The 144,179-nt window shown below is 38.1% G+C and overlaps 1 protein-coding gene and 1 pseudogene across 1 annotated transcript; one reads left to right on the plus strand and one right to left on the minus strand.

Moving 5' to 3' along the window:
* Nucleotides 1-15,881: 15,881 nt before the first annotated feature.
* On the minus strand, nt 15,882-24,704 carry LOC122893688 (annotated as a pseudogene).
* A 3,911-nt stretch (nt 24,705-28,615) lies between these two features.
* EMB (embigin) lies at nt 28,616-75,242 on the plus strand. The gene is made up of 11 exons (XM_044232176.1): nt 28,616-28,759; nt 40,183-40,272; nt 42,109-42,198; nt 43,419-43,508; nt 57,048-57,231; nt 57,464-57,552; nt 66,016-66,143; nt 68,651-68,930; nt 69,783-69,816; nt 73,992-74,046; nt 74,843-75,242. The coding sequence occupies exons 1-11, from the start codon at nt 28,639-28,641 to the stop codon at nt 74,858-74,860; spliced, it is 1,179 nt and encodes a 392-aa protein (XP_044088111.1). The 5' UTR covers nt 28,616-28,638; the 3' UTR covers nt 74,861-75,242.
* The last annotated feature ends 68,937 nt before the right edge of the window (nt 75,243-144,179 follow it).

Consider the following 144,179-nt stretch of genomic DNA (forward strand, 5'->3'; position numbering starts at 1 on the left):
AGGAATTTTGTGGGTGTTCTTATACACACACATTGGAAAACAAAAGTCTAAAAATGTGTTTTATTAATGCTGCAAAATGCCAACACTTTGAAGTTTTCTTAGTCATCTAAACAAACAAGCAGGACCTGGATGGTATCATTATTTACAGTATAAAGGGGAGGTTGAGCCCACAATGAAAGAGAAGTTGCATTAGTTCAACAGAAGATCAGAGGTCCCAGCTCATCCTTCAGTCACATTTGTGCCACGAGGAGGAGGGGGTGTAAAGTAAAATAGAATAGGTAAATCTTGATTGTTAAGACACAAGATCTCTAAAAATAAAAAAGGACACAAGCTCTCTGCACTCCCTCCCATTTCTAAACTCACTGGCTGAGCACAAGTTAGGACCTGAATTTTACTACCTGCCTCGACACATATAACTATCTAAGGTAGCTGATACTCTAATATCAGTGCACAGGAAAAAATCAGGAGACTGTCATCTCAGTGCTATCAAAGAAAGGCAGTAAACTGAATCCCAAAGTTAGCAGGATTAATGGACCAGACAGAATAAGGGACTAAAATAATCATGGTTAATATTTTCAAGGAGATGCTATCTTATTTTCAGTCAAAATTCAATCAGACATTTTTGGAAGAATTTAGTGATTGTTATTCAGAAACATATACAGAAGAATAAGGACTCATGAATATTTTAGGCATTTTTATTTTTAGGAAAGAAAAGAATGAAAACATATCTGGCTAGGTATGACAGAGTACAAAGCCATATTTATAATAATAATTGTGATAGTTATCACAAATATTATAGAGCATAATGGAGAGCTCAGGAATATGTATATATATATGCATACACAGTTATAAACTCATATATAAATGTATTGTATGATATAGCTGAACTATAAGTGAGTACAGAAAAGTTGGATTGTTTGACAGATAGCACTGGGAAAGTGGTATAAATCCAAAAAATTACACTGGGCCCATAACTAATACCATAAATAAGATATTCCAGAAACAGTAAACATGATAATAAAAAGCAAAATTACAGAAAGAAAAAAATTCAGGAGAATATATGTGTTACCTTGGAGTAATGGAAAATCATATTGATTAAAACTTTAGGAGGACAAACCACAAAGGAAAGAAAAAAAGAGAGAGACAGAGAAAGAGAGAGAGAGAGGGAGAGAGAGAGAGAAACAGAGAATAAATATTTAATTACATTAAATAGTTCCTTTAATGAACAAAACCTGTCCAAGTTAATAAATAGTTGATAAGCTGGGAGAAGATATTTACAATGTGTAAAATAAACAAGAGGTTGGCATCTAGAATATGCAAGGAATTCCTAAAAATCAAGATGGAAAAGATAGGAAATCCAGTTTAAAAAAAGAGGCAAGGAAGAATAATACACAATTTTTATCCAGAGAAAACTGCATGGCTAAGAACTCTGGGGAGAGTTGCTCAGTTTCCCTTCTAAGCAATGACAGGCAAATGAAATTAACCATGAGATAGACTTTACTCCCATTAGTTTGGCAACATGTTGAGAGCAGGACAGCACCAAGCATTGGTAAAGGAGTGGGAAAGGGAGTATAAAGTGTAACCACTGCAGAGCAAGATGACTTTATAGAGTAGAATTACTGTGTACAACTTGTATGTCAATTGTATGTCTATAAAAAAAAAGTTAACAAATCAACAAACCCTAAACCATGTATAATTTATGCCCTAGTGATTCCACACCTGGATGTTCCCAGAGAACCTTCTATACAGATCCATAAGGTGACATATGTAAAGGCATGTGTCCATTACTGCATTGTTTTGGAAGCAAGAAATAAATTAAACCTCGCTGTTCTTACCAAGAGGATGATGAAAAACGTGGTACCGCAGACTAGGAATGCTAGTGTTGCAGATAGAAGCATTGAGCTAGATGCGTTTGAAGAATAGGGAGAGATTTTTAAAATAAGATTGACTGAAAAAAAGTAAAAAACAACCAGACTGAGAGAATAACAATGGTTTAGTTAAATTCAAGACATCTGTGCTCCCAAAAGACAATTTTCAGAGTATAAGTATACCTTGTTTTGTGGTGCTTTGCAGATACTGAAATTGAAGGCTTGTGAAAACCTTGTGTCGAGCAAGTGTATCCAACAGCTCCAACAGCATATGCTCACTTCATGTCTCTGTGTCACATTTTGGTGATTCTCATAATATTTCACTTTTTCATTATTATAATAAAAATTTTGAAAAAGAAATTGAAAAATTTGTTATGGTGATCTGTGATTGCTGATTATGACTCCCTGAAAACTCAGATGATGGTTAGCTTTTTTTTTTTTTTTTTAGCAAGAGTATTTTTAAATTAGGGTATATACATTTTTTAAGACAGAATGCTACTGCACACTTAATGGATACACTTAATAGATACAGGATAGTGTAAACATAATTTTATTTACCTTGAGAAAGCAAAAAAAAAAATTCAATTACCTGCCTTATCATGGTAGTCTGCAAAGGAACCTGTGATATGTCCCAGATGTGCCTGCATAGAGAAAAAAGACTGTTTTCCCCCTCCCCGTCTTAGTTTCATTGACTGGGGCCTTAAACATTAGACTAACAAAAGACAGACTAGGGGCACCTGGGTGGCTCAGCGGGTTAAGACTCTGCCTTCCGCTCAGGCCCTGGTCTAAGGATTCTGGGATCGAGCCCCGCATCAGGCTCTCTGCTCAGCAGGGAGCCTGCTTCCCTTCTTCTCTCTGCCTGCCTCTCTGCCTACTTGTGATCTCTACCTGTCAAATAAATAAATAAAATCTTAAAAAAAAAAAAGACAGACTAACAAGAAGAAAGTAGAAAGAGGTTTAGTAACCTGTGCTCTGCGCATAATTACGGGAACTCCCAGTGATGAGTGACTTGAAAGAGGTGGTTAGAAGTTGAATTTACATCGCCTCTTAACAAAAAAGCCAGTACATTGTTGAAGAAGCAACAAGACAGAAGAAAAGGACCTTGAGTTTCTGAGGCACCAAATGTGGGAAGGCTAATTTTGGGGGAAACTAACAGTAAGTAAGACCTGGTTATGGCAAGATTTGTGATGTAGATTCCTCTGGTTCTGTCTTCAGGCCAATAAGGCTTTGGAGGTGTCCTCTGTGATTAACATCTTTTCTTCCTGGTAGAGAGGGCGAAGAGACACCTTTATGAATTGATGTCCAGTTTTTAGGCAAAGAGAGGGAAGGTGGAGAACTTTTCTTATATCTGCTTCTTCTCAACTTACCTTCAGCTCAAATAATCCTTATGTTAAAGTGGCATATTTAGGAGTGGCATGTTCTGCTACCCTTCAAGAGATCATGTATGTATTTAGGAACAGATATCCAGCAAAGTGTCTAGGCAGTGAGGTGGGAAATAAGGTGGAGGCAGGACCCAGGGGTAAAAGGGATAAGTAAATACAAATCCAGAGAAGGTCTTGCGAGTAGTGATAATATGTTTCAGAGTAAAATTTACTCAATTTCTGACAACTTAAGTTATAAAGATAATAAGAAAAACACAACAGTTTAAAAGAGGGATATGGAAAGTTCTAGAAGGAGAACTTTGTTTTTAATGTGCATTAAATTCACATTTATATGAATGTTCATAAATATATAGAATATTAATAATTTACTTTGGAAATTACTGTTGAGGAAATACTTTGAAGAGGAGTTTTGGTCACGTGTTTTCATTTAAAAATTTATGTTTGAGGTGCTGGGCAGAAGAACCCTTGGATTATGAGCCAAGAGCAAGATAGTTTGTATGGCTATGGAAAGCCAGAGAGCATGGTAGACATTCAGTGGAGATGTCCTTTCTACAGTGCAATTTCTAAGTCAATATACTAACATCTGAATTACAAAAATTAACAACATAAAACTGTAGGGGCCGAAGGTAGACTGTCCCCAAATGTGTCACAAGAACATATTGATTATTTTGAAAACAAACTACTTGGGAAATAGCCAGTGCAAGGACATTCAAGCCCTCCTCTGCCCCTCAGAAATCAGGAAATGAATCTCTCATATGAAAGGCACCCTTCATGTAGTAAGCAGGAAAATGACATCTTTATCAACAAAAGTAGGGAGTTAAAGGCAGAGAAAGCTGTAGAAACAAACTTTGTTATTTTTTATCTATTATATAGATAATATAAATATATAGAATATTTTAATCTATTCTATATTATTTTATATTTTATATTATTTTTTATCTATTTTATATTATTTTTATCTATTTTATATTTTATCTATTTTATTTTATCTATTTTTATATTTTATATATTTATCTATATATTTTTATCTATTATATAGATAAATATCTATATATTTTAATCTACTACCTCAGTCCAAATTCCACTTGGAATTTCTTACTAAGGAAAACTCCCACTCTGTTTCCTTTATTCTATCAAGTCCTCCCAAATTCATAGTCTCTTTGTCTAAAATGTTTACACTTGATCTTAGCCAAAAGGCTGAGAAGCGATCTTTGTCTAAAATGTTTAAAAACTGCCTGCCTTGGTTATTTCTTTGGGTGTCAGTTTTGTCATGGGACCTCTGTGCATACATAGTAAAACTTTTCTCCTGCTAACCTGTCTCAGGTCTATTTAATTACTAAACCAGTAGAAAGAATGTTGAAGGGTAAAAGGAATTTCCCCCCTACCCTACAAAACCAAAAGTAGAAAAAAAAAAAAAAAGGAAAGGGACTAATTCATAAAACAATGCAAAACATTTTGAAATCCTTGAGTTTTAAAGAAAAATGATTGGTATTCTTATTGCGTCTATAGGTCCCTGTGAAGGACACAGGCTTCCTGTGATGGAAACATTGGTGAATATATATTCATGCATATAGATAGATAGATAGGTGCCAGTTACCTACACGTAAAACCATAAACATCCCCAAGTGATCACCATTCTGTCTCCTCGGTGTTTTTATCTGTGAGGTAGAATTGGTAACTTCCAAGTCACTGAAAGTAAATGAAAAACAAAATCACATTTTTTTCTATTATTGCATGTGAAACTAACAAACCTTCTTACCAGAGAAAATGGAAACCTTTATTTACCCTCCACCTAGTTTTATAATTCAGTAGGCACATTCGAGCTGCCCATGGAAGTATAAAATATTTTTAGTCATTGCGCTATTTTTATGATTTTACTACACTGTAATTTCTTCAAAATCTGAGATTTCATGACTCTTATGGAGATTGCTTATGTTTTTAAACTTTCCTGTTATCTGATTTTTACAACCTTGAAAGAACATATGCTTATGAAGAGATGGTGTGTTTACTCTGCTGTGATAAAATGGAATTATGTAATATGTGCATAGTCTATTTCACAGTTAGCTAGTTCTATTTTATTTGTTAGAAAACTGTCCCAGTTGTCCGTTAATTAATTGGCTAATCCAAGAAACATTTTTTATCACTTTATACATATTCAAATACATACTGAGCATTGGAAATTGAAAGTACACACACACACACACACACAATTTCCTGCCTTTGTAGAGCTTGCGGTCTAAAGGGATTTTTAGCTTTTTAATTGAAGCAAAAGTCTACCTTTCTGTGACATTTTAATTGCTGATTCTCTATAGCATACCAAAAAAGACTTATTACCTCTTCCACATGAGAGGTCCTTAAAAATCTTAAGAATCGGGGTGCCGGGGTGGCTTGCTTAGTTAAGCTTTCAGCTCAGGTACTGATCTCAGAACCCTAGGATTGAGTCCCACATGCAGCTCCCCATTCAGCAGGGAATCTGCGTCTCTCTCTGATACCTCCCCCTTCATGTTCTCTCTCTCACTCTCTGTCCCTCAAATAAATAAATAAACAAACAAACACTTTAAGAATCATCAGAACCTTCCTTATGTAGATATTATGAGTAAATCTTCAGATCACATTTCATTTTCTCCAAGACCCTCTTAAAATGGAATGCTCAGAACTGAACGTAGACATTGTCTGCCAAATATAGTAAACGGATGATAGGCGTTCTTTTACAACAGCCTGGTATGTCAACAGTTTGTCATTACTGTTTTGGCTATGCAGAACTACATCTTCCATTCTCTTTTTGTATGCTAGGGTGGACCACAGCGGAGACACTTAGGAGACTGGAAAGGCCGAGGGGAAGTAACCCCTTTATCATAGCTCACGCACATTGTTTCCAATCTGCTAAATCCCCTTCTTGGGGTGAAGGAGCATCAGGATCTGAAAACTGTTCTGGTTTGCCCTGGATCCAAGTTCAACTTCTTTTACTCCTGAGTCAGGTGTGTTTGTTAACTCTGGGACGGAGGACCCTGGAGATTTTGCAGGACACCCTTGTCAACAAGATCCAAGGCAAAAACTGTAATGTGGTTTCAGTCTGGCCTCTCCGGGTTCTGGCTTGGGCTTATGGGTTCCAACTGTGCCTTGGGCTCCTCCACTTTACATCCATCTTCCCTTCCTGACTGCCTGCCTTGTGCACTGCATGCTTCAGTGTTAGAAGCAGCCACAATCACCTTGCTGGAGGTGCTTAATTGGCTCCCACGGCTGCCCGATTCTCTGTAGCAAATGGTATATATTTGCCTCCTAGTGAGTCTGCTTTTCTAGTTGAATGGCTACAATTGCTATACAAATAAGTTGTTATTATTTTCTTTTCAAAATTGTTTGTTTGTTTACTTATTTATTTATAGAGATTGAGGAGGGGCAGAGAGAGAGAGAGCATCTTCAGGCAGACTCCCCGCGGAGTGTGCCGCTTAATGCAGGGCCCGAGTTCACAATCCCGAGATCATGACCTGAGCCAAAACCAAGAGTTGGATGCTTAACCAACAGAGCCACCTAGGCACCCCAAAGTTTTTATTATATTCAAATTTAATTTTGAAATAATTCACACACAGACACATGCATGCACTGACATATGATGTATGAAGCAAGACGTTACCGATCCACTTGACACTGGTGCCCTTTTGCTCCCAAAGATGCTGTATTTGCATTGCTCCACATGCCCCCTCTCTTTCAGGTAACCCCTAGTCTGAATTTTATGCTTATCATTCCTTTGCTTTTCTTAACATCCTAATGTATACATTATTTACTTTTGTACATTTTTGAACTTTAAATAAACGGCATCATATTAGATAACCATATGACCATGATGACGTATAAAAATTATTTTCTTAAAGCTGTGTATCTTTTGTTAAAAAGTATTATCTAGGTAGGTGTCTTCCATCCCATACTGTGTTTCCCTTGTTCAATTTGATTACATTGATTTTAGACCATCAACGTAGACTGTTGACATTCGTTTGGATCTTGGTTTAGCTCTCTAGCGTATTAGATCTCTCACCTGCTGTGTTGCTTTCCCTCAAGTCCTCAAGGGAGTATTTCCTATGTTTCCATTCAAATGATAAAAATATTAAGAGCAGGGGCACCTGGGTGGCTCAGTGGGTTAAGCCTCTGACTTCAGCTTAGGTCGTGATCCCAGAGTCCTGGGATCAAGCCCCGCATGGGGCTCTCTGCTCAGCAGAGAGCCTGCTCCCCGCCCCCACGCCTGCCTCTCTGCATACTTGTGATCTCTGTCAAACAAATAAATAAAATCTTTAAAAAAATATATTAAGAGGAGAGGTTCAAAAACAGATTGCAGACACACATTACTATTAGTTTCACCTTAGTATGGCCTTCTAGTTATATGTTGCTTTGCTGTATTAGCAAAGTATTCTTTTTTTTTTTTAAGATTTTATTTATCCACTGGACAGACAGTCATAGTAGACACAAGTAGGCAGAGAGGCAGGCAAAGAGAGAGGAAGGGAAGCAGGCTCCCCACTGAGCAGAGACCCGACATGGGGCTCAATCCCAGGACCCCAGGATCATGACCTGGGCGGCTTTAACCCACTGAGCCACCCAGGCACCCCTTAGCAAAGTGTTCTTAGTATCATTCTTATCATACTCGCTGTAATTGTTTATTTACTTATCACTCTCAACAGCTAAACAGTAATATCTTTGATGAAGGGACAAAGCCTAATTCCATTTGTATTTTCTGTGCAAATCACAATTCTTGGTACTAAATAGTCTCTCGGTAATTAAATTATCTGCTGAATGAACCAGTTTCATTTAGAAGGATAAATAGGAATTCAAGAAATGAGTAAGGTCGGAAAAGAAGTTTTAGGCAATGGAAGCAATTAAGGGAGGGGTAAATTGAATAAAGTTAGGGACAAACTTGGTACCGTTAAATTTCCTTTAGGGAATTCATATTACAGAAACATAAATACAGAAACATAAATAGTCAGATAAGCCAATGATCTGACTGGGCCTTCAGCTGAAGCATCTCCAAGAGTTTCAATAACATATTACAGGAAAATGAAAGTGAGGACCACTGAATCTTGAAAGAAATGTCTTTATTTAAAAAAGAAATTAACAAAACAAGAAACAACATGTGTTGGAGAGGATGTGGAGAAAGGGGAACCCTCTTACACTGTTGGTGGGAATGCAAGTTGGTGCAGCCTCTTTGGAGAACAGTGTGGAAATTCCTCAAGAAATTAAAAATAGAGCTTCCCTGTGACCCTGCAATTGCACTCCTGGGTATTTACCCCAAAGACACAGAAGTCGTGAAAAGAAGGGCCATCTGTACCCCAATTTTATAGCAGCAATGGCCACGGTCGCCAAACTATGGAAAGAACCAAGATGCCCTTCAACGGAGGAATGGATAAGGAAGATGTGGTCCATATACACTATGGAGTATTATGCCTCCATCAGAAAGGATGAATACCCAACTTTTGTAGCAACATGGACGGGACTGGCAGAGATTATGCTGAGTGAAATAAGTCAAGCAGAGAGAGTCAATTATCATATGGTTTCACTTATTTGTGGGGCATAACAAATAGCATGGAGGACAAGGGGCGTTAGGAGAAGGGAATTTGGGTAAATTGGAAGGGGAGGTGAACCATGAGAGACTATGGACTCTGAAAAACAATCTGAGGGGTTTGAAGTGGCGGGGGGGTGGGAGGTTGGGGTACCAGGTGGTGGGTATTATAGAGGGCACGGCTTGCATGGAGCACTGGGTGTGGTGAAAAAATAATGAATACTGCTTTTCTGAAAATAAATGAATTTTAAAAAAAAAGAATAAAATGGGGGCTGCCTCTTCTGGTCTTACATTTGGTTTTGAATAGTTTCGTATAACTTTTAAATGAGTTGGATAAACTGTCATTTTTTTCACTTGAAAAAGAAACTCAGAGCTATTTGATTATTTGCTTTTATTCACTTAAGCGAGGATTTTTTTTGACACTGATTTCTTCTTTTTTATTATTTCTTTGTTTCTCTCTTCTATCTGGCACCAATGGATTTTTTCCCTATAATATGTCTAAGGGAAGGAGAGGAAGAGAGGAAGAAAAAGAGGTGTGTGGGGGGGGAGTGGAAAATGGAGGGAGAAAGGAAGAGAGGGATGGGCAGAAGGAAAAGATGTATAGGTTTTCCTCTCAAAGATTCTGACTCAGTGGTCTGAACTGGATGGCACTAAAAAACTGAATTTGGAGACATTTCCAGAATTAATGGTGATGTGCAACTAGGTTTGAGAGCTATCATCTAAGGGATAAGGTCATTGTTGACAAACAAATGAACACATAACCACAAAAAATCATCTATGAGTCTAGTGTAAGCCAGTGATCTACTATTAGGATATTAGTGATACCTACCGTTGGAACTGCATCAGCAAATGTCTGTTCTCGTTCTGTCTCTGGATCACATTTTACTGCTCTTCCCTTGCTTCACCTGTAAATCAAACACCAGTAAATTTTCTGAGTTGACCCATGTCCATTTCCCTGAACAGATGTTGACATCTTGATTCCAGAGTTCCTCAATGGTGTTACTTGAAATAAGAACAATTTTGAGGCAGTGAGACCTTCCAAATTATATTTCTATTGATTACATTTCTCTTCTATATTAATTAGATTATAGGCTTAACAAATTCAATGGTATACATAAAAGAAGTATATATATATTTTTAAAGATTTTATTTATTTATTTGACAGACAGAGATCACAAGTAGGCAGAGAGGCAGGCAGAGAGAGAGAGAAGAGGAAGCAGGCTCCCTGCAGAGCAGAGAGCCCGATGTAGGGCTTGATCCCAGGACCCTGGGATCATGACCTGAGCCGAAGGCAGAGGCTTTAATCCACTGAGCCACCCAGGTGCCCCATAAAAGAAGTTTATTAACAAGGTTGCTTGTAAGGAAAAAACGAATTGTGGAGACTGGAAAATTATGGGTAGTAATGGCAGAAAGAATCTCTCCAAAGTTGGGGAGGAACCCTGAAAATTGGAAGCTTGTGTCCCCATGAAGTTTATTCTCACAAAAATCACCTGGAATGTTCCAAATCATTCCATCACAAAAGTTTAAAGACAGAAAAAGTCTAAGAAAAATAACTACATAAAATCTGAAGTCATAAAAAATTTCAAAGTCAATGCTGACTTGAATCCAATTTGGAAGTATTAGAGGAGAACACTGTATACCTAGAGTCTTGATTTTTAAATCAAACTAACCATAGTTGGTGACACTTAAAATTGTACTTTCCTGCACTGGCTATATTTTGAGACAACTTTATTTTCAGTTGTTTAAAATTATTTTCCAGTAAATTATTTCTACCAGTCAACCACTGCTTCATTAACATGCAGATTTCAAACTATAGTGCATTTTTTTGGCCTTTTTTTTTTTTAAGGAATAGTTTGATTTGAGAATGAGAGGGATTGAAATAAGCTCAGGCTCTACCCTAGACTGGGAAAATTAGAGTTAAATAGAACAGCCATTTGACAGGATTATGTTGGTATTTTTAACAACACTAGTCACTTCACAACCTAAAAAGTTCTGTTAACTTTTAAGTTGTATATATAGTTTCATATTTTAAAGAGTAATACACCTTACATTTTGCTTTGCATGAAGAATTTGTACTTTCGGTCAAATGTTTCTGACTTTTCCAATCACATTCTTGGGGATACTTAAACCAAAAATTTTGTCACATATATGAGTTTGAAATAATATATATGAATATATATGTTATATCCATACCTATATAAGTGTGTATATATCTTTAGAAATCTGCTTTTAGTTATGTAGATGTGTGTGTGTGTGTGTGTGTGTGTGAGAGAGAGAGAGAGAGAGAGAGAGAGAGAGAGAGATTTAAAATGAAGTTATGTTAAGAGCATGTCATGTCCTTCCATTCCAAGAGGGCACTACTGTTTTGCTAACTAAGGATCTCTGAATATTTTTCCAGCAAACATAAGAGGCAAAATATTTTCAAAGTGTTTATTTATTTATTTTTTATTTATTTTCAACATTATTTTTGCATCATTAAAAGTGTTTTATATGATTAATTATAATTCAGACCAATAGAAGATATTATATAGAAAACAAGAAGTAATACTAAAAGCTGTGTTCGAATAGCATGAAATCACTGTAAAATAGTATAATGTTGATGAAATTCAAATTTTAGAAAGGCATTTGGCTCTTGGTGTCAAGGACATAGTAACCGTGAGTACAGAGATGTTAACCAGGCTAGTACTCCTTTCTGGAAATGTGGACATAGTTAGTGGAAGAGCTGAAACCATGGAGGAAAGCGAATTCCACCTAGGACAACTCGCGAGGGTTTATCTTCTCTTCCACTCTTCTCTTCCTTTGTGTGTAGATGCTACCCTCTTTCTTTTTATAAACTTGAGTGGATTACAGAGAAGGGAAACTGAAGGGCAGGTGTCTAGAATTTCAGTTCCTTGAGGAGCAGTATCTGATCTCACATACTCCACTTCAAAGACAAACGCTTTGTTGAAATAGGAAACAGGTAGGGTCACCAGTGGGCATAATCAGTTATTTGAAAGCACTCCAAAAACTGCCAAAGATTATAGCTTTTAAAGTGAGCTGGGGCTGGGGTGCCTGGCTGGCTCAACTGGTGAAGCATGCAACTCTGGATCTTGGGGTTGTGTTTTTGAGCCCCGTGTTGGGTAGAGAGATGACTTAAAAAAAGAAAATCTTTAAAATATATAAATAGAGATATGGGCTAATTAAAATTTTTTTCGCTATATATTCATAGAACAATTCCTGATAATGTTTATAAGTAAAGTGTTTTCTTAACTTTAAATATGTTATCTTTATAGTTTATAAAGTTTTATTATGTTATATAATCTTTACTGAAAACAAAATATTTTGTAAAGAAATGACAGTATTTTTTATAGATAGTACGCATAATAATTGTAAACTGAAGATGAATTTTTGCCCTACCAGCCTATGAGGAATTTAGTCTTACACAATGCATTCATTTTCAGTTTGGAGGAAAAGTTGAATAAATACATGAGAGAGAGAGAGAGAGTGTGTGTGTGTGTGTGTGTGCATGCACAAGTGTGGGTATGCACACTTGCATATGTATATGTGTGCATATGCCCGCAAAGTTCTACATGTGTATCCAAAATATCTGTGTTTTTTTAGTACTCACTTTCATATATGTGACATGAACCATTCATCAGTATATTTAACTCAATTTATGAGTAACTCTTAAGGGTAACTTAATATGTTTCTTTAAGATCTCTTGACTCATGTGTTCAGGAAAACAAATACTGAGATATAACATGTATTTATTATATGTACATTGTAATCTCTTAAATTTGATAATCTCCATCAATAATGCTGGATGAAAGAATGCATCACCTTTGGAATCAATACATGTAAACTATCCGTCCTCATTGGCACTTACACTGAAAATGACATAAAGGAAGAAAGGGTAACCTTTAGGTCTTTTCCCTTTCATTTCTTCCTTGCTTATCAATAAGTTGAAGGTAGGGTGTTGGTGGAATGTGCATGTGCTAAGAAGCAAAATAAAAACAGCAGAATTACTTTTATGCAACATTTTCACTCACTTTGTAAGAACCAAAAACATGTAGGTATGAACTATGGCATATGAATTGTGTAATTTCAGTGACTCTGCATGTGAATTATACATTCCTATATTTGCATCTAATCTGGTATTGAACAATATAAAGATGAATGGTAAAATTCTTTCTAGTACTTAACTTTTTTTTTTTATTCTACTTAGAACATTACAGAACAAATAAAAAAGGCAGGAGAAGTCCAGAGCGAGACCACAGAAGAAAGGTAAAAAGCTTTCTAGTTTAGACTTAGAATGTAACTTCTTCCTGCTTTTTGACCCCCTGAGCCACCCAGGCGCCCCACTTCTTCCTGCTTTTTGAACAGGGACCTCAGACTTCCATTCTGCACTGGGTCCTGCAAATTACGGAGCTATCTCTGCCGCTGGAGAGGATAGCACCATGGCATAGAGATCAGCAACACTGTCTTCCAGGTGTTGCAGCCAGTATTTTGGCCATCCTACCTGATTCCACGAGGGTGGCAAAACTTTCCAGATCCTCTTTGCCAGCATGCTGGGGCACGTTCACTCAGACTCACGCCCTTGCCCTGGCCTGCCCTGTTTCTTTGGTTCAACGACAAAGGGACCAGCATTTCTTTTTTTTTTTTTTTTTGGGACCAGCATTTCTAAAATATTTTTTCAAAGCATCCCAAGACAACAGAGCTCTTCTCTTTTGGCTAAGAAGCCTGGCTGGGCTACAAACAGATGGAGAATGTAGTTTGTCCCCTCAAAGGTCTGGAAGATGCTGAGACTCTGAAGAGCTTGTTGTACACTTGGGTTCTCCAAGGGCGCCCTGATCTGAATGAACTTGCTTTTCATGCTGCGACTGTGCCATTGACTTTGCTGATGGCTCTATCTGTCCTTTTTATTTCTGATCCTTGCAGAAATTCATTGCAGAAGCTATGAACTGAGATCTTTGTTATTTGGGTACTCCCAAAGAAAGCTGAGAAAGTGCAATGAGCTCTTTCTTACCCAGATCTTTAAGACTAATCTTAATCCATTTATATATTGCCCCAAATGTATCCCATGCCACTTTATTTTGAAGTGGAGTCTTTATCATTTATACTGATGATTTTATACTCTGTTCATGTCTTCTGCCCATTTCTTGATTGGATTATTTATTCTGTGGGTGTTGAGTTTGATAAGCTCTTTATAGATTTTGAATATTAACTCTTTATCTGATATGTCACTTGCAAATATTTTCTCCCAGTCTGTCCGTTGTCTTTTGGCTTTGTCGACTGCTTCCTTGGCTGTGCAAAAGCCTTTTATCTTGATGAAGTCCCAATAGTACATTTTTGCCTTTGTTTCCCTTGCCTTTGTAGACAAGGGAAGTGTAGAGCCTTCACTGTGGGATGGGAGGCTGTGTAATGTCTAGCAAGAAATTGCTATGGCCAAGGTCACAGAGGTTGCTGCCTGTGTTCTCTAGGATTTTGATTGATTCCTGTCTCACATTTAGGTCTTTTATCTATTTTGAGTCTATTTTCGTGTATCATGTAAGGAAATGGTCCTGGTTCATTGTTCTGCATGTGACTGTCCAATTTTCCCAACATATTGGTGCTCTTTTAATATTAGGGATATTAACTCTTTATAGATGACACACTGTACATATTTTCTCCTAATCTGTATTTTGTTTTTTATCTTGTGGTGTCTTTCATCATGTATAAATTTTCTTCAAATTTTTATGTAGTCAAAAATATCAGTCTTTTTCTGTATTTCTAATGTCCTTTTCTATCCCTAAGATAATCTGTGTATCCCATAGCTTTTACACAATTTTATAGTTTTATCTTTAGAACTCTCATGAATTTGGAATTTATCAGTTCATATGATGTGTGTGATAAGAACCTAAATATATCTATCAATAGATATTAGCCTTTAGATAGATAAATAAATTAGCCTCTAATTTATTGGATTATCTTTCTCTTCCTCACTATTCTGAAACATTGTGTATATTCTCACATACAGGAGTGTCTCCTTTTGTCTCTCTATTCTTCACTGAATTATTTCTCTATTCCTCTACTAATATCACACTTATTTTCCAAATATGGCTCTCCAGTTTTCCTTGAGCTATTTTTATTGTTTTGTTTTGCCAAAATTTACCAGAGTCTGGTTTATTCTGTTGTTTCAGATTAAGTACCATGATTATTACATGAAAACATGGGGCCAAATGTGATAAAACAAGCACTTAAATAAGAGAAATAAATATCGAAAGGGAGAAACAGAAAAAAAAAGTCACCATTAGTTACAATTTGTGTGATTTCCTACATAGAAAATCCTGGAAAGTCAATTAAAAACTATTAAAAGGAACAAAATAATTTAGTAAGGTGACTATTTAGAAGATAATATATATGATAATACTTGTTCTGGGTGGGGGGCGGAAGCAAACTGGTATTTATTCTAGGCAGTGCCAGGGTGGGGTGCGGTGTGGATGGGGGGCTCTCCTATATCACACTGTGACTCTCTGCAGACAGAACGGGGGCTTGGGTAGACTACCTGGTGTGCCCCAATAATGGGTCCGTGATTAAAGGAGCGAGACTGATACAAAGCAAAGGTCAAGCAAAGCTTTATTTCGCGCCAAGCTTCAATAATCTAACCAAACTTTGGGGGCCACACCTCTAACACTCTAGAGAGGGTGACCCTTCTCTGTTTCACAGTATAGCTTTTAAGGGCAAAAACCATGCGGTCGGGCCTGGCCACGCCCAGGTGGCCAATGAGATTGTAACACACACAGGAAGCTCCGTAGTGAAGCTAGGTGACCAACTGAGTTACAATTTACCCTAGTAGACATTTAACCCAGCCTATTACACCTTGATTAGGAGTGGAGCCAAAAGGGTTCCAAAGGGTGGGGGCCCCCCTACTCCTTGGTATCTAGGGAGACAGTATGCAACCCCCTACTGATCGGATGTCTCCACCTGGCCTGACTCACCCTTATGTCTGGGCTTTTGTTACCTGAAGCTGGTTTCTGGGACTTGTTTCCAAGTAAATCCCCTAGGGGAAGGGGAACAGGGATAGTTTCTAAATAGGTCCTTACACTACCCACTCACAGGCCAAGCCTGTGGTCACCTGAGGGTCTGCCTGTGCTGCAGAGGACCAGGGCCCTTGGGGGTAGGCAGGCAACCCCTCCCCTGAGTCACCAGGACTTCAGTGCCCACCTTGCCCCCTACACCCCCAGCCAGCAGTGACTCACGGCACCCTCCATGTGGCCGTGGCTGTCGATGCCACCACTGCCGGCTCTGTGGGGAGTCCATGTGCTCCAGCTGCTGCAGCCGCAGAGAGGACACTGGACTTAGGCAGCCATGATGGGCTCTCAGGACACTGTGCGGGCCCCTCACGAGTGAGGCCTGGATCCCCTCCTGCAGCATCTCTTCCTGTCTGGCTGCCCACAGTGGAGTCTCTGAGGAGAAGCTGGGCTAAGCCCAGCTGGGCTCCCCTCTTGGGAGCCCTCCCAGATCTGCTACCCAGGCCCCAGGCCTGGCAGGAGCTGGGCTGAGCCTTCACTGTGGGATGGGAGGCTGTGTAAGGAAGTCCAGGGGCAAGGAAGTCCAGGGGCAAGAGGCCTCACTCCAACTGGATGGGGACCAGGGGGGCAGCTCAGCCAGGCCACTGGGGTGGGAAGGCATTGCAGTGGCCTGTGCCCTGCCAGGGCCCTGCACAAGAGGCCCTTCTCCTGTGAGAGCTCCAGCCACTGCAAGGTCCCAGCTGCATAAGCCAGGCCCCATGTAGGCTGCAGAACAGCTACAGGAAGGGTGGCTCGGAGCTGAGCAGCGGTGCAAGGCCAGCAGCAGCCATAGCAGCAGCCACAGTGACAGGAACACCTGGGGAGGTCAAAGGGGTAACTCTGCTCGGCCAGCATGGCCAGCTGGACAGGCATGGAGGTGTAGCCAACAGCAGCACTGGACACCCCAAGACCTGTCAGCAGCACACCTATTAGCCCAGCAGCCAAGGGGAGCAGGGCACATGTTGCCCTCTTGGCACTGACCCGGCTTGGGCAGGAACAGCAGACTCGGGAGCAGGCCAGGATGGGCCATGTAGCCCCGGGTGTGGGTTAGCAGCCAGGGAGCCTGCCAGGGGCCTAGCAACAGCTCTGGGGCCAGGGTGAGGCTGGGGCCAGACCCCACCAGCCTCATGTTGCTCAACAGCAGCAGCATAAAGGAGGAGACAAGAGGCCATGCTGGGGACAGTAAGAGTGCATGGAAGGGGGGATGCTCTGGCACGCACAGAGTGGCTGAAGGTGTCAAGGGTGGTCTTGGGGCTCTGTGCTTGATTACTGAGAAACCTGGAGGACAGAATCCCCTGTCAATCAGGATGGGGAATGATAGAGAGTGGGGAGCCCACTTTTTTTTAATTTATAGAAATAACAAAATACAAGCATTTATTTTAAAATACATTTTTTAAAGATTTTATTTATTTATTTACTTGACACAGGGAGAGAGAGAGAGAGATCACAAGTAGGCAGAGAGGCAGGCAGAGGGGAAGGGGGAAGCAGTGTCCCTGCTGAGCAGAGAGTCCGACTCTGGGCTCGATCCCAGGACCCTGAGATCATGACCTGAGCTGAAGGCAGAGGCTTAACCCACTGAGCTGCCCAGGCACCCCCTATTTTAAAATACTTTTAACAAAAACAAAAACAAAATGCTATGAATTATATACTCATGAATATATTTTAATGATTTATTTATTCATTTGAGAGAGACAGAGATAGTGTGAGCGGGGGGAGGGGCAGAGGGAGAGGGAGAGCATCCTCAAACAGAATCCCCACTGAGCATGGCACCTGGAGCTCGGGGCTCCATCCCAGGATCATGACCAGAGCTAAAATCAAAAGTTGGTCGTTGTACTGAGCCACCCAGGTGCCCCTTTATGAGTAGATTTACCTAAAATCATGTAAAACTTACAAGAAGGAAAATTTTAAATTTCTCAAGACTCAATAAAATGGTGATAACAAAACAGAGAAGACTCAGCATTACAAAGATGTCAATCCTCCCCAAATTAATCTATAAATTGATGCAATTTCTATTTAAATTTTACTTTTAAAAGTAATTGATCAGGAGCGATTGAGTCAAAAGAATCTGTTAAGTACAAAAACATTTGGTAAACTAGAAATAAAACAAAGTTCCTTTGTATAAATACGTGTGTCTACCAAAAATTATATGTTCAGGAGTATACGACCAGCCCAAGGGTCCCCAAAAATATTTAAGATAATCTTCAAGTGGGGGTGCCTGGCTAGCTCAGTCAGTGGAGTGTGTGACTCTTAATCTTGTGTTGTAGGTTGGAGCCCCATATTGGGTGTAAAAATTGCTTAAAAATAAAATCTTAAAAAAATACTCCTCAAATGAAATTGAAAGTCAGGAAAGTCCCATGTTATGTGTTCAGAGTGATTAAAATAAACTTTTCATTCCCACAATCTTAAACAAGAATAAACAGCTAAAGATCACCCGACACCCAAGGAAAAGATTTCATATAGAAAGAGCAACCAACAAAAATTATATTTAATAAAAGAATACTGTAGGATTTCTAATTAACATAAAGTATTAATCATACTTTCCTCACTACTCTTCAGTGTTTTGGTGAGTCTGAGATATTTTTTGTAATTGTTTCTCATCCTAGGATCTTCCTTCCTGTTCATATTTCCCCCTTTAATTTGACTTACTCTCTTGATTTTGAGGAGGACTTTCTTCAGTAGCTTGCTGAAAACAAGTATGGATGGGAGATAAGTTTTTTGAGATAGTTCATACTTTAACATGTTTTTATTTTGTACTCACATTTAGTTGACATTTCAACAGGGCCTATAACTCTAGGTTGGAAACATTTCTCTGCAGAATTTTGGAGGTGTTTCTCTTCTATTAAGAATATCAAAACTAGGGGCGCCTGGGTGGCTCAGTGGGTAAAGCCTCTGCCTTCATTCAGCTCGGGTCATGATCTCAGGGTCCTGGGATCGAGCCCCATGTCGGGCTCTCTGCTCGGCGGGGAGCTGCTTCACCTTCTCTCTCTGCCTGCCTCTCTGCCTGCTTGTGATCTCTCTCTCTGTGCCAAATAAATAAATAAAATCTTAAAAAAAAAAAAAAGAATATCAAAACTGCTCTTTTTTTTTTTTTACCATATCCCCTTCTAGCAAGCCAGTATGATTTCTCCTTATTCACAGTGTTCTGAAATTTCACAGTAATGTCCTTGATATGAGTCTATTTTCATTCAACTGGGAATTTGGTGGCAACCTTCAGCCTGCATTTCCTTTAGATTTAGTTAATTTTTGAATTATTTCATTATTGATTTCCTCAATTTTCTTTGTTCTATTTTTCTATTATTTGGATATTGGGCCTCCTGGACTAATTATACAATATTACCTTTTTTCTCTTCCTACAGCCATCTCTTTGTCCTTCTGCTTTATTTTCTGTGAGGTTTTCCTCAACTTTATTTTCCCAAACCTTTTCATTTCTTTCATCATGTTTTAAAATCTAATTTCCCAGGACGCCTGGGTGGCTCAGTTGGTTAAGCAGCTGCCTTCGGCTCAGGTCATGATCCCAGCGTCCTGGGATCGAGTCCCACATCGGGCTCCTTGCTCAGCAGGGAGCCTGCTTCTCCCTCTGCCTCTGCCTGCCATTCTGTCTGCCTGTGCTCGCTCTCTCCCCCTCTCTCTCTCTGATAAATAAATAAAAATCTTTAAAAAAAATCTAATTTCCCCCCAAAACGTTCTTTCTCATAATAGCTTGTTCTTTTTTTCATAGATGGAATATCATTTCTTAATCTGAGGATTTTAATGATAATTTTTTTTTTTTTTTTGACAGAGAGAGATTACAAGTAGGCAGAGAGGCAGGCAGAGAGAGAGAGGAAGCAGGCTCCCTGCTGAGCAGAGAGCCCGATGCGGGACTCGATCCCAGGACCCTGAGATCATGACCTGAGCCGAAGGCAGCGGCTTAACCCACTGAGCCACCCAGGCGCCCTTAATGATAATTTTCTACTGAAATTTCTTGTCTGTATATAATTTTTACTAATAAGTTAATTTCTTCTGTTTTGGTTTCTGTTTCCATATTAAATCTTTTTCTTGGGTGTTTGGTGATCTTTTTTATCTATTCTTGTTCAAGACTGTAGGGATTAAACGTTTTATTTTAATCATTCAGAACAAATATATGGGGCTTTTCTGACTTTGAGATTCATTTGAAGATCATCTTAAATACTTTGGGGACCCTTAGGCTGGTCACATACACCTGAAAGTCTTCTTTTAATCTCCTATCTGGAGAGCAAAGGTAATAGTCAATTAGTAAAAAGATACAGGCTTCCAGTTATGGATTGAATAAGTCATGGAAATGAAAGTTACAGCATAAGGAATATAGTCAATGTGTTATATAATCATCTTATGGTGACTGATGGTAGCTCTCTTGTTGTAAATATATATATATATAATACATAGAGTTGTGAAATCAACATGTTGCACACCTGAAACTAATGTAACATTGTGTCAGGTATAGTTAAATTAAAAAAAAAAAAGGGAAGAGAAAAAAAGGTTTTTAGCATCCAGCATTCAGTGTTTTTGAGGACACTGATCTTCCTATTTTCAATGAAGTACCCATGCAGCAGCTCTACAGAGACAGAACAAATTTGTACAGTCACACTGAGTCCTATCCTAATCAGGGCTGGATACATGGTTTAATTCTCTATGGAGTCATCGTAACTTTAGTAATTTTTGAACAACGGGTATGCATTTTAGTTTTGCTCTGAACCCCACAAATTAGGTGTCCAGTGCTGAGTACTCACACCTTCAAGTCTGCAGATCCAAGACTAAAGACCCTTAGTTTTCCTCTCTTCCGTTTTCTCTGAGGGTGGGAAAAGGGCCTTTGCCCAACAACATACAATTCAGGTGGGGGTTCAGGGGATCTGTTTCTAAATTAAACTTCACACAATTCTCCTTATTCTAACACTGCTTTTTACCCTTCCTTCCCCTCCCTCCAAAAGTAACTGTGCCTAAATCTAGCTTTGCATGGGCACCAAGGTCACAGTGTGTTGGAAGCTGATATTTCTCCACCATTTCTGAATGTCTTGGCTACAAAATCTATCAAAGTGGCTCCTCTTTATGCACAGTGGGATAGGGTCCTTCCCCTGAATGTTAAACTTGCGTTGTATGTCCAGTAGAATACTCTGGTGTTAGCCTGACTCTTCATGGTATTGTGAGATATAAGGGGAGGTATTGGCCAACTTCTGCCTTTCTTTCTGGTGATCACATCCATTATATGTTTTGCCAATAAAATCTGTTCCTTAATCCATTACAGTGACTTGGTAGCGTTTATTCCAAGCTCCAGTGCACAAGGCACAGCTCCAAAATGGATGCATTTTGCACAAAATTACCTCAAGAAAAAAAAAAAGTACCACTATTGTGCAATCTATAACAATAGTGGTAATAACAACAAAATCATTACAACAAACATCCACATATTTTGTTTTATAGTTTGCAATAGTGCCAAAACATTTTTTCTTTACAACATTGGCAGATATGTACTATTTCCCTGTTTTATAGGAAAGGAAACCGAACTTTGGAGTAGTGACTATTTCCAAATTCATAAAAAGATGAAATGGTAGTGCTGTGACTCAAACCCACTGCCTTCAAATAAATACTCTTTTAACCAGTATAAATCAGCAAGCCTGTCTCATCCACACACAGAGGTTTCTCTTTTTCATATACTATCTCCATTTTTGTGAATTTTCCTTTTTAAAAAAATATTTTACTTATTTTTTTGACAGAGACAGAGATCACAAGTAGGCAGAGAGGCAGGCACAGAGAGAGAGGGGGAAGCAGGATCCCCACAGAGCAGAGAGCTGGATGCAGGGCTCAATCCCAAGACCCTGAGATCATGACCTGAGCTGAAGGCAGAGGCTTAACCCACTGAGCCACCCAGGCACCCCCATTTTTGCTAAATTTTCTACACTGAGAAGAACTAAATCTTCTGCCTTTCCCTTTTGGTCAAAACAAAAACCTATATTTATTAACTCTCCTGAGCAACCATTAATCTTCCAGAACGCATATAAAGCTACTTTGTATCAGAAGCCAAACCCAGAGTTACTGCTTATCGATTTCACCCATCTTCAAAAAGACATTTATAGAACACCTAACATGTTGCTGATCCTAAAATAGAGTAAGCCTTCTCTGCAACAGTTTAAGAAAAAACAAGATCATTACAAATGGCCAAATACCTAGAGGTAGAGATGAATTAGTTTTATCTAACTTAATTTTAATTTTTTTAAAAAAATAACAAAACAATTAAAATGTTATGGGAAATAATATACTAGTTCTATTCTGAGATAAAACTCTGTATGTAAAGTCAAATATTCGGATATAAATAGAAACTTTAGTCATTTATAATGAAAAACGTTCTTTCTCACCATCTGCCCCCCCAACATTGGAAATGTTGAGGTTAAATTTTAGGGATCAGTGTTTTGACATCTTGATTTTGCCTTCTATAAATCCCTTCAACTCCAAAATGTGAACATGAGCTGCAGCTCTTAAGATACAGTCCAGCATGAAATCTTTACTTTCATCAGGCAGATATTCAGATTATTGGACATATTCAGATTATTTAATATCCCTTCTTATTCACATGTTTGGTTAGCCACTCCTCCCCATAATCTTAACTAAACATTGTCACTTCTCTGACATAACTTGAAATATGAGAAATAGTCAGCAAAATTAAACAAATAATAAATCAACTATTTATTTATTTATTTATTTTTCAAAGTTTTTATTTATTTATTTGACAAACAGAGATCTCAAGTAGGCAGAGAGGCAGGCAGAGAGAGAGAGAGGAGGAAGCAGGCTCCCTGCTGAGCAGAGAACTTCACCTGGGGCTCGATCCTAAGACCCTGGGATCATGACCCGAGCCGAAGGCAGAGGCTTTAACCCACTGAGCCACCCAGGCGCCCATGAACAATTTATTTAAATGACTGGTTAGTTTATCGCCAAAAATCAAACATGACATAAAATTCTAAAATAAAAGATGGCTGAAGATGACAGGAAGATAAGTCATAATTGTTACCATAAATTTACATAGTAAATTTACATTTGTAGAGATTAACATTTATATTAACATGAATTGCAAACATAAAAAAGAGAAAGCAAAAAAGAATGGAAGAAAACTTAGGATGACTTTATGTTTTTCTTTAAACAATGAAGGCTTTTCTAGGTATGACAAAAACATGGACCATTTTTAAAAAATACTGGTTAGTTTGACTACATAACAAATAATTTTTGGTGATAAAGTCACAAGACAAAAAGCATACTAGGAAAAGTTATTACCAAAAACTAAGTAGATAGTGACAAATTATGGAAGTAGGTTTGGATTCTCCTGAGGCCTCTTTCCTTGGCCTGCAGATGGCTGCCATCAGTTTATGCCCTCATGTCCTCACACAGCCTTTTTTTGTGTGTGTTTGTGTGTTCTGACTATGGTGTCTTTTTTTTTTTTTTAGCATAAGGTCCATGCCCAGGGTGGATTCCAACATGGGGTTTAAACTCATGACCTTGAGATCAAAACCTGAGCTGAGTTCAAGTATTGGATACTTAACCAACTGAAAGACCCAGGTGCCCTCTTTTTCTTATAAGGGTGCAATACTGGATTAGGTCCAAGTCTGGTCATATTAGATCCCATGCCTACCCATATGACTTCATTTAACCTTAATTACCTCTTTACAGGTTTATCTCCAAACACAGTTACAATCTAAGCTACTGACGGTTAGAGCTTCAATATATGAATTGGGTGGGTACGGGGGATATAATTCAGTCCATTACACCTTTGATCTGGCAATGGGATCCTTCTCCCTCTCTATCGACTTACTTCTGGGGCCAAGTGACCATACAGAATGTATCGGGATCTGGTCTCTGATTCTTCACCTTTAAGTTGGGATGCCCAGAGAGCTGATTCAGTTGTAGGGCTGGTTGGGTTACACAGCAAAAGTTCTGTAATGCTTTTTAAGCCACTTCTGATTGGGTGACCAGCAATAACTTACTGCTTATACCAAAGGGACTACAAAATGCAAAACTATATTATAATAAATCCCTATGAAATGTGTTCTTAACTCAACTTCCTCTTAGCAGGATCCCCAAAACATTCAGAGGATGCCATCTCACATGTGGGAAAGTGAATTGCAAGAGCAGCTGGAGTAGAAACACATGGTCATATTATTTAATATTATTTTTATTATTTAATAAATATTATTTAATAATTATTTTAATAAACATTAAATATTATTATTAATAAATAATAATATTATTTAATATTATTTAATAAATATTTAATTATTTAATAATTCCAGTTAAAGTGTTTACTTTAGCACATTTTACAAAAACGTATGTGAAATGAATATACTACTAGTTCCGTCCCAGAACCTTGGAACAGACATCTGTACAAGTCAGGGATCCAGCTTCCCCTTCTAATGAGACAGGTCTCTTTCTGGGTTGAATGGGGTGTCCGCATTCTAAGTGAGTACCTCATGTATTAAGTTGGGGAGCGTCTGCTTTTGTTTCAAAGAATAAGTATGAAGCAATGTTGCCTGTCATAGTGGGGAGGACTGGAGTGGATATTCAGGGCATCTTGTCCTATTTTGAAAACATTTCTATATTTGGGGAGATTTTCATGTTAGGAATCCTGCCTTCTCCCATTGAGGTCAGAGCTCAAACACTCAGCCTGTCTTGAAGCTAGCAGTCAGGCATGCACTCTGGCCTTGGGCACTGCCAGGGGAGGGAGACTGATTCCGAGAGGAGCAGAGGAGCGCAGCAGCACTCCCATTTGGCTGAGGAAGGTAGCAGTGGGCATTGCATGGGCCAGTTGCTGATCTGCAGTGGCCTCAGGGGTAGAAGCAGTAGGGTACGGAGTCCCCAGCATCTCCTGTTTGATGGCGGACGCATCCATGGTATCGATATTTGGTGAGTTTACTGCATGAATCCTGGTGTTTCTGGAAGTTTATCCTTGAGTCTGTTTTTTTAAACAATCCCAAGTAGTACCTAATAAACTTTAAGTGCTTATTTTTCTGCTGAAACTACCCAGACTGGATTTTGTTGTTTGCAACAACATTTGGACATGATATTTTCACATCTTAAAAAAGCTCACTCAACTTACAATAAAACAAATATAAGTTAAACTGTAAATGCATGCTGTTTGTCAACTGTCAGATGACAAAGATAGACATTTTGACTTGTTGGCATTGATATAGTGAAACACGTCCTTTCACCTATTACTGTTTGATGTCATGTTTTCTTCAATAATAATTTTTAAAAATTAAATATTGCCTTCCATAAGAGGTAACCCACATCCACATTCCCATTCTCATTTTCACACCTTTCTAGTACCCTGTCACACATTTTTCACTCAACAACAGCTTATATACTAAAAGAAAATAAAAATAAGAATTTTTTAGCATTATTCCACAAACACAAGTTTTAGAGGGAAAAAATGTTTTTCTTAACTGATTCTCTAATAAGTAACAAAGAGAGCACACAAGGAGTACTATTTATTTTAAGATAGTACAGGTAATACAAAGACTTGTGGAACTATTTTGAAGTACTGAAAAGAGTTGTAATGGAATTGGGAAAGAAGATATAATTATATAACAAGCTGAATACTAATAAAATATTTAAATGTAACTTGAAGCCAATAATGAAGATCAAGTCACAAGACTATAAATTACTAGTTGTCAGATTAACTGTAGGGACAGTATGCGTTCAGAGGACAGTGTTTGGATCATTTAGTGTGGTGACACGTTACCCTAAAATTTAGTGGTTTCAAACGACAGTGTTATCTCCCAATTGTGTGGGCCAGGAGTTTAGGCAGGGCTCAGCTGGGCATTTCTCCTCCAAAAATATCAAGAAGTATCAACTGGGATCACCGTGTGGTACTCAGCTAGGGGCTGGCCTTGCCTGAGGCTCTGAGACACACAGATCTAGCACCTTGCAGCCCTTTGGCCTCTCCAGGTATCATCTCATTGTTGTCTCTGTGTGGTTTGGGCTTCTCATAGCATGTTGCTCTCAACTCAGTCATACTTCTTTCCTGGCAGCTGTCTTGTAAGAACAGGGAGGAAGTAAGTGGATGCTCTTGTGGCTTGGTTCAGGAAACTCTCACAATGTTACTGTTGCAATATTCGATAGGTCAGGGAGGTCAGGGAGACCACCCAGCTTGAAGAAAGAAACCACAGGACCCTTTTACCCCCTCATGATGAGGATAGTGTCAATGTATTTGTGGCCATATTTAACTCATCATGCCAAGAACGGTTGATTTGGATTAGAAAGGTCAGAAAAAGCCATACAAGGAAGGTATCATATAAGCTGGTTTTAAAGAATATAGAACATTTGAAAAAAATGAAGTGAAGTTGGGATAAGAATAAAAACATTAACTCTCTAAAAATAAAGCAGTTAACAATGGGGAAGAGAAGTCCAAAATGCTTAGCAAACCAAGCATTATATTTCTTTCTCACTTTATTTCGCTGTAACAACAAAAGTGACTGTATTAGTATTAGCTTGGGCAAGTCACTTTTCCCTAATTCATGAACACATTGGTTCAACTGAGAAGATGATCTTTCTTTGAATGAGATAAACTCATTTGAAGTAAAGTGAATTTGAGCTAATCGGACCAACTGGGGAAGGTCAGTCAATGTTCAGCTTGTTTGGAGAAGAGCTCACCATCAAAACTCCAAAGGTATAGACAAATGATTGTAGTCAATCGTGAGACAGGATGCAGGACAGAAAGACAGGGGTGTGATTTAGCAACCATCAGGCAGTATGAGTTTAGCAAGTCTGGTCAAGGTCCTAAGAGAGTCATGATGGAAAATGTTAGTCCTACAGCGTTTCTTATAAGGCTTTGTTCAGAAAGGGTTAATCATCATAACCATAATTTGCTCACTGAGAAGAAGTTCTCCTGAGATTTGTAGTTCATAGATTAATAGTTCTGTAGATGTGTGTGTGTGTGTGTGTGTGTGTGTGCGCGCGCATGTGCATACTTCTTGCGGTATGTGCAACCTCTTCTGAACCCAGTGCCTGACATTTGGCAGATATTTAATATTAATTAGGTATTACTATGCTTAATGGACTTTATTACTCATATTCTTTTAACACCAATTTAAATAATCTATATGCCTCTCAAATTTTCCCTGTATAATATTAAACTGGAAACAGGCATATTTTAGTGATACCTACCAATTAAAAATGAACCATTCCTCTGTGAAGCAAGCATAGCTCTTGTTTAGCACTTCAGTTTTCAAAGTTTGTGTCTGACATGATCTTTCAATCTTTTTTTTTCTTTTTAAGATTTTATTTATTTAAAAGAGAGGGGAAGAGCAAGAGGACAAGAGGGGGTGTGGGGGAGGGGAGAGAGGGAGATGGAGAAGTGAACTCCCTTGCTAAGCAGAGAACCTGATGCAGGGCTCTATCCCAGGACGGCCTGATCATGATCTGAGCAGAAGGCAGCTGCTTAACAAGATGAGCCACTCTGGTGCCCCTCACTCTTTTTTTTTTTTTTTTTTTTTTGACACTGATATGTAATGAATTTATGAATATCAAACCTGGCATTCTAAAACAAAGGAAGAGGGAACAAGACTTATGAGAACTGCTTTAAAAAGAAAATCTTCTAATGTTTTTTTAACAACCTGGAGAATCATCAGATCTTAACTGTTCTTTTACGTTTAGAATGTAGATTTCTCCTCCCCTCTTTGATAGTTTTTAGTTTTATTTGGTCGGGAGCACAGAAAATTCCAAGCTACAGCCTTGCTACAGCCTTGCTGAGTAGAAGATAGCATTTTTTTTTTTTAAGATTTTATTTATTTGACAGAGATCACAAGAAGGCAGAGAGGCAGGCAGAGAGAGAGAGAGGGGAAGGGAAGCAGACTCCCCGCTGAGCAGGGAGCCCCATGCGGGGCTCGATCCCAGGACCCGAGATCTTGACCTGAGCCCAAGGCAGAGGCTTAGAGCCACCCAGGAGCCCCTAGGAGATAGCATTATCTTAAACAATGCTCCAGTCTGACGAAGGTCAACAGGCTTGCGCTGTTTACACAGTATCTACTTTCGGTAGTTTTTGTTTCTTGACCTCTAGGTGGCTCCTTAAAAGCTGTTAGGCTAAGCAAACAATAGGAAAAGAAAAACAGACACTGTGGGGCCTTGGGACTCCGAAACCTTAATCTAGGGAGAACCGGCTAAGCCTTCTGAGACTGGTGGGGAAGGTGTGAGAGTTTGGTAGGGAGAGAGAGAAAGACTCGTCCAGGAGGCAGGGCAGCTGGATAGCGCCTTCCACCTGCGCAAGCATTAATCTTCTTAATAACCCAGGGATGTCGGGGGCGGGGGGGGGCGTGCGGGGGGAGCAGAAAAGTGTTGTCCATCCTCTCATCTGTCCCATCAAAGTAAATAAGTGCGCCTTGCCTCAGACGAACTAACTGTAAAGGATAGTCTGTAGATTGTATATGTACTTACACAGCCATTAGGAGTTTCAAGCTGTCCTGCAGGAGACGAGCTAGACATCACCTGCCGCGTCCTCAGCAAGCTCCCGCGCAGACCTGCGGGAGCCGGGAGGGAGGAGGCGGGAGAGGATGCGGCGCGGAGGTGGCTCCTGCGCATCCGGACACGCCCGCTGCGGCCGCCGAGCTGCATAATTGATGGGGGACGGGGCGCAGTCCGGGGTCGGCTTCGGACGCAGTGAGAGCGTCTCAGGGGAGGAGGGCAGGGCGGCCGGGCCCCTCCCACTCTGCCTTTTGTCGCGTGTCCCGCCCCCGGGACCGGCAGCAGGCACCGGGCGACCGGCGAGTGTGCGCAAACTTCGGCCACCGACGGCGGTGCGCGAGGACCGCGGCTGACCTGCCGGCGCCATGCGCGCCCTGCCCGGCCTGCGGGGGCTCCGGGGGCCGCCGCCCGCGCTGCGGCTGCCGCTGCTCCTCCTGTGCCTCCTCGCCGGCGAGCGCGGGAGCTGGGCGGACGGCAACACTACAGGTGCGAAGGCTGCGGGGCCCGGGTGCGGGGAAGGGTGCGCAGGAAGGGACGCGCGAGGCCGCGCGCCGGTGAGGTTGAGGGTTTGGCCGAGGCGCCGGGGCAGCGTGGTGGGGAGCGGCGCGGGGATGCTGGCGACGGCGGGTGGCGAGCGGCGGCCGCCTCCTCCCGTGGGCCGGGCTTGGGTTGTCTAAGCCGGACGAGGAGACTGCAGCGGACGGGGCGCCTCCGCGCCAGGGATGGAGTCTGGAAGGAAGAGCGCCCCGCGAGACGGGGGCGTTCGTAGTAGGGCAGTGTCTGGGTGTTCCCGGGACGAGGGCGGCTGGCTGTGCGGGTGCGGGCGGGAGCAAGGTAGCGCCTGGGTTTCTGCAAAAGCGGCAGGACTTCTGAAAGCCACGTTCCCCGAGGCCGCCTCCCTTCCCTGGAATCGGTAGTAGGTTTAAATATCACCTCCCTGCCTGGCAGGTGGGTTGGCCTTGAGGATGTGCAAAACATTACGAAAACCAACACCAAGTTTGCCATTTTAGTTTCACCTGTTTATAATGACTTCTTGTGTTGAAAGTATTTCATCCAACCTACCTTCTAATGTAGGTTTTTGTGTGTGTGTGTGTGTGTGTGTGTGTGTGTTAACATTTTCAACGTGTTAGCAGCTAATTAGGACAGTCGACTGCCAATCAGGTTAGCAAAGTGCCTATTGGCAACTACAACTAAGATACTCTACATGAGATTTTCTAACTTTCATAGGAATTCACTTTTATGAACTTCCAGCATGTAGACTTTTTGTAAAACAAAGATGGTAAGATAATCAAGGATAAGATTGTTCAATTTTTACAACTGTTCTTTAAAAGGCCTAGTTGTTAACAACTTGGACAAAATATTTTGGGTTGCTTCAGTTCCTAAACTTCCTTGACACCCTTTCTAGGGGACATACCTCTAGGTATGTCCTAGGAAGGAAGGGGGAAGGAAGGGGACATACCTCTTTTTCATTCATGGGACTTACAAAAGAATGGTCAAGGACTTTTCCGCTTGGGGCTATTCCTAGATTCGCTCCTCTTTCACTTAAGACTGTTGCAGCTTTGAGGACCATTGCATTCTGGGTCAGTTCTAGAACTGGGGTTCTCCACGTAGCTGTATGTTGGAATTAACTGGGAGCTTTAACAACTGATAGCTGGATCCTGCTCTCAAAGTTTTTGATTCAGTTGGCCTGGGATTTAGCCTGGACATGAGGTATTTTGAAGGTTCCCTTGTGATTTTAATCACATGATCCTAAGCAGGTTAAATACCATGCTATAAAGTTATAATGGCCTAGAGTGTGCACTATTGGGTGAATACTTATACTGTTGGTAGTTCAAACTGACATCCAGAGCAGACTTCTAAAGGCAAAAAAGTAGGAAACAAATGGAAGTGGAATAAATTAACAAAGTTGTAAATAAATGGGATGATGTATGTGGGTATGGTGAGTGTGTGTGTATAGTGTCCGTCTGACCTTTTAGCTCCACTTGAGTTAAAATTGTAGAATGATATGCCGTATGAAAAGTATTAAGTTAGCATCTATTGTAAGGCAGAATTAAAAATTGTGGAGAAGAAAAAAAAAGAGAAAGAAATAAATAAAATTTAAAAAGTTGTGAAGCAACCTTATCTCATTTTATAGACTCTCTATGAATCTCTGTGAGATTCTGTTTCCTCTTTGCTAATGGTTGTTATGAAGTTTACTGGGTATTTTTTATCTGGGTGCATTGAACTAACTTGGAAATAGGTTTTCTGTAAACCTAAGACTTGGGGTCAAAATTTAATAATAAAAATGGTTATAATTAGTCATATTTACTATATAACAACTATGTGCCAGGCATTGCACAGTGCAGTGTATAACCCTATGAGTTAGTTTTTATTGTCCCTGACTTTCGGATGAGGACACTGGAATTTAGGGAGATTAAATGATTGCCCAAGTGTATATAACTATTTAAGTAGTAGAGCAGGAAACTTAGCATTGTTCAGTCTGACTCCCAACGCCTGTTTTCTTTCTTTCTTTAGTTTTTTATGTTTTTAGGTAAGCTCTGAACGCAATACGGGGCTTGAACTCATGACCCTGAGATAAAGGGTTGTTTGCTCTGCTGACTGAGACAGCCAGGCGCCTCCTCCAATGCCTGTTTTCTTAAACACAATACTCAGTTGTCTCTGTGAGATAACTGGGTATGTCTATGAAAGTTTGGAACCACTGACAGGGCACGGTGTATGGATCTAAATGCTTGACTGGAGCCGAAGGACATGCTAACATACTTGGAGTTCTAGAATAAAGTTTGGCACAGGGACTCACGTTAATTCTTTTAAGCTGTTTCAAATAAATAAGAAAGGTAAAGTAGCTTTATAAAAGCAAATATTAGATAAATGGGCTATTTAAACATCTTTATTATTACTTTTAGGTAGAAAATTGAGGGAAGGGGTCATTTATCTTTTGAAAAATATGTCTGCAGGGGAGTCATTTGAAACGATCGTATTTAGCTTCTGGAGGACATTGCTTATATACTCTCTCGATCAACCACCTTCCTTTCTAGAGACACTCCCCAACCCACATAAATACATACACAGCAACTGCCTAGCAATAAATATTTTGAGAACAAATGTTATTCAAGCACCTACATGCTCTTGACATTGTGTTACTCTGTATCTAATAGAAATCTTCAGCAGTGTTTTAGCAGTTTCAAGTGATTTAAATTGTTTAAAGGAACAGATTAACTATAACCTTATCTTACCTTATCTTTAATGGAGTTGTATCTAATGCATCAAAATTGTGACCTTAAATTATCATCACATTTAAAATTATATAAACATTTGTTAAGAATTAGTTCAACTGCCTTTTCTTCTTCCTCTTCTTTTTTTCTGACCTTTTGTCCCCATCTCCGTCTCTTTTTTATGGGAATGGGTTCTATACGCATTAGGTTGGGGAATGCTAGGTGGCAACCTCCCTTGCTGGAGGAAGCCAGAGGGTCCCAGGTTAGGGAATTAGAGGCTGAGCCAAGTCTGGAGGGCATCCAGGTAGGGGAGTAGCTCCACGTACAGTCCTAGAGCCTGAGCACAGGGAGGTGGATCCTTCTGCAGAGAGGGGTCCTAGATCGGCCTCAGAGCTGAGCAGAGTGCTAGGGGTTTCTGCGCAGGGGCAGCCTGACTTTGTGGTGTCTGATCCTGATCCTGGAGTGTAGGTTAAGCATGCAGAGGGCAAGTAGTGGAGGATGTAGGAGCTGCGTGGTGTGGAAGACATTTCTTCGGAGTTAAGAGTGGCAGTGGCAATGAGAGATTAGTTGCATACAGGGAGACTGAGCAAGTAAGTAAAGCTAGTAAGGGTAATAGGATCTGGGTTTTTCTCTAGAGAAGAAGGAAATAAAGAAAGGGGGAAACCAGAGTGAAGCTTGTGGTGTTGGATTGCATCTGACGGCATTGGCATAAATTCATGACTTCAGATCTGTCATGATCTATCTTTCATTTCTATATCTATATAACAGATGCATAGACATAAATGTGTATATATGTAAATATATGTATAATGCATATATATCACATATCTTTATATATATATATGTGTGTATGTGTGAATATACAGGTACGTATTACTCTGCCCACTGAAGTGGAGAAATGATTTCCCAATAGTGGTGAGTCAGATCTTGATCTACATACCATTCTTTACTAGTGAAATGAGGACTTCTTGGAGAAATGGCTGATTTTATGAATAGGGAGGAGAAAGGATAAGACAAGCCCAGAACCCGTTGTGCCAGAGAGCAGTAAAGTGCTCAAAGAATGATGGGCCATGTTAGAAGGATACAAGAGCCAGAGGGCTCCCACTGGACAGATCTGGGACAAATTGAGCATCAACATAAATAATAAGATTAATGGACTTATATCCATTAGTAGCCACTGAATAATGCCCACTGAATAATACAGATATTCATGAGTACATGCCGATATAAATTAATTAAATGAATCAATTGAAAGTTCGATGAGGCACAAGATACTACATAGTTTTAAAGTAAGTTCCCACAAAATGCATAAAGTAGTATTCATGAAAAGAGAAAAAGAAAAGGAAAAAGAGAAAAAGAAAAAAAAATTTGTCTTTATTGTGGAGCAGCCTGGCAGACACTGCTGTAAACAAATGATCAAAGTAAAAGCCATCAGCAAAGAGAGGAAGAGAAATGGGCCATCTGATAGGATGCAATGAGAGGGCACAGCATCCCCTCTGTGATGTATTTGCCAAAGGTCTACTCCAAATCTAGTTACATTACAACATAACCATACTGGAACTCTACTGGTTGTAAGAGTCAAGAATGGCTAAAGCTGAGAGAGAGTGAAGGAGAATAGAGGGGACACAGCAGCTGAGGGCAGCATGTAATTCTGAACTACAACCTTTGGCTGAAGAATACATCTACAGGACTTTTGATGAAACCTCGATGAGGTGCGGGATGAGATGGTAATGCATCAGTGTCAATTTCCCAACTCTGATGGCCATGTGGGGATGAAGTGGAGTGGGGGTAGGTCCTTTCTGGGAATGCAGTCATGTTCTAGAGGCGGATGAGTCATTAGGTCAGCAGCAGGTTATCAGGTGGTTGGGGGAAGAATTCCCTATTCTGTACTCGAGCTTTTTGTCTGAGATCTTTTGAAAAGAAGCAAAAAGAATTTCACCTCTTTCTGAGAAAGCTTTCCTTAGCATAGACATTAGGCCATAATGAGAGTTCAGAAACTGTCATCAGTTTATGTATTTAAGTACGATTTTCCAAAGGAATAGTTGTCCTCAAACAGATTTTATTTTATTTTTTTATTTTTTTTTTCTCAAACAGATTTTAAATGTGGAGGCCGTTTGTCCTGGACTGTCCTCTTTTGAAATTACTTTCATATCATTGGTCTCCCGTGTTTCATAATATAATGTGAATTGTAGAAATAAACAACTGGGACACACAATGACGTAGAAGAAAAAAACCTGGGTGGCCCAGTCAGTGGAGCCTATGACTCTTGATCTCGAGGTTGTGAGTCCACAACCCATGTTGAGTGTAGAGATTACTTAAAATCTTGAAAAGAAAAGAAAGAAAAAAACTTCAAAAAACTTCAAAACGTTTTATTAAAAATAAAGCCCCCTCCTCCTAATAAAACATAGTCACTCTTCACACATAATAAACTATCTCAAATAATATGTTGTCAGTGTAGAAATAATGGATGTTATCTTTGAAACCGGTGTTATTCTTTTAATCGAAAATAATATTTTTCTGTAAGTTTTAAAGTTGTGATTATATCATTACTAATGTATCTCTACTCCCAAGATAGAATCATTTTTATAGCCTTATAATGACATAGTTCTGAGATCCTGAAAGAGAATTTAGATATCTCATTTGATTGATCTTGAAGCCCAAAGTGCTTTCAGGATGTAGCCAAGAGTCTGGAGATAGCTAATAGCTACAACAGATTTCCTGGTTTGCATTTTAAAACTCCATGTAGCACTTAGTGCCTCTCCATAAAAGGTCCTCAAAATAGGCTCCTGGCAAGAGTGGGGTAGGCCAAAAAGGGTGGTAAGAAATGTTCTTGCTTTAAAATATCTACACGTAAAATACATCAAAAGGACCTCAGGGCCACAGGGCCATTTGAAGATTATTTAAAAACATCCCTTTGAAGAATCAGAGTTGAGGATATTCCTGCTGTGAAATCGGGGTTTCTCAGCCTTGGCATTATTAACTTTGGGGCTGGATAATTCTCTGTTGTGGAGCATTGTCATTGCAAAATGCTTAGCAGCCGCTCTGGCCTCTCCTATGTAGTGGGTGAGCTGTGTCTCCAAAAAAGTTGTGTTCAAGTCCTGACTGTTTGTACCCATGAAACATCATTTGAAAGTAACGTCTTTGCAGATGTAATCAAGTTAGCATGAGGTCATATTAGATTAGGGTAGACCTTTAACCCAATGACTGTGGTCTTTATGAAAGAAACCAGAGGGAGATTTGGATAGGGAGACAGACATACTCAGATGGCTGTGAGATGGAGCCAGAGATGAGAGTGAGGCCGGTAAGAGTCAAGGAATGCCAAGGATTGCAGGCCACTCCCCAAAGGTAGGAAGAGGCAGGGAGGTTTTCTTCTCTTAGAGCCTCCAGAGGGGGCAAAGCCCTGCACCTTGATTTCAGGCTACCAGTCTCCAGAACTATGAGAGAATAAACTTCTGGTGTTTTAAGCTGCTTTGTTTGTGGCAACTTTTTCTGGCAGCCCTAGGAAACTACTGTAACCTATTAGATACAAGTAGTAACCTCCTCCAAGTTGTGGCATCCACATGTCTCCAGACATTGCTACATGTCCCGTGGAGGGCAAAAGTCCTCCAGACATTGCTACATGTCCCGTGGAGGGCAAAAGTCAGCTCCAGTTGAGAACCACTGAACAGGTCTTATCATAGAAAAATCTAGTGGGTGAAACACTGGAAAAACCCACAGTCGTTAGAAAGAACAAGAGTGCGAGTCAGACTTCTGGTGTTTTATTTCTTAAGAGTTTTATTTGGTCTAAAATTCACTGTTAACATATTTTAATGACTGTTTAGAGGTAGTCTGAAACAAGAGTTCTTAACGCTGCCTTTTGGCATGGATTTTATTGCAATAATCGTTTTCAAAGGAAAGATCAATTTGTTTATATTTCAATATGACCAAGGTTTAAAACCAGTTTTACAAGGCTTTGGAAAAGGGCACACTATTCTTGCTATTAAGCTTTTTAATTGTTCTTCAATTGTTGTTAGTCTAAAAATGGTCCTTTTTTTTTTTTTAAAGAGGGAGAGAGTGTGTGTGTGAATGTATGCAAGTGGAGTGGGGGAGGGGCCGAGGGAGAAGGAGAATGTTAAGCAGCCTCAATGCCCAGCGCAGAGCCTAGTGCAGGGCTTGCTCTCACAGCCCTGAGATCATAACCTGAGCTGGAATCAAGAGATGCTTAACCGACTGAGCCACCCAGGCGTCCCTAAAAATGGCCATTTTGCCCAGTGGTTCTCATTCTATGTAGAAAAAATATGGGCTTCCTGTTTGTTTTTTTAACTGGCCCTGATTTAGAAGTCTGACTTATAAATGTCCCCATCAAGAATTTATTTTCTTGACAAACCTTTTCTTGACAAACTGTGGATTATCGTGTTTGGGAATCAATATAGCCTTATTCTCCCCTTCTCTTCTTTCTACTATTGCCATTACAGACGGGATAAGAATACTGTATTCCTAGCTTCCAGAAGTAGAACTCTAAAAGCACTGTTTATTAGAAATGTTGGTAATTAGATATTTTAATGCTATAGTTTAGCCATATCATGGCTTAAATGGCCTTTACAATTTGGCATAGGATCTTGGGGTTATATATAGCAATGCTTGCATAAGGAAATACATTCTGAATTTCAAAATTTTATTTTATAAATAGTATGTATGATCCATTCCTAGGTTATAGTGTTTTTAAAATTGGGCTATACATTTATAATACAGTGTATCAGAATGCTAAAATTAAGATTTATTAAAAATATTGTTAATTATGCATATTGATAGCAATCAGCACATTATATGGAGGAGAGCGAGAAAGAGAGAGGGTATTTATCCTAATAATAGTTTTTACTTACACCTTTCTGTACATGAAGTCTAGACCCATCCAGGATCATAAAATATAATAAAGTTGTTTGGGGGGGAATTTAGAGAAAATGCTTATTTATTTATTTATTTATTTAAAGACTATGTTTATTTATTTGACAGAGAGAGATAGCGAGAGAGGGAACACAAGCAGGGAGCGTTGGAGAGGGAGAAACAGAATTCCCACCGAGCAGGGACCCCAAAGTGGGACTCAATCCCAGAACCCTGGAATCATGGCCCGAGCCTAAGGCAGATGCTCAACCAACTGAACCACCCAGGTGCCCCAAAAGTGCTTGTTCTTAAACAGAGGTGTGATGGAAATTTTCTGATCTAGAGGAAAGCAAATGTGAAAACCCAGTGCAGTGTTCCAGTGTTACTTATCCTTTTTTTTCTTCCCAATTTACTTCAATTAAAATGGAGCTCAGAATTAAATATGTAAAAATGTTACCTTAATATTGTAAGTAGAAATTACAACGTGTTTATCTCTTAAAAATATTAATAGCATATATTATAAGCCCATCTAGCAATGTCTATTTTAAAATGTAATATGTGACAGATATTTAAGTAGAGACCATTTTGCTATTTTACAGAAACTAACAATAGGTGAAAATTAGGTCATTACTCAGCTCTTTGATGCAACACTGGCATGCCCCTTGCCCCTGCAGAGGGAGAAAAATCTTTAATCTTTAGAAAAACTATTAGATGTTACTTCTTAATGTGGCATTTTTGCCACTAACTGTAACAGAAGGCCGGGTGGAAAGTTTCCCGCCATGATTAAGAGAGGGGTGAGCGTGACAACTTGAGGAATGTATGCTGTGATCTTGGTGCCATCACGCAATGTTAGACTCTTCTGATCCTCCCTCTTTTTTTCCATGAAACGAAACCCCGAGAAACAAGTCAGAGGCAGGACTTGGATTAGGATCCAAATTCCTGCCTCTCCATTTTGTGTTTCTTTTTGTGACTCAGCCTAATCCTTTAGGGGAAGTATTCAAACCACATCTGCCTGAATTTCCTGCCAATTTCCTTTAAACACCAATCTCTGCCTCCTGCCAGTTGTCCTCCTACGGAAAGCAATAAAGTTTACGTTCCCACTTCTTTGATTTAAAAAAAAAAAAAAGTCTTGGCTAAGCAAAGAACTTCTCACTTTTACTATTCCAGCACCTTCTGTGGAAGGCCCTGCTTTTTCCACTCTAGACGTTTGTGTACATTGTCTTCTGGAGGGACTTTCCTTGAGGAAAAAAACAACAACAACAAAAAAACAAAACCCCACAAGAATTACACATGTTCTTTTGCACTTCGGGCTTGTTCAGTGGAATCTGAAGCTTGATCAAGAAAAATGCTTTAGGGGGGACACGAAGTTAGGGTACAGGTGGTGGCTGGTGTATGGATGTCTGTATTTTTAATCTACGGCAGGCAGTGGGAAGTGGTCGTAACAGCTCGTATCTTCTGGGGCTACCCAAACTTCTCTATTCTTTTTTTTTTTTTTTAAAGATTTTATTTATTTGACAGAGAGAGATCACAAGTAGACCGAGAGGCAGGCAGAGAGAGAGAGGGAAGCAAGCTCCCTGCTGAGCAGAGAGCCCGAAGTGGGACTCGATCCCAGGACCCTGAGATCATGACCCGAGCCGAAGGCAGAGGCTTAACCCACTGAGCCACCCAGGCGCCCCCCAAAATTCTCTATTCTTGAAGTGGCTTTTTGTCCCCCTCCCATTCCATCAGCTCCTGTGAGCTTAGATTTTGCCCAAGCCACGTCTAGACCTCTCTTCTCTTGTGCTAATACAGGTAGGCTCTCCCATCCAGACCCGATACCGAGAAATGGCAAAATAACCCCAGCCTCTGAGCTTATCTCTGTGGCATCATCTCCACCTCTGTTCCACCTCCAGAGTCTCTCAAAGATGGAAATCAGGCTTCATCTTCTGCCGCTCCCCGGCCAAGTTGGAAAATACACGGGCTAGTAGTTATAGTCATACTATGAATGGGTGGCACTCTGAAATTTTAATGACTCTCACTTACAAATTGGGGGCCTAAATCACTGTTATTATCATCTGTGTGGTCCTGTAGGGACCGAGTTTGCTCAGTTTCCTGCTCCTTACCAGCATCAAGCACGGATCAAGTGCTCCCTATATTCATTTATTTAAATAAAATAGGAAGGATAAAACACATTTTTTCAGCTTATGTCACTTTCTTATTGCTGTTGATAGTGTGACTAATACTACTAATAATATGAATAAATAATATTAGACTATCTCAAAGGATTATGGTCTTGTTTTAGGGGTAAAGAGTATGATGAGAAATCTCACAATTACATTCAGCTCTGGAGTAGGCTAGGCCAAGAAAGGAGACTCCCTAGCAAGGAAGCAAAGATATCAAAGCTTATATTTTGCACGTTTCACTGAACAGATGATCTAGAACAGCTCATTCCTTCCCAATCGCACCCTCCTGGCTTCCTATCTGTAAGTCAATAGCATCTACTTTCATCATCCTGAGATATTTCCTCTTAAATACAACCTCTAAGTGAGCTATGCCCTAAGAATGGAAAAACAATTTTTTCATCAGAAAAAGAATGTTGATAGGAGCCTTTTGGGCTGTGTGTGCGTGTGTGTGTGTGTGAGAGAGAGAGAGAGACAGAGACAGAGACAGAGACGTGGACATAGAAAGAATATGAATGAAGGAATATTAAATGTGAGTGGAAGAAATGTTTTCTATTCTTGATAGCCCAGTCAGACACTCAGGGCATATTTTCTTGGACAATCACTGTCAGGGGGTGGTATGATTAACATATTAAATTTGTTAAAAGGATGACTTTATGAGAAAGTGCCCTCCACCTTCCAAAGCTGCTTTAGAAGTGATCCAGCCTTTGGAACACAGCTTACTGGAGAGTGAGGTTCTGCTAGGTAGATTTGTTTATTAGGCAATGTTGCCAAACCTGTGCATAAGCTGAGGCAACAAAGGTGATCACCAGCTTTGATAATATTTTTCATACACATAAGAAAAGAACTGGGAATCTAATCTCGCACTAGGAGTAAGTTTCTGCTCAGAGTATTAGGAAAGTGAATAAAAAAAAAAAGGCTCAGGTTGAATTTAAACTGAATGAGAAGTTTTAAGAATGCAGCCAAGACTACAGTCATAAGTCTTTTCCCCTTTCCTGACTTATTTGATGGAATTGGGGTCGTTTTTGTGGGAGATAAGTTCTGATGCCCCACAAAGAACAGTAGCCACTGTACAAAAAAAAAGGAAGTTTTGAGGAGAGTGGAAGGGAGGAAATGGAAACTTTTTTTTTTTTTTCCAGTAAAGGTTTTGAAAAGGTGAGAGAAGTGGCAGAGGAGAACCAAAAGTCCGTTTGGTAGAGCTGGTCTGTGACTGTAGCTGGGAAGCCAAACAACAGAAACTCTCACTGTGTATCCATTTTCTATTCTCTGTTCTCACTTTATGCCCTTTATTATGGTCTCTCTGTCTTTCTTTGTTCACTCACCTACTTTCTGCCTCTTTGTGTCTGTCTTTTTCCTGGCAGTCTTGTCTCATTCTTCAGTATCTTCATGTATGTTTCATAAAGAAACTACAAATGGTTTTTTTTAAGCTACTTGATGTAAATCAGTAGGGATTTTTCAGTAAAGAAAAGAGCATAGAAAAATTTGGAAATTTGGTCACATTTGATAGCCCAATATATTTCTGAATATCTGCGAATGTATGAGCTCTAGTTCCTTGGAGCTTCCTGAAAACATTATTTTTCACTAATAGTATACAATATAGAATACTAGTTGTTACAAAATAGCTTGCAGTCATTTCATCTTGATAATAATATGCGATCGCATTTTCTTTTTCTTACAGCTTCACCTCTTACAAGTCTACCCATCCCAGAAGTAATGATGACAAAATACTCTAACCTTTCCTTGAAGAGTCATAACATCTCGCTGACTGGTAAATGTATTGCCTTTCAAATAATACAGTGCCATACTCTGATTTCTCTTCAGATGGCATAAATCTTTCGCCTTTTACAAATAATACAGTGCCCCCCCAAAGTTTTTATTTTTAAGCAAGCCATTGCATTTTGCCTCATAAATTATTAATCCTTGCTTATGGTCTGGTGGGAGACACACTCCAGTACCTCATACAATGAAACACAGTATGTGGGAGTCTACCGCAATGAGGGCAGTGTACTCTGTGTGCTGGGAGGGGGCGGCTGGTCAGAGTGGGAAGCCCGAGAAGGACTCTCTAGAAGAGGGACACCTGGGAAGAAGGGAGGGCTCATTTTGATTGGCAGATACGCTTACGTTTTCATCTGTTCTTGCGCTGCCTCCATTCAGATCTCTCTGCATTGAAGAGGGAATTTGTGTATCCCCCAGAAGAGCGTTAGGCAGGGAAATTAAAAATGCTGTTGAGTGAGTCAATGACAGTGCCAGGGAAAAGTAAGGAAGGCATTCTGCACTGAAACTCAGCTTGGCTTTCTTTTTCACAGTTTTAGATTCCAGTAGTTCAAAAGGAATCACAGATTTTTTTTTAAAGAAGTAAGAGTAATTGTCTATTTTAGGAACAATGTTACAGGTGTAATTAGAATTTAAATGTTGTAAATGCATTTACAGAGTCAGTAACATGTTTTCTCCAGTTATCTGTTCAGTCTTTAACTCTCCTTTAGTCTCTTTTTTTTTTTTTTTAAGATTTTATTTATTTATTTGACAGTGATCACAAGTAGGCAGAGAGGCAGGCAGAGAGAGAGAGGGGGGGAAGCAGGCTCCCCCCTAAAGCAGAGAGCCTGATGCAGGGCTTGATCCCAGGACCCTGAGATAATAACCTGAGCCGAAGGCAAAGGCTTAACCCACTGAGCCACCCAGGCGCCCTGTGCTTTACCCTTAAGAACTGCTTCTCTCTTTCTCATATGAAAGAAAGCTAGGCTTCCCTCATCTCCCATCTGATACCAAAGGAATGTTTGCACTGCCCTTTTGGGGTAGAAAAAAATTTTTTATTACCTTGTACAACTACTGTTTGTTCTGTCTCTATTCCAATATTTGGAGTTTATTCTAGATTGTAAAAAGCAATTACAGAGGGCACCTGGATGGCTCAGTGGGTTAAAGCCTCTGCCTTCGGCTCAGGTCATGATCCCAGGGTCCTGGGATCGAGCCCCATATTGGGCTCTCTGCTCAGCAGATAGCCTGCTTTCTCCTCACTCTGCCTGCTTCTCTGCTTACTTGTGACCTCTGTCAAATAAATAAATAAAATCTTAAAAAAAAAAAAAGTAATTAAAGGGCACCTGGGTGGCTCATCTACCTTCAGCTCAGGTCATGATCCTGGGGTCCTGAGATCAAGCCCCACGTAGGGCTCCCTACTTAGCAGGGAGTCTGCATCCCCCTCTCCCTCTGCTCCTCCCTTTTGCTAATGCTCTCTCTGTCCAAGAAATAAAACCTTTTTTAAAAAAGCACTTACAGGGGCACATGGGTTAAAGCCTCTGCCTCTGGCTCAGGGTCCTGGGATAGAGCCCCACATCAGCCTCTCTGCTCAGCAGGGAGCCTGCTTTTCCCCCACACACCCCCCCCACCCCCCGCCACCTGCCTCTCTGTTTACTTGTGATCTCTGTCTGTCAAATAAATAAATAAAATCTTTAAAAAAGAAAAAAAAAAGCACTTACAACGCTTCTATGTTATTTTTAAAATTAACTTTATTTTTCATTAATCATGTACAATATAGCATTTTAGCTGTTACAAACTAGCTTATAGTCATTTCATCTTGATAATAATATTTGATCGCATTTTCTTCTTACAGCTTCACCTCTTACAAGTCTGCCCATCCCGGAAGTAATGATGACAAAATACTCTAACCTTTCCTTGGAGAGTCATAACTTCTCGCTGACTGGTAAATGTGTTGCCTTTCAAATAATACAGTGCCCCCCAAAGTTTTTATTATTTTTTATTTTTTTAAATTTTTTTTCAAGTTTTTATTTTTAAGCAAGCCATTGCATTTTGCCTCATAAATTATTAATCCTTGCTTACGGTCTGGTGGGAGACACACTCCAGTACCTCATACAATGAAACACAGTATGTGGGAGTCTACCGCAATGAGGGCAGTGTACTCTGTGTGCTGGGAGGGGGCGGCTGGTCAGAGTGGGAAGCCCGAGAAGGACTCTCTAGAAGAGGGACACCTGGGAAGAAGGGAGGGCTCATTTTGATTGGCAGATACGCTTACGTTTTCATCTGTTCTTGCGCTGCCTCCATTCAGATCTCTCTGCATTGAAGAGGGAATTTGTGTATCCCCCGGAAGAGCGTTAGGCAGGGAAATTAAAAATGCTGTTGAGTGAGTCAACGACAGTGCCAGGGAAAAGTAAGGAAGGCATTCTGCACTGAAACTCAGCTTGGCTTTCTTTTTCACAGTTTTAGATTCCAGTAGTTCAAAAGGAATCACAGATTTTTTTTTAAAGAAGTAAGAGTAATTGTCTATTTTAGGAACAATGTTACAGGTGTAATTAGAATTTAAATACTGTAAATGCATTTACAAAGTCAGTAACATGTTTTCTCCAGTTATCTGTTCAATCTTTAACTGTCCTTTAGTCTTAAGAACTGCTTCTCTCTTTCTCATATGAATGAAAGCTATGCTTCTCTCATCTCCTATCTGATACCAAAAGAATGTTTGCATTGCCCTTTTGGGGTAGAAAACTTTTTTATTATCTTGTACAACTCCTGTTTGTTTTCAGTCTCTATTCCAATATTTGGAGTTTATTCTAGATTGTAAAAAGTACTTACAGGTCACCTGGGTGGCTCATCTGCCTCCGGCTCAGGTCGTGATCTCACGGTCCTGGAATCGAGTCCCGCATCGGGCTCTCTGCTCCACAGGGAGCCTGCTTCCCTCTCTCTCTCTCTGCCTGCCTGTCTACTGTGATTTCTCTCTGTCAAATAAATAAATAAAATTTTTAAAAACTACAACAACAACAAAAGCACTGACAACAATCCTATGTTATTTTTTAAATTAATTTTATTTTTCATTAATTGTGTACAATATAACATTTTAGCTGTTACAAACTAGCTTATAGTCATTTAATCTTGATAATAATATGTGATCACATTTTCTTCTTCTTACAGCTTCACCTCTTACAAGTCTGCCCATCCCGGAAGTAATGATGACAAAATACTCCAACCTTTTCTTGGAAAGTCATAACATCTCACTGACTGGTAAATGTGTTGCCTTTCAGATAATTTTTGAAACCCTGTTTTCATGTTCTAGTTATTGGTTTCCTCTGTCAGATGAAGTTTTGCTTTAAGAGAGATCCATATGAGAACACAAGTTTGCAAATCCTTTGAGTATCCAGGTAATGTTGGCAGCAGCACACCCCTTCCCTACCCAGTAAGGACCCTGCGGAAAAAGGGTTAGTGTCCAAGAGGAGAGGAAAAAGTGGACATTTTAGTTGTTGTGGGGTTGCTTATTTACCTAACCTGTTTGGAAGGTTCAACTCCTGACTACTCTTTCATTGTAATACTATCATTAAAACCAGTATTCTTGCTGCTGTGAAGAGACCAGTGGTCCGTAGTTGTCAAGAGACCAGTGGTCCGTAGTTGTCTGTTAGTTACCAATTAGTTACCTTCTGCCTTAGCTTGATCAAACCTTAGACAAGATTTTTCTTCCTCCCAGGCCCCTGAACTTCAGTTTGCCCCAAGTCTGAGCAGCACTAATGCTTGACTACAGTGTGATCATGCTTCCTGCATCCCCCACTAGTTTGTCCCATTTCCTCTCAAAAGTTCCTGCTAGCCTGCTTACCCCTCCCTAGAAAAGAAAGTCATTCTCTGACTTTGAGATGCTTGCAGACGGATCCAAAGTTTGGTGCATCTTCCTTATTGCAATAGACCTTTTGAATAAAATCTCTGTTTACATAGATCTGGATTTGTTTTTATTTGACAAAAGAGAAGATTTGACATTCATTTTGAAAGACTGGATTTCCAACCTGTATGCAACCCTGTAAGGTTGCATTTCCCTGTAGGTTATTGTTCTGGTTGCCTTTGCATCAAAAAATTTGGTCTTAGGAACGGCCTTCCTGAAATATAGAAGTTAAATCTGAAGATATGTTTATGCTTACTAGGAACCATAGGCTTTCTTCCTACTGCTATCTCTAGGATTTTTAACCTCCCTGATGAATGGAATGTTTTCATGTGGTCATACTTATATTTACTTGAATTGCACATTTTTTTTTAATTTTATTTTTTCAGTGTTCCAAGATTCATTGTTTATGCACCACACCCAGTGCTCCATGCAATACGTGCCCTCCTTAATACCCACCACCAGGCTCACCCAACCCCCCACCCCCTGCATATATTTCTGTGTTGTCCTTACTCTTTTCTCTTTCCCTCAGGCCCTTTTAGAAACTAGAGATGAAATGTTTCTTGCAGAGAGATTCAAATATAATACATTAGGCACATTTTGGACCAGCATGACATGGGCCCAGCTCTTAGCAGCTTACTTACCAAAGAAGCTAGAGGGCACCTGAGTGGCTCAGTGGGTCAGGCAGCTGCCTTTGGCTCAGGTCATGATCCCAGAGTCCTGGGATGGAGCCCCACATCGGGCTCTCTGCTCAGCAGGGAGTCTGCTTTACCCTCTCCCACTGCCTGCCTTTCCCTTTGCTTGTGCTCTCTTAATCTCTGTCAAATAAATAAATAAAATCTTAAATAAAACAACAACAAAGATGCTAGAGACTGGGGGAACACAAGGTCCTGTGCCGGGGAGAATGGGAAATATGACCTTTGATTCATGGAATCCTGGTTGTTTACTTATTTTGTGTTTTTAAAATGTTGTTAGTTATTTACTTAACAGACACATGGGACTGACTTCATACAATGTTTATATTTCTAAATGTAATTTAGCCCTCATAATATCCCTGTGCAGTAGGTACTACTACTGTTTGCAATTTGCAAATGAAGAAAAGGCGGCACAAAGAACTTAATTGAACTGACCAAGGCCCAGGTGATAAGTCAGAGCTTGGTTCTGAATCCAGGCGGTGTGGCGCCAGGGGCCATGCTATGTTATTCATTATATATGCTGTCTTTCTTAATGCCCAATTAGTCATTTCCTTCAACAGCATTATTAAAACAATTATTTATATTTAAAGGGAACTTACATTATTTTTGAAACCGTGTAAAAAGTTTCAGAAACAATGAAAAACAAAAGTGTTCTAATTGCCTTATTTTTAAATATGTGCAAATCGCATTTGCAGAGATAATGAATATATTGAATTAGATATAGTATAATTGACGAGTAAGAATAAAAGATTTCTTTTTTTTTTTTTTGCTTTTGTTTTTGCTTTTCCTTTCTGATATCCCTGGGTTTTAAAGCTTCTCTTTTGATAATGGACTTTTTTTTTTTTTACATCACTGAACTAAGTTTCCCATTGTCAGCATTTGAATTTCATTGTTTGCATTACAGCAATTAGAACATTTCTTTATTGTTACTTTTATTTTTCTTTCTTTGCCTCTGCTTATTACAGTGATTGGTATCTCAATCAGTGTGTTATAGTTTAACCAAAGAGGTTAAAATCAAAACACCACTGGGCAGTACTCTTGACTATCCTGGTAATGTTGGGGTAGGTTCTCCCAATAACAAATTTCATTTACCATGCTGAAATGTGAGCAGCTGGCCTGATGAGGTCCTGGTGAAACAAGGAGTTAGACAAAGCAGTCACTCAGGGAAGAGATACCAGATTAGGGTATCGAGTGAAATTTGGGAGGACTAGTTAAGGTCAGGAAAGGTAGCCATGTTCCCTAGAGCCTGCCAGGCAAGAGGTCAGTGTTAAGACCTCTCAGACTCCAAGGCCAGGTACCTGTTCCATGACATTGAGAAGAGGGTATTCAGGAAGAGAGAACAAGAAGTGGGTTTTTTTGTTTTTTGTTTTCTTTGTTTGTTTTTTAGCTGAAAAAGAAAAAGAATAGTGAGTCCCTTACATTTCACTGCTCAGACACTTTGTGGCAGAGAAGACCCTAGAATGACTTCAAGGAGGTTCAAATGTGTATGATGTTTCTCAGTCATCACACCTGATGAAAAGATGGCTGAGGTACATGCCTGTGAACCGAAGTCATGTTAGTCTTCCTTGTGTTTGTCGACAGGGCATTTGAGTTCTAAGAGTCACAGATTTAAGAACGAGGGCTTGGATCTAGGCAAGGAGAGGAGCAGGAACTGAAAATCCCCAGAAAGCTGATCTTGGCAGAAAACTGGAACTGAAGACCCTCAGAAGGCTATAAACGTGGTGAAAAATATTTGACCTGGGAGGTGGGGAGGGGTTGGGAACCAGAGTGGATCTGCACAAGGCCACGCACACACGATAAGTGGGCTTCCTGGTTTTAGCTTTGTTCTGAATCAAAAACAAAGACTTCCCTGAGTACGCAAAGTCAAAGGCCTGCCCTCAGTGGCATTGAGATTGCAAATTTACGTTCCCTGCGTGACACACGAGCCTTGCAAGCTGAGAAATAACACAAACATGATCCTGGTTCTGCCGGAAAGCAAATGGAAGGAAACATTTATGTCAGGACACTTTGCCTGCTCTGGCTATGGATCTGGGCTGAGGACTTGCTCACAGATAAAAATACAATGAAGTGGACCCCAAGATTGAGAGTCAACTAAAGAACAGTAGGATTAGATTGTCCAGAATTTAAGATGACAGAAATAGTAGGTAGAGTTATAAAAGAAGAAATATTGTAAAACAGGGGAAAACAATATTATGCTATCAAAAAAAAAAAAAAAAGATAAAGCATGTTTGAAAAATAGCCAAATAGAATTTCAAGGGATGAAATCTCAGCTTGTCAGAGGATGTCAAAGCCCTTTTGACCACCCTCTGCTTCTGTCTTAGCTGAGCTCTTTCCAGGGGTAACCTCTGTTCCATGTATGTACGTATGTGTGTATTCATAGAAACTGTAGAGTCCTATGGGACATGGTGTTTTACTCTTTAATATTAGTGGTTTAAATCCATACGTATTGTCCTGAATTTTTGTTGTCGATCAGTGTTAGTTCTTGAGATCTAGACATATTGCATGGACATACCTTATTTCTTTTACTTATATGCACAGTATATAAACCTACCAGTTTTCTTAAACATTTTCCTCTAAATGGACCCTAGTTTGCTTAAATTTTCAGTTGTAAACCATTCAGTAATGAACACTTCTTTCTACAGCTCTCTCTCTGGGCATGACTGTGTGTGTGTTCCTTTGGGATAAATGCTACAGAGTAGAATTGCTGAATTAGGAATTGTGTGCATTTTAATTTTAATACATACTTGCAAATTGCCCTCCAAAGTAGCAGTTTACCTTTTCCCTCACTCCCATATTTGACTGTAATCCTCCTTAGTTCCTGACTAGCACCACTCCATATTATTAAATTCTTTCGTCTTTGCCAGCAGGAGTGCTAAAAGCTGTATCACTGCTGTTTTAATTTGCATTTTGGAGTTGGACATACTTATGTATATATGGTGTGTTTATGTTAATACCCTGTATCCATTTTCCTGTTGGGTTTATATACTTTTTAATTGGTGTGAGACAGCTATACACTTTAAATTCTAATTTACACTTTTTATTGAAATTGCAAATATTGTCTCCCAGTTGTCTTTAAACATTTACAAGGTGTTTTTTATTGTGAAGAAGTTTCATTGTTTTTGTTTTCTTCTATCATTTTTACGGAAGTATTTTCATAGGAGTTTTTTACCCTTCAGTTTTTAATCCTTTTGAAATATAGATTTATGTACTGTGCGTGATAGGGCACTAACTTTATTAAATTATTATTTTTATATAGATAGCCAAGGTCTCAACATCCTGTACTGAATAGTTCTTTTTTCTAGGCTTTGAAATATCAAACTAATCATATTCCAAATTCCTTTGTGCTATTCTGTCCCTTTATTGTTTCAATATTTTTCAAACATTTTAGAGAGTTGGGCAAAGTAAGAAATAAATTCACCTTGTAACCTGATTTACCACCCATGCACACACATGGGCACATACATGATACAAAGTATGCATTAAGCAACACGCACATCTCACAGGTGTGTTGCACTGATAAGTTTCTCTTCTCTTTCAATCCATTAAAAAAAAATTTGGTGATAACTATTAACTTGACTTCCTGACCATTAAGTTTCCAACTTGCAATCCAGAAAATTCTACCTATTTATTCCATTAATTTCTTGGTATTTTCCAGCATCATTAACACATTAATCTTTTTTTGAAACATTATGATACATCTTTATATCTTTGTTCTTTTTTTTTTTAACATACGTTTTCCAATGTCCAACATTTTTACTCTTTCATGTAGATTTTTTTGGAATCAGGTTCCACAGCAAATACTTATTGGATTTTGGCTGATTTTTCACTAATTTATAGAATAAATTGGAGAATTAATGATTTTATTATATTGTATTACTACCTATAATTTAGATCTCATTTGACTTAAGATTTCTGTTAACAGTTTTTTTCCTTTTTAAAAAGTATTAAAAATAATAATTATATATACTTAAGGTGTACAACATGATGGTTTTATATATAAATATATATAGTGAAATGTTGCTACAGTCAACTAATTAACCTGGCATCTTACAAAGTAATTTTTTTCTATGATGAGTTTACCTGAAATCTATTATCTTAGCATATTTCCAGTGTTCAATACAACATTATTTTTTTAAGACCTTATTTATTTATTTGAGAGACAGAGAGAGAGAGAGACAGAGCAAGAGAGCATGAGAGGGGAGGTCACAGTGAGAAGCAGACTCCGCATGGAGCTGGGAGTCTGATGTGGGACTCAGTCCCAGGACTCTGGGATCATGATGTAACCATCCCTTTACTCTCTGTTTCAATAAGTTTGAAACTTTCTTCTTCTTTTTTTAGAGTCTACCTATAAATGAAAAACAACAATATTTGTCTTTCCCTGTCTGGCTTATTTCACTTAGCGTAATGTCTTCCAGATTTATCCTTGTTATTATAAAAGGCAGACTTTCCTTCTTTCTCATGTCTGAGTAAGTCCATCTTCTTTACCCATCCTTCCTTCTGCAGGCACTTGGGTTGTCTCCACATCTTGGCTCATGAACAATGCTGCAGTGTTCATGGCAGTACAAATATCTCTTTGGGATCCTGATTTTAATTCCTATAGGTATATACCCAGAAATAGGATTGCTGGTCATATGGCAGTTCTACTTTTTAGTTTTTTGAGGAAGCCCCATACCGTTTTCCATTATGGCTGTACCAATTTACAATCCCACCAACATTGTATAGGAATTCTCTTTTCTCATATATCTGTTGATCATTTGTATCTCTTCTTTAGAAAAATGTTTGTTCAGCACACCTGGGTGGCTCAGTGGGTTAAGCCGCTGCCTTCGGCTCAGGTCATGATCTCAGGGTCCTGAGATCGAGTCCCGCATCGGGCTCTCTGCTCAGCAGGGAGCCTGCTTCCTCCTCTCTCTCTCTCTGCCTGCCTCTCTGCCTACTTTTGATGTCTCTCTGTCAAATAAATAAATAAATAATCTTAAAAAAAAAAGAAAGAAAAATGTATTCAGGTCCTTTGCCCATTTTTAAATTGAGTTATTTGTTTTCTGGCTTTTGAGTTAGTAGTGTTCCTTATATATTTGGGGTATTAGCCCCTTATCAGATTGTGATTGGCAAATATTTTCCTCCATTCTGTAAGTTGTCTCTTTACTGTGTCTTTTTGCTGTGTTGATTGCCTATTGTGCAGAAATTTTAGTTTGATTAATTCTACACGTTTATTTTTGCTTTTGTTGTTTATGCTTTTGGGCTCATATCCATGAAATCATTGCCCAGACCAATGTCAAGAAGCTTTCCCCCTATGTTTTCTGTTTCCCTAGTTTGATGATTAGGATGGAAACCTAATTCTAGAGTATGTCAAAGACTTAAAGGAGGAAAGACAGCAAGAAACCTTGACATCGTCTGATTAAGATATTGTTGCTAATACTGTGCTTTTGATATTAATGCTCAGGGTAAAGACACATAATAGATATTTAGTACAATCATGAATGGTTGAGTGAGTGAAAGTCATGTAGCAGGTGTTCAGAAAATAAGTGTTGAATGAATGGGTAAATGAAGAAATTATGCTTTATCATTGCTAGACATTTGCCATTGTTGTTGTGATTAATTTCTCAATTCTGCCTAGATCCTTAAGTCATTCCCTCTAATTTTAAAGTCCTAGGTGAGGGGATAGGATTAGTCAAATGGCATTGCCCTTAGCATCAGAGAGTTAGAAGGAATATTTTTGGCTTACACAGTAACTGAAGGGGCTTTGCTTCTTATTAAAACTTACACAGAAGGGAAGGGTGTTCAGATTCTGGTTATCCAAAAATATAATAGTCTACTACCACAGTGCTGGATTAACTCTCTGTAACTGATGTGAAAAGTTGTTGCAATACTGTCCTATCCCTTATGTTGTAGAAAAATGTATTTGACTGATGGATTATTACTCAGGGTAATCCCCTCAAATTAAATACCACATTGTTGAAAACAAGAAGTAATGTGTCTTTCTAAAATTCAGTGGAGCCATGTCCCTTTGGAATTTCTCTTTGAAATATTTTTAAATCAGTTTAGAAAGTAGAGAAATAACCATTATACCTAGTACTAAGGGAAATGGAGGAAAATGGTGACCAGCAGGAACTTTGATAATGAAATTCAGCCAGTATCTTTTCTTGGCTAATTTGAGAATATTTTCCATAATATTGTAGAGACTTTGGATTATGTTTGGTAAACCTGGCTTCACTTGTGTAGAAGCCATCCACATTTTCTAGTATTCCTCTTTCTTTTGATGCTGCTTGCATAAAATTCCCAAAAGCTTGGGAATAAGCTGTGCTTATATAACACCAGACACATAGTTCTTAAGTCTTGAGGGATTCCCAAGGGAGGACTTGGGGAATGTGTGTGTGCATCTATGTGACACACATAGACATACAGACCCGTATGCTCTTTGATCCTCAAGTTAGGCTTTCCTCCTTTGAGGTTTCCTGTGCATATTGGCGATTTTCCTTCCTAAGCTATGAATTCAAGAGCACAGGTATTTTAGACTATCACATCAGTAATACACTGATGAGGGAGCATGTAGATAACTTGATAGATTCAGAGAGAAAAAAATGATCATGAATGAAATTTAATTCAGGAGGAGTTGAAAATTATAAGAATCAAGGAGCAATTTTCTTTTGTTATTGTACATGTTTTGAATATGAAGTTTAAGAGATTGTATTTTATTCTTATTCAGAGGAGTTATTTTATAAACTTACCATATGGTCAGGAGCATCGTATAAATGGAGCCAACAACGTGTTAAAAATAGGATCGTTTCACTTTTATATGGGGGTGTTGGCCTCATGTTAGAATGGCCATCCACATTATTTCTGTAAGGGTTCTTTGTGTTCCATCTATATTTTAGGATGTAACATGGGACCTCATTGACTTCTATGGTAAAATAAGGGAGAGCTCCATATTCCTCTCTGTCTTAGCCGGAATTGTCCCATTTTACCAGTTTTTTTTTATGTTGTGGTGCATTTAACTCTTATAAATAAAAGCTTCTGCTTCTCAAGCATGTTTGGAAACACTGTCCTATGCAAGAAATTTTAACTTGCTTTTTTTCACTTTTCTTTTTTTTTTAAATAAAGGAACAAAATAGACTTTTATATCAAGTGGTAAGATTCTTAAATGGGCCCATTAAGGTCTAACTGTTATCATTTCTTTGAAGATTTGTGAAGACACAAATTGCTTAAGTGTCCATATACTTTAAAATTTTTAATTATGAAAATAAGAGACAAATATAAATTACTATATGACTTTAAGAGTAGTCTTAAAATGTAGCTCAGAAACCGGACAAATAGGTGTAGTCTTAGAAATGCCGATATCGTGGATATTTTTGCAATACTCTAAAATAGCAGAAATGCATTGCAGTTGTGGTTTGGGGGAAGCTGAAACATTGTCCATTGAGTTCAATGGAAATATTAGTTTGTTGGCTGATTGCAAAATATTTTAAAGTTAGAGGATAAACTTTTTACATATTTTTGATTTTCTGATAGGAAAGCTACAGAAGCATCTTAGAAGTATTGCAAGAAACAGGGAGGTAACAATTAGGAGTTGGAGCCTGGCAAGAGTTACGGAGAGGCTACCGTGCAGTTTTAATAGAATTATTTAGTTGAAAGTGTAATTTTTTTAAAGATTTTCTTTCTTTATTTGACAGAGAGAGATCACAAGTAGGCAGAGAGGCAGGCAAAGAGAGGGGGGAAGCAGGTTTCCTATTGAGCAGAGAGCCTGATGGGGAGCTCTATCCCAGGACCCTGAGATCATGACCTGAGCTGAAGGCAAAGGCTTAACCTCCTGAGCCACCTAGACACCCCAAAAGTATAAATGTTTGAAATATGTTGATCATACCATTTGTCTATTATCACTTTGCTGTATTGCTGCATTATAAGTTATTTCATCTTCTATTCATTTTTTCTTTCATTTAAAACCTCAGTTCAGTGGTGCCTGGGTAGCTTAGTCAGCTAGGTGTATGACTCTTGATTTTGGCTCAGGTCATGATCCCGGGGTCATGAGATCGAGCCCCGCATCAGGCTTCACGCTCAGTCCAGAGTCTGCTTGTCGCTTTCTCTTTGCTCCTCCCCCTGCTTATGGGTGTGCAGGTTCTTGCACGCGCTCGCTCTCTCTCAAGTAAATAAATAAATAATAAACTCTTTAAAAAAGGTAAAACCTTAGTTCCGTAGTTTGAAAATGATGAGGAAGTTAATTCTATTGTCATGAGAATTTCATATATTTGAGAGTCGGTAAACATAGAGTTGGTTATGAGACTCTGGACTCAGTCCCACCCAAATTTGTATTCATTATCAGGATGCATGATTTAGGGAAAGATACTTAACTTTATCTAGTTAACCCTGAGTTAAGCCTCAGTTCCTCCTCTATGAAGTTGGAGTGATAGTAATGATACTCATTTCATAGAAAGGCTGTAAAGATTAAATGATACGAGCAATGCAGAACTTCAGGCAATACGTGATAGCTTTTGTTACATTCCCCAGTATTGAGGAGGAAGGAAATGGAGAAACAGCTAGGTGGGAAATTAGTTGGCAGTTACTATATCACTAAAATTTTCCTTATAACTCATTTAATCCTTTCTGTGGTCTCACGAAATAGGGCTTGTGCCATTTTACAAATGAGGAAATTGGGATATCCACCATAAAGATGCTTGCTGTTGCCCTGTGAGTCACCTCAGGCAAGGAACCTGACATGGGGCCCCTCCCTTATGACATGGAGGTCATCATACATATTTTAACTTCCTGATATTTTAGGAGGCTCCAGGGAGCTGTACCACTGAAAAGAGCGTGGTGTCCTGGAGTCCCCTTCTGGAACAGAAATACCTCTGTACTGACTCGTGCTAGGAGTAATAAGGCTGCCGTGTCTTCTTGCCAGTCCTCCAGCAAGAAAGATGGTCTGTATTCAACCCCATAAGGTGCCCAAGAAATAATGCAAGAGTCAAAATAGCCTTCTCTTGGTGCTCTGGTCTCCAGAACCTCTGGGATCACTGTGGCCTCCTGCAAGGCCTGGGTCTCCGCAATTCTGAGCAGGGTAGCTTTGCCGGCATAAACCCAGGCTGGGCAGAGGCCAGCAGTAATGAGCGACACTCAGCTTAGACTTGGGGAAAAGACTCAAGAAATCTCCAGAGGCTTTGTCCTTGAAGCAACAACTTAGCAGAGTTTTGCAGGATGTGAAAGAATTTTCTGTAGACTTTGGTAGATGGTCTGTGTCCCACAAGGAAGGAAAAGAGGTAGTCGGGTTCAACATTTTTAACTTATGGTAAAGCACTTTCTGGAACTTGGTAAGATACCAGAATATGCTATATTGGGGTGAAGACAGAGAGTGTATGGAGAACTCCTTCATGAAATTGGTGAATGAAGTAAATTTCTTTGACAGAGAGACGGGACTATGTTTTCAGGGTACCCCAGAGCTTAAGCTGAAGGAGGAAAATTTACAGAAAACAGAAGCTTAGGACCAAATAGGACAAATTTTGTTGTTGTTGTTTTAAAGGTTTTACTTATTTATTTGAGAGAAAGAGAATGAGGGAAAGGGATCTTGAGAGGGGAGAGGTCAGCGGGAGAAGCAGACTCCCTGCTGAGCAGGGAGCCCGATGCCGGACTCCATCCTGGGACTCCAGGATCATGACCTGAGCTGAAGGCAGTTGCTCAACCAACTTAGGCACCCAGGTGCCCCGAATATGACGAATCTTGAGATATTTTCTCCTGTTACTAGCATCTCCTATAAATTCTGGTATGCAGTAGATGCTCAGCAAATGCACCAAAAGATGCAGTTTGACCCACTCAGTTTTTTCTCTGTATAACTGAATCTTGTTAAGATCTGTCTATACCTAGGGCTTTTGTTTTGTTTTGTTTTTTGTTTTACCTTTCTTTTTGCCATAAAATTCAGCTCAGCACTTCTGCAATTCCCAAGCTGTTATTTCAGGCATATGCTCACAAAGCACTTCACACTAACTGAACTTCACTGTTTGCAAACTTCGCACCTGGTCATTGCTTAAGGAAGCATTTTTATAAAGTTTTCAGTGTAATTAAAAGTGACGTTATGCTATTTGGGTTCTGTTTGTTTTGTTTTGTTTTGTTTTTTTCTCTCTCTACATTTTGGCCCTGCGTTCTGCTTTTACTGACACCACATTACTGGGCAGGAAATTGAGAAATGTGTTTATATACCGCAGTGCCCTCTCCCAAACACAACGCCCCATTTCCCTTTAAGAGTAACCACCGTTCTGGTTTTCATAGAGTCATGTTCTTGCTTTTTAAAAAATCGTTTTAGGGGCGCCTGGGTGGCTCAGTGGGTTAAGCCTCTGCCTTCAGCCCAGGTCGTGATCTCAGGGTCCTGGGATCGAGCCCCGCATAGGGCTCTGCTCAGCAGGGAGCCTGCTTCCCCCTCTCTCTCTGCCTGCCGCTCTGCCTGTGATCTCTCTCTCTGTCAAATAAATAAAATCTTTTAAAAAAATCGTTTTATCACACAAGAGTACTTCCCTAATATTATAGTTTAATTTTTTTTTAATTTTTACATATTTTATTTATTTATTTGACAGAGAGAGAGAGGTCACAAGTAGTCAGAGAGGCAGGCAGAGAGAGAGGGGGAAGCAGTTTCCCTGCTGAGCAGAGTCCGATGTGGGGCTCGATCCCAGGACTCTGAGATCACGACCTGAGCCAAAGGCAGAGGATTTAACCCACTAAGCCACCCAGGTGCCCCTATTATAGTTTAGTTTTACTTTGTTGTTGTTGTTGTTGTTGTTGTTGTTTTTAAAGGCGTGTTTCTAAGGTATGTTTTCATTTTGGGGTTTCTTTCTTTCCCTTTTCTAATTTATCTGTTGAAAACACCAGATTGTTTGTGTTGTCGAGTTTTCTCACACTCTATATTTGGTCGATCACTTTCATGAGGTGCTGTTCAACATGTTTTTCCATCCTCCGTATTTCCTGGAAACTGGTAGTTGAATCTAGAGACTTAGGACCCCGTCCCCCTTTACTCCTCGCCCCCCACCTTGGACAGAACGACTGCCTAGGTAGTGGGGTGTCCTCCTTGGGAGACACACAGTTCCATGACTGAGAGGGTTGCTGCAGCTGATGGGAAATGCCGAGATCCATGATTCACCAGGAGGTACAGCATCATTCTGTCAGATTTCTAGAGTTTCTTCACTTACTGGCTAGAACTGTATAAAAAGAAAGTTTTCCTCTTCTATTATCTGGTTGCCTTTAGTGGCACATTTAGTATAGGAAGAGCAGTGTACCTTTTTGTTATTTTCCCTTTACTTACTATTGCTAAAAAAAAAAAAAAAAGTTGGCTCTAATGTATCCACCATAAGTGGGATATTGATATCTACATATATTTATATATAGCTAGTGACTTCATGGTTTGTTTTTTTTTAAGATTTTATTTATTTATTTGACAGAGATCATAAGTAGGCAGAGAGGCAGGCAGAGAGAGAGAAGAGAGAGAGAGAGAGAGGGAGAGGAAGAGGAAGCAGGCTCCCTGCTGAGCGGAGAGCCCAATGTGGGGCTCAATCCCAGGACCCTGAGATCATGACCCAACTCGAAGGCAGAGGCTTAACCCACTGAGCCACCCAGGTGCCCCTGACCTCGTGGCTTTGTACCGGAATTGCAAATTCAGTGAAAATGCAGAAGTACAGGTTGAGTATTTTAATTCTGCCATTCATCTGTATGTTTGTCCAGTCCCCACAAGGGTTTAAGGACTAAGAAGACTAGGAATGACAGAATTAGTATAACACACAAACCCATATTTTACACAGAACGTTCTTGTAATAACTACGAATAGCATGATCCCTTAAAGGAGCCAAAACAGTTACTCCATTCTTTCTCTCCCTTAGGTTTTGTTTGTTTTCACCGTTGGGGTTTTCTCTGGTTCGAGGGTAGGGCCCTCCTGTATACCGTGCTCTTCCCCCATATCCTCATCAGCTGGAAATTTTAAGGAGATTAAGATTATAGCCTTAGGCTTTTGCTATTCTGGTAATGTAACAAACATTTTCTTCCTCTGTGACTATGAAAGAGAATAATAAAGGGAACCAAATCTGTGTCGACAGAAGAATAATTCTTCAAAGGAATATTAAATTCAGAAACTGGTGATAGAGCATTATTATGGATGACTTAAAACTGCTTTGTCTATATTGGATGCCCCCTAAATGTAACTTTTACAACATCTTTTGTCTTGTTTTCTTTTGTGGCTAACAGAACATTCCAGTGTGCCAGTGGAAAAAAATATCACTTTAGAACGACCTTCTGCTGTAGAACTCACATGTCAGTTCACAACTTCTGGGGATGTGAATTCAGTAAATGTGACTTGGAAAAAAGGGGATGAACAACTTAAGAATTACCATGTCAGTGCCACAGAAGGCATCCTGTATACCCAGTACAAGTGAGTACATAACATTTTAACCTGCCTGGCTCAAGGAAATTCATCAACTTCTAAACATTTTTGATGACTGGGCAGTTTTGCCTTTGCTGTCTCCTGAAGGTTATGCTAATATTCTCATTTGCATATTTACGTCATTGTTTCTATTTTAGAATTTTGATTAAATGTTGAGTCTTTTTCATTTTTATCAAGAAGTGTTTTGAGAACTAAGCCTATATTAATGAATTCTCTTTAGGTTTTCCATCATTAATAGCGAACAACTGGGAAGCTATTCTTGTTTCTTTGAAGAGGAAAAGGAACGAAGGGGCACATTTAATTTCGGAGGTTAGTACTAATAATTTATAGAGTAATAACTTCAGCATTATATTTTTAGAATTCTAAACCCCCCAATTTTTGAATTACCATTACAATACTAAACATAATGGGCTGAGGGAGAATCATATACTTTCCATTGAATCTTAAGTGGTGACCTTAAAAATGGAGTGTCCCAGTCTCTCTAAGTGGTAGCATTTGCATTTCCCAATCCATTCCCACTCCTGTCCCTCCCCTAGCTTAAAGTGAGACTTTAGTGTGAAAGATGGGGCTGCCAGGTTCCTTGTAACAATCTCTTGAATTTCTTTGCTTATTCATTTGTTTAGCCCACTAAACTCAGAGCTTTTATATACTGTCTCTTTATGTGTCTGAGTTACTGTACCCCTAGACTGTGAGACTGTGCTTTGGTGTTCTGTACCATTGGGTCTGGGACTTGGGGGTTTTAGGGAGCCATAGAATTTTAAAATAATGTGGAGATGCACAAAGATGCCTGTTTTTGGTCTCTTCCAATGAGGACAAAACCCAGAATGCAATCCATAGCTTCTCCCTGTAGAATGAGAAAAAGTAAAATCAGAATATTTTACTCTTCCCCTCATTAGACCAGAACTGTAAAGGTCTCAGTCTCATAATAAAGACTAGTCACTGAGTTGGGCACTTATCTTCATAAAAAAACCCTTCTTCTGTGATAGATTAGTGAACCAGTGTCAAGGCTGGTATCTGAGAAATGTGGTCTATTGCCACATTAACTATTCTGGGCTTTGCTTCACATTATGTGTATTTCCCAAGGTACCTGAGAAATTGTTTTCTACTTTTCCGGAAAATTGGGAGGTCTGGCTAGCTGCCCTGACAAAATATGGGTATTGTCTCCAAGGCCCTATCAATAGCAGAATAGCCTGCTTCAACATGATCATGATTTAAGGTGGTTTGCTCCTGTATGGCTCTCTGCCTTCCCTCCGTTCTCACAGACTCATTTCCTTCACTTGGTTCTGTAAATGTTCCTCCTTGGCAAATATAATAAATCCTTGTGTTTATGCAATTTGGTCTCTGCAAAGGCAGAAACTATTCCCATCCTTTGATTATTTTGATCATGTGCATCCTCTCTTAACCTCCTTTCCTCTGCGTAATTTAATTTCGTGGAGGATGGATGCACCGTACATTTCCTTCCCTTCTTCCTTTCCTTCCCTGGTCTTTTTCTTTCCTTCCTTCCCTCCCACTCCTCCCCCCTCTTCCCTTCTTTCTTTCCTTCTTAATGAGCTAAAAAGATATTAAACACCTGCACAAATACATAATCCTCTATTAAGCATTTTATTGAGTGTCCTTTAAATAGGTAAAGAAGTTCTGTAGGTTTTGAGGGAATCTTCATCAAATCTTGAGGCTTAAAGTGATTCCAGAGATTCAGTTTTTAAAAATTGAACCGGGCGCCTGGGTGGCTCAATGCGTTAAAATTCAGGGGGTGCCTTGTTGGCTCAGTTGGTTAAGCATCTGCCTTTGGCTCAAGTCGTGATCCCAGGGTCCTGGGATGGAGCCCTGAGTCCAGCTCTCTGCTCAGCAGGGAGCCTGCTTCTCCCTCTCCCTTTGCCTGCCTCTCTACCTGCTTGTGCTCTCGCTTGCTCTGTGTCAAATAAATAAAATCTCTAAAAAAAAAAAAAAAAAAAAAGAAAGAAAAATTGCTTTTTCCTGCCATCTAAATAGGACTGTTTTCTAGAAATAGGTACTAATTACACCTGTTCGCAGTTTAAATATTGAATATACTATGTTTTTTCCCTATTTGCTCTCTTATAATAAATTACTTAAATTATTATTTGGCACTGATTGGTCCTGCCTCTAATGTGAAGATTAACAGAAACATTTTACTTTTCAATATGCCAATACATTTCATGCCATGTGGACTTGGAGAAAGCCTCTTGACTCCATATCTATTTTGAGATGACCAGGCGGATTCTGGCTGGCCTCAGGACCACCAGCACAAAGCTTGGGTTTGAAATCAAATGCTTGAGGAATGCAAATAGCCACTGAATATTTACTGGTTTTTTTTTTTTTCCTTTTTATAGTTTTTTTTTAAAGTACTTTAGTTCAGTTTATTTGTTTGTTTGTTTGTTTTTTTGACAGAGATCACAAGTAGGCAGAGAGGCAGGCAGAGAGAGAGGAGGAAGCAGACTCCCCACTGAGCAAAGCGCCCAATGCGGGGCTCAATCCCAGGACCCTGAGATCACGACCTGAGCTGAAGGCAGAGGTTTTAACCTACTGAGCCACCTAGGCACCCCTGTTTATTACTTTTTAATCCCCACTTAACATTTGTATAACTTTTAAGTATGCATTATGTCTCAAAGACATTTATAAAATTAATAAGTTGGACCTTTCTAGATCTTTCATAAAATCATAATTTCCTGTAACTCATCTAAATTGAATATTGCTTGGAGAAATAATTTCATTTGATTACAACTTAAAGGCATCTGCAGAAGAGTTCCTATGTTCCTATTATAGTTATTATTTAATTAGATCTGTAAGGCTTATAGGATGGCATCTATTTTTGTAAATATCCTATTATATCTCCGCATGGCTTGCTTATGGGTTTTCCTAAAAAGAAGGCTTAGTTTTCCTTAACAATCCTACAACTGAGTGTGGTTGAAAGCCTTTTTTATCCTCTATTTTAAGTTCAGCCAAGATTAACCCATTTTGCTATTGACTATATGAGTCAACTAGTGCATGAGCCTGAGTCCTTGGAATAATTCATCAGCAGAGCCCCTGTGTGTGCCTTTTTGGGAGCTGATTTATTACTAGAGATTGTAAAAGGGCCTCAGCATCACTGATTAGTACAATGCAAAAAAACCTGCTGACTTTGTGGGTTTGACTGTTGATGCTGGGTCCCAGAGAGAGAGCGAAAGTCACACTGGAAACTGGCAGGGACTATCATGTTGGTGATTACTTTTCATTCTAGAAAGATGAGTGGTGGGCCCCATGCTTCTCAGTAGCTGGTCAACTCTTCTGACATGGTTGCTGAAAACTTCTATAACATTCATCAGTGTTAAAATCTCCTAGTAGAGGGGTGCCTGGGTGGCTCAGTGGGTTAAGGCCTCTGCCTTCAGCTCAGGTCATGATTCCAGGGTCCTGGGATCGAGCCCTACATTGGGCTCTCTGCTCATTGGAGAGGCTGCTTCCTCCTCTGCCTGCTTCTCTGCCTACTTGTGATCTCTCTCTGTCAAATAAATAAATAAAATCTTAAAAAAAAAATCTCCTAGTAGAAAGATGCAGAAATTTAGCTCGTGTAGGATGAGATTTTGATGGCACCAAGTGCTCAGAAACCTTTCTTGGCCTGGCCGTCTGTCTCTGTATCCAGGGAGAAGGAGTTTAGAATAGTACTATGTAGAATCGGTTGGAACTTCAGTTTTAAACCCCAGTTTTGATGTCTAGTTAGCTGTCTTTGACTATGTGGAAGAGTCTTTTCCTAATTTGGTGATTCTTAAATGTCCTTGAGCCAAAAATGACCCAGGCTGATTTTTTTTTTTCCTAGTTCATGATATAAATCTCTAAGTTTACAACTCCATAGGGCTTTTACTATCACCAGGCAGATCCTGGGCCCCATCCGGACACTAATTTGAATCAGCAATTCAGCATCTTCAAACTTGGATTCTACCAATCGCAAGACTCTCAGGGGTCCTGCCTTATCCAAAGTTTCAAAAAGTCAACAGCACACATTAAAATACTGTATCGTTGTCCTTCTTTGCATAAATATTTCCAAACATTAAGTAGCAGCCCAGAACCAACTGTGACCTCTGGAAAAGTTCCAACAAACTAGAGTTTCCTGACCTTGGTGCATTTTATAGTTTAGATCCATACTGCTATTATCAGCCATATAAAGTGCAGCAGAGCAGTAGTTAATGTCCACCTTTTCACATGGAACGCAGGAAGTGTGGTTCTGCTTCAGCTGAGGTTTGGAAGGAACCTTGTGGCTTCAGAAAAGAATCCTTACTTTCGCCAAGCTTGAATCTCTGGTTAATGTGCATGTTTTCAGTGGAGGCCTCCCCTGAAGTAGGGTTGACCTTTCCGAGAGCTTCTGTGTTCTCATACTTCATTTACAATAAAGCCACACCAGGTGTTGCGCATATTGGAATGAAGTATGACTACAGTGTGGTCTTGAACTGATAGACTCACAGTGTTCTGTCAGGAGGCCCTCGAAATAACTTCCTTCTCACTCTGTCCGATCATTCCTTTTCCCAACAAAATCTCAAGTAAAGAAACACACACCAAAAAAAGGACACTAAACTGAAGTCACATCTTATTATTAACCAGCCTTGGCCACAAATGTTGCTAAAATTCTTGGAAGGCTTTGCCATACAGAAGGCTTCTTTCTCCTCAGTGGGGTTATACTAACCTTAAGCCAAAGCAGAGCCATGGGTTTCTTCACAGCCCAAGGTCAGTTAGGTCTTTACTCCACTGAACGGGAGGATAACACCCTCCTGAGCCGGGAAAAATATGCTGAACGTGAGGCTGAGTTATTTATACCCCAGATTTCTATCCCTAGAAAACAGGGCCCAATCAGTGCCCGGGACCATGACTAATCCAGGATAATCCTCCTAAGACTGGAAAACTGTGAGGGCTGAATGAGAGGAGAGAATTTCTGGTGAGGTCACTGGGGACTTCATTCCACAGGCTGCTGCTCAGCCTTTTTCCCCCCCACCTCCAGTGTCTAGTAAGGAAAGAGGATCTACCATAAGAAAAAAACAGAATGGGGAGCCCCTGGGGGGCTTAGTCAGTTAAGTGTTTGCCTTCAGCTCAGATCACGATCTTGGGGTCCTTGAATTGAGTCCCGCATCTAGCTCCTTGCTCAGCGGGGAGCCTCTTTCTCCCTCTCCCTCTGCCTACCACGCCCCTTGCTTGAGCTCTCTGTCTCTCTCTGACAAATAAATATATAAAAATATATAATATTATAGTGATAAATAATATATAATATTAATATAATAATGTAAATAAATGAAAAACAAAATTAAAAAAAAAAGGAAAAGGAAACAATGAAATGTACTATGGTTCAGCATAATTTAGGCCTACAACGTTCTGATGCTGAAATTTATTGTCTTGTTCCTCAAGAACTTAAAATGTAGTTACGTTAATATCAAGCAGATGGTCATCCTATTCTCTTGGATCCTAGAGTTGCTTCCAGTTTTCCTATATTGGTTATTTGCCTGCAGTAGACTGCTGTCTGGGTTCCCGGATGAGCCTAGAGGCCAGTAGTCACAGGCTGAAGAAACTGAACAAAAGTAGTTTGAGTTAATAGGGAGAACACTTACATGAGAGACATTATCTTTATTGTTATTTTAAAAATGCATGTGGATAGCAATTATTTTCTTATTTTAAAATTTCACTCATAGATTATGTCAAAGTACCAGTTGCTTTATTCTCCTTTTTCTTGATAAAACCAGTATGTGGGGGTGCCTGGGTGGCTCAGTGGATTAAGCCGCTGCCTTCGGCTCAGGTCATGATCTTAGGGTCCTGGGATCAAGCCCCGCATCTGCTTCAGCATCCCTGCTGAGCAGAGAGCCTACTTCCCCCTCTCCCTCTGCCTGACTTTCTGCCTACTTGTGATCTCTCAGTCAAAACAAAAACAAAAACAAAAACAAAACAAAACAAAACAAAAAAACCAGTATGTGGTGAGCGGGCCCTTTTTATTCTTAGATTTTTATGTAATATGTAAAGTTATCATTCCACGTGTTACGACATTAGTCTGAAAGCAAGATTTTCTTTTTAACTTTTTAACCAATTTAATTTCTTGTTATGGTAAGGAGAAATAATGAGGTGCCCTGATTTAAATTGTTTTTAATTTATGCTGAAATTGTAATCCTTACACAAAAATCTTACTCAGCTGCTTTCACCAAGTACATGAAGGTGTGTTTTAAGCAGTAGAATTTGTTTCACAGCCTCACAAAGTTCTTTAATTGATGTTATTAAAGGATCTCAAAGCTCCTCTGTTTTTTCATTCTTTGGGGCCTTGTCTCCTGTAAATTCATCCCCTTGAATTTTTCATCATTTTACTCTTTTGGTCTCCTTTCTCACATGGGCTGGGTGGTGTATAAAGGATTCAGTTTGGAGCCTTTCCCACGTTTGGGGGGTTTTTATGTGTTTCTACCGTTCTGAGATGTATTCAGATGAATTTCCAGTTCTCTTTTTTTTTATTCTAAATCTTATTTCGTCTCTGTTCCACATGACCAGCTGACCTAGAAATCATTCTCGCACATGATAATGATCTATCCTAGTAAGCTGGCTCATGACCACTAGGTAATAAGGCTGTAGGCATTACAAATTTCAAGGGAGGTCAGTTAAGAAAAGCTGTACCAGTACATGATCAAAACTTTGTGGTGTTTACTTTGCACCAAACACTTTATTTATTATGATCTCATACTTAATCCTTTACAATAACATGGTAGGATGGGTTATGACCTACTGAAGTCCTCAATGTTAGTAACACTGAAACTGTAATTTGAGTATATGTACTTCCTGGACCCAAATCAATTCTTGGTCATATCATGGCCACATTGTGCTGACTTCCTTCCAACACTTAATGACCTGACACTTGAAATGGACACATATTAACCACATATTAACTAAATATCCCTCAGCCTGTTGGTGACCGATCAGAATGTGGGACACTGGTGGCCTCAGTCAAAAGGAATGCTCAGAATATCTTCTGGCTGAGATGTCTTAGATAAAGACAGTCACATGTATTCATTCTCTCCTCTCTCAGGAGTGCCCTAGTGATAGCTGACTAGGTTTATGAAGTATTAGTTGGTGATTATAAATTTTGATTGGCAGTTCACAGCTTTAGTTGATTTAAAATTCTAGACCATTGAGTTCCATGGAAACATGTTTCCTTGGTTATGTAAAGTGTGAGAATTGATTTATAGATTGCTCTGTTATCTTTCGTATGAATTACTTGAATCACTAATGCTGACATGGGTGACATACCTTCCTCTTATTTGTGTCTTCTTTTTATTAGCACTGCCTCATTTAACACTCAGCTGGTCAGCAGCCTTGATGAAGGAGAGGGTGATATGTGCAGTTGTATTTAGGCACATTTATTTATTTATTTTTCAAAGATTTTATTTATTTATTTGAGAGAGAGAGAGAGAGAGCATGCGTGCACAAGTAGGGGGTATGGAGGGGCAGAGGAAGAGGGAGAAGCAGACTCCCCGCTGAGCAGGGAGCCCAACTCTGGAGATCATGACCTGAGCTGAAGACAGATGCTTAATAGACTATGGCTCCCCATTAGGCACATTTTAAACAATAAGGATAAAAGGAGACTGCCCACATCGATCATTGTAACCTTAATCACCTGAGGACAGAACTCATAAAGAAATCCTATTCTCTAACCTATGTTAACACTTCCATGGTAGTTACACAAGTCAGGATTTCTTTTCTCGTTATTACCAACTATTTCCCCTTTCCTCATCTTTATGATTCATCCAGCAAACGCCGATTATCTTTGGGTAGTACAAAGCCAAGATCACTTAGAAAATGTATTCAATCTAGAAACCTAACTTTAGTACTTCAAACCAATCTTTTCATTTCATTTTTTATTTCTACCCTGGCCAATCCCAAAACAAAATATAAATACAGGATAACAAGGGAATATCAAGCAATATTTATAAAATTTGTCAATAGAGCATTAAAAATTCATATATGACTTTATACTTTCTCTCTGTTGCCAAATAAAAAAAGGAAAAACAAAACATAAAACCAAAAACTTGCTAGAATAAGTAAAAGAAAAGAAGTAAAAATAACCTTCATTGGTCAGTCTACACCTCCAGTATAAGTGCACATTCAATAATATATCCTTTGAGGTCAGTGAGAAGAAACTGATTCCACGATGGAGTTTGGGTGGAATGCTTTCATTGCTTTGCTTATGTTCGGATGTTTTAATTTTCTTTACCAAGTTATTCATATCCTTAAAACTTAATTTTTCTAAATTCAGTGGTCATTTTTATTCTGTTACTAATGGCACCTACCTCAAACTTTCTTAGGAAATTTATCATCCAAAACAAATAAACAAAAACAGGAGCAAGAGTCATAGAGACAACAAACCTGTGGTTGCCAGGGGGTGTGGTCTGTTGGGGGAAATGGCAAAATGGGTAAAGGGCAGTGGAGGTATGGGACTCCAGTTATGGTGTGGATAAGTCGGGGGATGAAAGCTACAGCATAGGAAATAAGGTCTATGATATTATGATAGTGTTTCATGGTGATAGATTGTAGGTACCTGTGTGGTGAGCTTAACATGTACACCGCTATGTTGTACACCTGGAACTAATGCAATACTGTGTGCCAACTATACTCCCAATTAAAAAATAGTTTCACATTATATGAAATTAAAATTATATAAAGAAAATCATACTGATGAGAACATAGAAGGGGAATTTGTCTTCAACTTTAATACATGTCCCTATTCGAACTCTTACATTAACATATATTTCTCTAAATTTTTCTTAGTCCCTGAAGTTCAGAGAAAAAACAAACCATTGATCACTTATGTGGGGGATTCCGTTGTCTTGGTGTGTAAATGCCGACACTGTGCTCCTTTAAATTGGACCTGGTACAGTGGTAATAGGAGTGTACAGGTAAGATCATATTTCTGTGATTTGAAGAAAACAAAATTCATTTATTTATAAATTAATTTATTTCATTTATTTATAAATGAATTTATAATTTTTATTTATAATTTTAAATTTTATTTCATAAATAATATTATTAACAGACTCAGAATTCCTAGGACTATTTGTACTTCCGTTATTTTATTATTTAGTATGTCTATATGAAGCAAGAACCGTGGAGTTGTCCTGCCTTTCATGTTTTTAGCGTCTTACATTACACATCTGAAGAGACTCTTAATGTGTTATTAACCAGTACTTTGTTTTTTAGATTTAGCAACTTATTTAAATTTTTTGAAAGGAAGTTATCATTCATTTTTAGTTGATGAGTTTAGAAATAACCCTAACAAAAACATCCTTTTTTCTTATTATTCCATGAAAGTATCTAGAAAAAAAAAGGTAGGTCTATTTTCCAGCTTCTGTCTCTGGAAACATTTGTGAAAGAATTTAATACAATGATGACATTTGAGAAAAGAATGAATATTTGGTAACTTAAACCTAGGTCTTGGGTTCTTTCAGTAAGTGTCATTGGCCTCTTTTGGCCTTCCAGAATCCAAAGGGAGGCCAAATACTTTACAATCCCACTAAAGAATTAACGGCTATTCAAAGAGCTAATAATAAGAAAATCATGAGTATTCAGAAAATCATTCCTCGGGGCGCCTGGGTGGCTCAGTGGGTTAAGCCGCTGCCTTCGGCTCAGGTCAGGATCTCAGGGTCCTGGGATCGAGTCCCGCATCTAGTTCTCTGCTCAGCAGGGAGCCTGCTTCCTCCTCTCTCTATTTCCCTGCCTCTCTGCCTACTCGTGATCTCTCTCTGTCAAATAAATAAATAAAATCTTTAAAAAAAAAAAAAAAGAAAAGAAAATCATTCCTCACTTTCTTTCTTCCTCCCAAAGAGCTTCTAATAGCAGGGAAATTAAGGACATTGTCCTTCACGGGACACCTGTCTATTGCTCTGGTACTAATGAGCATTGAAATTAAAGCCCTGCAAATGCAAGCTATAATTCTAGGAGGGACAGACAGTATGAGACTGTGTAGATCTTACAAGGAAATAGTAGGTTCCTTAGACAAAATTGATAATGCCAAACACCGTTGAAGGGACCAGAGGAAGAGACTGAAAAGGGAGAGAGAGTGATCCTGTGGTAACACTGGTTTGAGTTTTCAAAGAAATCTCCAAATCACTTAGGAACAGACCTAAATCATTAATATTTCTGCTTCATTTCTTACTGATGATTAGGAAAGGCAATCATTTTAAGTAGGTAAATATTAACAAACATGTATGTGAATTTATAAAGATAAATATCAGTTATAGTGGCTTGAAATACATAGCCCAATTTATTTCTTTATATGTGATACTGTGCAAAAAAAAATAATAAATCTAATTGTATTAAACTCTTACAATGTGGTCTGTGTTTCTCTCCATTTGCTGTCATAATTTGCTCTCCATTTGGCCCTAAGTATGGGTCATATTGGGATGTGAGGAAAGTGTAGGGCTGTGAGAACAGGTTACAACGTTAAGTCAAGTGTTTTTTTCAAAATGTAGACCAGCCATCTGCCGCCGAATCACCTGGGGTGCCTGTGAAACACGCATGGCTTTGATGTATCAGCTCCGAGTTAGAGAGGGTACACTTGAACAAGCATCTCAGACAGTGGCTGGGCACAGGGAGCCAGGTCGCTTTAATTTGTCGGCGGGGAAGGCAAATAATAAACTCACAGACTGTCCTTCATCCGAAAACCTCCAAGAATATTTGTATGCAGATCAGCATTTATTGAGCAGTGCCGCTGAGTGACAGCACAGTGAAGGCATCAAATAGCCTGAGAATAAGTTTTAATTTAAACGGATTAAATAACTCAGCTCCCAAAAGCTTAGTATGGCTCTGGAGAGCCTGGGGAAAATCCAGTGAATCTCAGGAGTCAGCTTGTCTGAGAGAGAAAGAAACTCAGATACGAGAAGACAGGTGTGCAGAAGACCACAGATCCCGGGCTCACAGTGGATTTCTACCATTCCCGCTCCACCAGCCTCACAGGCCTGGAGATTTCATCCTCATTTCCGGCCTGAGGAACTCCCAGTGCCAGTAGCCAGTGATCTTCCTTTGTAGGAATGCTCACATCTAATAGCTTCATTCATTCATTAATTCAGGAGTTGATTTGATGTGTGCCTGCTCTTGTGAAGGAGGAAGTAGTTTGAACAGCTAGTCGAGGATTAGATCGAGAAACCCAGAGGGCTGGAATTTTTCTGTATCTTTGATTCGAATATTTACCTGCGATGCTCTACACTATAGTTTCAAACAAGGAGTACTTAGCACTGAAAATATCCCTTCCCTTTGCTACCTTTGGGAGATGAAGCTCTTGGCCTCTATTATGTAAACTTCTCATAAACTTGACTATGCCTTACAGCCTTGCTCAAAACTCGATCATTTAGGATGTGTGTCTTTTGTGCAATATGGTAGAAATGCATTTGATGTTTTCTTGTATTAGGTTCCTCTTGATGTTCACATGAATGAAAAGTATGCGATCAATGGAACAAACGCGAATGAAACAAGGCTTAAGATAATGCAGCTTTCAGAAGACGATAAAGGATCTTATTGGTGCCATGCAATGTTCCAGTTGGGCGAGAGCCAAGAAAGTGTTGAACTGGTTGTGATAAGTTATTTGGTGCCCCTCAAACCATTTCTTGGAATAGTTGTTGAAGTTATTCTTTTAGTGGCTATTATTCTGTTTTGTGAAATGCACACCCAAAAGAAAAAGATGCACATGGGTAAGATTTCCTTTTTTAGTTAATGTTCTTATGTTTACACTTAATATATTATAATGGCTTTCGAGTTTGCGGGAAATATCTAACTTCTGTTATTTGGAGTGTTATTCATTTAACATTAATGGTGACAGTGCTGTGAGCTTATATTGACAGTCTTTCTGTTTCAACTTCTTAAGAAATTTTAGTATGAAGAGATACTTTTTCTCCTTTTGCTTTGGTGTTACTGGTACCTAAACACCAAATGTACCTACTGGTACAGTACCAGTACCACTGGTAGGTACCTACTGGTACCTAAACACCAAATAGGTGATACGTGCTTTGGTACTAGAATATTAGAAGATTTTGTGATAGCCTAACTAAATGATAACTTAATGTAAAAGATCTTAAAGGCAAACCGTCTTTTCCTTAGATAATTTGCTTAAAGGTATTTTATCAAACATTCTGGAGTTCTCATAAGAGAGACATTGTCTCTGGTCAGTTCTCTGTTTTTGTATCATGTGCCTGATAGACTGCAGGTTGAGAAACCAAAAGCCCCCTAAGAAAATTTATCTTACATTCTGTATTCTTTTCTGATTTTGCACGAGATTTTTAGTAACTTAAAGAATTAAGGTCAATCAGTCTGATTTTGAAAATTGCAGGCACTGGACTGTGCTTGATCAAAATTGCAGGTAAGGTCTGGAGAGCAGGGAAGGAGAACGTGACAGACGTGTGGTGTCTCACGTTGTATGTCTCTCTCTCTCGTTCCAAAGAGGGAAACCACACATTGCATTCTTAACATGGGGAACGTTGAATTCAACATACATGCTCCATAAGAATAATGAACCAATCTTAATGAATTCCTTTTTTATTATACAGATGATGGGAAAGAATTTGAACAAGTTGAACAGTTGTAAGTATAATTTTTACAGATAAATTTTCACTAGAGTAAAATACAGATAAATATGGAATTGAATAAAAAGTTTGTGGTTAGGGTGGTGGGGATATGGACATTGGGGAGGGTATGTGCTATGGTGAGTGCTGTGAAGTGTGTAAACCTGGTGATTCACAGACCTGTACCCCTGGGGATAAAAATACATTATATGTTTATTTAAAAAAACAAGTAAATTTAATTAAAAACAAACAAACAAAAAAACCCAAACAAATAGTTTGTGGTTAAACTAGGTATTTACTCCAAAGATACAGAGGCAGTGATTGGAAGGGGCATCTGCCCTCCAGTGTTAATAGCAGCAATAGCCAAACTACCTCTGTCCATTGACAGAAGAATGGATGAAGAAGATGTGGTATATAGGAACATTACTCAGCCATCAGAGAGGGTGACATCTTACCATTTACATCACCATGGATTGAACTGGAGGGTATTATGCTGGGTGAAATAAGTCAGAGAAAGACAATTATCATATGGTTTCATTCATATGTGGAATATAAGAACTAGCACAGAGGATCATAGGGACAGGGAGGGAAAACTGAATGGAAAGAAATCAGAAACGGAGACAAACCATAAGAGACTCTTCTTTTTTTTTTTAAGAGTTTATTTATTTATTCATGAGAGACAGAGAGAGAGAGGCAGAGGGAGAAGCAGGCTCCCCATTGAGCAGGGAGCCCCATTCAGGACTCAGTCCCTGGACCCCAGGATCGTGGCCTGAGCCGAAGGCAGATGCTTAACCATCTGAGCCACCCAGGCGCCCCACCATGAGAGACTCTTAACTATAGAATACAAACTGAGGGTTGCCAGAACGGGAGAAGGGTGGGAGGAGGGGTAACTGGGTGATGGGCATTAAGTAGGGCACGTGATGTGATGAGCACTGGGTGTTCTATGGAACTGATGAGTTGTTAAGTCTATATCTAAAACAAATGATGTCCTATATGTTGGCTAGCTGAATTTATTTATTTATTTTAAGATTTTGCATATTTATTTGAGAAAGAGAAGACAGAGAGAGAGAACCAAGGGGTGGCGGGTAGAGGCAGAGACCCTAGGATCATGACCTGAGCCCGAAGGCAGACGCTTAATTGACAGGAGCTACCCAGGCGCCATGGCTAATTGAATTTAAATAAAAAAAAAAAAAGTTTGCTATTAGGACAAAACCACAAGAGTATATTTTGTGTGTGTTATTTTTTGTATACCTCCATGTTGAGGAGAGGCATGTGGAGTTTGCCTGTCTACATTAGGATCCCCCCTCTACCATTCATTCACTTTTTACCTCTCTGTGCTTCAATTTTGCCTTCAACAAAATGACTTTAATTATAGTATTTGCTTTATAAGTCTTTTGGATTAAATGATACTCTGTATGTAAAAATGGTTAGCATAGGCTTTGATGCACAAGGGTGTTCAGTAACCATAAGGAAGTATTATTTGTATAAATCAGTAATTCTTAACCCTGGCTATATTTTTGGTCACTTAGGATGTTCCTTAAAAATACAGTTACTCAGAATTTACTGGATCTCCTGGATCAGAACCTCTGGGATTGGTGCCTGGACATCTGGATTTCTTTAAAATGTCTATCCCTGATTCTAAGTCTCTCTCATATGGAAAATCACTGGTCTAGAATTTTATTAGTCACTGTTTTTGAAAGAACACATATTGGTGCCAGGTTCACTTAACAGCCTCTTTGTTCAGAGTGGAACATGAGGAGGTCTGAGAAGAAAATTATCTGGGGTATAATTGAGTTTGGTGAAGATGGGAGTGACTAGTTCCTCTCGGCAGAGGATTGAGCGTGGAATCCAGTGATGGAGCTGTGTGAGACTGGGATTCAAGTCTGAGTAACGTAGCCGAGGGTTGGACCAGGAAAAGGAGACCAGGCTAAAGCAGCTGGAAGAAATGTAGGAAACAGAAGGTCTGAGCCAATATAACCAACACAGAATGGCACCTGGAGTTTATCTTCAAATGGCCAGCACCAGTTCTGAGTGTGGTCTCTAGCCATGGTCAAAGAGCAGGAGTGGGGTGGCCAGCTGTGATTTAGAGATTTGTAGACATTAGTCACATAGTTATTTTTATTCAGTTCACATATGGCAGGTAAAATAAATCAAAAAAATATGAGCTTCTACAGTAAGGTCATAAAATAATTATATCAGGAGTTCTGTGACTTCGGATAGGAGAAACAATGTTGTCTTGGCATCAACTCTTAGAGTTGGAAGGAAACTGCACCTCCTTCTGGTGAACTTGGCATCCAGTTTATGGTGCTTTGAATGTTTCATCTTTCTGATTCCCAGGTACTGATTCCCATTCTTAAACTTGGAGTCATATAAAAAATAAGACAGTCATTCAGATATTTCAAACAGTTACAGCCTTGCTCAAATGCTGTTTTTCCAGCTCAGCTATCCCAATGTTTCTGGCCATTCATTTCCTTGCAGTCACATCTGGAGGCTGTTCCTGTCTGGGTGGATTCTGGTTCGTCTAAGACACACTCTGAAAGGGTAGCACCAGAACATTATGGAGTAGACTTACCAAATCTTAATTTAATTTTCATTTATGTAGCTTATCCTAATCTAAAAATATTTTAAGGTATTTTTTTCTAGAATTCCTTAGGAGGAACGCCAAGCTGATTCAATCTACAGTAGAAATGATTTACTTTCTTTTCTTTTATTGATAATTGGGATAGTGTACATAATATTCTCTACCCTGTACTGTTCCACAGACAGCACTGGCAGTGTTAAAGTTTTTAGTTTATTTCTTATTTCAATATCTTTAGATTTAATACAAGTATCAAGGGCACATGAACTCATATGCAGCAACCTTTTTACCAGTGCTCTTTTAGAATTTTTAGTTAGCAATGCACTTTTTTTTCTTTAAAGTAATCCCTATACCCAACATGGGGTTCTAAAATTTTTAGTTAGGAGATAATTTTTTCTTGATAGAATATATAATATATATTAATATATAATATATACTATATATAATATAGTATAATGTAATATAATAATATATAGTATATAATGTGATAGTATTATTAGTATGCTTTCTATTTTATACTATATTAATAGTATAAAGGGACACCTGGGTGGCTCAGTTGGTTAAGCATCTGCCTTCGACTCAGGTCATGATCCCAGGGTCCTGGGACCAAGTCCAATATCCAGCTCCCTGCTCAGCAGGAAGTCTGCTTCTCCCTCTCCTGCTTCCCCTGCTTATTCTCTCTCTCTCTGACAAATAAATAAATAACATCTTTTTAAAAATTATATAAAATAATAGAATATAATATAGTATAATAATACTATATATAAATATAAATATATATATATTTATCATTACATTTTCTATATAATGCATATATGTTTAGATGTCAGGAAGAGTCATAGAGTTCCCTGATGAAAATAAATCTTTTTTTTTTTTTTTTTTTTTTTTTTGATGAAAATAAATCTTAAAAGCAGTGCTAAATGTGTAACATCAAAACAACCTGTAACTTCAGATATTTCAATGAGGAGCTCATTCGTTTATTTGATCCACTCATATATTTAATCCATATAATCTCACCTGCTGGCCTCTCCCCCAAATTTGAATTAGGTGGTTGAATTTACTTTCAAGTAAATGATGGTGATAGCTTGCTGAGCTCAGGCCTGCCCATAAAACCTAGAAGGGTATTCATTATGCACTCTTGTTACCCAGTTTAGTCATTTTTGTCTTAAGAATCTGAAGGTCCCATTTGTAGTCTTGCCCTGATGTGCACTGGATAGACAACCACATTTAACCTCTAATTCATTGTAATAAACATGTCAGATCACAGCACCTGTATCTCACATGCTGGCAGAACTTCTGCTTGGCTATTATCTTGCCGGCCTCAAAACTCCTCACAAGTTACGGCCATATACCTAAGTCTCATTCATGCTGGGGGAGAAGCCATTTTCCCTCTGCATAAAATAAACAGGACTGGTCACTGTCCTCTGTGGCAACAGTTCTTCTCTAAAGCAATGCTAGAAAAACAATATCAACATTATGAGTAAAACATTTTAGGAAAAATTAATTATCTCTATTGACTTTTATGTTTTAACCTGATGACCACGATATAGATGATGTTTTGACTTGATTTAGTGCAATGTAAATACTTCGTGATTTTCTTTTTGTTTTCCTTACAGGAAATCAGACGATAGCAACGGCATAGAAAATAATGCCCCCAGGCACAGAAAAAATGTAAGTTACTTCCAAATGATATTCTTTTCTTTTTTTTTTTTTTTTAAGATTTTATTTATTTATTTGACAGACAGAGTTCGTAGGCAGAGAGGCAGGCAGAGAGAGAGGAAGGGAAGCAGGTTCCCTGCTGAGCAGAGAGTCCGATGCGGAGCTCGATCCCGGGACCCTGAGATCATGATCTGAGCCAAAGGCCGAGGCTTTAACCCACTGAGCCACCCAGGCGCCCCTCCAAATGATAATCTAAATAAAAGGTAAAATTCCCTATACACAGACTATTATCCCAGCTACATTTTTTGGTTTCATATGAGATCTAGTCATTCACTAAGGGTTTGAATATAGTTGTTTAGAATATTATGGGAGAAAATTATAGTTATACAAACATAAATGACACCTTTTTTCTATCAGAGAACATGTAGCAACCAATCTAAAAATATATCTTTTGTACCACCTATATATATGTATATATATTTGTCACCACGGGCTAGTTCCTTCTACTTTTCATAGTCCCCCACCCCCCTTAGGTTTTCTGGATTCTCCTTTCTTTAAATTCTCATATACTCCCATATATTTGGGAATATGAACAAATCCACAGTAGCTTATTTCCTTTACTGATTAGAATAAAAATATTCAGAGTTGATCAACATTTTCCCCCCAAGTATTTAGAAAACAGATACTGTTAGTTTCAGCAGTGATTTGGATCACTCCTTCCTAGCACTTTTTGCTTTGCTAAAGTGATGAAAGTTATAGAATAATCAGGACATACTAATTATGTTTCCTTATGCTTTATTTAACTCAGGAAGCTATGAGCCAGTGAAAGCAAAACATCGTGTCAAGAGTAATGGGAAGATGTATAGTTTCTACTTCAGCTTTGTTTATGTTTCCTGTGAAGAACATCTGAGTTTTTATTTTTACAAGGATGAAAAGTTTATGTGATATGCTCAGCAGTAGTTTTGCAATAATACCTGCTATCTCAGATCCAAAGATATATTTTCCTTCTGTGATTATTTTACATTAAAGCAAGGTAAATCATATTAAATATGTTCTATGAGCTATAACCCAGGATAACTAATTTCATCTTGGTCATCAAGGGATGCACAGAAGAGATACCAGCAAAACCAGTTAGTAGTACATGAACTAATGTCATTCAAGACCTGCGTATAACCAAAGAATTCATTAAAGAGAAAACTTTTTTGCCATTTGCCTTGTTTTTTTTTCTAATTATGCTTACTATGTGTAGAAATATTTGTAATAATTTTCATGTAATGTTCACCCTCTGTCATATTGGATAAAAACATCTTTATTAAGAAATGAATATGTTCTGCCTTTGCTAATGATTTGCAATCTGCAGAAGAAAAACATACATTTCCTCCACAAATACTGGTTTAAGGCAAGGAAATATAACCATATACTTGCCCCAAATCACCTATCATACAAAAATATGTTTCCCAATCTTTGTCCTACTCATTTCCATTACTTATACACACTAGGGAAAAGTGACTTTTAGCCTTTATGTAGAGCATGTTTTAAACGCCATGGGTTTCAGATTTCTTAAGTTCCACCAGGCATTAACGCTGTGGGTACAGGTCTCTGTAGTCATAATATTGCCCTGCTACAGGGATGCCTCTGTGGTTCATGGTTTCCTGGTATCTTTGACTGGTATCTGGTGTCCTGATACCAGTCTGGACATGATATGTCCATGGCTAAAATCTGGATGGCTAAAAACCTAAAAATGCATTATTTGTGCTTTATAGTGATGATTTCTTTGTTCAAAATCCAGAAGTACTAAATAATTCTTCTCTGTTGTTGCAAACGCCCTAGACTTTTCTTCAAAATTAGGATAGTTTCTATTGCATATATAACTGTAATACTTTATCAAATCCCCGAAACCAAATGAAATGAAACATGAATAGACACGAAACACTGTCAGTGGCTTTGCGTGGACTATGAAAATCATACTAGATTGGGTTGAAGACAATGATATGAAGCCTGCTGGGTGTCCTTAGTGCTGGTGGGTCCTGTCCTGCAGAGGTCAGAACAATCAGAAGCCAAAGAGGAAGAGTTTGGGATGGTGGCAAGGAGCCCACAATTTTTGGTGACTTAAGAGTTCAACATTTGAGAAGAGGTGTTCAATAATTTGGGGAAAAAAATACCTTCTAGAAATGTTCACTATGTACTGGCTGAGAAAATAATAAAGTTGTGGTAGTGAAAATGATAATTTATATGGCCCCTTAACTAATGTTAAAAAATATTACTAATAGGAATAATACACATAAAGTGGCGACTTGGAATCTGCCCATTATTTTGTTGCAGCACTGTTCTGTGTAAAGCGCGTTAACTATATCTGCACATTTTATTGAACTAGAATATATCCCTGAAGTGATGGCAGATTTCATTTTATTCTTAGTCTTAGAGCCATGAGCCATGCATTGTTTTGGTTTAATACATTATTTTTTAAATGATTTTATTTATTCATTAGAGAGAGAGAGAGAGAGAGCATGAGCAGGAGGAGGGGCAGAGGGAGAAGCAGACTCCCTGCTGAGCAGGGAGCCCAATGCAGGACTCAGTCCCAGGATCCCGGGATCATGACCTGAGCCCAAAGCAGATGCTTAGCCAACCGAGCCACCTAGGTGCCCGGTTTAATTCATTATTTGATAACATCCTCTTGGATGGTACCTATATGATGGCAGATACCCAGTCAGTTCATTTAATTAATATAAACAATTTGAATTAAGTGAAAAATTAGTCAGAACTATTATTTGATTAATTCAATTCAAGATGGTGTATTTATGATTGGATTTTTTAAAACCAAAAATAATCTGTATCTCATATGCGGTATGATTCTGTCCATTTTGCCATACTATTTAGGCTAAGATATTTTTCAAGCAAGAGAAATTGCTGCCCCATGGTAAAATAATCTGAAATAGTTGTATAGTAAATTGAATTTCTAAGTGTCAATGCTTGCTGTTTTTTCCTAGAAAAGGCAATTCATTTCGGTAAGTTTAAGCAGAAAAAGGACTCAGAAAATTAAAGTTGAGTTTTGGCTTTTTAGATTTTCTTTGGAAGAACTTCTGCTCTTAGATTAACAACATAATGCTTCTGTTAACTAACCTCATGTGGAAGATAAATGGATTAAGTCATAATAACCAATTGTAAATTGGCTGAAAATATTAAGTGAGCAGAAAAGCTGAAGCAGGAAATCTGTCCCACGTTATATATTAGCTACTCTGGGAAATTCTATTCATCTTTCCAGCCACCAGGATCTTGCAGAATAAGTAGACCTAGTGATGTTTTAAAATTCTCAGATACTTTCATATTCAGTTTATGCTTTAGTGTAAATCTTCTCCAATTATATCTTTCTCTTTTTCCTCAGCGATCTGGTCACTCAGGTCAAAACCCAGAATTTATTGCAGTATTTTCTTCCCCTCTGTTAACTGAGACTCATTAGTTCTGAATCTTTGCTTCTTTGACCTTCTCATTGCCCATCAATCCACCCCCTGCCTTCCCCACCTCACACTCACAACAGCAACAGCAACAGTCTTGATTTTCCTACCTCGGTCTTATCTTCCTATGAATCCATTTTTTGTTATCTTTTTAAATACACATCTTGCTTTGCTAACTTAATATGGAAGCCTCCAGGCCAAGCCTCTGCAGGCTTACCTTTGCCATTTCCTAATACTGCAGTTTTCCAAAGGGCTAACCTCTCTCTTGTGTCTTGACTTAGTCTTGACATACAGAGATTCCGTGCAGAATGCTACACTCCTGTGCCTCTCTAATTGACTAACCTGAGTTCAGTTTTTACTACTCTAATCTGACGTTACTTCTTGGTGGATCTTTCATACCCAGTGGGGTGTACACCATGTGATTTGCTCAAATAATTCCACATTTCTTCGTGTTTATTACCATGTATTATAAATAGACATTTGTCTCTTTCTTAGATTGTGTACTTACCACAGAGAGGATACGTTAGGGATGTCATGAAATGTGTGTTGAACAGAGAAATGTGTTAGTAAAAATCAAATTTCATTAATTTAGAACAATTTAAATTGTAACATCAGAATTAAAATAACCGGGGTGCGTGGGTGGCTGAGTCGGTTGAGCAACAGACTTGGTTTTGGCTCAGGTCACGATCTCAGGGTTGTGAGATCAAGCACTGTGTCGGGCTCTGCTCTCAGCATGGAGTTTACTTCGGATTCTTTTCCTTCTCCCTCTGCCCTCCCGCCCTATGCTGTCTCTCTCCCCCTCTCTAATAATAAATAAATCTTTTTTAAAAATTTTGAAGCATTAAAATATAATATATTAACAGAGATAAACAAGGTTTTATGAGGCAATGTTTGCTTCTATTACTTTGAAAAGTACATAGTAATAGGATAAAATGCCCCATCAGATTTTAATAATATGTTAGTATCCGGTGAGCAAATAAGTTCTGATTCCTAATTTGTTATACAGGGTATACCCCTTTCAACTTATTTAAACTCCTATTGTTCTCTATTTTTCATGGATAGTTCAAATCTTTACCTTATATTTATCCTTTATTTTAATAGTATAATCTACTGACTTTAAATATAAAGAGCTTTAGAACTGTAGCCCTTTGCATAGTACTATAGAGTACTGATGTGTCCCCTTCACTAATTTCTCATTCCTCTTCCCTTAAGCAATACCTTATAGTATCTTATTAGAGTATCTCAGGATCCAACTCAGAACTTTATCTTAAAAGAAACGTTTTTTTAAAGAAAGCTTTCATTGTTCAGTTTTGATCACTGAAAGTTTATCTTTAATCAAATTCATCTAAAGGAAAAAAAGTGTCTGTTCTGCTCACTTATTCCCTAGGTCTTCATCTTCAAGGCATTTAAAATAGACTTACACAAAATTGTTTATTGAATACCTACTATACTACCTTATAGAAAATGAATTTTTCTAATTGAAAAAGGCTATGCAGTGAATTAGGGACTTACTCCCTATTACCATTGTTCATCTCCAGGTGGGAGTTAAGTTCAAGTATGTGTTCCAGCATTAATTAAGAGGCACAGTGACCTACTTAGAGTATGCTCTGAATTAATATTTACTAGATGAATGAAAAATAGATGAATGACTCAATTATTATGGAATCTTAAATTATACATATTTACATAGTATCTACTTTGATTCTCATTAATTAACTGTGAATATATCCTTATCTAGAGAAAAAGAAAACTAGAGCTGCCTGTTTTCAATTCTGTGATATTTAGGAATGTATTTGCACTGAATCTAGAAGGTCAGTTATGTGCTGAATTGAGTTCTTCATTGAGAATATATAATATTATTAAATAATGGGGCACCTGGGTGGCTCAGTGGGTTAAAGCCTCTGCCTTCAGCTCGGGTCGTGATCCCAGGGTCCTGGGATCGAGCCCCGCGTTGGGCTTTCTGCTTGGCAGGGAGCCTGCTTCCCTTCCTCTCTCTCTGCCTGCTTGTGATCTCTGTTTGTCAAATAAATAAATAAATAAAATCTCTAAAAAACTAATAATAATAACTGACACAGTAGAGTGCTTAGCATGTGACAGGCACTGTGCTAATTGCTTTGGCATGTGTCACCTCCTCAAATCCCCACATCACATCATCTTATGCTACAGGAACTATTATCATCCGCTGTATTAGAGAAGAGAAAAGTGAAGCTCAGAGCAATGACTTCTCAGGAGTCTAGGTTGAACAGCCGTATTGAACAGCTTAAGCCTCTACTTACCTGCATCTTAGAAAATGAGACTACTATCCATATCAAGCATCTTTTTAAAAAATAAATTTACTCTTTTAGATGGTCAGTTAAATAAGATCCAAGTCTATCCTTAGGGCTTGCATGACCTATGCTATAGCGTACTCGTGTCCCTGCAGTGGAGCTGGGGAATCGTGATACTTTTGTTCATGTGGAGAGTCTTTTTTTCTTCGAGTCCCCCCTGCCCCACCACCATTTCACTTCTCAATAGCTAATGGGACTATTAACTTTATCACCCAAACACTAAGAACGAAAGAAGGTGCTATGTATCATTTCACCAGGACAACAGACAGAAAACGGACTGTGTGGTCACATTTTTAGTCTGCAGGGAGGATCTACGTACTCTACAGACGATCTAGCCGAGCGCAGCAATAACGTCTGTAGCAAGTGTGAATGATAAACAGAAATTCACTGTCAGAGAAAGAACTATCTTTAGAAAATGCCTGGTGAGTCCCACTATAGAGAAATGTGTAGAATGAGACAATTTAGTAAGCTTCGAGACTTATTACTTTCCAAAAGTAATATGATTAAAATTTATTATGATTCAAAAGTATGATTCACAGTCATAAGAGAAGCTGGGAAAGAAAGTTTTTTTGATAACCTGTGAAATGAACTGGATAGTTCATTGGGCTTTCTTATCTTCATGTTTAATGTGTCATAGTAATACCCGTGTGATTCTCAGCTAATCAGGAATGCCAGATTATGATTTTACAATAAAAAAATAATCTTACAAAATCAGAGAGGATCACTCATGAATACCCATGTCAAAATTACTCATAGTCACATGATTAACTTGTAACATCTATTATTTCTTACCCTCTCATTTTCCAAATGAGAAAATGCTAGGGGCAACTTGTTTAGGGTATTGGTTAAAATTTATATATTATTTTGGTGTGTTATCTATTATGTTAAAGAACTTTTGTTCATAAAATTGGTTTTGCTATTTAATTTGTAATTTACTTCAAGAATAGAACAAATTCTTATTTTTCTGTTTTATTTGACAAATGAAAATACTAGACTTATCACATATGTAATTAACTGTTATTTAATACTATAAAAATAGCACAAAATATGATTATCCTAACTGCTTTTGTATGTCTTAAGATAAAAATTTGACCATAGTTTTTTTTTAAAGATTTTATTTGTTATTTGACAGAGACACAGTGAGAACAGGAACACAAGCTGGGGGGAGTGGGAGAGAGGGAAGCAGGCTTCCTGTTGAACAGGGAGCTCAATGTGCGGCTGGATCCCTGGGATCATAACTTGAGCTTAAGGTAGACGCTTAATGACTGAGCCACCCAGGCGCCCCAAACTTCACTTTTTTCATAGAAAAAACTCAAGGAACATGAATTTGTTATGACATAATTTCTAATAATTTTAATATTTTTAAACATGTTTGTCTAAATGCTCCTTCATGCTTTTCTCTATCACATAAATAGCACAGAAAATATCTTTATTGGAATGTTTTAAAAAAACCTTTTTGTTGCATATAACTCAAAGACTGTGTCTAATATGCAATTATATTCAATAAAATGTCCTCAGAATTAAAGATTTAAGTGAGTATTAGAAAGTATATTTTGAATTTTATGCTTTTAATAATGGTTTAAAGTGAATTTAAAGGCAAAAAAATAACAGAAAGAATGATGTTTTCCTTTGGTTATACTCACAGAAAAATTAAGGTTTTGTAAAACAATTCATCCTTTTCAAGAGAGCCCAACAAAAATGTGTTCCTGGAGTTAACCTCTGGTTGGGGGTAAAGGGTGGAAGTGGAGGCATGGACAGTCTTTAGTGGATACAGAATTTCATTTCTGCAAGATGAAAAGTTGGAGATATGTTTTACATCAATGTGAATGTATTCAATGCTACTGAACTGTACAGTTAAAAATGATTAAGATGGTAAATATTCTTTACTTATTATGGTAATTTTTATACAATTCTTGTTAAAACAAAAGAATGATAGGATTAAAAAAATACCTATAAATCCTTTAGCAGAAAAGTAAAATAAAATCTTACTAAGAACCTAAGCTTGGTAAAAGAATACAAAGGTATGACATTAAAAAAAAATCCATAAAAGAAAAATTATACTTCTTCAAAATTTAAAAGTTTTACTCTGCAAAAGACTGTCTTAAAAGGATAAAAAAGCAAGTTACACACTGGGAGGAAATATTTGCACACACATATCTGACAAAGGTTTCATATTCAGAATAAAGAACTCTCAAAATTCAATAGTGGAAACAAAATTAATCCAATCAGAAAATGAGCAAAAGACACAAAGATATTTCAGCAAAGAGGATATTTAACAAATAAGCACATACAATGATGTTCAACATCACCAGTCATTAAGGAAATGCAAATTAAGATCCCAATGAGCTATTACTACACATATATGAAAATAGCTAAAATAAAGAATATTGACAATACCAAATGCTGCAAGGATGCACAGAAATGAGATCTCATATACATTGCTTATGGAGATGTACAGACATTCTGAAAAGTGGTGTAGCAGTTTTTTAAAATAATTTACACTTTCCATCTGACCCAGCAATCACATCCCTTTTATCCTTGAGAAATGAAAACTTTGGTTTACACAAAAAAACTGTACATGACTGTACATAGCAGGTTTAATCATAATAGCCTTAAATGGCAAGCAACAAACATGTCTTTCAGTAGGTGGCTATTTAAACAAACTACACTACATTGAAACCATGGAATATTACTCAGCAATAAAAAGGAACAAACACTTGATACATGCACCCACTTAGGACAAATTTCAAGGACATTATGCTAAGTGCAAAAAGCCTACCTCAAATGGTATGATTCCATTTATATGACGTTCTCAAAATTACAAGAGTATAGAGATGGAGAACAAATTAGTGTTTCTTAAGGGTTAGCAACGCTGGAAGAGGGTGTGGATATGACTTTAAAGAGAGCATTCAGGGGATCTTTGTGATGATACGTTAGTTTTATAGATTAATTTTGTTATCTTGGTGGCTTCATGAATCCACATATGTGAAAAAGACATTGAACTATACATACACATCATACCAATGCCAATTTCCTTTTTTTTTTTTTTGATAGTGTACTACATTTACCTAAGATATAACCATTGGGGGAAATGGAATTAAGGGTAAATAGGAGTTCTCTGTACCATCTTCGCAATTTTCTATGAATCCATAATTTTTTCAGGATGTTTAAAAGATGTTTGAATTGGCTGAGTAGTCTAGGCATTAAACGATTAGAACCAGAATGGAATATGGTAGAAGTTTTTACTTTTTAATTGTAGGTTAACCTATATTACGATAGAAAGTCAACCTAAAAGGTCAACTAAAACCAGTGAAAAAGTAAAGAACAGGAATGGTTACAAGCCCATGAGCTCAGATTATAATGTCTTATCAGATAGTCCTGGCCAGGAAAAAAGAAATCTTATTCTTATTTAAATGACAAATACATGTTGATAAGTTTCTTCTCATAATTGATTGGTTGACAACATTTTTGCACAAACTTGGGAAATCATCTGAGCATAAGGATCTTTATTCCGAACTACTGTATCTATGTAAGAAATGGAAATTATATTAAACCCCTCATTGTACCTAACTATAGCTGTAAGAGCAATTTAGCTTTATGTTAACCCCCCCCCCAAAAAAAGATTGCTTTATTTTGGAAATAAGTCCATAATCAAGACTAAATAAAAATCTTTTACATTTACAAAATATTTCTGCACACACAAAATGCCAGAGTAAATATTCATATTCATGTCATCTCCCTATCATAACTACATTTACTCATATTTGTTTCTTCAGATAGGGTTGTGGAGCCATTATTATTGCTACCATGTGAAGCAGGAGATAAGGGTGATCAATCAGGGGTTACAATGATTTGCAGGGGCAGGAGACAGTTTGTGTCTCGAGGTAGCATTGGCAGCACGTGTTTATCAGTGAGGCAGACATCTGCCTCTCATGATACCAGGAACCAGTCTGTTTGCTCTTCTATGGTAGATAGCTCAGGAAGCATTAAAATTGTATGCTTTCAGAAACATTCTATGTTTTCAAAACTTCTCCTGAAACTCATAATTGAATTATATTTTAATTTTGCTCCTAGTGAAGCCCTGAAGTTTCCTGAGTTGGAGCAAACAAAACGTTTAGTTAAATACAAAATAAATTATGGGAAGCCCTTGTAACAAACAAGCATCTTTCATCGAAACAGAAGCCAAAGTTTTGAATTTTTAAAAAATTTTGAAAGTACAAGAAGAGATGATAGAAATGATACAAATCTATTTATATGGGGGAAAACGCGATTAAGAAAATGAATCCCTGGCCAGGAAAATTAGTCTTCTCATCTCACATTTACTAAGTAGTGTCTTGCTGTTTTCTATGGTATATTTTAGAGCTTACCAATTCAAGGTGAAAGTACACTTTGAGTTCATGATCCAAAAACTTGTCCAATAAAGTCAGTTGTAGAGAGAAATGGTGATGTTCCCTTGTGAAATGGTAATTGACATCATCTCATTTTGGGCTTTGGTCTGACTTTAAACCATGTGAAATGTGTCTGTCGTTCTTATTTTTCTGTTCTAATCATAGGAATTTGCCAAAGTACTAATTCCTTTGTATCTTTGTCTCTACCATTGTGCACACAGACTAAATGGGCTCCAATTACTGTAATAATATGTTTCAGAAAAGCAATCAGTATCCATAGGATTGAGCTTCTACTGGAAGCTTCTCAGCCCAGAAGAGAGCTATTAAAAGACAAGAGCTGAAATTTAGGCCTTGCACTGGGCTGACTTGAGAAAGAATGTTGCCAAAGGAATGAACTAAGACAGTTGATTTTTTGCAAAATCCTGGGAACTGTGGCAAAATGTTTTACTTTCATGAGCTTTGAACAACTGAGATCAAAAACAAGAACTCACATGTTCATTTCTGTCAATTTTCCCTTTACACCACACATAATAGAATGTGGTGGAGTTTACTAAGTTTTATCTGGCAAAACTGTTGCTACCAAGTATTGAGTGAGGGACAAAATTGGGTATCAGCTAGTACTCTCCTTTGATTTAGCCTCAGGAATCCAAGAAGTTACATCTGGGGAAGAAAGCTGATAGAGGATCACAATTTGAAGCTAGTTTATTTTCTCAGAATTATGTCACAGACTGAGGAAAGAATTCTTTTTTTTTAAAGATTTATTTATTTATTTATATTTATTTATTTATATGCATGAACAGGGGTGGGGATGGCAAGGGAGAGAGAATCTCAAGCAGAGAAAGAGAGGGAGAGAATCTCACGCTGACTCCCCACTGAGCATGGAGCCCAATGAGGGTCTCGAACTCATGACCCTGAGATCATGACCTGAGCTGAAACCATTCCCTTTTTGGTTTTTTCCCATCAAATAATTAAAAAAAAAACTTACTGTCTAATCTCACTAAGCTTCTTCCTATTTCCTGTGTCAAATGAAACCGACAACATAATAATTTATGTGCAATTTTGCAGGCTCTTCAGGAGACCTTTAATAAACTCACCATCAAAATAAATGTCTAGTGTTGTATCAGCTTATGAGCCTAACTATCTGGATATAACAGATAGAATATAGACTTCATGACAGTGTAAGAATCAGAGATAAACCCATTGATGTATAATCAGCTATTCATGTATACATTCAAGAAATATGTGTTGTACAAGTGCGTCTACAAGTGCACATAAAGAGGTTCTTGTCTGGTAGATGGAGCGGCAAACAAGTGAGGTTCTGACCTCATGGAACTTACCTTCTGGTGGAGAAGACAGAAACAAAAAGGCAAATAAATATATATACTAACCGGGATTAATAAATGCCATAAAGAAAAAATAAAGCAGACAAAGAAATATTAACTTATGCTCTTTTTTTTTTTTAACTACAGTAGTGAGAAGGGTTTGTGGAGGAGGTCCAAGCAGAGACCAGACTAAAGTTTCACACATACCTGGGGAAAATACAACAGGCTGAGGGACAGAAAGTACACAAACCACGAGATAATAATGTGCTTGATGTGTCAAAGCAGCAGCAAGAAGTCCAGTATAGCTGAATGAGGATGAAGGGTAGGAAATGAGGGATAAAATTAGCCAAGGAACATGTAGGCCATGGAAAGGATGTTAATTTTATTCTCAGTCATGTGAAAAGTTAGAATTAGGTACAGCTGCAAGTGATGAAAAATTTATATTTAGAATAGCTTAAGAAAGATAGATGATTACTTCTTTGTCACATGAAGCCATTAAGATATAGGCATCCTATTCAGCTTCAAAAAACCATCAGGGACATAGCTCTTTCCCTCCTTACTGTTCAGTCATTCTCAGAATGTGGCTTTAACCTCGGGGACTAAGATGGCTGAATGAGCTCCAGCCATCAGCTCTACATTTCAATCACCAGAAAGCAAATGCTTCTATTTATTATAGGGTTATATCCTGGAAAGTGTATCTGTGGCCATACCTCACTCCGCAAGAAAGGAGAAAATGTAGTTTCATTCTAGATACCGGCAAATATATTGGGGGTTAAATTTTCAGAGAAAAATGGTAAATAGGTATTGGTGGAAAATGAGTTAGTTCTGACATAAGAAGCTATTCGATGGTGTTGAGTAGAAGCATGACACAATGTGATTTACATTATTAAAAAATTACTCTGCTGGGGCACATGGGTGGCTCAGTGGGTTAAATTCTCTGCCTTTGGCTCGGGTCATGATCTCAGGGTCTTGGGATCGAGCCCTACATTGTACTCTCTGCTCAGTGGGGAGCCTGTTTCAAACCAGGCTGCCTGCCTTTCTGCCTACTTGTGATCTCTCTCTCTGTTAAATAAATAAATAAAATCTTTAAAAAAAATTACTTTGCTGTGTGGAGAATGGAGGATGTAAGAATTAAAACAAGAAGATCAGCTAAAATCTACAGCAGTAATCTAAACTTTATTAAGGTCACCTTAGTGATCTTATTAGATCTTATTAGATTTGTAGTGGTGGGGTTAACTTTGGAACAAGCCAAGTACCAGCTGTTGGTATTTTTATCTGTCTATTTTTATCTAATTTTATATGTCCTTGATTATTCACTTAATACTTGTCTCAAAAAATATAAGTCAATTGACGATATAGAAGGCTTTTTCTGTAACCCTATTACACTGAGGTGCACATCAAATCTCACTGACGGGAAATGCTATCTTTATATTATGTGTAAAAACTTGTATAAAAATTATGACAAAACATGAGGTGCCTGGGTGGCTCAGTAATTAAGCCTCTGCTTTTGGCTCAGGTCATGATCCTGGGGTCCTGGGATTGAGTCCTGCATCAGGCTCCCTGATCAGTGGGAAGCCTGTTTCTCCCTTTCCCACTCCCCCTGCATGTGTTCCCTCTCTTTCAAATAAATAAGTAAAATCTTAAAAAAAAAAGATTAAAAGAAGGTTTAAAAATTATGACAAAACAAATTAATGTGTGTTCAGTGAAACTTATGTTAAGAGAAATAATTGAAATCAATGTTATTCTCTGTAGAGCATAATCTCAGAACAAAGCATTTTGCCATCATTTTCTTGACAGTCCAGATGGACCAGATTTTGAAATATAATTTCTATTTAGTATAAATCTCCTTTCAATGAGAAGCCAAACTGTAGTCAAAAGAGCGAAAGAAAGAGGAGAGAAAGAAGAAAAGGGAACAACCACCCTTATGGAGGATCCTGACTGAAGGAAAGCGAGAAAGAGAATCTGGTAAAGTTACTTCTGGTTTTTATTGTTTTCCTGTAATTTTTCATATTAACCATTCCTACCAAATATTTTTAATAATGTATGATTATTTTCACCAAGGAGAGAAACATAATGCTTTGTTTCTGAACAAACATATCTTCCAACTTGGCTATGGAAATGCAGTTTGTGTTGTGTATGCTTGAAAGCAAGGTAGAGAGAGAAAAATAGAAAAAGGAAAAGAAGCCAGGAAACAAGTCATTATTTTTTCATCAGCTAAAGAGCATTAAATCTGATTTCCTAAATGACTTGATATGTTTGGTCTCTTACTGTCAAGGCCCGCTCTCTGTGCTGTGGTCTGATTTGAGTAGCAGAAGAAAAATTCCACAAATATTTGCTCCACTCTTTCAGGGAAATAATTCATTTGGGAAAGCACTACCTCGAAAGGGGCACATAAAGAGGGAGACACCAAAAGTCAATTTTCTAAGGGGCACAATAGTATCTGCTAATATACAGAACAGGGAGAATAATGTTTCAATATTTTTATGCTTCATTTTAGTATGCATTGGGGTTTAATAGAATTATTTCAAGAAGTTCCTCAATAAACATATGTGCCAAATCAGCAACAAACTTACACTATTAAGATGGATTTAAAGAGCCATGTAAATTTAATTTAACTGGACTAGACAATTCCCACAATCTAAGAATGGTTATGGACTAAAATGCAGTAGTTTCAGATGTTTTTGACAGAGTCATCATAGATTGTTAGTGAATTAGACTTCACCAGAATTTTATTGACTTCTTATTCTGCTGTAAATGTCTGGATATAACTCAAAGATCACCTGAGTTCATGACTCCAAATGAAGGTGGAGGTCAATCTCCACAGTTATAAATTGGAAAATATTGAAGTGTCTTCTTTTAAAAATGATTGGCTTTAAAAAAAAAATTCCAAATGGGCACCCAAAGTCCTGTTTCATGTCTCGTGTAATAGTTAATCAAGAATAGGAAATATTCAAGCTGTGAAAAAAAATCAGGACTTTCCTAATTTAAAACTTCTTTTATCTTTAAAATGTCTCTTTGGAAGAATATGAAATATTACAGAAACTAAAACTTGATAATCATAATGTTTATCAAGGAAAAGTTCACCCTATGTTATTAAAACTCTAAGTGGGAGTTCAATTTTAATGAATCATAGATGATTGATTTAGTTGAATTTATTCCTTCCATAATAATTATCTTTTGAAATAGAAAAATATTCTCTTGCTTCTATGTTTGCTTCTAGTCATCCCACCAAGTGGTTCCAGTCTCAAGAGTGGGAAAGGACTCCTGATTTGATTTATTTCCTTACAATCATAGAGTAAGTATTTAATTACAGCTGAAGAGAAAGGTAGAAACCCAATGGACAAATAATATTTTCAACTAGAGAGTAATTAATGGAGAGAATTTTTCAGGTTAAGGAGCGCACATGCAAAGGCATAAAGATGGGAAATAAGGCAAAATAAATGAATTTGTTAGATTTTAAAATGCTAAAATTTGTGTCACCATTTATTAAAATGGAGGATAGCTAAGAGCTATGTGGGTTGATGAAACTGCAAAAGTAAATTGGATCTATATTGTTAAAAATTTTGAATTAAATCTTGAAAAGTTTATATTTTCTTCTATACATAATTAAGAGCCTATAGATGGAATATAACAATTATTCTTACATGACATACATTGATTCTGGATAGCCAAAGTAATGTGGCCACTTAAATTGAAATCTCCCAACATGTCCTCCAAAACTATACAAATCAACAACAGTAACAAAAAAGAAAACCACACAAACCACAACCCTTCACAAAAGTAGAAAACAGTGAACACTACAATTTCAAATCACTTGTTAAATAGACAAACATCATGTTTTTGTGGAACTACTTCTTGAATTATAACCAAACCTTTGCAGAAAGTAGAGAGCAGACATCTTGAAAAACTATCTGGAAGACAAGAGGAGGAAATGGAGGGCCCAAGATTGTACTAAATCACCACCAGAAAGAAGAAAGTCCATTCTAAGTGCTAAAATACTGAAAAAGGGACCTTATATATCAGAACACTGGTTATAGATACAGGACTTCAAAGTATGCCGTTTGGAAAGTTATTACTTCTAGAGAGACTAGGGTAAAAAAGAAGAGAGAAGTGTTCTCTGGAGATTGTGCAGTGATGAGAACAAGGAGCTATTAGGGAGAAATTCGGAAAGAAAAAAAAAATTCTAGAACTCAACACACAAAACTATCCTCCAAGTGCCCCTGATATAAAATTGCATTTTCCTATACTGACTAAGGGGAAAGGAGTCACTTTTCAGGGGCGCCTGGGTGGCTCAGTGGGTTAAGCCGCTGCCTTCAGCTCAGGTCATGATCTCGGGGTCCTGGGATCGAGTCCCACGTCGGGCTCTCTGCTCAGCGGGGAGCCTGCTTCCCTCTCTCTCTCTGCCTGCCTCTCCATCTACTTGTGATTTCTCTCTGTCAAATAAATAAATAAAATCTTAAAAAAAAAAAAGAAAGAATATTCTAAACCACCGTATACCAGTAGTCCTTTTCATGAAATGCAAGGTAAAAGACAGTTTGACCTCCAGAAAGCCATTATAAGAAGAAAACCACAAATGAGAATAAAACTATTTTAGCTAATGCAAGCTCCCAACACACACACACACACACACACACACACACACACACACCTGCACACATTCACGTGCGCACAGCAGAAGGAATCTAATATTCTGAAATAAATGAAATTCTCAAACATTTGGTGATATAAAAACATCTCAATAACCTTAAATTAGGACTTTAAAAAAGGAAAGAAACTACCAAAATCATAAAAAGAAAAAAATGGTAATGGATCTATCTTAGGAAAGAAATAAAAGAAAAAAAGAGAAAATCATATGAGTGAAGAGGAAATTACAAGCTGCCCGAGAAACAAAAGCAAGAAAACACCAAAGAGAGAATGAAAATTGAGATAACAGAGTAAAATTGGTTAGAGAGGCAATAGTTTAAAAAGCCAAGCAAAGAAGATGCATGTAAGTACAACTGAAGTTACTGAAGAAGAAACAATAGTGGAATAATATTATTATTTATACTTATTACGCAAAACCCTTTCCAGAAATAAAACACAGATCTATAGGGCTTCCTAATTATCTTTGAAAAGTGATCCAGAATAATCAAGACATAGATCAATTTTAGTGAAACTTTTCAACTTTAAATATAAAGAAAAAATTTATCAGGACCTCCAGGCCTAAGCAAAGATATAAAAGTTTCATGAAAATTAGGCTGTTGTCAGTCTTCTCAAAAGCAATTGTAAAGCAAGAAAACAAAGACCAACCTTTTCAGGATATTCAAGGAAGAAACAGACAGAAGAAAGGCATTTTTACCTAGGCAAACTGTCCTTCAAGTGTTAAAGCTATAGATGAAAGTTTGAAAACATAGATATTAGGGGTCACTTTATGAGCAAACTATGAGAGGACAAGCTTTGTTCCACCAAGAGGTGATTAACGAAAGTTTGGCAAAGGAACTGATGGTGACCACTTTATATGCTTAATTGATGATCTAAGACTAAAATAAACATGGGGAAGAGGGTTACAGAAAAGCATACAAATATATCTTTTCATGGTAGAAATAGTATACCTACAAATGGGAGAAGGGAGTGGGAAGTACAATAACCTCATTTGTTGTTGGATAAACAATAGGATTCTGCTACAAATTGACTAACTAGACGACGTAAAAGGTCAAATAAGAAAACCAGAACAAAGGGGTACTTGGTATGTATAAAGACAATCATTTTGACCAAAAAAAATTACTTGTTTTTTAAAATAAATTAAGAAAGCACATTACATAGAGAAGGCAAATACAACAGACACAGAAACTGTAACATAAGTACCTGGACAGAGTGGAGACAAATGTTATCAGTCTTTTCAATAAATGTGTATTTGCTTAAGATCCTCAGTTTAACTCACAAAACAATACTGAACTGTGTAATGTGTATCAGAGCACACGCAAACAAACAGATCCCAAAAGGTTAAAAACAAAGAGATAGACAAAGGCATGTCAGCAAAGGGAAACAATAAGAAAGCATAGGTTGCAAGTTTGGTATCAGACAAATAGAGCTTAATCACAGGTATTAAGCACAACAAAAAAGGGCACATTGTAACTCAAAGCTACAACTCAAAATGAAAATATAATACTGTTAGGGTACAGAGTCGACCACCCCTCAATTAGACAGAGAACACTCTCAATAATGCAAGTCACACAGTGAGGTTTATTTCCAGGTAGCTGGGGTCCAAGTATCCGCCTGGCGCAGCGGGTTTCAACAAGGACCCCGAGCATTCAAAGCCAAGGGTTTATATAGCATTTTCAAGGCACTTCTTCATAGCTACATACATATCATGCACCCCACTTTGACAGTTTTAACTTTAACCTTTTGCCACCCCGGTGTCACCCTGGCTCCATCCCGGCGGTTAAGCGAGATTTAGGTTTAGAAGAAATTCAACTTTATTTACATTTCCTTCCGCCTCAGCCTCCCTCAGTTTTTTGGTGCAACCTTAGGCCTTGAGGAACTGAGCCACTGTCTCCGGAAACTGGGCCATTGAAGAGATAGCCCTTTTTGTTGTAAATCACCAGGACATTTGCAAACCAAGGGAGACTCCTGTCTTGCAGGATTGTGATCTCTGCAAGTTAAATATTTGTTTTTCTTTAACATTTGGTCCCTATGGCACCATCACCTAACCTCCCTGGGGGTATATGATTAAGTTGCATTTTCAGGTTTTCGCTACTTTCTCTTATCTCAAGTTGTGTGCGCCCTGTGGGCTGGTTAGGGACGCTCAGTAAAATGGCTTCCCGGCCTTCAGGATGGCCATTCTCATGCTAACTAACTCTTACAGTGCAAGGTGCCGGCTTTTGCTTTGCCAAGATGGCTGTACTTATGTCAGGGCTAGACTCGAGGTGGGTACAGCCTTGTTTTTCTTGGCCTTCACACCTGGAGCTGGTTTCTGGGACTTGTTTTTAAGTCCCCTGGGGGAAGGGGAGCAGGGACAGTAAAATAGGTCCTTACAATACTTATGAATATCTATGTACCAAATAACTAATTTTATATAGCAGACAGCAGAAGTAATGAAAGAAGACATTGAGAAGAGACTTCTAAAAATAAGAGACTTTTTATAGGCTTCATTAAGATTAAAAGGACAATAAATAAATAAATAAATAAATAAATATAAATAAAAATAAGTGAGTATATAAAAAATCTGAATAACAAAATCAACTAGGAAGATCTTACATAGTTAGATATTGATCTTTTAAACCCTGATACAAGAAAAGACACTGATAACTTTTTTTTATAACAATGCAGGGGCGCCTAGGTGGCTGAGTGGGTTAAGCCTGGCCTTCGGTTCAGGTCACAATCTCAGGGTCCTGGGATCAAGCTCCATATCGGGCTCTCTGCTCACTGGGGGGCCTGCTCCCCCCGCACCTCTGCCTGACTCTCTGCCTATTTGTGATCTCTGTCAAATAAAAAAAAATAAAATCTTTAAAAAACAACAACAACAATGCAGTAAAACTAGAAATAGGTTATCAGATAAAAACCAAAGGGTCTTTCTACCAGGAATAAAAACCTTCTATTAAATACCTCTTTATTCAAAATATAGGTTTTATTATTCTTCAGGTATGGTAAGGCCTACAGATCAGAACACAACTGGCATTGAAAAGAAATCTGTTAAGCTCACAGATCCCAAGAAACGGGGTCATGCCTTACAATGGGGACCACATCGGGAAGCACACTCTGTTGGCTTGCGCTGCTTTCTTAGAAACACCTGGGGGAGTCATTGCAGTTTCCACTTTTACAGTTATTGATTCAGCCACATTTGGTTGATAAACAGGCTTTATTTTCTACTATCTGCTATTCTATTACGAATTCCAGCAGTCAGACTGTATTGTCAAGTGTGTCAGCCAGAATGATGGAAGCTATCTACTTATAAAAGAAGAATCCAGTGAAGACACTTAAGACACATGATTTAGTTTATAAAACAAAAACAAAAACAAATGCAAATGTCATATACTCTGACTTCTGAAGAATATAAACTAGTACATGAAAAAACAAAACAAAACAAAAAACATACTGATGCCTCTCTGTGTGGAAGGAAGCATCGGAGGCAAATAGTGGCCAAGAGTGTGAGAACCTGAGAAAGGAGGTAGTTGGGAGCATAGGCTCTGGATTGGTTGGTTTGCATATAATAGACATAGCCTCAGTAAATTGTTTGCTCTCTCTAGGAATTAGCTAGACTTGGGATGGGCAATCTCTCCAGAGTCAAGAGGATACCAAAATATGAAAACATCAAAAGTACAGAATAAAAAAGACATGATTTACATATTGGTGAAAGGGGAAATATAAACTAAAACTTAAAAAAAAAAGTAATGACAAAAAACACTACAGCCAGTGCAAAGGTAAGAAAAATAACATAAATGTTTACAAGTAGAAAGGGAGAAATAAACACATTTCTATTTACAGATGATATTATAATTTCTTTAGGTATAAGTTTAGGTTTTGTTTTTGAGACTTTTCTTGCTTCTTGAGGAAGGCCTGTATTGCTATATCCTGTCCTCTTGAGACTTTTCTTGCTTCTTGAGGAAGGCCTGTATTGCTATATCCTGTCCTCTGCTGCATCCTAAAGGTTTTGATTGTCATGTTTTTCTTTGCTTTTTTTTTCCAAGTATATTTTTAATTTTCTTCTCTAATTTTCTGGTTAGCTCATTCATTCTTTTTTTTTTTAAGATTTTTTATTTGTTTATTTGACAGACAGAGATCATAAGTAGGCAGGAAGGCAGGCAGAGAGATAGAGGGGGAAGCAGGGAAGCAAGCTCCTTGCCAAGCAGAGAGCCTAATTTGGGGCTTGATCCCAGGACAGGGGGACCATGACCTGAGCCGAAGGCAGAGGTTTTAACCCACTGAGCCACCCAGGCGCCCCTCATTCATTCTTTAGTAGGATGTTCTTTAACCTCCATGTATTTGTGTTCTTTCCAAATTTTTTCTTGTGGTTGACTTCAAGTTTTATACCATTGTGGTCTGAAAATATGCATGGTATGATCTCAATCTTTCTGTATTTGTTGAGACCTGATTTGTGGCCCAGTATATGATCTATTCTGGAGAATGTTACATGGACACTGGAAAAGAATGTGTATCTGCTGCTTTAAATAAAATGTTCTGAATATGTCTGTGAAGTCCATCTGTCCAGTATGCCATACAAAGCCACAGTTTCCTTGTTGATCTTCTGCTTAAATCATCTGTCCTTTGCTGTAAGTGGGGTGTTAAAGTCCCCTACTACTATTGTTTTACTATCAATAAGTTTCTTTGTTTATTATTAATTGATTTATTTACTTGGGTGCTCCAAGTTGGGGGGCATAAATACTTACAGCTGCTAGATCTTCTTGTTGGATACACTCCTTTATGATATAGTACCCTTCTTCATCTCTTATTACAGTCTTTGGTTTAAAATCTAGTTTGTCTGATGTAAGTATGGACAATCCAGCTTTCTTTTTGTGTTCATTAACATGATAGTTGGTTCTCCATCTGCTCACACTCAATCTGGAGGTGTCTTTGTGTCTAAAATGAGTGTCTTATAAGTAGAATATCAATAGGTCATATATATATATACATATGTACATATATATATATATTTTTCTTTTAACACCCATTTTGATATCCTGTGTCTTTTGCTTGGAGCATTTAGTCCATTTACATTCAGAGTAATTATTGATAGATATGAATATACTACTATTGTACTACCTGTAAAGTCACTGTTCTTGTAGGTTGTCTCTGTTCCTTTCGAGCCTTTGTTGCTTTCGGACTCTCTTTCCTACTCAAAGGTTTCCCTTTGATAGTTCTTATAGAACTGGCTCAGTGGTCACAAACTACTTTAGATTTTGTTTGTCTTGGCAACTCCTTATCTCTCCTTCTATTCTGAATGATAGCCTTGCTGGATATAATATTCTTGGATGCATATTTTCCCCATTTAGCATGTTGACTATATATGCCACTTGCTTCTGGCCTGCCAAGTTTCCATAGGCAGATCTACTGCTGACCTTACATGTAACCCTGACAGGTTAAAGACCTTTCATCCCTAACTGCTTTTAAATTCTTTCTTTATCTTTGAATTTTTCAAGTTTCACTATGATATATTTTGGTGCTGACCTGTTTTTGTTGATTTAGAAGGGAGTTCTCTGTGCTTCTTGGGGTTAAATACCTGTTTCTTTCCCCAGATGAGGGAAGTTCTCAGCTGTAATTTATTAAAATAAACTCTCCACCCCTTTCCCCCACTTTTCTTCTTCTTGGACTCCTGTGATATGGGTATTACTGTGATTTATGGAGTCACTGAGTTCCTTAATTCTACATTTGTGATCTAATAGTTTTCTTTTCCTCTTTTTATCTTCATTATTTTCCACAATTTAATCTTCCATATCACCTGTTCATTCCTCTGCTTCCATATTCATTATGATTTTGTCCAGTCAGTTTTGCATCTCCATTATAGCATTTTTAAATTTCAGTATGACTAGTTTCTAGGTCTTTTTTTTTTTCCCTGCAGGAATTGTTTCTCTGGTGTCTTCTATGTTTCTTTTAAGCCCAGCTAGTATTTTTATGACTGTTGTTCTAAATTCTTGTTCAGATATATTGCTTATATCTGTTTTGAGAAAATCCTCACTGTGATATCTTTTTGATCTTTATTTTAGGGAGAATTCGTCCATCTTGTCATTATGTCTAGATTTCTGTCTTTTGTGTGTTATGAAAGCTTGTTATGTTTCCTGCTCCTGAGAGTAATACTATATTAAGAGGGGGTCATACACTGTCCAGGGTCTGGCGCTTCAGGAGATGTTTCTGGTGTATGCTGTGTGCACTCTGCTGCTGTTTTGGTTGCTCTTTCCCACAAATCAGTCCTCTGAAGAGTTTCTCCTTGCTTGCAGTGGGGAGTATTTGAACATTTAACTAAGTGTACTTTGATTTCTTTGTTAAAATAAATTGGGGGGAGGGGAGGAGGAGAAAGAAAGAAAAGAAAGCCTGATCCAAAAAAAGGAGAAATAGAAAAGAAACAACCCAAAACCCAGAAACAAAAACTATAGGCCTGATTCCAAGGAAAATGAAAGAAAAATAAAAGAGAAACCTGATCCAAAAAAAGGAAAAAAGGAAAAAACAAAACAAAACAAAACAAACAAACCAAAAAACCCCAGTAAGTCTGATGCCAAAGGAGGGATAAAAAGAACGCTTGGTCCTATTTCCACCAGAACTGAAGCTGACACTTTGGAGCACTCTATGATCAGTAGACTTGGTGCATGCAGGAGACCAGTGCTGGTCTTCAGCAAGAAAGGCTCTCTATGCTCCCTCACAGTCAGACCTTTCCTTAGACTTGCAAGATACAGGAAAGCAGGGTTTGGTGTAAGGGGCCCAGCCTCCACTGGGGGCGCTGTGTTGTTCACTGAAGTTCGACCATGCTGACGCGTTAGTTCTCTCCCTAGTTGAGTAAATTGTTCTCTTAATACTCAGATCGATTTCCTAGGTGTTCAAGATGATTTGATGTTAATCTAGCTGTGTTCGAGGGATGAGGCAAGCCCAGGGTCCCCCTACTTCTCTGCCATCTTAACTTCCCCTCTTATATTATTGCTTATGTAAAATATTGCAAAATCTACAAAAAGAAATTCCTAGAACTAACAAGTAATCTCAGGTTACAGGATATGAAGTTAACAGATAAAAATTGATTCATGTACTAAGAACGAACTTTTACTGAGAAACAATGTCACAGTTGCTCCAAAGAAAATAAAATTTTTAGATATACATTACAAAATGAACAATATATGTAAGGTTAAAATTATAAAATGCTGATAAAAGAAATAAAAAAGATCCGAATGAATGAAGAAGCACACTGTGTTCATTGACTGGAGCCTTAATATAGAAAAATTTCAATTCTCAGGGTACCTGGGTGGCTCAGTCAGTTAAGTATTTGACCCTTCATTTCAGCTCTGGTCATAATCTCAGAGTCATGAGATTGAGCCCTGTGTCAGTCTCAGTGGAAAGTCTGATTGAGATTCTCTCTCTCCCTCTCCCTTTTCCCCCTCTCCCCCTGCTTGTGTGAGCATGCACATGCACACACACACACACACACACACACACCCTCTCTCTAAATAAAATATTAAAAAAAGGTCAATTCTTCCCAAATCATTCTACGGGTATAATGTAATTCTTATTAAAAAAAAAAAAATCCTGGGGCACCTGGGTGGCTCAGTGGGTTAAGCCGCTGCCTTCGGCTCAGGTCATGATCTCAGGGTCCTGGGATCGAGTCCCGCATCGGGCTCTCTGCTCAGCAGGGAGCCTGCTTCCCTCTCTCCCTCTCTGCATACTTGTGATCTCTCTCCGTCAAATAAATAAATAAAATATTTTAAAAAAATATCCCAGCAAGGTTTTTTTGTAGACATAGATAAGCTATTGTAAAATTTATATGGAAAGTCATTGGACCTGGAATAGCTGAAATAATTTTGAAAAATAAAAGGGAATAAAGTGGAAGGAATTATTATAACTTCTATTGAGGCTTTCCAAATAGCTAAAGTAACCAAGACTATATGGTATAGTCAGAGGAATATACATATATTTTTTTAAAAATTTGACAAAGATGTGAAAGCAATTCAATGGAGGAAGGACAGACTCTTTCACAAATGGTGCTGGAGCAACTGAGCATCAATAAACAAAAATAAAATTGATTTAAATCTCACAACCTTATACAGAAGTTAACCAAAGCAGATGTCCAGTCAGTTTTGCATCTCCATTATAGCATTTTTAAATTTCAGTATGACTAGTTTCTAGGTCTTTTTTTTTTTCCCTGCAGGAATTGTTTCTCTGGTGTCTTCTATGTTTCTTTTAAGCCCAGCTAGTATTTTTATGACTGTTGTTCTAAATTCTTGTTCAGATATATTGCTTATATCTGTTTTGAGAAAATCCTCACTGTGATATCTTTTTGATCTTTATTTTAGGGAGAATTCGTCCATCTTGTCATTATGTCTAGATTTCTGTCTAGATGATGAACTTAAGTGTAAAGTATAACACTGTAAAATTTTAGAAAAAAACATGGGAGAAAATATTCAGGACGTAGGGCTACATGAAAAGTTCTGGGACTGGACACCAAAAGCATGCTCCACAGAAGTAAAAATTGATAAAATGGACGTCATCAAGTTAAAAATCTTGACCATATAAAAAAGTTTTGCTTTACAAAGCCTTTGCTGTATTGTGCAAAGAGAATAGAACAAGCTACAGATTGGGAGAAAATATTTGCAATCCACATATTTGAAAAAGGACTTGTACTAAGAATATATAAAATAAAATTCTCAAACCAAACTCTAAAAAAAAACCCCAAACCAAATCCTATTAGAAAATTAGCAAAAGACAGGGTGCCTGGGTGGCTCAGTGGGTTAAAGCCTCTGCCTTCGGCTCAGGTCATGATCTCAGTGTCCTGGGATCAAGCCCCGCATTGGGCTCTCTGTTCAGCAGGGAGCCTGTTTCCTCCTCTCTCTCTGCCTGCTTCTCTGCCTACTTGTGATCTCTGTCTGTCAAATAAATAAATAAAATCTTTAAAAAAAAAAAAAGAAAATTAGCAAAAGACATGAATAGACATTTCACTAAAGAGGATATACAGATGGCAAATAAGCAATGAAAAGATGTTCAACATTGTCTGCCAGAAGGGAAATCCAAATTAAAACCATACTGAGATAGCCCTAAAGATGTATCAAAATAGCTAAAATAAAAAATAGTTATAGCACTAAATGCTGATGAGGCTGTAGAGAAATCAGACACTCATATATTGCTGGTGAGAATGTAAAATGGTAGAATCATTCTGGATAAGAGTATAGCAGGGGGACGCCTGGGTGGCTCAGTTGGTTAAGCATCTGCCTTCAGCTCAGGTCATGATCCCAGGGTTCTGGGATTGAGTCCTGCATCAGGCTCCCTGCTCAGCACGAAGCCTACTTCTCCCTCTTCCTCTGCCCCTCCCCCCACTCATGCACTCTCTCTCTCCTCTTGCAAATAAATAAATAAAAACAAATCTTTAAAAAAAAAGAGTATAGCAGTTTATTATAAAGCTAAATTTGTAATTAATGTACAACCCAGCAATTGAACTCTTGGCTATGCATCCAAGAGAAATGAAAGCATATTCCTATGAAGTCCTGGACATGAGTGTTCATAGGATACTTTATTCCTAATAGCTAAAACCTGGAACCAATCCAGATGTTCTTCAACGAGCTGGAGGTTAAACACAGTGTGGTTTATCTATACCTTGGATACTAATCTGCAATAAAAAGGAATGAGTTGCTGATACACACTACAACTAGAATGGGTCTCAAGTATCAGGCTGAGAAAAAAGGCCATTCTCAAAAGGCTATTATATATATTATATATATATAATATATTGTATATATTTATATTTATTAAAATATAAATCATATTGTATGATTCCATTTATATAGCATTCTTGAAATGACAAAATTATAGAGATGGGAACAGATTTATTTATTGCCGGGAGTTAAGGATGGGGAAGAGCGCTAGTTTGCTGCTTAAGATTTTCTCTCACCGTCTCCCTCTCCCTTTGCTCCTCCCTCTGCTCATACACACTCTCTCTCTCTCAAAAATAAAGAATAAAAATTTTAAAAGTTGACAACATTTGAAACAAAAAGTCATAAAAATTATCTTCCTGTTATTTCAGTCCATGTTACTAATTTTTGTTTCATTACAATCCAGTTTTTCCACTAGTTTTGGAAGTTCTTTTCTAATTCAGTTTTATGATCTTAAGGTCATCAGAAACCTGTACTCAAGAGTTCTTTTTATGAGCCTCACTGAAAAGGAAATGGATTTACAACAACGTCAGTGTAAAACAGTAACTTAAGAATGGCCATGGTTAAAGATCTGATTAGATTTCGTTATGATGCAATGGATATTTGGTTATTTCTGTGACATACAACACCTTAAGGTAATAACATACTTTGACATCAGATTTCTAGGGGTTTTATACAATTTTTAGAACACTAATTTTTTTAAAAAGATTTTATTTATTTATTTGACAGACGGAGATCACAAGTAGGCAGAGAGGCCGCCGAGGGAGGGAAGCAGGCTCCCCACTGAGCAGAGAGCTCTATCCAGGACCCTGGGATCATGACCTGAGCTGAAGGCAGAGGCTTTATTTAACCTGCTGAACCACCCAGGTGCCCCTAGAACACTTATTTTAATTACAATCTACAAAAATATAGTCTAACAATGTTTAGTATCACTTATTTGATAATGCTTTCCTTTCAATTTAACATACCAAATATGTATATTTAGTTTGATTTCAAAATCTTTGAAATGTTCCAGAGAGCTGGAACATCTCAGATTGTAGTCAAAGGATTTCATTTTAGAATTTGACTTTAGGAAGTATGTCAGAAAATATCAAAAGGTTTGAATATTTGATTAAATGGGGTCATAGATCATTATGAAACAATATTTAATTATCCACTTAACTGAAGATAATTTAAAAATTTGATAAAAAATATCAAAGACAAATATGTAAGGTTACATACCTGTGAGCAAAATTTAGCTTCTTAGAAATAGACTTTAAGTAAATAAAAAACCTGATAAACATAACTTATTTTGGTAAATCACAGAATTTTTGCATTCTAGGAAGATAAATTTAAAGATAAAAACACTGACAATATCTTATTAATAGATTAATAGTTTAGGAAAACTTTGATTTTTTTAACAAAAAGAAAACAAACATTTTAACTTTGTATCAGTGTATTTCTGATATTAAAGCTTATTTACTTAAATTTATTCCAGTCTTAGTCATTATTGACCATACACAAAATTCCCTTTTACAGATTCCCTCTCCATAGACCTTCTACAAGTTTACATTTTTTATAATACATTGTCCTAAGTTTTCCTTCTTTAATCTGTCTCATTTCAGGACAAAAGTGTATTTTGTCCTTTTCTTTTCTCTCAACAAAAATGTATTTCCATTCTTCATTTTTTTTTCTTTCAAAAACTCAGATCTTAGTTTTCTTGCACACAGAGTTGTTTCCCTTATTTCTAGTAGTCTTAACTACATACATTCATTAGTATTCTTAACTCTTGGAAACCTTAACTTCTTGTGAAAACTAAGTAATAAGCAGTTGTGAACAGTTTGCTATACCAGAATGTTTTTAGATTAGCAAATTATGAATATATTTTATAGTTCCTAGAAATGGGTTTTTAGCTTTTTTATTTTTTTAAAAGACTTTATTTATTTATTTGTCAGAGGAAGAAAGAGAGCAAGACCACGAGGAGTGACAGGCAGAGGGAGAAGCGGGCTCCCGGCTGAGCAAGGAGCCCAATGCAGGACTCAATCCCAGGACCCCGGGACCATGACCGGAGCTGAAGGCAGACACTTAACCAACTGAACCTCCCAGGAATCTCTCTTTTTCTTTTCTTTTTTTTCTTTTTCTTCTTCTTCCTCTCTCTCTCTCTCTCTTTTTTCTTTTTTAATATTTCATTTATTTATTTAAGAGTGAGAGAGAGATGAGACAGAGCCTAAGCAGGGGGACTCGCAGAGGGAGTGGAGGAAGCAGGCAACCCACCAAGCAGGCACCCCAACAGGGGTCTGGATCCCAGGACTTCGGGATCATGACCTGAGCTGAAGGCAGAGACTTAACCAACTGAGGCACCAGGCACCTTGAAAACCACATTGTTTTTTTCAATGTACAATTTTTATTAAAACACAAATCAAGTTTACTAACAGATCCATACTTATTTTTAGCTTCTTGCAAAAGACAAAAGTAGACAAATGTATATTTAGTATTCAGTGTTTCATTATTTTATTTTATCTGGAAATGATCTAGATATTAAACAAACTGAACTTCTCGTCTAAATCAGGAAACTCCAAAATCAGGTTACCAAACATTTTGGGGCCACCCAATAGTTTACCCACAAACCTTTTAATCTTCTTTACATCTATTTCATCTACTTATTCTTAACAATCATGTTTAGATTATCCACAAAACTTCATGAGGCATTAGGCAAAGTCAACCATCATTTTAATTTTTCTTTTTGTCAAGTTTGCAACAGAGACAATAAGAACCCATTCAACGTTCATTAAACACAGGTAAAATAAAAGTCTTACATTTAATGTATTAAATGTCTAAAGACAATTTTATTTTAATGAAACTAAACTTTAAATTAGCTATAGTACTGAATATTGTCCCAGATCATACAAATGTGAAAAAACATTTTGGTTGTTTCTATCTTTCAAGGTTTGGGAATTGCCCCCCCCACCCCTGCCAAAAAGTGCTTGCCTTCAAACCAACTAAATATGAATGAGGAGGTCTTTTGCAAATGAATTTTAGCAATCCCATTCAGAGGTAGGCAAAATGTCTCATATTACAGCATATATAGACATATACAGAGGCAAGATACATGGAAACAAACAGATAAGATGGAAACAGTAGTCCAACTTTTGTTTTATTTGTGGAAAGGGCCTTAATGGCCCAATTTCCAAATACATCCCTCTCCTTTTTTCTCCTTTTGTGAAAAACTTTCCCCTAAAGTTCTCCTTCATTCTTATGTCCTTGAGAAGATGGGAGTTGAAAATTTACATCACAAAGGCACAGAAAGTAGTCACATTTTCTCCAAAGTGGAGATTTGGTGCCTGTCTATTATGAAAGGTGCAAGAGTTTGGACACAAAAGTCATTTCAGCAGTTTGTATTTAAAAACAAACAAACAGGGGTGCCTGGGTGACTCAGTGGGTTTTAAAGTCTCTGCCTTCGGCTCAGGTCATGATCCCAGGTCAGAGGGATCAAGCCCTGCATCGGGCTCTCTGCTCAGCAAGGAGCCTGCTTCCTCCTCTCTCTCTCTGCCTGCCTCTCTGCCTACTTGTGATTTCTGTCTGTCAAATAAATAAATAAAATCTTAAAAAAAAAAGAGTTAAAAACAAACAAACAAACCATCGTTTCCCCCTTGATTTCCTGGGTTTGGGACAATTGTGGGCTGTGTTTACCTTTTAGACATAAGGTTTACAATTTCAAGGGACAGAAAGAATGAATTTTTTTGTTTGTTTCCAGAGTTTCAGGGTAATTGTGGTTTAAAATTTACCTCTCTTTTCTTAAGTACAGGACACTTGTTTTAAGAGCTTGATCTTAATGCTTGATAATACCCACAAACATTTTAAGAGGAATAGGTGAGGTCTGGGGCTTGGCAAAGATGCCTGAGCTCTGACTTGTTCCTAGAGTTGCATTTCTGGTTTTGTAAAGATTTGTAAGATGAAGAGTTGTTTTTAATTCCTCAAAGAACTAAGTGACAACCTGAGTATCAAGTGGCTGGCCTGCCTTTTTAATTGTATTTGCTTTTTTATATTGGGGAGATTTTTAACTAAAATTGGAATCAAAGATTTTTTAGCTTTGTAAAATCTGTAGAAGGCATTTCATTTATTTATTTATTTTTAGTAAAACTTTTTTTATTAACTATTTTTATTAACATATAATGTATTATTAGCCCCAGGGGTACAGGTCTGTGAATCTTCAGGCTTACACATTTCACAGCACTCACCATAGCACATACCCTCCCCAATGTTCATATGTAGAAAGCATTTTTAACAAAAGTCTTCTTTCTGGGTGCACAATTCAAAGTTAGCTTCTACTAGGCCCTCAATATTGGCCTTTCAGAGATCATTTGTAGGAGGGCCTAGGAGAAATTTTTGGTCCTGTTTCCCTTGAAGGTGGTTTATAAATAGGCATTAATCTTTTTAATCTCTAAATTTGGTAGGATCTTCGCAATGTGTAAGTAAAAGGACTTTATAATTTAAAAGTTTTGGTGCTCTCTAAGAGACAGGAATTCTTTTGCAGGGGGCATCTAGGATACACCTGTAAAGGACACTGCATAGGAATGCCTATTTCTGGCAAAGTTGGATTATCAGTCTCTGGAAGGTAGAAGCAAAGCAAGCCTTACTGCCATTCTCAGGACTTTTGTTAAATTTATTTCCTGGCTTTACCATTTGCATGAGCAACTTAAACACTTTGAACCTGGAGATTAGGCCTGAGTGCTCCCTATATATCTTACAGGGAAAGGTAAATTAAAAATAGGCAGATGAGGCAAGATATTAAGGGAAATTTACACTGGATATGGACATTTTATTTCTAAATCTTAAGTCTATTTCTTCAATTTCATTTTGTCAAGGGAGTCCCTTAATTGTCAATTATTGTCAATAAGATTACTGTCAATGAGATAGTTGAGAAGTTTCTGTGTAGAATATTTTTCTTTTAAATATAGCCAATTTACAGGATCCTGCATCTGGCCATTGACAAGTAGGATCTAATAGCGACTCAACCCAACACGCCTCATGGGCCTGACCAAAGGTGCAAGATGTGCCCAGGAGGGCCCAGGTGATACCGCCGCATTACACAGAAGTTTATTCCCAAAACAAGCCTAACAAAGGGAAGATCTTCACCCACAGGCAGTAAGGATGGTGCGGTGAAAACAGTGTCTCAAGTCTCTCATAAAAATTGTGAGATACCTTCATTCACAGACCCCCTAACCTGTGACAGCAGGTTGGCGATACTGGAATGGGAATTTCCAGCAGTAACAAGCAACAAAGGTTGAGACAACAAAGGTTCCTATGGGCTAGAACTTCTCATGCCAAACATCCCTGAGAGCTGGCACAGAGAGAGGGACACAGAGAGAGAAAGACAGAGAGAGAGACAGAAAGTGAGTTAGAAAGCAGATCCCCAGTCTGTTTGGCCACCAAGGTGAATAACCCCAGTGAGTACATCCTCTGAACTGGGGAGACCAAAGACCAAAGAGAATGCTTTCACTGGTCACAGAGTCAAGCTCTTAGGACATAGAACAAGACAACAGGGAAATATATGCACATCACTAGCCTTGGTTAAGCCCTGGGTCAGTTGGAGTCACACTAATACCTGAGAGGGATATGCTGTGGGGTTGAAGACCATGTGTTGGTTTACAGTGTACCTCATTGCATGGAAATGTTCTTGAGGTTGGCAGGTAACTGAGTGTCGATCTAACCTGTTCTGTGACCAACTTATCCATTACAGGTCTTGTTGAGGTGGCAAGCACTGTAATAGCTTTTAAGTGTTCGATCTGTGCCCACCAGTTTTGTGACTTTGACTACTGAGATGTCCCTTAGCAACAGCGTTTACCTCATGTGCCTATCAACACTGATAAAAGAAAACAAAGACTGTCTCTGGGAGAAAACGGATCAGTATCCAAACAGTACTCTACCAAATGTAACCAAAGGGCTGCTAGGCCCAAGGAACTAGTTCCACAAATATTTTCTTCTGCTAATTTAAGAGGGAAAGAGAGAAAAAGGACTCTTACCACTCTTGCTCTATAGGACTCCACTGGTAGAGATTCTGGGAGTCTGATTTGGTAAGAAATCTCACTTTCTGTTGGCTGCTTGTCAGGGATCCCAAGGATCTCTCAGCTGCAGCAGAGCCTGGAAGGGCAGCGTCCAGCAAATTAAAGCGTCCTGTCGGCTATGCCAACTGTCAGGGAGAAAGACCTGCATCTCCCCTTCAAAGTCCTTCTACCTGGACTTAGAACAAAAATGGCATGAGACAGATTAACAGGAGAAAATCAAATTTAATAATGTATGTATGGGAAATCTACACAGACATGAAACTCCAAAGACAATGAGGCAACATGAAGTTTATAGGAGCTAAGGAGGGGGCAGAATCTGAGGATATGAAAGGGAGGAAGCCATTAGCAAGGTGAAAGGACTTGTTTTGAAAAAACAAAGGGTGCCCTATCGTGCAGGTACGTCTCTTAGGTTAAAGGGAGCCTCTGTTAATAGCTCTCTGTGGTACAGGCTTTCCTTTTCGATGTAAATTTAGATCAAGAGCATAACCAATGAATTTTGAAACACTGAAAAAAAATTAAGTTAAAGAAAAAAAAGAGCATGTGTCTCTTGATCTTGGAGTCATGAGTTAGAGCCCCAAGGTGGGTGTAGAGATTACTAAAAATAAATAAATAAATAAATAAGTAAACTTTTAAAAAGAATAAAAGAACTTGTAAAAGAACTTGTAAGACTTAAGTCAACTACATTTTATAATCTTCTTCTAATTTAACAATAAGAAGGAATCCATTCAATGGATATTTTATTGATTGGTGAAGTCAGTTTTTCAACCTGATTCTGTGGATATTAGTTTTTTTTTTTTTAAGATTTTTTTATTATTTATTTATTTTTTAGACAGACAGAGATCACAAGTAGGCAGAATGGCAGGCAGAGAGAGAGGGAAGCAAGCTCCCTGCTGAGCAGAGAGCCCCATGTGGGGCTCAATCCCAGGACCCTGAGATCATGACCTGAGCTGAAGGCAGTGGCTTAACCCACTGGGCTACCCAGGTGCCCTGTGGATATTATTTTTTAAGTAGTTCTGCAGTTAAACACTTCTGAAACATGTTGCATACCATCTTTCTCCCTCAGAAGTCTCCATATTCATTGTCTTCAGTAGCCAGACTTCCTATTTTCTTTGTGTGTGGAATAAAAAAACATGAGTGTATGAGTTGTGACTTAAAACAAACAAATAAACAAACAAACAAACTCATCATAGTCTAAAAAGGAAAACACTTATAGCCTCTAACTTTACGCACAGATAATACTAACAAGATGAATAACAATTAAAAACAACAGTATAAACTGTACATATACAAAGATAGAAAACTAAGCAGTATGAAAAGTTATAGGACTAAATAAATACCTCCCTCCCTCATTTTTCTTCATTTCACTTCTCAAAGATAATGATTAAGTTTTTTTTCTGCATTTTTCCAATTATTTTTTGAAGTAGAAAAAAAAGAAAATTCAGGTAATGTCTACTTGTGTCTTCTTTCTGTTGTTGTTTTTCAGGAAAGAGATCACATAATACACGGTATTTTGCATCTTGAAATTTACACAAACATGTACTTTAAGTATCAGAGGTTAAGTATCAGAATTCACTTTTATTTTCTATGATAGCTGTTTTACTTGGTACATATCTGGAAACTTATTTAACCAGTCCCTGTAGATGAGAAGCTTTTGAATTTGTTGTTTTGTTGTTGCCGCTGATTTTTGCACTTACAAAAATGCTGAAATGAAATCTTTATACATATATTTTGATACAATTTCTGTATCTATAGGGTCAAATTCTGGCAGTGGGATTTCTAGGTAAAAATTTTAAATATAATTAAATTGTCTTCTATAAAAGTTGAACTGTTGTATGTACTCAACAATGAATGAAATATTCTTTCTCCATAGTCCCTTGAGTAATAGAAATCCTTTTATTTGAAAAGTACTTTTAAATGTCTCATATTTAAGGTAGATATTGAGGAAATACTATACTCTGTTATAACTGCTCTTCATTTTATGAAATAAAGCATATAAAGAGTGATATGAATGACTACAGCATAAATGAAGAAATAAGTATATATTTTTTGTAAAAATATTATTTATCCTTTATCTGATATTTATAAAGTCAAAATTTATAAAATGTATCATTGAGTTTATAAATTATAGCTGAGTAGCATTAAAGAAAGATGTTAACTCATTACCAAGTAACATTATCGTTATATGATTACTAAATTCATCAGAAATAACTCCTAAGAATTCCCTTCCTAAAGTTAGATGTTCAGATACCACTGAAAGGATACTGGTGTCTTTTGTTGTTATTTTTATAGTTGCTTACCTTTGTTGTTATTTTTATAGTTGCTTACATTTGTTTGCTAGATTCAAATGGCCAGGGATTTGAAACATATCCAAATGACCTCCATCTGTTTTCCTGTTTGTCCTTATTGTTAGGTAATAATCCTGCTGGGTATTTTAGATTTCTCTCAGGGATATCATTTTGCATTAAGCACAGGCTAACTTAATGTGATATTATAGCAATGAAAAGAATCAGGTGTAGGGTTAGGACTATAGTTGTTTCACAAAGAACCTCTCTTGGGTAGCTCTTCTGCAGCCTTAGGTCTGAGAGACAATTATTGCTCTCTTCCAAAATTAAGGCTTTTTGGAATCCAGGGCCAACTAAATGCACGTATAGGTGTACAATGCTGCATGTGGTGACACAATAAAAATTTATATCAAAAGAAGAATGTAAAAGCTTGTCGGAGCCATTGAAAAGCTGGTTTCTTGTCTGATTTAGAAAGTTGACATATCAATGAAAGGAACCAGATACCTTCTTACTGTCCCTTTCCTTTCTGTGATTCTGTGATTTTGTGATACAATTGGTTTAACTGGCAATGGCTGCTTTTATTTTTCTAAACTATCACCTATTATTTCATAGACCCAGAATCAGGGGTTCACTGAAAATGCTGGAAAATTCTGAATTTTCCATTGTCAGAAGAGTAATAGCAAAAGCCTTCTTTTTTCAATCCCATTTGAAAAGAATGAGTGTTGGTTAGGCTGGTTTTCTCAGAGTCAGGGAAAAGGCTATGTTCCTTCCTGAACTTTTGGCCCTCGGCTCCCTTCCCCAGTTGGAACACTTTCTTTTCTCCTGCTCCTTATTTTAAGGACATTCACATTTACACATTTCATTACATTTTTCTCCTGGAAGTGTTTCTTATAAAGTCAGGAATCTCTGCCAGATTCTCCTCTGAATTTATTTGTAAGCATCCTTTTCTTTCTAAAACATTTCATTTCAACTGCTCCCACAAGTGATCATGAGATAGGCACAGCATACAGAAAGCTGCCTGTTTTATAGGTCGTGACAATGAGGCTCAGCGGTTAAATACTTGATGCAAAATTGGCCACTGGTATAAGATAGAGCTGAAGCTAAAGCTGTATTTCCCACTTCAGTGTTCTTTTGCCTCAATATGCCGCCCATTTAATTATAATAAGATTTATGCTGCAATTGTTTATTGTGTACGGACTATGTACCTGATAATCTACTTGGTATTGAAGGTGGATATAAAAAATGTAAAAATATCCTGATCTTCTCATGGACTTATAACCCAATTGTTAGACAGAGACATATAAAATAATTGAGGAATAATGTAAACTAAAAGAATATTGAGGGGGGGAAGACAATGTGATTAAAAAATCACATTCAAAAATCAGTTGTGAGGGAACATCCAAAAGATGGGTGGGTTCTAATAATTATTAAAGTGAATGGCAAGAAGAGACTTGAGATAAGCGGTGCCTTTTGAAGAGTATCTGACCTGGAGGTGTTGGCAATGTTAGGCAATAAGATAAAATTGACTGAGACAGAGATCTAGAACTGAATGTAAGGAATGTTTGTGCTTTTGCTCCTTGATAGTCATTCCCCCTTTCTGCTGCCCAAACTACCCTCTCCTTTTCTCAGCTATGAGGTTTGGGTGGAATTAGCTTCACCCAAATTGTGTAAGCTACATTTGTACCACCTCCATGATGAGTATAGTGTTGGGCAAATTAGAATCAGTGAGATGTGAAGAGATATTTAGTGGGACTATGGAGAATGGGAAATTCTCTTTCTTTCATAGAAAGTGAGGTCTGCAAAATGTGGTAATCATTTTCCTAGCATAAGGAAGAACCCAGAAATTCCAGAGATAGCTAAGTCAAGTCTGAGGATCAAGACAGCACCTCAAAAGACAGGAGGAAGAAAATAAATTTGTTATAGTTGAGCTGGAGTAAGCCTTGCTTGAAGATAGCATTGCTCCTTTTTGCAAAACAGTAGATCTCCTTTTTGTTTAAACCATGCTCAGTGCTCCTTCTCTTTTAATACACCCACACCCACAAGTCTGAAAGTCAAATGTGTGGCAGGTTTAACTAAGGTCATAAACAGGATGTGTTTATCAAGGATCCCCAAACTGAGCTTTGTAGATTATCTGCTTTTAGGAGGCAAGAGGTATGTACAAGAGGAACCACCAAAGGAGTTCTGGTGGTGGAATTAAAAAAACAAAAAACATAGTTGAATAAAATAAAAGCAAAGAGGGGGCAAAAGTCTCTATAAGAGTTTAATATCAATGATAAGTCTGCAGTTTTTGAGCTCTGCGTCCCTCAGGATGAGAAACTTCTGGAGCCTGGCGATTTGAGATCTACTCTCATCCCAGTCAAATGAGAGAAGTTATGTGGCTATGATTCCAGTGCCTGCTGTCTTCTAAGACCTTTCTCTGTATACTGTGGTTTGTGGAGTAGCACAGTCATCTCAGACATGTAGAACCTTGGCTCCTATTCTCTACCTTCAGATTCAGAATTTGTATCTTTTTTTTTTCCTAAGATTTTTATTTATTTGACAGAGAAAGAACAAGCACACAAATAGCAGGATCAGCAGGCAGAGGGAGAGGGAAAAGCAGGCTCCCCACTGAGTGGGAGCCCAATGTGGGGCTCCATCCCAGTACCCTGGGATCATGACCCAAGCCAAAGGCAGACGCTCAACTGAATGAGCCACCCAGGTCAGAATTTGTATCTTAATGAGTTACGGAGTTTAAATGTGTTGTTACTTTTCCTAAATCAGAGAGTGATAGAATCCCCCCAAACAATTATCCTTTACTACCTGATTGTATTTGTAATGTTTTCTCCTCTTCTTTCTAAACCAGCCATCCCTCCAATACTGATTTCCCCATTTCTACCTCTTATCGTTACTAAAAACCCTACTCACTCCTCCAGATCAATCATTTATTCCTATATGCTATGCTGCATTTATATAGATTGGTAAATTTTATTCATTCATATATTCATTGATATTCATGAATATGAATACTCATTCATATTCATGCCTGAATAAATTCATATTCCTTTATTCAGGCATGCATTCATTCATCCCTCTAGATTCAATGAAGAATCAAAACAGAGTACAACTCACCAACAGTGAGTATGTGTCCAGCAGCCACATATGCTATGCCTTGGTTTGGATAACTACTTTCGGATGTCACTGTGCTCTTTCTATTTCTCCATCTCTTCTCTTCCAATGTTCTCATTCAAAGAATATGGAAATGGAGGGGAGCAAAGGAGCATCAGTGGAGGAAAGGAGAAAATGAAATAGAGAAAATATAGTCAGGCTGCATATTTATGGAATTGGTGCTGCTGCATTCAATGAGATCAGATATCTAAGCTTACAAAATAACACAATGTTACCTACATTTTCCCTCAGAGACCTCTTTTCATGTATCCTGAATTCTTCATTGGCCACTTTGAGTTCTGTTCCTTTGATGATTTCCTCCCTCGGTGTGTGGGAAATTTAAGTGTCATCCACACACGAGCTTGAAATGATTCACACATCCCTGGGGTGTTAGGTTGAAAGACCCAGGGAGTGTCCTAGAGCACAACAACTGTGAGCAGACTGTGATCACTTAGTGATTTCTTGGAGAGAAAAACCTAGAAAAGTAAAGTCAATATACAGAGCTATTTAGAAACTATATTTATAAAACATTATTCTTTATTCTGATTTTAGGCCTTTTTTCTTTTTTTGAAGATTTTATTTATTTATTTATTTGAGAGAGAGAGAGAGAACATGGTAGGGGAGAAGGTCAGAGGGAGAAGCAGACTCCGACACAACTGGGAGCCCAATGTAGGACTTGATCCTAAGACTCCAGGATGATGACCTGAGCCAAAGACAGCTGCTTAACAAACTGAGCCACCTAGGTACCTGATTTTAAGCCTTTCTTATAGTTTGCTATTACAATATCTTTTATGAAATGATGGTTAGAAAAGGTCGTTGCTTTAAACAAATTTTCCTTGGCAAAATAGAAAGTTGGAAATCATAAGTATGATTATGTATATAGAAATTGGAGATTTGTTATGGTGTCCGCAGGATGTGCGGAGCCCTTTCCCTTGTTCCTTGCCTGGAGAACTGTCAAGGTCCTGGTGTAATCTAAGAATCATCCTACAACAAGAGTGTAAATGACACAGCAAACATTTGGATACAAAGACAGAGTCCAGCAGAGAAGGTGATGGTCAGTAGGTATTTTAGATGACAAGAAAATCTCCCAAATTACATATTTTGTAAAGGTAAGTAGATAAGATAAAAGGATAACTAAATCATAACAATACTGCTGATAGGATAGAATGTTATATAGTTGCAAAAAAGACCACTATAGATCATTTTTTTCAAAAGGTCAACAAAGATATATTGTTGCAACCTTGTCAGGGAGGTGTGCACTTGCAGGATTACAATTCAGGAAGGAAGGAAGGAAGGGAGGAAGGAAGGGAAAAACTTCTACAGTCTCTTCCTTACAACTTCCCAAGTATGTGTGTTTTAATACCTAGATAAGGATGGATTAAAAGTTGACATAAATACATTTAGAATGAGCCAGGAGGAAATTTGGGACCTCAGAATGCCCTGAAATTATCAATATGGACATTTATTATTATGGTAGTAACCTTGCCTAGCTGTAAAATATCATCTTTTATAGCTCTGCCTTTGGATACATGATTTATTGCAATAGATTCCCAGAACATTAGCCTTGGAAAGGACTTGGAGAACTTATAGTTACTGTCCTCATCTCAAGAATAAGACAATTGACAGAAAACTTAGGAAATTTTCCTATGGTCAGTGGTCTAGAAAACGGCAAAACCGACACCTGAATTTAGGTCTTCTGACTGTAATATAATTTTTTTATTATACTACACCAGCTGTAGTATTTTTAAAATGAACATTCACTGATGAAAGACCATTTCAATCAAAATTATTAACAATGATTACAAAATTATTAATGGCAAATGCTCTAGAAATTAAATTACCAGTAAGTTGGGATTCTACTAGATTTGTCAACTAAACCATCACAATAACATGTGGCCTTCCTTTAAGTGTATAATACAGAATTTACCATTCATTCATTCAATTAGTATTTATTAAGTATTTATTAATTGCCAGGAAGACAAAGATAAATCAAGTCTCTTGTAGTATTAAAATCAATCCCAATCAGAAACAATACTTATTTTAAATATTATTTTTAAATTATGATTTTAATTTGATCTTCATTTGTTTAATAACAAATATCAACAAATATTTGTTTAATAACAACAAATATCAACAAATATTTTCTGATAATATACCATTCTAGGTATCATTCTAGGTACTAGGTATACAACACTGAACAAAACAAAGTTTCTGGCTTTCCTATGGCTTATGTTCCAGTTGGGAAGAAAGAAAAAAAGTCTTAACTGTATGGGAAGTCAGAAGGTGATAAATGTTATGGAATCATATCTCTGCTAAGAAAGGTGGTATGGAAATATGGGAGATTTGGAACTTTACATCATGATCACAGTAGGCATCACAACAAGAGCACTATTTGAGCAGAAGCTTGAAGGAGGTAAAGAGCAGTATAAAGTGGCGCCTGAGTGGCTCAGTTGGTTGAGCAGCTGCCTTTGGCTCAGGTCATGATCCTGGACTTCCGGGATCGAGTCCCGCATTGGGCTCCCAGCTCCTTGGGGAGTCTGCTTCTCCCTCTGACCTTCTCCTCTCTCATGCTCTCTCTCACTCATTCTCTCTCAAATAAATAAAATAAAATCTTAAAAAAAAAAAAAGAGAGCAGTATAAAGATCTTTACAGGCATAGAAAACAGTCAGCACAAGGTCCTGAGGTGGGAATATATTAGGAATATTCAGAAAACAGTGAACAAACCAGTATGGTTACATAATAGTGAGCAAGAAGGAGAGAAGAGATGAGCGCTAAGAGGACACAGAATAAAATTAATAAAATTCATTAATAAAGAGAAAAATCTTGAAGGCTCTCCCCTTTTCCAGGGTTAGTTAAAGAAAAAGTTACAGGGGCACCTGGGTGGCTCAGTGGGTTAAGCCTTTGCATTCGACTCAGGTCATGATCTCAGGGTCCTGGGATTAAGCCCTGCATCAAGCTCTCTGCTCCATGGGGAGCCCGCTTCCCCCTCTCTCTGCCTGCCTCTCTGCCTACTTGTGATCTCTCTCTGTCAAATAAATAAAATCTTTAAAAAAAAAAAAAGAAAAATTTACATTGAACTTTCACATTTATTGAAGACAAAGTTATGTTGAACTTTTATATCTATTGAAGAAATAGAAGTAAACATGGCAGCAGATTTCTCATAGGAAATAATAGAAGTGAGAATATCAAATATTTCAGGAAGAAAAAAATGTTTACAGAAAATAGAAAAGGAGGGGATGTTTTCCAACTCATTTTATGAGGCCAACATCACCCTAATGCCCAAACTAGACAAGAATATCACAGTAAAAAGAAAACATACTGTAGACCAATATCTCTCATAAATATACATACAAAAATTCTTAACAAAATATTAACAAATCTAACAATATGTTAAAAGAATAACAAACACATCATAACCAAACACAATTCACTCCAGGAATGCAATGTTTGTTTAATATTAAAAAAATCAATCAATATAATTTATCTTAATAACAATTTTTTTTAAAAAGCATATCTCAATAAGTGAAGGAAAAAGCATTAAAAAACCCCCAACGATTATTCCTAATTAAAATACTCTCTAGGGTGCCTGGGTAGCTCAGTGGGTTAAGCCGCTGCCTTCGGCTCAGGTCATGATCTCGGGGTCCTGGGATCGAGTCTCGCGTCAGGCTCTCTGCTCAGCAGGGAGCCTGTTTCCCTCTATTTCTCTCTCTGCCTGCCTCTCCATCTACTTGTGATCTCTCTCTGTCAAATAAATAAATAACATCTTTAAAAATAAATAAAATAAAATAAAATAAAATACTCCTTAAACTAAGAGTAGAAAGGAGCTTCTACAACTTGATAAAGGGCACGATTAAAACCTACAACTAACATCATACTTAATAGTGAGAAACAGAATACGCTCCCTCTAAAATCAGAAAGAGTCAATTATCATGTGGTTTCACTTACTTGTGGAGCATAAGGAATAACATGGAGGACATGGGGAGATGGAGAGGAGAAGTGAGTTGGGGGAAATCAGAGCGGGACACAAACCATGAGAGACTGTGGACTCTGAGAAGCAAACTGAGGGTTTTGGAGGGGAGGGAGTGAGGGTTGGGCGAGCCTCATGGTGGGTATTAAGGAGGGCACGTATTGCATGGAGCACTGGGTGTGGCACATAAACAGTGAATCCTGGAACACTGAAAAAAAAATTAAAATTAGGATCAAGGATTTCTATTCCCAGCACTCCTATTCAACATCTAATCATCAAAGAAATAAATAAAAGTCATCAAAGAAATAAAAGGTGCTTAGATTGAAAAGAAAAAAGGAAAATTATTTATAGACATTGACAGTCCATATGGTAATGGTATGCAATTGGCAAAAGCAAACAAACAAGAACCCAGAAAAATTAATTTGACAAGTTTTGCAAGTTTGAAGCATACAAGATTAACATATAAAAATTAGTTATATTCTATACCACCAAAGACCACCAGTAACACACATGTAATTGAAAACACCGGAAGAACATATATCATGCAGGATTTGAGTTTTAGTTAGGGGATCTGGGGAAGGATCCAAGTGAGCAGGGTTTCTAAATAGGGTGCTGCAAGAAAGTAGGGACATTATGATTGTGTATCTTCATTAATCCTAGCTAAAAACAGGGCAGAATAGAGCAAGGCTAAAGTTATGATTTGTAAAGAAGTAGCAGATAAAGTATACATAGTATAGTACTATAAAGAAGTAACATATTTAATATAGTCCTATTAATCCGGAGAGGAAGCAATTGGATACCTTGTTGTTTGCCTACTGACCTTGTTTTCTTCTCTGCTTAAAAAAAATTACCAAAGGGTCTTGTTTTGTCACATAGTTTCATGGTTGCCAAGTAACCTTGTTATTCTGGGAAATTCTTCATTTCCAACAAAATAATAACATGGGCACCAGGACAGCTTCTCAAAACACTATGGCCTAGTTGTGTTAGGTTGGCTCTCAAATGTCAGGGACTGCTTTTTCCTTTCTAACCTATCTCCTTGAAGGAGGTCATGTTTCTGAGAGATGAAGCAAGAGTCGAGGAAGGGCTGGGAAAATCTGTCAGGTTCTCTCACAGATTCCCTCTCCTACGATTGTAACTGCTTTTTATGTTGAGCATCTTAGCAAAATTCCATCCATTACTTAAAAATCTTGAAAGCCACATGGTGTGCATGTATACTTTATCAATATACCATGAACTGAGGCAGAGCTATGTAAGCTATGGGTTGAATGGTCCTTGGATATGATCTTGCAAAGAATGGGTGAATCTGGAAAAAAAAACAGATCTGCAGAAGCCCAGTCTTATCACTGTTCTTTCCACTACACTGTGCTGTGATTTTTTTTTTAATTAGTAAGAATTTGTTCAGTAAATCCCAGATAATACCACTTCAATGTGTAGCATTACGACTTCATAAGTTTCTCATATTAATGAGCCAGATCATGAGCCAGCATGAAACATACCCAATATAAAAATTAAACTTTAAGATGTAGAAGTGAAATAGGTGAAAGAAAAAAATGGAATTCACACCTCTACTTTTAATTTTATTTTTATTAATGAAGCTTTCCTTGAATATTCCTCTGGAAGCCATATTTTTCTATGACCCCTATCATTTGTTTGCCTACTCATCTCTAATGAGAACACCTCAAAATGATATTTTCCAGTGCAAGAATTGAGACAACTGTGTCTCATTTCTTCTTATGCTTACATCATTGGTTTACACAAACGAGGACCCAATGAATAGTGGCCTATTGCTAACATTTGGAGTCATAACATAGATCTTTGTCATATCTCATTTTGCTGTAGAATTTGAACATATTTAATATTAGCTTTAAACACCCCAAAGAATATTCATCTTGGATACTATCTCAATTTTTGATGTGTAAGAATGTCTCATTTATTTTAATATAGAAATTTTCTATACATAAAGATACTCATTTCAGTACAACTTCAATTTAAGCAAAATTGGAAACAGTGAGGACTTTAACAAAAAGTTTAACAAAAAGTGGATGATTAAGTAAATCAGAATATACTCAAAGTATCCATGAGAAATGAAGATGTTAATGATTATGTGGGGAAAAAAATCCTAAGTAGATAGTGGTAAGTGCAATGATCAAAATATTGACATACAGTCATTATGATTACAACTCTAGTAAGCTGAAAATGGCAGAAATTAGTTAAACAATCCTGAATGGGAATATAATTTGTATTTGGATGGTGGGGCAATATTTCTTTATTTTACTTAATGTTTTTAAAATATTTGGGGGATGCCTGGGTGGCTCAGTTTGTTAAGCATCTGACTTCAGCTGAAGTCATGATCCCAGGATCCTGGGATTGAATCCTGCATGGGAGTCCTTGCTCAGCCAGGAGCCACCTCATCCCTCTGCCTGCTCTGCCTGCTGTTGTACTGGTTTGTGCTCTCTTTCTCTGACAAATAAATAAAATCTTAAAAAAAAAATCAACTTCATACAGTTATATTATTTTACAAGAAAATTACAAGAATATTTATACTTTAACTCAGTTTAAAATATTATCTATTGATAGTTTTTAAAGAAAATTTAAGGAATATTGAGATTTAAGTGAAAAAATGTTCATCATCACTAGCTATCAGGGAGATTCAAATAAAAACCACATTGAAATACCACCTTACACCAGTTAGAATGGCCAAAATTAACAAGACAGTAGAGAACATGTGTTGGAGAGGATGTGGAGAAAGGGGTACCCTCTTACACTGTTGGTGGGAATGCAAGTTGGGGCAACCACTTTGGAAAACAATGTGGCGATTCCTTAAGAAGTTAAAAATAGAACTTCCCTATGACCCTGCAATTGCACTACTGGGTATTTACCCCAAAGATATTGATGTAGTGAAAAGAAGGGCCATCTGTACCCCAGTGTTCATAGCAGCAATGGCCACAGTTGCCAAACTGTGGGAAGAACCAAGATGCCCTTCAACAGATGAACGGATAAGGAAGATGTGGTCCATATATACAATGGAGTATTATGCCTGCATCAGAAAGGATGAATACCCAACTTTTGTATCAACATGGATGGGACTGGAAGAGATTATGCTGAGGGAAGTAAGTCAAGCAGTCAATTATCACAGTTTCGCTTATTTGTGGAGGATAAGGAACAACATGGAGGACATGGGGAGATGGAGAGGAGAAGGGAGTTGGGAAAAATTGAAGAGGGAGATGAAACATGAGAGACTGTGGACTCTGAAAAACAATCTGAGGGTTTTGGAGGGGCAAGGGGTGGAGGTTGGGTGAGCTTGGTGGTGAGTATTATGGAGGGCACGTATTGCAGGGAGCACTGGGTGTGGTGAATAGACAATGAATTCTGGAACGCTGAAAAGAAATTAAAAAAATAAAAGTTAAAAAACTATTTAAAATATTTATCCATCATTTCAAGAGTAAAAAAACACAAAATGATAAATTTATTAAGAAAAGTAGAACTGAAAGCCTTACCAAAAAAAAAAAAAAAAGAAAAGAAAAAGAAAAGAAAAACCACTAATGATTTTTATTTCACATGGGAACACTGAGTTTTGTAAACTGAAATCAAAATTTAACTCCAGTAGATGACAATTGTGCAACTTTATAAATAGCCAGCAGATGTCAGACTCATACTACCTTATGCAGTACAGAACTTTGTATTGGTAAAGGAGTTAGAGTTTTGTGACTTTTTTGAGATACTGGATAAAGTAAATTGAATATAAGGCGGAGAATACACAATCCTACTTTACAAGTTGGGAGAACTTTTAAAATATGCTTCTAGATAAGAACTTAGTATTACTGCACTGATGTGAAATGGCAAGATCTGCGTAGGGAAACAGGGGAAAATGAAACAAGATGAAACCAGAGAGGGAGACAAACCATAAGAGACTCCTAATTTCAGGAAACAAACTGAGGATTGCTGGAGGGGAGAAGGGTAGGAGGGATGGGGTGGCTGGGTGATGGATATTGGGGAGGTTATGTGCTATGGTGAGTGCTGTGAATTGTGTAAGACTGATGAATCACAGACCTGTACCCCTGAAACAAATAATACATTCTATGTTAATAAAAAAAAAATCTGAAAAGGCAAGATCTGGAAAGTTACTTGGCATTATTCATAGTGAGAAAAAACATTCATATTGTTTGAATTTAAAAATGAAGCAAACATATATGAAAATGATTTCATAATATTAACTGAAAAACAGTACTATGCAGTTATCATTACATATATATGGGTATATAAGTAATAGATATGATGATCTATCAAAAGGACATAATTTTAATAAATGTGTATGTGTTAAAGGGCATCACATTGTTAACAGTGATTATGGGTGGTGATATTGTGCTCAGATGTTTTACCTCTTACCAACTTTTGCCTCAAGTATCTAAAATACCTGTATTTTAGAATATACATAATGCTTTATTACCAACTATAGATACTACAAAGAAACATTTCTCTAAATTATCTCTGTTTAGCATGAACTCCTAATTCATTCTGGAAAGCCAATCTGATGACATGTATAATAACAAAAGGAGACAGAGACCTTTTAAAAAGGTTTCCCTTTTTAGGTTTTATAATGTCACTCTTTAGTAGTAACTAGTAACTTTTAATTTTGCTACAGTTTCACTGATCATCAAAAGAGGAATGTGCAGGCTTCCATTGTGTATCAAGGCCACAGTAACATCTCCTTTCCTGAAACTCAGTACTCCTGGACTCTGATAGCAGGATCTCACCTATCTTCCTGAGCCCTCTGGGCTAATCTGGTTGGCAGTCCAGTGTGTGATAATGCAGACCCAGTCTGGTCCTTGTAGCCAAATTAAGGAGCCAGAAATGAGTGTGCCGGTCTAGTCACTTCTTTGAATCTTGGTTTCCTTTACTGCAAAATATAGCTTTTAATACAATACTTTTAATATTAAAAAGGAATATAGTTTTGTAGTTTCCCTCACCTTGCTGTTTAGCCTTTGTGTGATCCTTGAGTAAAATGGCTCAGTTTCTTCTTTTGTTATGTCACTTGTTTGCTTTATTTCTTGGCTCATTTATCAAATACTGAAGTGGTATAGATGTTAATTTATTAACCCCCATAACAACCTTATAAGGTAGGTGCTGTTTTTATTAAATTAGGGAACTGAGGCACAGAGCAGCTCATCATCTGAAATCAAGCAGTCCGATTCCATGTTCTAATGCTTTGGGTAAATCCAGAAATGCTGTATGATTGGATGACAACATTTTAAAGAAAGTGGTAACTATTCTGAAAATTAGCTAGATACAAATCTCAGTCAGCAAAAGTTAGATGTAAAGAAACATAACTTTATGTTGTTTCTGCCTTTAACACTACTTTAGATCTAGGGACTCCTGGGTGGCTTGGTCCAGTTAAGTGTCTGCCTTCTGCTCAGGTCATGATCCCAGAGTCCTGGCATGGAGTCCTGCATTGGGCTCCTGCTCAGTGTAGAACCTGCTTCTCCCTCTGCCTGCCGCTCCTCCTTGCTTGTGCTCTCTTTCTCTCTCATTCTCTCTCAGACAAGTAAATAAATAGATAAATCTTAAACAAAAACCCACTACTTTAGATCTAGAAGGTTTTCCTGCTGTTTGTTTCTATGTCCTTCTGAGTCTGCGAATTTCTCTACCGCCTCCATGGCCCACCAGCTGAGGGAGCTCTCGCCAAGGAATTCTTTTACAGCCCGGTCTGTCCGTGCATAACAGATACCCATTCTTTCCCTGGAGTCTTGCTGTTTTCTGCAGTATTACACCCCGAGGCAGCCAGCGTAGAGAGTCACTGTTCTCAGATCCCAGCAGCTTATCTGCAGTGTTCATTCTCCCTGGGCCACTGAGCATCTGTTCGCTCTCCCTCTGATCCTCTAATTACTTTGATCAAACGTTTCCCTTTCTTGAGGAAATGGGGATTAGAAAGACCCTGAGTAGCTTGAACATGGCAAGAAGGCAAATGAAGGTACGGAAGAAGATGCCAGAAAAACATACTAATATTTCACACATATTTTCCAACACATCATGAAATATTAAAAGGAGAAAAGTAAACTTCCAAACTCTAAAACATACTTATTATATGGTGCAACTTTTATAGATTTTATATTACGTTGTGAACTCAGAGCTTTCTACAATTTCTAAAGTGCGTGGGAATAATTTTATTTGGTATAGGTGAAGGGTAGCCACAAGAAGATGATCATTTTTGAGTTTATCTTCTGTTTTTGCTTCATAAAGGAGAGAGACAGAGAGACAGAACCAATGACAGAACTGAGAGGAAAAGAAACTCCTAATTACTCTAGGACAATCTTTTTCTGGCTGCTATTTCCCAGCTCTCCAGTTTGGAGCCATTGCTTCATACTTCAATGGGTTTCTTTACTGCGTTTTATATAATTTTTGTATCCTTTTTTTTAACGATATTTTCATCTTAGCAGTTTCTCATATAATGCCGTGTCTAGCTCCCATTAGCACGTGTCTTTTCGGTGGAATTACCATTTAGTGTACTGCCCCTTGTCTAAAAGGACAAACTCTGTCAGCTCCTGTGCATCGCTTTGTCTTACAGATAATAAGTTGCACAGGGCACTCACTACTGATACCACTTAAGCTTCCATCTGTGAAGTATTAGGCATTCTGAAGCTTCTGTAATAGTTTTCAATTATCTGTTGAACTGAATTATTGTACTCTGTCTGGAAATCCACATACATATGTATAGTCAAGGTTTGGTTGATTGTTTTTGTTCATTTATTTGTTTGCTTTTTAAATGAGCTGACCAGATATGGGCAGTGCACTCTTGAATGAAAAGTAGAGATGTTGTATGTTACTATAGATGTGCAAGACTATTGTGTCCACTTATTTTTTGCTAGAATAGACCTTCACGTCTGTTCAGATGAGGATACATCTTTATGCATAGCACAGCATTCTAGAATAGATTTCCCAAACTTAATGTATGAAGAATGTTGACTTTGGAAATAATAAGACAGATTATTTTTATAGGAGAAACTATGAGTAAAAGTATTGTCTATTTTTCATACCTTTCAAAATTGTTTGTCCAGTAGAGGGTAATTTGCGTATTTCCTAAAATAAAAATTCTGACAGAAACTATAATTGCTGTCATCAATGATTGAAAGGTTTTTAGAATTTTTTACCTTATTAATAAGGTTCTGTACAGAGCTGCCTATTTACCAAAAATGCTTTTTAAAAGTCTCTTACTTGTTGGCACGCCTGGGTGATTCAATGGGTTAAGCCTCTGCCTTTGGCTCAGGTTGTGATCTCAGGTCCTGGGATCAAGCTCCAAATTGGGCTCTCTGCTCAGCAGGGAGTCTGCTTCCCTCTCTCTCTCTGCCTGCCTCTCTGCCTACTTGGGATCTCTCTGTCAAATAAATAAATAAAATCTCAAAAAAAAAATTCTCTTACTTGTGAAATCACATAAAAAAGCTTCTAATTGAATCTCTTCAGTTCTGAACACTAAAAACTACTAGGCTATCATGCAGCCATCCGCTGTCAAGACATACAGTTTTTAGTCTCCTGTGAACACAAGGAATCCGTGCAACCTTTATGGAAATTCCATTAACTATCAGAAGTACATTTGAGTGCATTTTCCATTTTCTAACAAAATGGCTTTTTATTTTTTGTAAGCTTTCTTGCTTTTTATAAGGATTAAATTTTCCTTCTCTGGAATTTTAATCATGGACATGAACTAATTTGAAGATAACATGAAAGTATTCTGAACAACTTAATTATTTTAGGTATTTAAAATTTATCTAAAATAATTATAGTACCAAAAATGCTTTATGAATTTTGTTACAACATATTTTGTCCAAGTGCTTCTGATGATAAATATTTCTACATGAAAAAGTTTTGGGATGCCTGGGTGGCTAAGTTGGTTAAGTGTCTGCCTTCAGCTCAGGTCATGATCTTGGGGTCCTGGGACTGAGTCCTACATTGGGCTCCTTGCTTAGCAGGGAGTCTGCTTCTCCCTCAGTTTGCTGCTCCCCCAACTTGTGCTCTCTCTCTGGCACATAAATAAATAATTAAATAAATAAAATCTTAAAAAGAAAAGAAAGGAAAAGAAAGTTTTAATAAGGGTCAATAGTAAAAAGCAAAAACAAAACAAAATAAACAAAAACAAAAAAGACCCCCAAAACCCAAAAAATAATGTACTAGGAGTTGGAAATCAGATGGTAACAAAGGAAGAAAAAAAAAAAGAGAGAGAGAATGGAAATACTCATTTTATGAAGGCTGAATCAACTTGTTGAGGAAATGTTTCAAGCTTCTTACGAAATAAGACTGAGAAAATGAACTTTTGGGTGCTCTTTGAAAAATGCACGTGGGATTTTGATTGGGATGGCATTGAAAGTATAGATTGCTCTAGGCAATATAGACATTTTGACAATGTTTATTCTTCCCATCCATGAGCATGGAATGGTTTTCCATCTTTTTGTGTTTTCTTCCATTTCTTTCATGAGTGTTCTGTAGTTCTTCGAGTATAGATCCTTTACCTCTTTGGTTAGGTTTATTCCCAGGTATCTTATGGTTCTTGGTGCTATAGTAAATGGAATTCATTCTCTCATTTCCCTTTCCATATTTTCATTGCTAGTGTATAAGAAAGCAACTGATTTCTGTACAATGACTTTGTATCCTGCCACATTACTGAATTAGTGTATGAGTTCTAGTAGTTTGGGGGTGGAGTCTTTTGGGTTTTTCATATAAAGTATCTTGTCATCTGCAAAGAGAGAGAGTTTGACTTCTTCATAGCCAATTTCAAATACCTTTTATTTCTTTTTGTTGTCTGATTGCGTTGCTAGGACTTCTAGTACTATGTTGAACAACAGTGGTGAGAGTGGGCATCCTTGCTGTGTTCCTGATCTCAAAGGGAAGGCTGTCAGCTTTTCCCCATTGAGGATGATACTCACTGTGGATTTTCCATAGATAGATTTTATAAAGTTGAGGAATGTTCCCTCTATCCCTATACTTTGAAGGGTTTTAATCAGGAACGGATGCTGTATCTTGTCAAATGCCGTTTCTGCATCCATTGAGAGGACCATGTGGTTCTTCTCTCTTCTCTTGATTTGCTCTAATACATTGACTGATTTGCAAATGTTGAACCACACTTGCATCCCATGGATAAGTCCTGCCTGGTCATGGTGGATAAACTTTTTAATGTACTGTTGGATCCTATTAGCTAGGATCTTGTTGAGAATCTTGGCATCCATATTCATCAGGGATATTCGTCTGAAATTCTCCTTCCTGATGGGGTCTTTGCCTGGTTTGGGGATCAGGTAATGCTGGCTTCATAAAAGAATGTGGAAGTTTTCCTTCTGTTTCTATCTTTTGAAACAGTTTTGGGAGAATAGGTACTATTTCTTCTTTGAATGTTTGGTAGAATTCTCCAGGGAATCCGTCAGGTTCTGGGCTCTTGCTTTCTGGAAGGTTTTTGATCACTGCTTCAATCTCATTACTAGATATTGGTCTACTCAGATTGTCAATTTCTTCCTGATTCAGTTTTGGAAGTTTATAGGTTTCCAGGAAAGCATCCATTTCCTCTAGGTTGCTTAACTTCTTGGCATATAACTGTTGATAATAATTTCTGATGATTGTTTCTCTTTCCTTGGTGTTAGTCGTGATCTCTCCCTTTTCATTCATAATTTTATTAATTTGGGTCCTCTCTCTTTTCTTCTGGATTAGTTTGGCCAGTGGTTTATTGATCTTGCTGATTCTTTCAAAAAAAAAAGCCAGCTTCTAGTTTTGTTGATGTGTTCTACTGTATCTCTAGTTTCTATCTCATTGATCTCTGCTCTAATCTTGATTCTTTCCCTTCTTGTGTGTGGGATTGGCTTAATTTGTTGTTGATTCTCCAGTTCTTTAAGGTGTAAAGAGAGCTGGTGTATTTTGGATTTTTCAATTTTTTTGAGGGAGGCTTGAATGTTTATCTATTTCTCACTTAGGATCACCTGTGCCGTATCCCACAGGTTTTGTTCCGATGTGTCTTCATTCTCATTGGTTTCCATGAATTGTTTAAGTTCTTCTTTGATTTCCCAGTTGATACAAACATTCTTAAGCAGGGTGGTCTTTAGCTTCCAAGTGTTTGAATTCTTTTCATACTTTTTCTTGTCATTGAGTTCCAGTTGCAAAGCACTGTGGTCTGAGAATATGCAGAGAATAATCTCAGTCTTTTGGCATCAGTTGAGCCCTGATTTGTGACCCACTATTTGGTCTGTTCTGGAGAAAGTTCTGTGTGCACTCAAGAAGAATGAGTACTGTTGTTTCAGGGTGGAATGTTTTGCATATATCTATGAGGTCCATCTGGGCCAGGTGTCATCCAATGCTTTTGTTTCTTTAGTGATTTTCTGCTTGGATGATCTGTTTGTTACTGAGAGTGGCATGTTGTGATCCCCTACTATTAATGTATTCATATCAATATAACTCTTTATCTTAATTAACCGTTGTCTTACGTATTTGGCTGCTCCTGTACTGGGGGCTTTTAATAATTACAATTGTTAGATCTTCTTGGTGGATTGGCCCTTTTAGAATGATGTAGTGTCCTTCTTTATCTCTCACTACAGTCTTTAGTTTAAAATCTAGTTTATCTGATATGAGAATCACTGCCCCAGCTTTATAGGCCCATTGGCATGAAAGATGCTTGTATATCCCTTTACTCTCAGTCTGGATGTATCTTTAGGTTCCAAATGGGTCTCTTGTAGACAGCATATGGACAGGTCCTGTCATTTTATCCAATCTGCAACCCTGTGTAATTTCATGGGAAGATTTAGGTCATTCATGTTGAGAGTAAGTATTGAAAGATATGTTTTTATTGGCATCATGTTACTTGTGAAGTCCTTGTTTCTATAGATTGTCTCTGTAAATTTCTGTTCTAAGTTACTCTTGGGTTCTTTTCTTCTTTTATAGATCCCCTCTTAATATTTCTTGTAGTGCCGGGTTGGTGGTCACATATTGTTTTAAACCTCACTGGTCTTGGAAGCTCTTTATCTCACCATAGATTTTGAATGTCAGCCTTGCTGGATAAAGTATTCTTGGCTTCATGTTCTTCTCATTTAGTGCCCTGAATATGTCTTGCCAGCACTTCTCAGGTTTCTGTTGACAGGTTTGACATTATTCTGATGGACCTCCCTCTGTATGTAAGACACTTCTTCCCCCTAGGGGCCTTCAGGAGCTCTTGTCTAAAACTATGATTCATCAGTCTCACAATCAAGTGTCTCTAGGTTTTTCTAGATTTGTTGATGTTGGGGGGAGGGTGATCCTTCTGCCTCTCGGGCATGAATGCCGGTTATATTCCCCAGATTGGGCAAATTTTTATTGAGAATTTGTTCAACTATATCTTCTAGTCTTCTTTCTTTCTCCTCCCCCTCAGGGATCCCAAAAATTCTGATGTTGAACGTTTCATGGTGTCTTTCATTTCCCTAATTCTGTTTTCATGGGTTCTAAGCTGTTTCTTCCAGGCCTCTTCCTGATCATTTTTCTCTATCAGTTTGTCCTCTAGATCACTAATTCTATTTTGTCACTCAGTTACCCTAGCTGTTAGAGTATTTAGATTAGACTGGATCTCAATAGCCCATTTTTGAAATGTTGCAGAGACTTCAGTCTCATGAACAAATTGTCTTAACTACTTGATGAGGTCCTTTTCCCCAAGGACTGTGAATCTGGAGCCCAATTTTGCCTTTTGTTCTTTGTATTCTCTAACTTCCTGCAACAGAACTACCATGCTTCATACTGTCATTACCCTCTATTGTTGTGAACTGAATGTTGGCTTATAAAAGCAGTATCTGTTGAGATGAGTAACCTTTCATTTATACACAAAAAAGGATTCGTCCACAGATTAGTATCCAGAAATGGTAATACATTTTTATTCCTTTCCGCATTCTTTCTTCCATTTCTATGATTTTCCTCACATTTAGTCTGGCCAGATAGAATCAGGGGCATGATCAGCAGAACATCCTCTTTGATTGCCAATGCTAGCCCTATCTAAGCACTGATTTGTCCTTAGATTGTGACTCAGGCCTAGCCAGTACTAAGCACTTAATAAATGGTTGAATGAATAACTACATTTAACTTCTGGAGGAGGAACAAAAGAAGCTAATTGGCCCATGAGGGAATTGAACTTATAATCTTAGCTTCATCAGTGTGAGTCTCTATAGTCAAATGTAATTATGTGGATCTTTATATTTCATAAAGAAGCTTTTGGCAGCAATAGTTTGGATGGGATATTCCCCAAATATCCCTTTTCTTTCTTTCTTTTTTACCACTTAGTTAATCAAAAATGTGGAAACATTTTAAAATAAAAACTGAGCTCAGACAAGAGAAATAACCAGGCTTGTCAGGTTGTTGAGTCAAGTCTGTGCATGAAATCTGACAGGGTGTGTGCTCTCTTGGGCCTTAAGGTTGTTGAAGTACATGAATTGTAGCTTAAGCATACAGGCCTCTAGGGAGAAAGCCAGCTACAAATAGTGTCACACTATGCTGGGACATCCCTTGTCACTGAGGGAGGTGTCAGAGTGAGCTCAATTGCTGAAAACCTCTGTTTATTTCCTCCTAATTTTAAGCCAATATTACAATCTACTTGTCTATATTGCTTTATCTTTACCTCACTACCTGTGGAAGTCCCCTCTTCCACAACAGCACAAACAGTGAAAAACCCTGATTTAGACATAAAACATTCCTACCACCTAAATTTACCATGTTATTTAAGGAAAAAAAAAAGGCCCAAATATAGAACTGCTTATCTTATTACAGATAAATTTCAAACTTTCTTAATAACTCCTACTCTCTGAGAAAGCAATAATGCTGACAAAAGGTGACATTGGATGCTACTATCTTATTCATTATTCATGGCACCTAGAAAGAATACATTACTATATGCATTCAATATTTTTTGAGTAAGTGCAAAGTTTTCTTCCAGTTCTCATGTTTTGTGATTCTAAGAATAGAGAATATTCTTTAATGGCTGAAATAATAAGAGTCATCAATGTTTACTGAGCATTTTCTATGTGCTAGACACTGTTAAGTAATTGCCTTATTGCATTTCATTCTCAGAAAATGTCTACAAGAAAGGCAATGCTATTACACTGCATTGACAAGGTGAGGAAATGAGCATTAATGAAGTTGAGACTTGCCTAAGTTTCCAGGGAGGAAAATGTAGAACAGAGCTGTGAATCCAGGCAGTTTGATGCAGTTTGACTCAAGGGCCCAAGTTTTAGGTATTCTATACTACAACCAAAACAATGAAAGCTTTGGTTTGCTAGTACAAGATTTACCTATATAGTTTTACTCACCAAGTACATAGAGTTAATAGAAATTCTAAAGATATTATCCCTGAGCTAAGAGGAAAGATAGTAACTTCTTTATAGACTCCACTCTCCCTGTCAAATCAGCAAAAAAATGTGAAGAAAACTAACAATAAATTTGCCAACACCATATAGGGTAACTAGAGTAGTTTAATTCAAAATCCAGAGCAAGAAAACAAGCAAAAACCAAAACCCTATGCAAAAAATAAAACATACATTTCTGGGGCACCTGGGTGGTTTAGTCAGTTAAGTGTCTGCCTTTGGCTCAGGTCATGATCCTGGGGTCCTGAGATGGAGTCCTACACTGGGTTCCCTGCTCAGTGGGGAGCCTGCTTTCCCTCTTCCTCTGCCACTACCCCCTACTTGTGTTATCTTTCTTTCTGTGTCAAATAAATAAGTAAATGAAATCTTAAAAGCAAAATCAAAAACAAAAAAACATACTTTTCTGAAAAGCACAGCCTGGTATGGTCCTTGTGCTAACCTCAAGTCCAGAAACCCTCTAAGTGAGGGGAGCAGTTTTCCTAATACTTCCAAACCTGGAAGAAAACAGAATGTTGATCCCCTTTCCCCCTAACTTCTGAAGAAGCACAGTGGAAATCCCTACTGGTAAAGGTGAAGTGAAAGTAATAGGCCTTTGGAATTAAAATTCTAGCACTACATTCTGAGCTGGGGAAATGATTCAAAATTCAATCATATGTCTCCTCAAGGAATGGTCCACTCCTCTTCTCTATTCCCACTCCAAACTTGATACAGTATTGGTTGCCAGATAACATGTTTATAATAATTATTTATTGTTTATCTGGAATTAAAATTTAACTGATATTTTTATTTGCTACAGGATGTGTTTGTTAAATTCGAATTTCAGGTAATCAATGAATATTATTTTAGAATAAGTATACACAAAATATTGCCTGGGGCATACTTATACTAATAAAAAATACTGCTTATCTGAGTCTGTTTTTCTTCACTTCAACCTAGATGACATTCTTTAGGAAATAATATTTCTTGTAGTGAAGAAATATTCAAGGTTTAAATTTTGTTTATTCTTTCCTTATTATGTAAAAATAAATGAAATGTTTTAAAATAAAAAAAAAAACCTCTTTATTCTTATTGTTCTATCTCCTATCTTCTTTTTTATGTACCTACCAGTCTCCCTTATACATTTATACTTTCCTATCTCTGTGTATTCCAAAAAGTTAGGATAGTATTTACCTAATGGTAATGGTGATCATTTTCCAGTAGTTGTTTCAGGGTAAGTTTCAAGGTTTTTTCTTACTTTCTGCATTATCTGATTCTTATTGAGTATATATAATGCTCATAGAAACAAGAGAGGGAATAAAAAAGACAACTGAAATCCAAAAGGATAAGATGTTAGTAATGGATAAATCTGGCTAATAACAATCATGAGTAATTATTATTTCCTCTTAAATAGTGTTTTGTTTTTAAAAATAAATTATAAGCGCATATATATATATATAAAATCTTGTATCATTTAAAAATAAAAAGCTTAAAAAATGGGAAGTCTTATAAAATAGAATTTCCAACCCCCAAGAAATGAATCTGCCTGTTTGTAAGAAAAATGTAATATACATACTGGACACAGGGAAAACGGGCAACAAGAGGGAATAAAAAAGGCAATGTAATTGAGGAGATTAAAAAAATACCTTCTGTTGAAAGCTAATTTTAGACATCTTACAGAAAGCCAGTCTTGCATTATAAAATTATTTCATGGCACAATTCTCATTTACTATCTTGCATGCAGACTGGTTTTACCCCATATGAAGACTGTTAAATTTCCATTTGCTTGTCTTCTACTCATGGAATCTACTTGTTGATTACAGAGAAGCAGAAGATTTAGAGCTTTCTCATCCCAATTTTCCACTTTGCTTAACACATGATGACTGTTCTACTTGAGTAAGAAACCAAAGACTTGTGCCCAGGACTAAAGAGTGATGATTGATGAATCCAGAATTACCCACTTCTCCACTGTCAGGATATTTCTCTTAACTACCTTTCCCAGATCTTGAACTAAGCTCAAATATCTCATTCTAAAGTATTGGTTCTAATCACCCCAGATGTAATTAATCTAAAATGGCTAACTAGAGTATTAATTAAATTTAGATAAACCAGGGGATTTTTTTAAATAGAAAAACTTTATAGGGGCATTGTGTTGCTGTTGCTACAAATATGAAACCTCAAGAAATAGTAGTAATAGTAAAAAGATAATAATAAAATGATGAATTATGAAATTATAATTGTTTACTTATTTATTTACTTTTTACATAGATGTATAATTTATGAGTCTGTTTTATATTATCTAATTTACATGTATGAACATACTTACAATAATCACAAAGTAACTGTTATTTTGGCCATGAACCTCAGCCCCTCCTCCATACCATTCGAATAATGATTCTCATCACATTAGATGCTTACATTTGCCTACTTGTGTCATCTTGAAACAGGTTCCACCACCCTCCCTCCCTTGCTCACATCTGATCAATCAGGAAACTGTATCAAAACTATTTTGCCACAACCACATTAAGAAGACAACCTCTCTGCCTGGCATCTCCAAGCAAGAAGCTGAGTATGGGCCAAGCTAACTACAGCGTGGTCGACCAGGCTTTTCAGCAGCTCTGCCCAGACTCGTCTTTCTGGAGTGGGGCTCACACCACCCATCAAGCAACCCTGAGTCCTCCGAAACCTCCCCGGAAACTATGGTCAGAGTCACACTGCGACCGTGGCGATTTTTCCCAGGGGCCTGGAACGGGCTGAAGGAGTGGGTTCGTCTCAACAGAGGTGCGAGGGACAGAGGGACCAATGAGGTTTGGGGAGGGAACTGCACAAGCCACCAGCAGGAGTCGATCACGTTCTAGAATGCCGGCCCTGCAGCGCCAGACCCAGACTGCAGGCGCGGGCTCCTGAGGAACGACGTCTTTCAAGGTTAAGAAGTCGGAACACCCCCAACTCACGGTTCCATTATTCTTGTGGTCAGCTGTTCCTCCCGGTAGCCGCGAAGTGTCTAGAATTTGTGCCAGGAGTCCACGACTACTGCTCTTCAAGCCTTTCCCCTGAAGAACAGCCTCGCGGCTTTCATCTCTCTGACCCAGCGGGACTGCCAGCACCCTGCACTGGGGACCTGAGCCCCTTAGCCAGGCTCCTCTGTAACAAAGTATTTACCTCGTTTGAACACTATGGGAGAAGCCAGAGGGCGAGGGCCAGGAACTGGTGGTGGGGTGGAACGTGGGGCGCCCAGGAAGGTAAACAGGAACCCACAGATGGAGCTCGCAGGATGCACGACGTGGCTTCAGGTGGCGGGAATAAGCGTAGGCCCTGATGGCAGAGCAGGGAGAGAAAGGGCTGCGAAGCGCTCAGCATCAGGCCAAGATCCCAGAATGCCCAACCAGGGGCGTGAGAGGCTGCTGCTACAGCCACTCCTCCAGGAAGAGGCCTGATTTCTCTCGAGATCTTGGAAACCTACGGGTGCCGGCAGGGGAGTCGGGAAACATTGGGCGACCCGGCGCTGGAGGCTCTGCTCCCAGACTCATTAGGCCACTATCAACCAAACTCCAGTTCTCCTGGATGCTTTGAGCCCGCCGTCCCCCAGGCCCCTAGAGACAGTGATGCTGGCGCTTTGCTCGGGGGGCCAGGCCGGGTGTGGGGAGAATGGGCTCTGGCCCAAATGTTACGTGTGCAACAGAGGAACTGGAGGCCGGTGGGGAGGGGGGGTGAGATGAACTGCGTAGGCGCGGGCCGAAAACCTATGGCCGTCTAGAGGACCGAAGGCCTGGCGGTGGCGGGGCGCAGATCCGGATGCTGGTGCCCGGGCCCTGAGGTGCAGTTCCAAGTCAGCCAGGGTTCCAGGGCTCATGGCCTTGACGCACTGTTCCCTTATCCTCAGGGCACTTGTTCTTCCCGCAGCTCCGAGATGTCTAGCTCATTCCAGGAGATCAGCTACAGGTAAATTAAAAGAATACTTAAATAAGTATTTTTTTTTCCCCTTAAGATTTTATTTATTTATTTGACAGATCACAAGTGGGCAGACAGGCAGGCAGAGCGAGAGGGAGAAACAGGCTTCCTGCTGAGCAGAGAGCCCGATGTAGGGCTCGATCCCAGGACCCTGAGATCATGACCTGAGCCAAAGGCAGAGGCTTAACCCACTGAGCCACCCAGGCGCCCCAAATAGTACCATTGCTTCCAGAATAGTGGGAGAATGAAATGGGTGTGAGACAGATATGTATTTTGGAGAGCCTCTCCTTTTCATAATACTATACAAGACCTCCTAATATTTTAAATATTATTAACGACTGTTATTTGTAGACTACTAAGTATTTGGATATTATTCTTTAAAAAATTTTGTGTAGGGCGCCTGGGTGGCTCAGTGGGTTAAGCCGCTGCCTTCGGCTCAGGTCATGATCTCAGGGTCCTGGGATCGAGCCCTACATCAGGCTCTCTGCTCAGCAGGGGGCCTGCTTCCCTTCCTCTCTCTGCCTACTTGTGATCTCTCTCTCTATCAAATAAATAAATAAAATCTTAAAATTTGTGTAGATATTTGTCATACAAATGAAATGAAAAAGGTCTTTTGAATAATGTCAATGGAGGGCAAGTATTGTATATTGTGATTTATATTTCCTGTGATTGGTATAGAATATTCTAACACTTAGGAAAGTGGAAAGCATAGTCAGAATAGAGCAGTTTTCTGGAAAGTACAAGTAGGATTTTGTTCTTAGGTTGCCGCTAACTAGCTTTAGGACTCGGAATAAGTTCTATCAACACACTTTCTGGACAAGATTCAGTTTCAGGTAGAGAGATAACCCAAATTTTATTGGCCACACTCAGGTCATCTGTCCACACATTGGTCAGAGGAGACTTGTGTCTCTTGATTTACAGTATTTTTTTAATTTTTTATTTTTTTTATTTACAGTCAGTCTTACCAAGGCCGTGCCCAACAGGGAAAGGTTATTTTGTTAAAGCAAAACTGATATATTTTTACCAGAAGGGGGACTAGATTCTGGGAAGACAATAAAATGGATTTTCACTTAAGATAAGTTGTCATTAGTGTCCTAACATCTTTAGTTTCTTAACATTCTATAATTGGTTTATTCTATTTACTGGTACTTTATATGCTGCTGTTCTTCATTTAGAAGTTGCTAGAAACTGTGACATAGTATATTGCATTTGTGATGCACATTTTTTTACCTTCTGACAAAAGATAAATCGAGTCATGTTAAGATTTTCAAGAATTTAACAAACATTGATTTGAATGAGGCAGCACCAAATCAAAAGTGGTTAGGAGCACTTTGCTGACAGGACATAGGGTAAAGACTTTTTTAAGCAGATGTGAAAGCAAAGCAAGAAAATTAATTGATTAGGTATACCTTGAGCAGTTGCCTTATTTGGGAAAGTGTAGTTGGCTTTTTGTGATTGGTTGCGCTCAAATTTCATTTTCTCCAATATGAGAGTATTTACAGGCATAGACTCTGGTTTTAGATTTTGGTTTGCTCATGTAGGCTACTACTAATGCTTTGTAGCCTCCCCAGTTTAATGGCTTCTTTGTTTAATTAATTTAATACTTCTTAATATCATTAACCAAGAGAAGAAATAATGAGATGGAAAAGAAATAGAAGGATTTTTATGTAATTATACCCGGGAATACATTAAAACTATGTGGTACATTGGGAACAGTAAGAGATGTTCGATTACTATCAATTCACTTGGCTTCCATGCTACCTGAATTTTGACATACTGTAAAGAAAGAAGCCTCGTTTAAATGTCAGAGTGAACTCTTCTTCTCCCATGTTTTTTACTCTGTCTATATGATGATTAATCCTACACCTATATCTAGAGCAGACTACTCTTTTTTAGCAGAGTGTGTTTGGCCTACTGTTTACTTGACACCCAGCCTAGACATCTTTCTTCTCAAACCTTCTCTTCTTCCAGAGCTCTAAATCTTAATGGCTAAAGCTAGAAAACTTGCAGCCATCTGTGACTTTTCCCTTACCAAACATTAATTAATTGTTTGAAAATTGGTTGGCTCTACCTCCTAAATCACTTTGTTCTCTGCCCAAATTTTGATCCACGTGTTTAATGCTTGCCATTAATTAATTAATATAGCATGCTGTCTTCTAATTGAGTAATTCACAGAAGTGGAGAAGATAGACACAACAAAATATGTATAAATGCTATTTTGGTAGTATGAATAAATTGGCTTACATATTCTTGGGTAATGTGCAGTAGTGGGAAAGGGATAGTGCAGAAAGACAGGCCTGGATTTTAATCTTGATTAGCTAGGATGACTTTGGGCAGATTATACAATCTCTCTTAACCTCCTTTCCTCATCTATTAAATTGGAGATAAAATTGTCTACCCTATGGGACTCGTGCAAGCATTATATGAGATTATATGTATGTATTGTGTATGTGTGTGTGTGTATGTATGTGTGTGTATATATATATAAATGTATATTTACATATATATAAAACATGAGATTGTATATATTGTGTATATATATTACATGAGATACATATATGTAAGTTTATACATTTAACATGTATTTATTTCCAAGTACTATTTGTCAGACACTATTCAAATTTTTATATTGCTACTACCTAAGGAAATTTATAATCTAGAGTTAAAATAAAACCAACTAAGTCTTAATTAGAGGTGACTTACTATGTGATAAGTGCTGTTTTAATACCCTATGGGTAATAATTCACTTAATTTGTAGGATAATCCTATGATGTAAGTGATCTTAATATATTGACACTATAATAAAGACACTGAATTACAGATAATGATAACTAATTTGCTCAAGGTCATACCTCTAGTAAGTATGGATCCTGAGTTTCATTTCAGGGGTTGGGGCGCCTGGGTGGCGCATTCATTTAGTGTCTGCCTTTGGCTCAGGTCATGGTCTCAGGGTCCTGGAATCGAGCCCCTCATGAGGAAACAGGGATACCTGTTTCTCCCTCTCCCACTGCCCCTGCTTGTGTTCCCTCTCTTGCTGTGTCTCTGTCAAATAAGTAAATAAAATCTTAAAAAAAAATAAATTCAGGGGCTTGTAGGTTGGTGTTTGGATTTACTTTCCAAAGGAGCTGACCTTTGTATGAAATTATGATAACTTGTGCTTATTATGATAAATTATGATAACTTTATCAAATAGCCTCTTGAGCTAGTATACTTACTCTCCACACCATTACATTATTGACATATAAAGTGAGGAAATTCATTGTAAAAACACAGTGTTAATCTCTCTCTCCTCCATGATGGTTTCACAAGATGGAAGGAGCCTAGGCCTGCAAATGACTATTAAGAGTAGAGCTGACTTTATTCACAGTGACATGAGTGAAGGGGTGTGTGTGTGTGTGTGTGTGTGTGTGTTTGTAGACAGTGTTGTTTATGATGCATAATCCAATGAAAGGAAAGTATTTTTTCTTATGGCTGAATCACAGAATGCTCGCCATTTATTCCAGGAATTTGGGACTAAAAGAAATGAAAAGAAGACAGCAATAATGTCAAAAAAATTTTTGAGAGGGCATTTTGGTGGTGGGAGTTAGGATAAGAGGTTTAACAAAGAATTTCGTATTGGTTATATAAAAACATTAACTAAAATCTCAGTGAAGGCTGAGTATTATTAGAGGATTTCATTGTCTTGCAAAGTATAAAATCACGGCCCCCAATACAAGTCTTTTTTTCTTTTTCTTTTTTTTTTTTTAGATTTTGTTTATTTGAGAGAGAGAGATGGCACAAGCAGGGTGGAGGGGTAGAGAGAGAGGGAGAAGCAGACTCCCTGCCAAGTGGGGAGCCCAAAGACGCAAGGCTTGATCCCAGGGCCCTGGAATCAGGATCTGAGCTGAAGAGAGTTGCTTAACTGACTGAGCCACACAGGAACATGAGACAGAAATCTTGTAGGTAAAGTTTAGTGAGAACAGATGCAGGTAGAATAAAAAGTAATTGATTTATAGAAGTTTATATATGATGATACTATTTTATTGATGAAGCAGTATTTATATGAATTTTTGAAGGGTAGAGGGAGGTCTTGGCAATTTTAATAATTTATCTTAGCATTTAGTGAATTGTACATTCAAGTAAACTGTTGGACTTACATATCATAGAAACAGGTGAATAATTTTATAACCTAATACATGGTATTGGATTAAATTCCCTGGATGACATTACCTGGATAAATCTATTCATTGAACATGTTTGCAAGCATGAATGCCTTTCTTTGGGTGCAAGCATATAAAGAATTATCTTTATTCTTTTAATAGAGTACCTCAACCAAATACCAGAAATTGAGCCGTGGGTGAAGAGGATGGGATTTTAACTTTTTACCTTCTTGTATATGATGAATGAAATTTCACAACCAAGTCTCTCTTACCTTTATAGTTTGCCATCCTTAAAGAAACTTGTTATCTTTCAGAAAGCACTGGTGGGTTCATAGAAATTGCTCAGAGCAACCGCTTCCTTTTTTTTCCCCTGAGGGGAAAGTAACTAGCAGGAGTCAGACACTCATCTGTCTTTTACAGCTGGTACAGCAAGTAGTTTAGCAGTTTATATTTGATTTAACTGTTTGCTCTTTAGTAAAGCTTAGCATTTAAAAAAAATGTGACATTAGGTTAGCAAGATCACTTATCAAATTAGGTCTGAAGAAAGAGTCTGAATTTTCTTTGAATTTCCACCTGAGCTTTTTAAATGCTGACCCATTGGCAGGTGCTTACATGAACACTTGATATTGTTCTTTGACACCATCTTGGACAAAAATAAGCCTTTCTTTGGGTTTTGCATACTCCATGGGAAACCAGAAAATGTACGAAGGTGCCAGACGCAAAGATCAGCAAGACTATAAAAGGACAAACAACCCAAGGTACCAAATGTTTCTTCTCTGGTTGGAAATTTTGCACAGAATATGAAAGATGAAAATGAGATCAGGAGTGAGCAAGGGCTGCGCTGAAAAAAAAATAATAATTGCAAACTTTTCAAATAAAAAGGAAATATGAATTTTGTGAAAATGTATTCTCACATCTTGCCTTCCTCCAGGTCCCCTCTAGGTTGACAATACTCTTAATATGCAATCCTTAGGTAAATACCATCAAGCATTCCTGAAGAAAATACCCTTTCTTAAGGTGGTAGGAAAACTATATTGAAAAAAAATTTTTTTAAAAAAGGTTTGAGTGTAGAATGAAAATATTTAGCTGTTAACATTTCTGTCAGTTATTTGTATCAGTTTACTTATTTTTCCATGTACTTTTTTTTTTTGTCTTTGATGTGGAATAAAATTTTAAGCTTAACCAAAATGTATTCTTTATAATACAAGTTAGATGTGTTAAAAAAAAAAAAAAAAAAAAAAAAAAAACTTATGGTAAGAGGGGCAAGATGGTGGAGAAGTAGGAGACGCTGCTTCAACCGGTTCCCTAAAGTGAGCTAATTATCTCACAGAACACTATGAACACTCATAAAATCAGCCTGAGATGTAGGATTATACATTTCTGGATCTCTAGGGGGGCAGAAGACACCCGTGGACAGGTAAAGCGGAGTGGGAACATCGGACTGATATCTGCAGATAAACAAAAGGGGGAGGGAGCCACCGGAAGTGACCCATTGGAAAGTAATTTCCCAATATGAGAGTGTCCTGTGATTGGGGACTAGCATTAACTTAGAGTCTGGTTAAAAGTACTCAAAAAGAGCAAAAGATCTTAAGCGGCAACTGCTGGAATCAGGTGGTCATGGGCATGGGCCTAAGCCCATGGACCCAGGAGGGCCACTGCTGGCGACCACCCGTGCCAGAGAGAGTGCAGCAAAGCCTCCAGGTCTTGGTCCCTGAGCCCCAGGCTTTCCACTGCTTGCAGCAGCACTAGGCTCTGCACTCTTATGCCCGCATGCGTGAGGGAGTCTGGATAGATGTCAGCCGGTGCTCTCTAGAACCACAGCCTTTTGCGCTGCACGTGCAGTGCACGACTGGAGACTGCTCCGCGATACCCACCCGCGCCGAAGAGAGCTCCGCGTGGGCACTAGCCTGTGGGCGCTAGGACTGGCCGAGAGTCTGAACACTCCCAGCCTGGGCTTGAACACCTCAGTGTGCTATCTCTGGTTGGGATCTCTTGGGCGGTCTGCACCCCAGACAGCAGTCCTGGCAAATGCGGCCGCTGGAAGCGGGCTCCCTGGACCAATATTGCTCATGGTTGTAGTGGCATGGGGGTGCAGAGACAAGCAGGTGCTTGGTGCACCCCCTGAGATGGAGGCTGGGGGTGCACACTGCCTGTGGGAGGTTGCATGGTTCAGCAGAGTATACAGAGGGGGAGTCTGTGTGTTCTGGACCACCCAGAGAAGAGCAGACTGAGGCTTCTCTCAGAAAGACGTCTGGGCACAGTTTGCTTTCCACTAAACCTCCAGAAAGCCACAAAAGTCCGCCATAGAACAAAACCTCCAGAGAACAAAAGCCTGAAAAACCGGTTTCCACAAGAGCCCAGCTGCATGGTGGGGAGCAGGACTCAACCCAAGCAAGACTGACTGAAAAACAATGCAGCAGGCCCCTCCCCCAGAAAGCAAGCAAAAAAAAAAAAAAAAAAAAACAAAAAAAAAAAACAAAAAACTACCACAGGGTCCCCATAAAACTGTAAAGCCCCAGTATCAGGGGAAAACAGGATATTAAGCTCCTGGTATTGCCCTAAAACCGGTATATTTCATATAGATACAACTTTTATTTTTAATTCATTCTCCCTATTCTTGTTCCTTTAAAATTTTTTAACCTCTTTACCATTACAATGAGAGATTCAATAGAACATATTCTATAATAACCTTTTAACTTGAACTTTTTAAATACATATACCTGTGTTTTTCTTTTGCTTTTCTATTTTTTTAATATACATATAGATCTAAGCTTCAAGGTAATCCTCTTTTCCTAATCAGTATATAAACCAGTTTTTTTCTCCCTTCTTTGGATAGTTGAGTCCTTTAATAAAGATATCAAGATAAACCCAGGTAGAATCAAAGTAACCTTCCTTGCCACATTGAGGATTTATAACCACCTTCCCATCTTTTTCCTCTATCAGTGTTTCTGTGTATTTGTTTTTGTTCTGGTCATATAAGTCTTATACTTGGGGTTCATTTTGGCTGGTTTTTTGTTTGTTTGTTTGTTTGTTTTCCCCCTTGTCATTTACTTTTGTCAGTTTTTTTTGTTAGTCTGTTTTTATGTGTATAGCTTATAAATCTTACCTTTGGGGCCCATTCTGGCTTGGTCTTCTCTTTTTTTCTGTCCCTCTCTTTTTTTCTTTTTTCTTTCTTTTGGGTGGTGACTTCTGATTGCTCAGAAGCATTCCAGAGTGCACCTTGCCTGGATCATATTGATATATTCAGCTATCTATCCCCTCAACCACCTCTCACCGAAATGACTAGGAGGAGGAATGCCTGACAGGAAAAATTCAGAGACTGTGCCCTCTGCATCAGAGCTATTGGATATGGACATAAACAGTATGTCAGAAAGGGAATTCAGGGTAACAATTATCCAGGCAATGTTTAGGTTGGAGAAAACTATTAATGACAGCATGGAATCGATTAGGGCAGAAGTGAAAGCCTCCCAGGAAGAAGTTAAAAATGCTATTAATGAGATCCAATCTAATCTAAATTCTTTAACAGATAGGGTAACTGAGGCACAGGATAGAATTAGTGATCTAGAGGACAAAATGACAGAGAAAAATGATCAGGAGGAGGCCTGGAACAAACACCTTAGAAGCCATGAAGACAGAATTAGGGAAGTAAATGATGCCATGAAACATTCCAATGTCAGAATTAGTGGGATCCCTGAGGGGGAGGAGAAAGAAAGAAGACTAGAAGATATAGTGGAACAAATTCTCAATGAAAATTTTCCCAATAAGGGAATGGAACCAGTGTTCATGTCCTAAAGGCAGGAAGATAACACCCCAAAGTCAATGAATCTAGAGAGACCTCAAGACACTTGATTGTGAAACTGATGAATCATAATTATAGACAGGAGCTCTTGAGAGCAGCTAAGGGGAAGAGATTCCTTACAAACAGAGGAAGGCCCATTGGAATAACATCAGATCTGTCCACAGAAACCTGGCAAGCCAGAAAGGGTCAGCAAGATATATTCAAGACACTAAATGGGAAGAACATTCAGCTAAGAATACCTTTATTCAACATGGCTGACATTCAAAATGCATGGTGAGATAAAGAGCTTCCAAGACCAGCAAGGTTTAACAGAGTATGTGTCCACTAACCCGGCACTACAAGAAATATTAAGGGGGATTCTATAAAAGAAGAAAGAACCCAAGAGTGACATAGAACAAAAATTTACAGAGACAATCTATAGAAATAAGGACTTCACAGGCAACATGATGTCAATAAAAACATGTCTTTCAATAATCACTCTCAATGTGAGTGACCTAATGCTCCCATAAAATGGCACAGGTTGCAGATTGGATAAAAACAACAGGACCCATCTATATGTTGTCTACAAGAGACCCATTTGGAACCCAAGGATACATCCAGACTGAGAGTGAAGGATGAACAAGCATCTTTCATGCCAATGGGCCTCAAAAGAAAGCTAGGGTAGTGATTCTCATATCAGATAAATTAGATTTTAAATTAAAGACTGTAGTCAGAGATAAAAAAGGACACTACATCATTCTAAAAGGGTCTATCCACCAAGAAGAACTAACAGTTGTAAATATTTATGCCCCAATACAGGAGCAGCCAAATACATAAGATAACTGTTAATCAAGATAAAGAGTCATATTGATATGAATACATTAATAGTAGGGGATTGCAACATGCCACTCTCAGTAATAGACAGATCATCCAAGCAGAAAATCACTAAAGAAACAAAAGCATCGGATGACACATTGGCCCAGATGGATCTCATAGATATATGCAAAACATTCCACCCTAAAACAACAGAGTACTCATTCTTCTTGAGTGCACACAGAACTTTCTCCAGAACAGACCAAATAGTGGGTCACAAATCAGGGCTCAACTGATGCCAAAAGACTGAGATTATTCTCTGCATATTCTCAGACCACAGTGCTTTGCAACTGGAACTCAATGACAAGAAAAAGTATGAAAAGAATTCAAACACTTGGAAGCTAAAGACCACCCTGCTTAAGAATGTTTGGATCAACCAGGAAATCAAAGAACTTAAACAATTCATGAAAACCAATGAGAATGAAGACACATCGGAACAAAACCTGTGGGATACCTAGGGGAGAAATAGATAAACATTCAAGCCTCCCTCAAAAAAATTGAAAAATCCAGAATATAGCAGCTCTCTTTACACCTTAAAGAACTGGAGAATCAACAACAAATTAAGCCAATCCCACACACAAGAAGGGAAAGAATCAAGATTAGAGCAGAGATCAATGAGATAGAAACTAGAGATACAGTAGAACACATCAACAAAACTAGAAGCTGGCTTTTTTTTTTGAAAGAATCAGCAAGATCGGTAAACCACTGGCCAAACTAATCCAGAAGAAAAGAGAGAGGACCCAAATTAATAAAATTATGAATGAAAAGGGAGAGATCAAGTAGAAACAATCATCAGAAATTATTGTCAACAGTTATATGCCAATAAGTTAAGCAAACTAGAGGAAATGGATGCTTTCCTGGAAACCTACAAACTTCCAAAACTGAATCAGGAAGAAATTGACAACCTGAGTAGACCAATATCTAGTAACGAAATTGAAGCAGTGATCAAAAACCTCCCAGAAAACAAGAGCCAGCCCAGGACCTGACAGATTCGCTGGAGAATTCTACCAAACATTCAAAGAAGAAATAGTACCTATTCTCCCAAAGCTGTTTCAAAGAATAGAAACAGAAGGAAAACTTACAGATTCTTTTATGAAGCCAGTATTACCCTGATCCCCAAACCAGGCAAAGACCCCATCAGGAAGGAGAATTTCAGACGAATATCCCTGATGAATATGGATGCCAAGATTCTCAACAAGATCCTAGCTAATAGGATCCAGCAGTACATTAAAAAGATTATGCACCATGACCAGGCGGGATTTATCCATGGGATGCAAGTGTGGTTCAACATTCGCAAATCAGTCAATGTATTAGAGCAAATAAGAGAAGAGAGAAGAACCGCATGGTCCTCTCAGTGGATGCAGAAATGGCATTTGACAAGATACAGCATCCGTTCCTGATTAAAACCCTTCAAAGTATAGGTATAGATCCGTTCCTGATTAAAACCCTTCAAAGTATAGGTATCAACTTCATAAAATCTATCTATGGAAAACCCACAGAGAGTATCATCTTTAGTGGGGAAAAGCTGACAGTCTTTCCTTTGAGATCAGGAAAACAGCAAGGATGCCCACTCTCACCACTGTTGTTCAACATAGTACTAGAAATCCTAGCAACAGCAATCAGACAACAAAAAGAAATAGAAGGTATTTCAGATTGGCAATGAAGAAGTCAAACTTTCTCTCTTTGCAGAAAAGTCATTGTACAGAAATCAGTTGCTTTCTTATACACTAGCAATGAAAATATGGAAAGGGAAATGAGAGAATGAATTCCATTTACTATAGCACCAAGAACCATAAGATACCTGAGAATAAACCTAACCAAAGAGGTAAAGGATCTGTACTCAAGGAACTATGGAACACTCATGAAAGAAATGGAAGAAGACACAAAAAGATGGAAAACAATTCCATGCTCATGGATGGGAAGAATAAACATTGTCAAAATGTCTATACTGCCTACAGCAATCTATACTTTCAATGCCATCCCGATCAAAATTCTACGTGCACTTTTCAAAGAGCTGGAACAAACAATCCTAAAAGTTGTATGGACCAGAAGAGACCCCAAATTGCTAAGGAAATGTTGAAAAAGAAAAACACAACTGGGATCAACACGTCGCTGATTTCAAGATTTACTACAAGGCTGTAATCACCAAGACAGCATGGTATTGCCACAAAAATAGACACATAAACCAGTGGGACAGAGTAGAGAGCCCAGATATGGACCCTCAACTCTATGGTCAACTAATCTTCAACAAAGCAGGAAAAAATATCCAGTGGAAAAAGGACAGTTTCTTCAACAAATGGTGCTAGGAAAATTGGACAGATATGTATGGAAGAATGAAACTCAACCATTCTCCTACACCATACACAAAGATAAACTCAAAATGGATAAAAGACCTCAACATGAGGCAGGAATCTATCAAAATTCTGGAGGAGAACATAGGCAGTAACCTCTTTGACATCGACCACAGCAACTTCTTTCAAGACATGTCCCCAAAGACAAAGGAAACAATAGCAAAAATGAACTTTTGGGACTTCATCAAGATCAAAGGTTTCTGCAAAGCAAAGGAAACAGTCAACAAAACAAAGAGGCAACCCACAGAATGGGAGAAGATATTCACAAATGACACTACAAAGGGCTGATATGCAAGATCTATAAAGAACTCCTTAAACTGAACACACACAAAAAAGCTAATCAGGTCAAAAAATGGGCAGAAGACATGAACAAACAATTCTCCAAAGAAGATATGCAAACAGCTAACAGACACATGAAAAAATGTTCATCATTTTTAGCCATCAGGGAGATTCAAATCAGAACCACAATGAGATACCACTTTACACCAGTTAGAAT

The sequence above is a fragment of the Neovison vison genome, chromosome 1, assembly GCF_020171115.1.
Source record: "Neovison vison isolate M4711 chromosome 1, ASM_NN_V1, whole genome shotgun sequence".
Classification (NCBI taxonomy): domain Eukaryota; kingdom Metazoa; phylum Chordata; class Mammalia; order Carnivora; family Mustelidae; genus Neogale; species Neogale vison.

Coding starts and splice junctions, on each gene's coding strand:
- EMB (XM_044232176.1), top strand. CDS start 28,639: ATGCGCGCCCTGCCCGGCCTGCGGGGGCTCCGGGGGCCGCCGCCCGCG. Junction 40,273..42,108: donor TCATAACATCTCGCTGACTG/GTAAATGTATTG, acceptor TTCTTCTTACAG/CTTCACCTCTTACAAGTCTG. Junction 57,232..57,463: donor ATCCTGTATACCCAGTACAA/GTGAGTACATAA, acceptor AATTCTCTTTAG/GTTTTCCATCATTAATAGCG.